General features: G+C 45.1%; 4 protein-coding genes across 4 annotated transcripts; 2 read left to right on the plus strand and 2 right to left on the minus strand.

The window, feature by feature from the left end:
* Positions 1-31,207: 31,207 nt before the first annotated feature.
* On the plus strand, positions 31,208-32,524 carry LOC128899478 (inositol 1,4,5-trisphosphate receptor-interacting protein-like 1). The gene has a single exon (XM_054178800.1). It carries the CDS (start codon positions 31,208-31,210, stop codon positions 32,522-32,524), a length of 1,317 nt encoding a protein of 438 aa, XP_054034775.1.
* A 15,847-nt stretch (positions 32,525-48,371) lies between these two features.
* On the minus strand, positions 48,372-49,955 carry LOC128899479 (inositol 1,4,5-trisphosphate receptor-interacting protein-like 1). Its single transcript, XM_054178804.1, has 2 exons — positions 49,783-49,955; positions 48,372-49,653 (listed from the first exon to the last, which is right to left on the minus strand). Exons 1-2 carry the CDS (start codon positions 49,953-49,955, stop codon positions 48,372-48,374), a joined length of 1,455 nt encoding a protein of 484 aa, XP_054034779.1.
* A 33,329-nt stretch (positions 49,956-83,284) lies between these two features.
* LOC128899481 (inositol 1,4,5-trisphosphate receptor-interacting protein-like 1) lies at positions 83,285-84,730 on the plus strand. The gene has a single exon (XM_054178813.1). The coding sequence runs from the start codon at positions 83,285-83,287 to the stop codon at positions 84,728-84,730; it is 1,446 nt and encodes a 481-aa protein (XP_054034788.1).
* A 15,101-nt stretch (positions 84,731-99,831) lies between these two features.
* Positions 99,832-100,318, minus strand: LOC128899482 (vesicular, overexpressed in cancer, prosurvival protein 1-like). Its single transcript, XM_054178818.1, is given in 2 exon segments — positions 99,832-100,105; positions 100,107-100,318. Coding segments are annotated over 2 exon segments (426 nt in total). The 5' UTR covers positions 100,259-100,318.
* Between the last annotated feature and the right edge of the window lie 8,414 nt (positions 100,319-108,732).

A 108,732-nucleotide genomic window follows, 5' to 3' on the forward strand; every position in this document is an offset into this window, starting at 1 on the left:
CTAGACCAGACTAGACTAGACTAGAATAGTCCAGGTTGGAAGAGACCTTCGAGATCATCGCATCCAACCCATTATCCAACACCACGTAATCAACTAAACCATGCGACCAAGCACCCTATCAAGTCTCCTCCTAAACACCTCCAGTGATGGTGATTCCACCACCTTCCCAGGCAGCCCATTCCAATGGGCAATCACTCTCTCTGTGTAGAATTTCTTCCTAACCTCCAGCCTCAACCTCCCCTGGTGCAGCCTGAGACTGTGTCCTCTTCTTCTGGTGCTGGTTGCCTGGGAGAAGAGACCAACCTCCACCTGTCCACAACCTCCCTTCAGGTAGTTGTAGAGAGCAAGAAGGTCTCCCCTGAGCCTCCTCTTCTCCATGGTAAGCAACCCCAGCTCCCTCAGCCTCTCCTCATAGGGTTTGCGTTCCAAGCCCCTCACCAACTTTGTTGCCCTTCTCTGGACACGTTCCAGCAAGTCAACATCCTTCCTAAACAGAGGGGCCCAGAACTGGACACAGGACTCAAGGTGGAGCCTAACCACTGCAGTGTACAGGGGCACAATGACCTCCCTGCTCCTGCTGGCCACACTGTTCCTGATCCTGGCCAGGATGCCGTTGGCCCTCTTGGCCACCTGGGCACACTGCAGGCTCGTGTTCAGCCTACCGTCGACCAGTACCCCCAGGTCCCTCTCTGCCTGGCCACTCTCCAGCCACTCCCACCCCAGCCTGTAGCACTGCATGGGGTGCTCTGTCTTAGCTCTACCACCAGTCGCAGCATGTAGCCCAAGTTCTCTCACCTCACACAGGCACTTCCTCAACTTCCATCTACTTCCAGCGAGAGGCTGTGAGACTCTCTGCAGCCAGACACCTGGATGGCTGCATGCTTTGGGGGAAGCTCCGGTGGAGGCAATGCAGCCCTTGGTGGCAAGCTCGGACAAAGTGTCCTTCTTGCAGGTAGGCACTAGGGCTAAAAGTCCTCGCAGCAGATGAGCTTACCAGCTTACATGTGGAGCTGGCAGAGAGGCTTCACCCTGTCTGTGCCAACATGAGTCCTACTTGCTCTGCTTTGAGGTTTAAAAAGTCTTTGGTGGGCACCGTTTTATTCAACAGTGCCCCAGAACCTCTTCATCTGCTTGTTTCAGCTTCTAGCAGCACTTAATAAGCACGTTTGATAAGCATTGCAGTAACGTGCCCTTTACATGAGTGCATGAAACCCCCATTTCAGACAGCATGCTTCAAGTTAGAATGGGACACTGGGGCTCTGGAAACTGAGGGCAAAGCACTTGGTAAGGTGGCAACCATTGGGAATGTGGGGCAGTTGAAAAAAAGAAACAGTATCAGGGATTAAACATGGTTCAGATAGTTACCCAGATAGCAAAAGCATGAGGTTTTGTGTTCCTACAGACCTCTTAGCATAGCAGAGAAGGAAGAAAACCTCACAATGTCTTACCTGTGGAGCAATCTTCCTGAACACTTGTGCCTGATGATTCTGCTTTCGCCCCTCTTGGACAGGATGCTAGATCTCTTCTAACTCTGTACTTGCCCTGCAAGACTTTGGCCAGAACAGTGCCTCTTGAAAACCTGGAGATGTATTTGATGGTTTGGAGACAATCCCGGTGTCCTGTCCTGGCAAAGGCTCTATCCCAGTTTGATTTGAATGGTCACACCCTCTTTGCCACTTTGCTCAATTTTTGGCTTAGCTGGAGTTTCTAACCAAAATGAGGATTATATGGCAAGGAAAGAATACTGTCATCTCAGAAACTCTCTCCGGTGAGGTTCTCAGAGTGCTCTTGCAGTCTCCAGAAATTTGTCGTGAATCTAATGTTTTACCATACCTCGTAGGAATAGCGAGAGCCACAGCACAAGAAGCAGCTCTAAAAGGTGCTCCCTACTGAGTCAAGGTTTAGTTTCTCCCTAGGGAGAGCATAAGGCTATAATAGGGCCTCTGACAGAAAGTGGGGAAGAGTCTCTTTCCTCGTAGGGCCAAATGCAGCCTTTGAACAGAGCTCTTCTAATTTCATCCAAACTGCAATTCTTATCATTCTCACATGTCAATCCTTAAAAGTGAACAAGATGTTAATTTTGGTACTGTAAGATTGACTCAGTTGCTGTTCCCAGCATGGGCAATGACTTAGATTGGAGTAGTGAAAACAAAGCAGCTCATTGTTCCCTGCAATGGGTCCTGCGAGTACTCTGAGGCGGGGGTCAGCAGAACTGCAACCCTGGACTTCCAGCAGGCAGACCTTGACATCTTTTGGAAACTGTTTGTCTGACAGAGTCCATTCCGAGGCGGTTTTGAAGGGACAGGGAGTCAAGGAAGGGTGGGCATTGTTCAAGGAGGAAATTCTGAAGGCACAGCAACAGGCTGCCCACGTGTGCCTGAAGCTGAGTCCCAAGGAAGAAGGCCAGCAGGGCTGAAGAGAGAGGGGTTTTTGCAAGTCAGAGAAACAAAGGAGTGGCTATGGCCGCTGGAAGAAGGGCCAGGCCACTCAGGAAGACTACAAGATTGTCATGGGGTTATGCATGGTGAAAATTAGAAGGACCAAAGAGCAGCTAGAAATCAACCTGCCTTCAGCTGTTGAAGACGAGAAACCAATGAAGGATGAAGGAGGATCTCCATCCTTGCTTGGATGCAGGGGGGAAGATAGTGCTAAAGGATGAGCCTTTGAGGTACTCAATGCCTTCTTTACTTCAGTCTTCAGTACTAAGAGCAGTAGTTTAGTGGCTAGCAGACCCATGAGCTGGAAGAGAGCGATGGGGAGCAGAATGAAAGCCCCCACAACCCAAGAGGAGATGGTTAGTGATCTGTTGCACCATTTAGACATACACAAGTCTATGGAGGTGGAAAGTGGAAAGGAGGCTTGGGGGAGATCTCATTGCTCTCCAAAACTAACTGAAATGAGGTTGCAGCAAGGTGGCCTTGTGTTGCAGCAGGGGAGGTTTAGACAGGATATTACAGGGAAGCTCCTAACTGAAAGAGATAGCAAGCACTGGAACAGCCTGCCCGAGGAAGCAATGGCTGAATCCCCAGCACTGCAGGTGTTTAAAAGGTGTGTAGATGCTGTGCTAAGGGACATGGTTTAGCATCAGACTTGCTAGTGTTAGCTTAGTGGTTGGAATCAAAGACCTCAAAGGTGTATTCCAAAGGCAACAACTTTATTTCTTCTGACACAGTAAGATAGCAAGGTGAATTTTTATGTGTGGCAAATGAAGAAGTAGAAAGCTGACAGTGAAGATTTTCTATCCTCCTTTGAAAGAGCAAAGCCTGTCTGTAGGTGCCGTCTAGTTTGTGTATGAATGTGCCTGTGAACATATCTGAAGCTTCTGGCCAGGCATGTTGTCCACAGGTTTGCATACATCTTTCCTTGAACATGGTTATTGCACAAATAATCTGTGTTCCACACAGGGAGTGGACAGGGGGCTCCATCCTTGTCCACCTTGTCTCCTGAGACTATACCTGAGAAAGGGATACGGGGCACCTTCCACCATTAGCACAAAACTGAGAAGCAAGGGAAAACCAACAATATCTCTTATTATCCCAGTCATTTCAGCCCTTTGATTTTCAGTGCTCATGATGATGATGAATGTTTTACTTTTCTGGTACAGGGCATAAGAAGCCATGGAAATTCAGCAGGCAGAGAGAACCTTTAGAATAACATAGCTATCACCCAGCCTTTGAATGCTGATTTCCTGCACCCTTTTGGCTTTTCTTTTTCCTCTCTAATTGTGTCTCTTAGTACTGCTGAGAGATATGGATTCATGCTGCTGTTTCATTGATTCTTTGATGGCAAATGGAATGCTGCCATGATAGCTTTTATTCCTGTCCGGTTACTTCATTACCTGACTGAGACGCCAACAGACACCAAGCTGGTTTTGTTTGCGGTCTCCATGTCTTGCGCCCAAAAAGCTTGGTTTGTCTCTTCCCATAGGTTTTGGTGTGGACTATAATTCAGCATAGTTCCATGAACATTTCTGAGATGGACTTGTTGTATTTGAACAACAAGCTCTGGTCCCAAACCAAGCGATCCTTCCATTTCTGAGTGCTTAGTTCGCTCATCCCATCGCAAGCCTTCATCTCTGTTTGTGCCTTTCATCTGCACTGACCTTCATTCATTTAAAAAGATTGCTTCCTTATGAATCTGATTTATCAGAACTTAAAGATTTGCCCAGTCACTTTTGATAACAGAAAACTGTGAACGTCTTACAAGACAGACTGTAAAGCAGGGTGATGGAAAGATACTTTGCTGTCTCTTGCTGCCTTGTCAGCTTTCTACTGCTCAGCTACAAAACTGGAGCAAGGACACATCAGTCTTGTCCTGATGGCTGATGGAGTCAGATCATTTGGCTTTCATTTGCTTCCTTTGACGGAGGCACTGGACTTGAGCACTCTTTCTGGTCTACTGTGCTACAGCACTGAATCAACACTCCATGGTTTAAACACTAACCTGTCAAGGAAAAGGGTGTCAAATGCACATAAAAAGATAGGTAGGCAAACAAGAGATTGACTTGATTTTGTTCAAAATTAACTGTATCTGAACTGCTGTCATTGGAGGACACCTGATTTTGGTTTGGGGGCAGAGTCTTCAACTATTATAGACAGTATATTGTGAACAGCTGCTAAATTCCAGTAGCCCAAGTATCAATATGAAAATTACCTCAGTATGGAAAACAGACATTGCTTGGCTCTCCTCTATCATCTCTCTCTCTTTTTTCCCCCTGATATATTTAACTGTCATGTTCAGTTATGACCTATATACCAACCATCACTTGCTGAAGAGAAACTCTTACATGGGGAATGCTACCTGGGTATAGATAGGTTTCCTTCTGAGGGGAACTAATTTAAACACCTTAGCTCATCTCAGGAGGTTGGAGTTTGTTTCTGGTTTTATTTTCAGAATTTTTTCTAGTTTTCTCTTCTTCTTTTTATTTTTCCCTCTCCCAGAAGTCTTCTGCATTGTAACTCTTCCTCTCCTACTTGTTTTTAGTGCTAACTGAGCTTTACATCCTGACAATACAGGAGGATTACTCTAGTATAATGCATGCTGCAGCATGTTTACTTACATTGCTGCTTTGCTATAGGCTCCGATGGCATTGTCCAATTGCTTACTCAGCAGACTGTGGTAATGGCTTTCCTTCCCACCTATTTGTTACTCAATATGACAAAGTGCCTTAGAGATTCATCACTGGGTCTTTTAGTTTTCTTCCTTTTCCTAGAGATAAGCGATTCTGACCTAATAATTTCTACCTCTTCTGCTTGCTCACTGCCAAGCAAAGCTTTGGATCTGTTTGCACAAGTCCATCCTACAAAGCTCTAAAGCTCACTTTAATAAAAATAATAGCTAAGCTATTCAAATATTCACTACTGTCTATCATTAAAAGGACAACAGACTGGCCACTCTGCTGACTAGCTTTCTGGGTGTTTCAGGAGTCAGGGAGGACGTTTCTCAGTTTGCGAGAACTGAATTTATCTATGAGAAATGGACAGTGTCTTCCCTTTCAAAAGGTTCCTCATTTGCCATTTCACACCATAATGGAATGCTCTGTAAACTGCTTCTAAAGCAGCATTAATTAGACTCCAAAGGAATAGATGAAAATGCCAGATGTCAAAGTAAAAATATTAGCAAAGCTGTTTAATTGATGAATAGTGGTAGGAATAGCTTTTTAGCATAAAATATTGCGTGTTTAACTCACTGTCAGGAACTGCAGAAATGGTAGGTTTATTTTAGCTGAGAATCTGCCTTGGAGAACTGGCTGTGCTGTTGAAGCCTAGAAATCTTCCCATAAGTCCCAAGAGCAAGGAGCTGTTTAATTCTTGCTGAGTTTTTAGGTTATTTTTTCTGTATGTTTCTAAAAAATGCTGCTGCTGACAGGGAAATGAAATGAAAACACCTCCAGGTAACACAAAATCCAGGCAAAGTTAAACCCTAAGTTTATGTTAACATGCTCAGTTCCAAAGGAGCAATTGAAATTGTGCCTTTTTACACAAGATTCATTTCCTAAGCAAGTAGGACCTTAGTGTGTTTCATGCAGAACCTTAGTATGGCCTTGTCCCGTTTGCCTTTCTTCAGATTTGACCTGTCTTCATTTCTGAGGGATACAAACATAGTGCTGCTGCCATTGGCATAGACAATGTCCCAGTGAAGAAGGAGTAAAGTAGGAATGTGGCCCAGGCTTCTGTCTCCTACAAAAAAACTTTGCTGTCTCAACGGCTTGAGGGACACAGGGGATAAGTGGTGTCCATCAAGGGTCTGTACTGAGACAAGTGCTGTTCAATAGCATCATCAATGATCTAGAGAGTGGGATCAAGTGCACCCCCAGCAAGGTTACAAACGATACCAAGCTGAGTGGTGTGGTTGATGTGCTTAGGCAATGGGATGTCATCCAGAGGGACCCAGACAATCAGATGAATCTCATGAGGTTCAAAAAGGCCAAGTGCAAGGTCCTGCACCTGAGTCAGGACAATGTCCTCTTCCAGAAGCAGGGCGTGTGGGCAGGACACAAGGTGCTTCACTTTTACTGAAGGCATGATGGTGGCTACTTGCAGGAGGAAGACTGTGCTCTCTGCACCCACCAAAATGGATATTGGCATCCAGGCCATAGGTTGTGAGGAATGCCACAGCCTTTCACTGGCAACAGGGGGCAACACTGACTATGGGTGTGTGCAGTGTGAGCGGGTTTTTGACCTGCTTCGCTGGTTGGCACTGCTCCAGAATGATGTGATGGAGCTCAGGGAAGAGGTGAGTAGCTTAAGAAGCATTAGGGAGAGTGAGAAAGAAATCGATAACTTCCACAAACTGATCTTTACAAACACAGAACAGGAGCTGACAGTTGACAGTTGATGTTCAGTTTGGTAGAGGATTAAAATCTGATTGTGTCTCAGTTTGTCTGAAACAAATCCTAGATTTGTCAAGGCACTCCTTGACAGGATGAGCTGTTGAGCAGGGTAATTCAATCTGCAAAAAAAACCAAACCAACCCCAAACAGCCCCACACCATCTCACAGTAAGATAAATAACTACACAGTGGAAAACAGATATCATTACTGGTGTTCAGTCCTCATGCTTCACACCTTGTCTGCCTTGCCTAGGCCAAGCATAAAGCTAAATTTTACATCTATGGAAGGACATAAAAAAAGGAAGAGTAATTGGAAAACAGAGCAGTTGAACCTTTTGACAATCATTTTAAGCATTCTCTTTGAAGCAGATGGCCTGAGTCAAATACCTGTTTTGGCTAAAGCTTTACATACTCAATAGAAATAAAAAAACTGCACAAGGTTTAAACCTAAACCAAACCAACCAACCCACCAAATGTGAACAAAACAGAAAACAGTCCCCACAAACAAACAAACAAAAACCCCAGACCAAATCACCATGAAAAAAACCCAACACACAAACCCCCCCAAAACAAACAACAACAAAACACACAGACACACAAAACCTCCAAGAAACTAAGCAGAGCAATTTAGAATGAGAATATTAGAATAGAATAAACCAGCTTGGAAGAGACCTTCGAGATCATGGTGTCCAACCCATCATCCAACACCACCTAATCAACTAGACCATAGGTGGGTTTTTTGAGTCCATAGCATTAAACTCTTATTGAAAGTACATTATAGAATAAAAAGGTACAGCTTCTCTTGAGCATTTTGGTATTAACAAAAGTGGGTTTTCTCCAAACTAAGAATAAAATCCTAACCTGGCTTATTTATGCAACACCTTTTTTTTTCCCTTTTCTTTTTTTGATAGTTACAAGTAGGGTAGAGTGTATACATTTGTAGGCATAGACTCACAGAATCATAGAGTCAATAAGGTTGGAAAAGACCTCAATGATCATCAAGTCCAACCTGTCACCCAAGATCTCATGACTACTAAACCATGGCACCGAGTGCCACGTCCAATCTCCTCTTGAAGACCTCCAGGGACGGTGACTCCACCACCTCCCTGGGCAGCACATCCCAATGGCTAACGACTCTCTCTGGGAAGAACTTTCTCCTCACCTTGAGTCTAAACATCCCCTGGCACAGCTTGAGACTGTGTCCCCTTGTTCTGGTGCTGGTTGCTCGGGAGAAGAGACCAACCCCCACCTGCCTACAACCTCCCTTCAGGTAGATGTAGAGAGCAAGAAGCTCTCCCCCCAGCCTCCTCTTCTCCAGGCTAAAGAATCCCAGCTCCCTCAGCCTCTCCTCACAGGGCTGTGCTCGAGGCCTTTCCCCAGCCTCGCTGCCCTTCTCTGGACACATTCAAGTGTCTCAACGTCCTTCTTAAACTGAGGGGCCCAGAACTGGACACAGGACTCAAGGTGGGGCCTAACCAGTGCAGAGTACAGGGGCACAATGACTTCCCTGCTCCTGCTGGCCACACTATTTCTGATAGAGGCCAGGATGCCATTGGCCTTCTTGGCCACCTGGGCACACTACTGGCTCCTGTTCAGCCAGCTGTCAATCAGTACCCCCAGGTCCCTTTCTGCCTGGCTGCTTTCTGACCCCAGCCTGTAGCACTGCATGGGGTTGTGGCCAAAGTGCAGCACCCGCCACTTGGACTTACTGAATGTCACCCTGTTGAATTCTGCCCATCTGTCCAGCCTGCCAAGGTCCCACTGCAGAGCTCTCCCACCCTCTAACAGATCAGCTCCTGCCCCCAGCTTGGTGTCATCTGCAAATTTACTGATGATGCACTCAATCCCCTCATCCAGATCATCAATAAAGATATTGAACAGGACGGGGCCCAGCACTGGTCCCTGGGGGACACCACTAGTGACTGGCCTCCAGCTGGATCTGGCACCATTCACCACTACTCTCTGGGCTGAACCCTCCAGCCAGTACTATACACAGTTCTGAAATCTAGGAAAATTCATCTGAACAGGGTTTATATTTGTTTAGACTCCTTGGGACTGCATTCAACACTTTTCTGGCAAGCAATCTCCCGAACTCCTATGCTATTCATTAGAAAGACGAGAAGCCTGAGAGTATTCCAAATCATCACCAGGGTTACTACAAAAAATGACTGAAAGTTCAATATACCCTGCCTGTAGTTCCAATGTCAGGCATCCATCCCAACGTGCTACAGGCAGATAAGTAGTAACAATTCCATGTGGGGGAGGGGCAAGGTTGGGGGGTGGTGGTCTCCTGATGCAGAGTCCGTTGGGTGATCAATGAAGGCATGAACCCCGTTGCAGCAGTGTTCCAGAAAAGCAGAGAGCAGAGAACCTGAGAAGTCCTCCCAGAAGACCTTTATTGCTGTGTTGTAGAATCCCTTGCATTACATATTCTTAGAGTCCCACTTACAGAAGTCCCAGAAGCCCTTAACAGATGAAGCAGCTAACAGAAGTCCTGAGTATACGCTTAGCAGCATCCTTACACCAAAGTCCTAGGCAGAAGAATTAGCTAACAGAAACAGAAGCCCCCAGCAGCCCTACCCCCACCCCCTTGTATCTCAGAGTGGCTGTTTTTATAGTCTTTGCTATCAACCAAGCAGTAAAATCCAACCAGATATAGAAGCTAAAATCTTTTCCCAGTAAGAGGTGTCAGCACGTCAAGGAGGTGGCTTCTGCAGCTTGTTCCAATGCAGGGGTGACAACGTGAGGATGCTGTTCTTGGCACACATGGGTGTTCTTGTTCTGCTCTAGGCAGCGTGCAATTGGTCAGCTAAGAACTCCTGCACTCTGCACATACCCAGCAGCTGCCCTCAGAACAGTGGCTTCAACAGGGTGGAAGGAACTCACAGCACCTTATAAATCATATGGCTTGAAAATGCAGAAACCCCATTTTTTCCCAGAACTGTGAACTCTGTTTATGGATCCCTGATAGTTTCTATTTAAATTTCTGCAGACTTCTCCACCTTTCTCATGCATTCTAAACCAGATGACAATTCTTTCTTGTTCTATTCAACCCTTTTTTCTGGATGTGTGGTAGTTTCAGGCTATATCTTTACAATTTTGTTACAGATTTTGATCAGAAAAGTAGGAAAATGTCAATAAATTGACAATTGAAAAGGGAAATAAAGATAATTCTAAATTTAAGAAGGACATTGAGACTCTTGAACGTGTCCAGAGAAGGGCAATGAGGCTGGGGAGAGGCCTCGAGCACAAGACCTACGAGGAGAGGCTGAGGGCGCTGGGATGGTTTAGCCTGGAGAAGAGAAGGCTCAGGAGAGACCTTATTGCTCTCTACAACTACCTGAAGGGAGGTTGTAGCCCGGAGGGGGTGGGAGGGGCAGAGAGACAGCTTCCCTGGTCTCTTGACCACAGGCTTCTCGTGTTGTTTGTTAATTGTAAATATCTGTAAAATATTGTAAATATTGTATATTTGTATATATTAATTGCATTCCGTGGGAGATTGTAGGTTGGCCTGGAAATACAGCTTTCATTTGCTTCCAGCTGAGCTGGTCTGGCAAAGTGAATGTTTGGGGCATTAATTTCAACCCACCACAAAATGAAGGGCGCCTAAAGAGGCTTTGAACTTCAGGTGAAGTCTCAATTCTGGGTCGTATGTGCTACACATGTCACAGCCCTAACTCGTTTGCTGAAGTTTTCTGCTTCATTTTGCAAGCTTGATGGAGAAAGTAATTTCTGCTCCTAAGGTTCCTATTTCACTGTTATCATTACAACAAGTATTAGAATTGGATTAGCATAAAATGGAGATTCAGAAATTTTGAGAACAATTGAAATAATAATCACTTTATAAAGGCTTAATAAAGCTTTATAGCACAGAAATAAAGGGGAAGATTCCAGCTGAAAGTACCTGAAAATTGCAAGAACGGCCAAGATTCTATTTAAATGAGAGCTCTTCTACTCTTCTCCCCTACACTGCAAGAAATTCAGCAACCGCTGTCTGAGGTATTTCCATATTCTTCTTCATAATAGCCGAGTAAGGCTTCTGGGGTTTAATAGCAAAATACCCAAGGAGATGACAGAACAGAATAGTTCAGTTGTTCTTTCATTCTGCTTTCTGGCAACACAGAGTCTCATTCACATCATTTATTTGAAAAGTCCTGGAGTGTGCTCATTTCCCTTGGTAAGCAGAACGGCTCTGTTTACTTCCATCAGTGCACCAAAGCGGAGTAAAAATTATCATTCTCCCACATGTGCTTTACATCACAGTGACCTCTTAGCAGTAGAGTTGAATGGGCCCAGGCTATGCTATTTCCTGCTTTTCTAGCCAGCATTTACAGTTCCACATATCACAAACCCATGCATCATGACTACAGTTGGTTGGCATCCATGAGGAAGAAACAACCAACAAACAAATATGCTTGGTTAACACCCCTAAGAAATAAATAAATAGAATCTCATAAAAAAGAATTCAGGTGTTGAACATGTGGAATAGTGACTGCTTGCTGGTGGAGAAGGAGGAATGCTTACTGATGGTTGTGCAAGTTTGTGTCTTCAAAGACATAAAGGCGGGGAGAACTTGATACTTTCCCACTCTCTTAGTGAGGGCAAGTCAAACAATTTGATTCTCACACATCCCAGAGACATATTCAATGAGTCGAGACACCTGGGAAGCCCCCAACCATACCTATAGATGCTGAATACTTTGGAAAGGTGCCAACAAAGGAAGATAGCACCCCAAACAAGAATCATGTCTGAGGAGACTAAAGGTCACTGTGAAAAGCACCAGCTCTAGAACTGACCAACGTCTGAACTGACCGAAGTCTGAACCTCCTAAGAAACAGAAGGATTTACTTTGAATTTTATATTCCAAATTCTCCTGATACTCTTAGTCATAAACAGCTGGTATGGTCTGAGAGTGATCTAGCCACCCTGAGGGTCCCCTTTAAGAAGAATTTTAGAGAGCAAGGGAGTCAATTCTGAAAACCTGCTAACTCAATGTGAGGGCCACTCTTACCCCCTTCTACTCCCAAGCTCCATGAAAATCACTCAATTTTAAATCACTTCCACTCTGTATAAACATACAGACATGGAAAGACATGGATTGATAGGCAGAATACTCTGTGGACAAGGAACTGGCTAGATAATCATACTCGAAGAGCGATGATGAATGGCTCAATAGCTAAGTGAAGACAAGGGATGAGCGGTGCTCCTCAGGGGTTGGCAGTGGGGACTGGTGCTGGTTAATGTCTTTGTTGAATGCAACTCTTAGCAAGTCTGCCAATGACACCAAGCTGTGTGGGCTGGTTATCAGAGGAAAAGATTCCCTACAGAAGGACCTTGACATTCTGGAGAGGTGGGCCAATGCCAAGTCCTGAAGTTCAACAAAGTCAAATGCAAGGTTTTTCACCTGGTTCACGATAATCCCAAGCAAAACTACAGGCAGAGTGGAGAATGGGTGGAGAATGGTCATCAGGAGAAGGATTTGGGAGTGCTGGTTAATGAGATGCTCAGCATGAGCCAGCAATGCGCACTTGCATCCTGGAAAGCAAACTGCATCCTCTACTGCATCAAAAGAAACATGGCCAGCATGATTCAGAGAGGTGATTCTGCCCCTCTACTCCATTCTTATGACACTCCACCTGGACTACTGTTTGCCCTTCTGCAGCCCCCAAAGAAAGAAGGAAATGGAACTGTTCGAGCGTGTCCAGAGGAGGGACACAAAAATGGTCAGAGGGCTGGTGCACCTCTCCTCTCAAGTCTGGTAGAGTTAAGTCTGTTCAGCCATGAGAAGAGAAGGCTCTGGCAACAGCTCATAGCAGTCTGCCAGTGTTTGAAGGGGGCTACAGGACAGCTGATGAGGGAATTTTTGAAAGGGTATGTACTGACAGGACAAGGGGGAATGGCTTCAAACTGGAAAAAGCTTAATTCAGATTAGAAGTTAATAAGAAATACTTTCCCACAAGGGTGGTAAGACACTGGAAAGTGTTGCCTAAAGTTGTGGAGGTTCCGACCCTGGAAGTTCAAAGCCTTAAGAAATCTGGTCCAGAAGGAGTTGTCCTTGCAAATGGCAGGAGAATTGGAATTAGATGATCATTAAGGTCCCTTTTAACCCAAACTAGTCTATGATTCTATGGTGCTGTGATTCTATACTCACACAAATATTTTAATCCAATCACGTTAATCACTTGCATTACAGTAAGTAATGCAGTGACCTTGTATCAAACTGAACCTCAATTAACCTTTGTTAATTTCTGCTAAATGCTACGAATTTCATTCAGAATTTGTCAAATTATTAATCTGCCTCAATAAACCACATTGCTGCCTTTTTATCTGGATGAGGTGACATGCACTCGCTCCACAGTGAGCAGGGTCTTAGAATTCCACAAGCGGTGATTTAAAGGAGAACGATCCTGTTGCCACCACAATATGCTCAACAGAACAGTAGGCAGACTAAGAATGAAATGGAAATTCACATTGTAATTGTGAATTTTTTACCATAAACTCAGGAATCATCTGAAAGCAAGCTTGTACTCCCTATGTACATTGTACTCAATACGGACATCAATTACTGACTGACAAAACTGCTAATAATCTAACTAGGAGAAGGCTGTATGATTCCTCATCGCTGTAGACAAGCAGCCTGAGCGACCATGAGTGAGGTTTCAGTGATTTCAGGTTGACTCAGTTCTGTAGGCACAAAACTACCTGGAGGGACAGGTAAACTGCAACAAAGGGTAAAATTACAGTTCCACTTCAACCATATACTGGAATGAATGACTGGGAAGTAGTTGGAGAAGTTAGCAACACAGCTTTAAACGCACCTCAGGTGGAGTACGAATCTCCTTTTTCCTTTGCTTACACATCACTTCCTTACAATCTAGTAGGTAAGGAGCCTTCCTATCTGTCAGTCTCTCCTGCACAAGCCCTTAAAACTGGGAATGGAAATGCTGTTTAATATCCAGAGTGGCAGATCTATGCATAGAATATGCCCAAACATCTATAATTTAAAGAGTCAGGAGTTAAAACTAGCATAAAACATAGCACCAAAATAGCTTGCCAAGTGTTGCACAAAGACCAGCAACGTAACTGATACTGACATCTAGGATCTGACATACTCAGCATGTGGGCAAGCACTCTGCACAACTTCTCCTTCTGAATCCTTCAGCTGTCAAGAGATGTCAGTGTCCTTGAACTGTCCCCAGTGTGACCAACTGCAGTTGATTTATTTCAGCCTAACTATAAAAAATAACTACAAATGAAGCAGGGCGGGGAGGGGAATGGTCTTTATGTTAAACAAATACATAGGATAGTGATAGGATGAGAGGGAATGGCTTGAAGCTTGAGAAGGGTTGATTTAGATTAGATATCAGGAAGAAAGTCTTTACAGTGAGAACTGAGATGCTGGAACAAGTTGCCCAGGGAGGCTGTGGATGCCCCATCCCGGGGGAGTGTTCCAGGCCTGGTTGGATGAGGCCTTGAGCAACCTGATCTAGTGGCTGTCAGCCAAGGTAAACCCACTACAGCTGGGATATAAGTAGGGCAATGCAGGAACATCTTCCTAAGGAGAAAGGGGAAGGTAGTTTTCTGGAAAAGGTGTTCTGCTGTTCTTACACAAGTGTTTGTTTTCTCCTAGTAGATGTAACAAATGGAAGATTGAATGTTATGTCTGGTAACCCAAGCAACTGATTCATTTTGATGACCCACACCCACTTCAGATTTGTGCAATTTTACTGTTGCATTATCAACTAAATAAGAATGTTTATTCTTCTTTAATGTGGTCGGTAAATAGTTTTCTGGATCATCAAGCTTTGATTTCAGTAATTATCTCGGGGTTTTTTTCATAGTGTTTGTTGGTTGTTAAGCCAGCCCTCTCAAGGTTTCAAAATTCTCAGCATGCCTGATTGTTTTGACTGCCTGTCTACAAATTTTCATTCTCAATTATACATGCTGGAAACTATTAATGATTTGTTTTAAACCCCAAGAAAGCAGACAGAGCGACATGTGGTGAGAGCTTTCATTCTGTCAGTACTGATACACTAAATCATGATCACTTTAGAAATGAAACAATACCTGAGAATTCCTATGGTTTTAAAAATGTGCTTTTTCCAAAACATTTTTTTTCCCACAGAAACAATTGAAACCAGCAGGTGGTTAGTACCTCTGAAAAGTTCCTAAGAATTAACATACCAGTTCAATGAAAACAATTTCAGCTGTAGCCCATCCCTACTGGTAGCAGTTAGTGAATGAGAAGGGAAATAGGTCACGCTTTTCCCAGCAACAGTGAGTTTTGGGTCTTCTTGGCTGCACTGGGCTGTTATTTATGATAGCATTCAGGAGATCTATTCTCCATGATTTTGTATAATGACTTTCTGAACTTGTTTCTATTTCTTGACCCTGCAGCTCCTGGAGCAGAGTCTTCCATTGCATCTGTAGATGATAGGGCTGGAAGGAGAAGAAAATTCCCGTGGATTTGTTCAGTGTTAGCTGTCTTGTAATAGTTTGTGGTTCATCCTTCTTCCATTGGGTGAAGTAATGAATAAACCTACCTTGCTTGTCTTTTCCCCACTGTTAGAATCTTTGTGGGTCTTCATCTGTTAACTGACTTTATAAGCTCAAGAATTAGTTCTTTGAGATTACGGACTGCAGAAGAAAATTTCCAAGTTTCTTCTGAGAGCTGTTTATGAAAAAAAGAAGTGAGCAAGCAGCAGGGAAAGAAAGGAGAGCGAGACAATGCGCTGGGCCGCGGAGACTTCCCCCCACAGATACCTCCAGTCTCTGCCAAAAAGCAACTTACACATCCTAACTTTTCTTTCTATTGGTCTGGACGTGGAAAGCCATCGCCATGGGATTCCTCACAGGGCCCCCTGGATCTGTGTAATACGGCACTCCAGGCTGTTGTGACCCTGATGCAGCGTTGACTCGTTGTCTGGTGTAAGACACGTTAAAAGTAGGTTCTTCTACTAGTGGAGGAGGGTACATCCGCCGTCGGATGAAGAAACCGGCTCCGCAGCAGAACAGAACTCCCATCATCAAAAGGAACCAGAAATACCAGAGCCGCTGGATAGAGAGAGCTTACACAGCATCTTGAGCCACAGCAATCCTCACAGGAGCGACATATATAACATGTAGGATGGAATCCTTCAAAGTACCAGCAATGCTTTTTGGCCTCCGTGCACTCCCACAGCAGCGACAGCAGCAGCGCGATCCCGGGCTGGGAACGGTTCCTCTCTCCTCCTCCTCCTCCTCCTCCTCCTCTTCCCGCGGCGGCGGGGGGCTGGCCCCTGCCAGCTCAGGCTGTCACCGGCGCCATCCCCGCCGGTAGCGAGAGGGGACACGGCCACAGGCGCGGAGGGGCAGCGAGCAGGGCGAGCTGAACAGGCAGCCCAGAGGCAGGGGCGGCGAAAAACCAGCTCCAGGGGCAAAGGGGCGAGGCGGAGTAAATAAAGGGAACAGAGGCGGGGACGCGCAGGAGCGGGGCGAGGGCGGGCTGAGCCGCCGAGCCCCTCCGATCCCCTCAGCAACGGCCGGAGCCGGCCGGGCAGCGCCGCGGCGAGGCGAGGCGAGGCGAGGCACAGGGGAGCGCGGGGCTCGGGCGGGGTAATCAAGAAGTTAACATTTTTGAACCCACAGGAAACATCGTCCAAAAAACCTATTTACATAACTACAATAGCTTACATTTATGGCCACACACACTCCCAGCACGTAAGAAATTTAAAGCTAACCCGTTTCGAGTGAATAGTTGTTCAGCTTTTCTCACACCTATGCTTACTTTCATTATAATCTAGCAAAAATACATAGCAGAAAATCATAGTGCAGCAGAAAAAAATTACCATCGCTTTTCTAAGTTTTAGTAGGCCTAATTACTAATTCAACCCATTTACCATTACTAGTGTTGGAGAAGAATTTATCCACACCTGGGGACATGGTCTTAGATTTTGATTGGACTCCTTATACAAAACTAGGGTTAGGATCAAGATTAGGCTCCACCGGTATATGTTAACTTTGCCTCCTCAGCCTACCGGGTTGCAACCAGCAGCCGGGTATGGTATCTTCTTGGCAGCAGTTACATTCTCCAGGAAGCCTACAGATCCCTTTAAGACTTCAGATTTCAGTTGGAGTCTCTTCCCAGCACTCAGGGTAAAATACTCCTCGATTATAACAAAGACCATTTCTTACAACATTTCTTACAACAATCTAACAATCTAAAACATTTACAAGGTACCCATCCCCAGTGACATCAAGTCCCAGGATGTTTCGTACACGGAACGAAACGGGGGCTTTCCTTGATGGTTTCTTGCAGTGCAGATTCGATGTCACACAATATCAGATATTTCAAAAGGTGGCTTGGTCTGGTGAGCTCCAGAGCCTTCAGACTGAGCTGTTACATTTATTTGAGTACCTGTCTGATCTGTCAGCACTAACTGCAGGCTCGGAGGTCCTTCAGACCATCTGCGTAAGTAATGTGGAATTCACGCTGAAGCAGGTTTTGCTTTTTCTGTGCAGTCAGTCAGGTTCAGAGGCCCATTTCCTTCTACTCACGAAATATGTGTCCCCCCTTTTTCTGCAGTACGGAGAGCTGTACCTGTTGTTAACAAAACCAAGAAAAGATCCTTCCCAGAGGGAAATTAGCGACTCTCCTTTCCCAGTTTTTATTAACACTTTACCCCCAGCTTGAATTTCATGGATGGGGAATCCCGAAGGTGGGATCTGGGACAAGAACAAAAAGAAAACGTTACTTTCTGGGCCTCCTCTACTAATAAGGCCGCTGCCACTAAAGCTTAGAAACAAATTGGCCCTCACCTACTTACAGCATCTAATCACTTGGAACAATGCCCAACAGGATTTTCACTTCCAGCCCAGTCCTGGGTAAACACCCCATATGCTGTTTGGTTAGATGTACTTACAAAAAGGTCAAATGGTTTGTCCATGTCAGACAAATTTAAAACAGGGCATCAACCAACATTCTTTTTAGTTAATCCAATCACTCATCATCTTCTGGACACCATTTAATGTTGTTATTATTGAGGGCTAATTTCTCAGATAGGAATTTTACCTTCTCTAACCTCTCTATCCATGATCGACAGTACCCCAGAAATCCGAGCAGCTGCCTGATTTCTGACTTTCCCTGACAGCAGTTACCAACATTCCAGCTTTTGCCTTCTGTTGCTCTTCATCCCTCCTTACAAACCCCTTCTGAGCGTCACGTAGTCATTCCTCCAAACCTCTGTCTTGCCAATTCTCTATCTTTTCCAACTTCTTTCTAATATCTTCCCATGGTTTTGCCACAAACTGTGTCCTGAGAATTATCACTCCAGCTGCAGAATGGGGATCTATTCCAGAATACATCTGCAAGCTGCTCTTTAATCTTACCCTCCACTCTGTAGGAGGCTTCCTCTGATGCTCACTAGAGGCTTTATCAAAATTTCTGGGCACAGCTTCTTTAATTCCTTGTATTATTATAGTTCTCAGGTCTCCCATATTCTGTCTCCCTCGGGGCTGCTGATGGTGCCACTGAGGATCTTGATTCTGGTCTCCTGGTGGCCCCCCTTGATTCTGCCTCTCCCATATTCTCATGCCAGCCTGTCTGATCATGTTTCTTTCCTCTGCAGTGAATAGGATCCTCAAAATAGACTGCATCTCTTTCCAGGTATATATATTGGGATCAAAAAATTGGTCCAGCCTCCCAGCTACACCTAGGGGATCATCTAAGAGGGTGCCCGTCTCTTTCTTGAAACTCTGGACATCTGATGTATTCAGAGGGAGAGTGACAAATCCTATTCCTCCCCGATGCCCCCCCATAGGCACTTCCCTAAGTGGATGCAAACCTATATTACCTTCTTCTTGTTCATTCCTAACCCTGCTTCTTTGAGGTGGTGAATGAGCAGGAAGGGGGGCTGTTGGTTGCAGGGGACCCCTGTTCAGGTTCTGGGAAGGTGGTGGTGAGTTCTCCAAAGATTCACACTTCTCCCTTTCCTTGTCTTTGTCCTTATCCTTCTCCTTCTCCTCAGTTGTTAATGTAAATATGGGAACAGGGGTAGAGCATGAAGCCCTCATCCAAACAGCAACATATTCAGCTTCTTCCCTACTAAAACACTTCTTAGAATTCACATGATGCTTCAGAGCTCGGCAAATCCAATCATCAAAAGATCCAAGTATGGGCCAAAACACGTAAGGTCTTAATGGGTTTTTTGGCCATACTTGCACACAGTACTAAACCATTTTTTCCTTTGGTTTTCCTTTTCTCAGCTCCTCATCATCGCAATACTGTGCCATCATCCCTAAGGCGCTCGGGGCGGGGGGAATGGGAGGGAGTTCCGATGACTTGCTTTTCTTTTGTCCCATTCTCCTGATCACTAATCACTGCCCGGGGATCAAAACCGAGCCGCGGCAGTGAAGCGCTGGCTCCGAGCCGCGGCAGGTGGAAACGCCGGCTCCCAGCCACTAGACGCTAAAGCACCAGGATCTCCCGGTTACCACAAGACAAATGCTACGTCCTTTCGCAGCGCCGGACCCGCTGCCGGAACACCGGAACCCGGGACACCAAACCCACGAACGCCACCGTGATGCGGGCCTCCACGGCCCAGGCCCCTCTAGAAACCGGAGTAAAAAAAAGAAAAAAAGGAAAAGGAAAAGGGAATGAAGAAGAGGAAGAAGAAGAAGATGAAGAAAGAAAAAGAAGAAAAAGAAAGAAAATAGGAAGAAGAAGGAAAAGAGAAAGAAGAAGGAAAAAAATAAAAAGAAAATGAAAGGAAAAAAGAAATAGAAGGAAAAAAAATGAAAAAGAAGAAAATACAAAGAATAATTAAAATGAAATGAAATAGAAAGTTTTAAACATTTCAAAGCTCAGTTATCTCTAGACCTGTTTCAGAAAAAAATTGGTGCTGTGTGTGTAGCTATGTTTTGCATGGCCTCCAAAGATGAGCTCTAGATGATTTCTATTTCAAAGCTTCTCTGCTGGACATTTTGTATCTGGGTGGTTGAAGATGTGTTTATTCTCTGAGGTCTCCTCAACAGCTCATCTGATTGGAAGCAAAGGACTTTCTAACCTTGCCATAATCAAGAGACATAATGAGGTAAGACACAGTTAAACAGCATCCCCGGAGCAGAGGCTCTCACAGCCGCTGGCAAAGTCCCACAACACAGAAGTGTCTCCTTCCAGTAGCCTAGGCCCTCTCTCAACCTACCACATCCTCCTTGGGAGAACGTAATTTTACAGCTCAGATAGGAAGGTATTGAGAAAACCATTTTCAACAAAGATAATTTGACTGAAGTGAAGAATAGCTTATAAAGTGTTGGAGTTGATAACATGATGCCACTGAGATAAGCAGCATGGAATGATGAGAATATTGTTTAGCAATCATTTTTAGGAATCAGATGGGAAAACTGGAAGCTCAAGGAGTAAATTCAGACTTCTGGTAAAGAGTAGTAGGAGTGATGACTAAACAGACAATGATAATTTAATGCTGAAAGGATCTGACTTTGAGTTTTCAGGCTAGGAAATGATATAAATTCTTCATCTTTTCATATATTTTCTTTATTTAGTAGTCCTCTAAGGGAGGCCCTTTTATAACTGCCTGATTTTCTAGGTGTCTTTATAGATGAGGACAGAAGTGAGCTGCCAAAGACAGTCTCACTATAGTGTACAGGGCATGCTGTGTGTTAGGGGCAAGAGAAATTGAATTTGTTATGGACCAACAAAGTCCTGGTAATACAAACCGTTAGACTGGTCTCAGTCTAACAGACATAGGATGAAAAAGGCATTGTAAATGAAAACCCACTACAGTCAAGGCCTCCAAGTTGCCCCTAATAAGATCCTCACAATCTTTTCTTCACCGCTGACAGATCCAGACTGCCCAGACAGGACTTCACAATAACTTGCCCAACCATGAATGTGAATTATTGATAGCAGAGAAGCACAGATGTCATCCTGGCTGAGTGCTCTCACCTCAGTGCTTGCTCCCTTTCCCCGACCCTCAGGGCAGACAAAGAGAGTTCTAGAATATCTCAGGTTGAAAGAGACCTATAAGGAGGATCACTGAGTCCAACTCCCCTCTCACTGCAGAGCTAACTAAATTTAAGCCATATCACTGACAGCAATGTCCAGACACTTCTTGAACTCGGACAGGCTTGGTGCCATGACCACTTCTGCAACGCACCTCTTCCACCTGTTACAGCAACTGACCACCCTCTCACACCCTCTCAGTGAAGAACCTTTTCCTAAGGGCCACTCAGATCTTCCCCTGAATTTCATTTTCTCATGTCCTGTCACTGCTCACCAGAGAGTGGCGATCAACACCTCTGCCTCTACGCCCTCTTGGAGGGCCATCAACTCAAGCCCCCAGACCTTGACTTCAGCAAGGCTTTTGATACTGTTTGCCATAACATCCTCATAGAAAAGCTCGGGAAATGCGACACAGACAGCTGGTCCATGAGGTGGATTGCAAACTGGCTCCACAACAGAGTTCAGAGGGTTGCCATCAGTGGCACAGAGTCATCTTGGAGGCTTGTGGCCAGTGGTGTTCCCCAGGGATCAGTACTGATTGCAGTTTGGCTCAATGCCTTTATCAATGTCCTGGATGAAGAGATTGAGAGTACCCTCAGCAAGTTCACTGGTGACACAAAACTGGGGGTTGGCTGACACCCCTCAGGCTGTGCAGCCATCCAGTGAGATCTGGATCAGGCTGAGAGCTGGGTGAACGTGAACTTCATGAAGTTCAATAAGGACAAGTACAGGGTCCTGCATCTGGGAGGAAAAACAGGCATCAATACAGGTTAGGGGCTGCCCTACTGGAAAGCAGCTCGATGGAGAAAGACCGTGCAGTGCTGGTGGCACAGAAAGTTCTGCATGGGTCAGCAAGGTGCCCTTACGGCCAGGAGATCCAATGGCATCCTGGGATGCATCAAGGAAAGTGTGTCTGGCAGGTCTAGGGTGGTTCCTCTCCCCCTCTACTATGCCTTGTTGAGACCACACCTGGAGTATTGTGTCCAGTTTTGGGCTCCCCAATTCAAGAGAGAGAACTGCTGGAAAGAATCCAGTGGAGAGGTACAAGGATTGTTAGGGGACTTGAGCATCTGCCCTGTGAAGAGAGACTGAGAGCCTTGGGGCTGTTTAGTCTTGAGAAGACTGAGAGGGGTTCTGATCAATGTCTATCAATAGCTGAAGGGTGGGTGTCAAGTGGAGGGGGCCAAGCTCTCTTCGGTGGTGTGCAGTAATAAGACAAGGAACAACAGGTTCAAGCTTGAAGATAGAGGACTTCACCTCGACACGAGGGGAAACTTCTTTACAGTGAGGGTGACAGAGCCCTGGAGCAGGCTGCCCAGAGAGGTTGTGGAGTCTCCTTTTATGGAGATTTTCCAAACCCACCTGGATGCATTCCTGTGCGGACTACCCTGGGTGGTCCTGCTTTGGCAGGGGGGTTGGACTCAGTGATCTCTTGAGGTCCCTTCCAACCTCTCATGTACTGTGATACTGTGATCTCTTTCCATGTGGCTGCTTTCTAGCCCCTCATCCCCCAGCTGGTATGTACAATCAGGATTACCCTGTGCCAGGTAGAGAAAATGGCACTCATTAAATTTCATGTCGTTGGTGACTGACCAGCTCTCCAGTCTGAGTGGATGTCTCTGTAAGGCCTCTGTACCCTGAGGAGAGTCCAAAGCTCCTTCTTGGTTAGTATCATCACCCAAGGGTTTCTGGACTTGTCTATCTGTGTGTTGGCTATTTTGTCCAGAAGGGCATTTCAAGAGACACTGCAAAAGATTTTGCTAAAATCTGAAAACCCCACATCTACTGGCTTGTCTTGGTGAAACAGAGGGGTGACTTTGTCATAAAAGGCAATTGGTTTGGATGAAAAGGAGTTTCCCCTCCTGAACCCATGCTTAGTATGACCAGTAACTTCATTGCCTCTCAAGTGTTCTTCAGTAACTCCCAGAGTAACCTTCTCCATAATTGTATCAGGCTCTGAAGTGAGATTGACAGGCCTGTAATTACCTTACCCTTCCTGAAAACTAGGAAAGTATTTGCCAACTTGCAGTCCACTGTGACCTCTGCAGGCTCTCGACCATTTTTCCTCATAATAAGAAACATTTGTCAGTGATTTGACAGTCTTTGCCTTTTATTGTCCTGCTTTCTTTCTTTTCTCTTATTTCCCCCCCTCCTCCTAGAGGACTTGCTTGATCACAAACTCCTAGAAACGTTGGTGTATGTTCACTGTTCCACTGCTGGTGAAGCCAGTGAACCTCTGCACTCACACAGCCAAGGGCTCACACAGAGAATGCACTTTTTCCCATTTTGAGCCTCTTTTTGCCTTACAGCAGACAGTGACTTGCTGCCTTTTGCCAATGCTTTTTTGATCTCTCTGAGGCTTTCTGCCTCTTCTGTGTCTGTTTATGTTCCTTGTCATTCTTATTCTGTCAGTGTTTGTTCAAATTGTTCCCCTGCAGGACCTGTCATCTCTTCTGCAGAGGATGTGCACTCTTCCCTTAAGTGGCAAGTTAATTTGTTGTAAAAAAAAAAAGAGTGTTTCTATATGGACAATTATAGCAGAAATGGAAATGGACTACTCTTTGTGTTTTAAAGAGAGATGAATGGATTAAGAATGAATCCCTTGCTATTTTCCATAGAGACCTGGTAACAGCCTTCCAGTACCTGAAGGTCAGTGCTTTTAGGTACCTTTTCCCACTCTGCAGGGAGATAAAACATAAGGATTTGTTTTCACACAGAGAAATACAGATGTCTGAAATCTAAATAACATATGAGTTGCATGTGGCAGCACAATATATAGTGTGAAATTGTGAGTAATTTTCATTCTACTTTTGTTTGTTGTTTGGTTTTTTGGTTTTTTAATGGAGAAGAGGAGGAGAAGTGGAGGAGAGAGAGGTCCTGAAACACTGTGGAGCAAAGGGACGAATATCTGACTTCCTTCAAGAGATACTGACATGGAGTGCTCAGCCATTATCATTTTAGGAACAGGGCTGTTGCTAAGCAGCATTTCACATAATCTTGCTCAGCTTTTGTGTCTGAAGAAAATTGAGGCAAGGAGAAGTTTGGAAAGCTACTGAGGAAAAAATAGCTTCAGTGCAGAGCAATCAATGGCGCACCTGACCAGAAAATAAACTATCAATGGGGACAGAGATACCAAAGGTACTTATAGATACTTAAAAGCAAATTTATTATTGCCAGGTATGTTTAATTGGTTTCACACTGGTTTCCCTATATCTCTGTGTGTTTTAAGGAAGGCAGCACTGCCTCCTTGGCTCTGATTGCTATCACAGTATCACAGTATAACTAAGGTTGGAAGAGACCCCAAGGATCATCAAGTCCAACCTGTCCCAACAGATCTCACAACTATAATATGCACAATCCTCCCTGCTCAGTAAGTTTTAACAGTAAATAAAAGTATTTCCTTTCCTTTATATGATTTAAGTAATCAATAAACTCCACACAGCCTGCAGAAGCACTGAGAAAATGAGTGCTATCACTTTGCAATTTTGCACGGGTGCCTACAATAAAAGCTTAAAGCAGGGAATAATTCCCAGATACCTTTTAAAGTCAATAACCATGTATTGACTTAAATACATACTGCTGTGTCTGGTGTACTATGTACACTGTGTCTGCCAAAGTACATGCAGTCACCATATTATTTTCATCTTCTTCTCTAATTCAGTGATAACAGTATCGAGCCTGATACTCTATCATCATATTACTCTTACTCAGGTGTAATAATCTAAAGAATCCAGCCTGGCACAGTACAAAAGCAGGAAACGTGTTTTTGTGTTGTGAAAAATCACAGGTCAGATGAGTGACTGCAGTTATTGGCGCTATCAATCGTAACTGTAATGTCAGCTCCTGGTGTTTTTTATTGATCTTACAGTGAGAGTAGTGTTTTAGATGCTACTCAGATGGCTATATTCTTTCTGCTGACTTACATCAACTGGACTTCAGCAAGGCCTTTGACACCGTCCGCCACGGCAAACCTCTGGCTAAGCTGTCAGCTCGTGGCTTGGACAGCAACACTCTGTGCTGGGTTAGGAACTGGCTGGAGGGCCGAGCCCAGAGAGTGGTGGTGAATGGTGCCACATCCAGCTGGCGGCCAGTCACCAGTGGCATCCCCCAGGGATCGGTGCTGGGCCCCATCCTCTTTAACATCTTCACTGATAATCAGGATGAGGGGATTGAGTCAGTCATCAGCAAATTTGCCGATGACACCCAGGTGGGAGCACATGTTGATCTGTTAGAAGGCAGAAGGGCTCTGCAGAGGGACCTCAACCGACTGGACAGATGGGCAGAGTCCAACGGGATGGCATTCAACAAATCCAAGTGCCAGGTGCTGCACCTTGGCCACAACAACCCCATGCAGAGCTACAGGCTGGGGTGGGAGCGGCTGGAGAGCTGCCAAACAGAGAGGGACCTGGGGGTGCTGACTGACAGCCGCCTAAACATGAGCCAGCAGCGTGCCCAGGTGGCCAAGAAGGCCAATGGCATCCTGGCCTGCATGAAGAATAGTGTGGCCAGCAGGAGCAGGGTAGTCATTGTGCCTCTGTACTCTGCACTGGTTAGGCCACACACCGAGTACTGTGTCCAGCTCTGGGCTCCTCAGTTTAAGAAGGACATCGAGGCACTTGAACGTGTCCAGAGAAGGGCAATGAGGCTGGGGAGAGGCCTTGAGCACAAGCCCTGTGAGGAGAGGCTGAGGGAGCTGGGGTTGTTTAGCCTGGAGGAGGCTCAGGGGAGACCTCATTGCTCTCTACAACTACCTGAAAGATGGTTGTAGCCAGGAAGGGGTCGGTCTCTTCCCTCTAGCAACCAGCACCAGAACAAGAGGACACAGTCTCAAGCTGCACTAGGGGAAGTTTAGGCTCCAGGTGAGGAGAAAGTTCTTCACTGAGAGAGTCGTTCGCTATTGGAATGGGCTGTCCTGGGAGGTGGTGGAGTCGCCGTCCCTGGAGGTGTTCAAGAGGGGACTGGACGTGGCCCGTGGTGCCATGGTCTAGTCATGAGGTCTGTGGTGACGGGTTGGACTCGGTGATCTTTGAGGTCTCTTCCAACCTTGGTGATACTGTGATAAAGTAGCTTTCAATAAAGGAAAATTAAAAAGCCCTTGGCCACAGGAGAACTTTGTAATGGATCTAACATTATGTAGAAGATTTACACATCTTTGACCAAGTCAAGTGAAAACTTTTCTCAACTTTCAATTTTGTGATGGTAACAACACCTTAGAAATAGCCTATTGCCATCACAATGTCATTTGCTTGAGCAGGCATATGGAGGGAAATAGACCTGTAATTGTTTTTCCTCCTCAGAATTGTAGACTACATGTTACTCTTCTTTATACTAACATATTGAGGAAAGGTGACTTCAGCTTCCAGGTTACCTTCCTTCTTTTCAAACACTGCTCAGCATAAGAGAAAGAGAAACAGTTCTCTGCTCACTCAAATGCTGCTCCATCACTCCTCTGTGACAAGCCACGTAGATGCCTTCTCCTTGCAGATACATCCAAAAGGCTGACTAGTACCAGTTCCTTGCATGCCAGCTGTATCTAGAACAAAAAAACCCCCAAACCCAACCAAACAAGAACATCACACAGAATACCCCAAACAAACAAAACAAAGTGTTGGCTGTCTGTACATTTAAACCAATCTGTTTGCCGTTATAAGACCTTCACCTTCAGGAACAGTAGATTAGTGAAACACTTTCAGACAGTTTTCACAAGCTATTTCAGGAAAGAAGTCAAAATGTCCTGATGAATCTGAGCTTCTTTCTCTCAAAGTATTGGGCTCATTGCCACGTGCAGCAGTCGTGGCTGCAGACTTGATTTCCAGCTGCCACTGTGACTATTGTCTACATACATAAGAGATGAGATGTAATGCAGTATATACAGCGGGCTCCCTGAGTAAAGACTCGGCACCAAGATGTGAGTGTCTGCCCTTTACATGGAGACTGAAAGCTTCAAAGCTCACTGCTACAGGGAAGGGCCCAAAGCATTGTAACCCACAGCCTCTCCTGAGGCTACACCAGACTCCAGCAACGGGACCACACTTCAAACAAACAAATGAAGAATTAGTGAGTTTTCTTGAAGTGGTGCTAAACCCCACCTGCAACAGCAATGTGGAGAGCAACCCTAAAACTCATGCTTCACAATTGTTAAAAGATCCTATAATAGGGTGCTCTACTCCATACTATATAAAAGCAATCTCAGCTCCTTTTAACAGATTTCTTCCTTGCTCCACATACCTCTGGCCCACATTTCTTTTCACACAGAATCATGGAATCAACCAGGTTGGAAAGGACCTCAGAGATGAGCAAGTCCAACCTATTACCCAACACCAGCTGGCAACTAAACCATGGCTCCAAGTGCCACCTCCAATCTTTCTTTGGACACCTCCTGATAGGAGCATTATCTTGTGGTTTTCATGGCATTTTTCTCGGTCAAAGGGCTACTCTCGTTACAGCAATTCTCTTGTAAACACCTTGCAGGCAGGCAGATATTTTTCCACTCAGGATTTAAAGGGGAAAAATAATAATATTAGGCAAATAAGTGAAAAGTGGCCACAAAGAGGGTTTTGTTTCCCTTCTCTTAGTCAAAAGGGATTAAATTTGGAAACGATGGCATTTTGACAAGGCATTAGCCACTAAAGACTGAAAAATGAGACAGGGATTGCACCTAATGTATTGAAGTGATGGAAGAGCATATTCCACATACACAGGAGACCTCTTATGGGTCCGTGTCTTGCACCTCTCAGGACGTTAAGGTTAAAGAAAGTCAGTCCCTGGTCCAACTCTAGACAAAGACGTTTTTCTTAAAACTATTTCTTGAAGAACTGAAAACATTATTCAGGCATGGATTAAATGAAGCACATAAAAGGAGAACACCTGTAGTAAAAACAGGAAACATTGAAAACATACTAAAAAATGAAAGTTGTAACTTTTACTGCTGAGAGAAGAGGAATTGGCAGGTAGGATAATTCTGATCTCATGAATAGCGCTCATTAAGAAAACAGACTGTAGTATGTGCACAATACATGCATAAGGAACCCGAAATGCTAACAACGAAGATCCAAACTCCAGTCAGCCAGCTTGCGGACACGTTACAATCTCTACCACAATCAGGTGTCATGTCTGCACCAGGAATAGCATCATTACCACCCTCTCATCAGGCTTGTGAAGGCACGAAGGGTACAACCACGGCATCAAGTACAGAGCCCGTTCCCTCTGGGACGGTATCCTGTGCTAAACTGCCCCTAAATGCCATGCTGGAGGAAATGCTGAATCTCTCTCTGTGCGTCGAGGAACGGCTGTTGCACAGGGGCCGTGTCCGGAGGCTGTGCACAAGTCCAGATAGACGCTGGCTGTCTCCAATCAGCTCCCTGTGCTCAGGAAGCTTGATCAGAGCTTCTGGGAGGATCTCTTCCATGTTCTGCGTGGGCACAGAGTCGGGGCTGACTGGTTGGAAATTCCCAGGGTCCTCTTTTCTACTCTTGTTAACAACGGGCACAACATTTCCATTCCCTTTGAGCCTGGGCTCTTTCTAGAGGCTGTCCCTTCTCCTGTCTCGGAGAGCTCAGAGCGTGGATGCACCACAGAGGATCTGGCCTCTCTTCCGCCGGTTGAGCACTAGGGCAGAGCCCCCTAGCCCCAGCTGAGCTTAGCGGCTCACACCTGGAGCTGGCAGAGAGGCTTCGCCCTGCCCGTGCCAGCTGCCGCGCCGCCGCCCCTTGACCCGCCCCGCTGCCGGGGCTCGGTGCCGCCGGCGCTCTCTGCGCCGTTTCGAAGCGGGCGGCTGCTGCCGGCTTGGCCAGCTGCGTGTCGCCTCAGCTCCGGCCAGCAGCGAGCTCGGACTCCGGCTGCCGGTAACGGACGCCTCCCTCCGCCGCGCGGCACCTCTGGCACTGCCGTGGAGGCCGCGCCGACAGCGTTCGGCTACTGGCTCAGCTGACTGAGGCACTTCAGGAGCACCCCCACAGGATGCATCCCAGCCCCTAAAGAAAATCAGCTCATTATCCACTGACAGAATTCTGCACTTATGCAGCAGGAGAGGCTTTTGCAAGCAGGCTTGCGTGAGAGACTCCAGTCATCACCTGGACACTGACCGCCCTTGCCTCTTCCAAGGGTTCCATTCCTTCCTCCATGCAAAGCTGTAAATAAATGTTGTGTTTGAGCAAATGCTGCTTCTGTTTCTGGGCTTCGTTTGGTTGGGAAACTTGGGAATGGGGTGGCATTGCCTGAGGCATGGCAGCACAAAATGAAGGTGCTGCCCCTCTGCCAGGGCTCCTGCCAGCTGCAGCTGACAAGGGACTCCAGGAGAACTTTCTATCCTGGCATGTTCTTTGGGGTGCAGCAAGGTGATACAGACAGTTTCCCTAAGCAGCCAGACTGTAGAAGACACCTGTACCCCACCCCCCCACAGTGTGCACTAAGAGCTGCGCTGAGGCAGAGGGCAAGTTCTTCAGCCATATGGCCAGACAGGTCCCATGTGCACCTCAGCCACGAATGCTCACCTAAAGGCACGTGCCCACTGTAACAGTTGAAGAAACAGAAACAGGTTAAGAAAAAAGCAAAGTATTGTTTCCATAATATGTTAAACAAACTGGACTTCAGCAAGGCCTTTGACACCGTCCCCCACGGCAAACTTCTGGCTATGCTGTCAGCTTGGGGCTTGGACAGCAACACTCTGTGCTGGGTTAGGAACTGGCTGGAGGGCGGAGCTCTCAAGGAGCACCAACCAGTCCAAGGATCACGTCACCTGTGATGATTTTTCACAAGACTCTATGGGGGCTTCAGTCTGCCTGGCAAAGTAAATCACGGGGAACTCTGTTCTCTAAGCTGTGTTTCCACAGTGTAGGGGTCAGGGCTTTGGCTGTCTTGGGTGTCTGTGAGTCACTGAACTGAGCCAGTGGTCGTGGCATCACCACCTTGCATGGTTTGTGACATCACAATGGGTGAGCAGCTCTAACTGCGGCACTGGGCAGCAGTGCCTCAGTAGAGCTTCGGCTAACGGTAAGTGTGGGTGTAGGGAGGTGTCTCGGTGCGGAGAGGGAAAGAGACTCAGTTCTTTTGACCATTCCTGTGTTGTGAAACGAGAGGCACAAAGGAGGCCAAACTATCAACAGCTAGACTATTTATTACACAACTAAAGGGGATGGATCAGAAACAGAGAGAGAGAATATAGAGAGGGAGAGAAAGAATGGATATAGGGAGAAGAAGGAGAAAGTAGGAAAGGAATTATATTAGCAGCGGTCTGAGGGGCAGAGAGGGTTTTCGGAGTCCAAGATCTGTTGTGTTGCCCCGTGATGTTTCCAGCGTGTGGTGCCGTCTCCGTGCTTCTGTCTTGCCAGTATTACTCAAGTCTTTTTATACAGCTTTTAGTCCTTAGGTAAGTGCCCAGGTGTTGTTCCCCAGGAAATCGTCCCAGCAAATCATCCTTAGGTAAGTAGCCAGCTATGGTTCCCCAGGAAATCGTCCCAGCAAATCATCCTTAGGTAAGTAGCCAGCTATGGTTCCCCAGGAAATCGTCCCAGCAAATCATCCTTAGGTAAGTAGCCAGCTATGGTTCCCCAGGAAATCTTTCTGTGTATTCCTTTGTGTTTGGGGAGGGGTCTGGATGGATGGGGGTGTGTGTGTGTGTGTGTGTGTGTGTGTGTGTCCGCCTCCTCATTCTCCATTTACCTGCCCACAGACTCATCAGGAAACAGGTGGTGAGTCCATTGTATCACCATCCTCCCTTCCTGGGGTGTCTGATGGCTGGAAATGATCTTGTCCTGAAGGTGTCCATGCTGGGCCCTTGGGTCATGGTTGTAGGCCAGCTGCAGTCCAGTTACCCTTTGTTGGGCCATATCTCAATTCACAATGCAATCACAAGGTGATTTGCATGCAGGATTGGTAGACAGGATTCCTACAGGAGGGGAGGGTGGATGAGAGGTAGCTCCCTGGGGGGTAGGAGGCGTCACCCTGCACTGACACAGCAGGTGCTCACAGGAGCACCCTGAGCTGGGTGCTGCTGATGCTGGGCTGGATGTAGACCCTTGCAGCATGCCAGATGCCTGCAGCCCTTGAGGCCCTACCTGTACCCATACTTTGCTGCTCCTGTGCTTGGTCTCCACCACTAATTCCCTCCTTCCCAGCCCCACTGAATCCCTTCTCTCCCTTCTCCTGCAGGCCATGGCTGCTCCAAAGTTCCTCACTTTGCTTCTGCAAGGCCTCCTCCTGTACTCAGGGAAGGTTCTTGAGAAGCTGGATGAGGCTGCTTGGAAGCGCATGGAGGAGCAGGAGCAGGAGATGAACGAGGAGATGACTCGCCTGATGGAGGAGATGGAGAGGAGAAGCCAGCTGCGCAGGAACCTGGTGCCCATGATCATGCAGCAGAGCCCTGAGGAGCAGAGCATCATGACCTGGGGAGCTGTGCTCTTTGCTGCCATTGCTGGAGTCCTTATCCTCCTGTTTTGGCTCTGGCGGTGGCTCAGGAAAACAAGGCCTGAAGCAGACTCTGGTGGCAGCGAGAAGGAGATCTTGGACAACAACACAGACAAGAAGGACAAGGAAGAAGAGGAAGGCAGTGATAGAGAAGGTGTGGAAAATAAGCAGCAAGGAAACAGGATTACTTCGGGGTGCATTGAGTGGCCTGGGCAGATAATGATGTCCAGGAGCAGGGTAGTGAAGGAGCTGGTGGATGACCTCCTGCGATTCCTGCGAACGCGCCTCTCAAATAGTTTCGTGCCAGTGCTGCAGCCTGCCATAGGTGTGGGCAGCGCCTTCGAAGGCTGGAGTCCCTGTGAGGCAGACGACGCTGTCTACCAACTGCTTGTGCCCCTGGAGCCCCCTGCTGGGCACAGCTTCCACCGGGAGCTTGCCACGTTGGGGCAGATTCCAGCCAGGGACTACCGCATCCGTGTGGTGCTGGAATGTGCCTGCAGGGTCCGGAACATGCTGTGCTTCATCCACAGCCCCAAGCATCACGTGCGCATGAAAAATCGGCCACCATATATGCTGGACTTCCTCTGCACCGAGTTGTACCTAGATGTGGAGAAACTTGCCCTCTGGTTCCGGAGGTTGGTGAAGCAAGCCTGGGTGGCATTGCCTCGGGCTCGTCACTACAAGATGGAGGTGCTGCCATACAGCCAACGCACCTGCCAGCTGAGGCTGACAAGCGGCTCTGGAAGTCGCCTCTGCATTGAGGTGCTCTTTGGGGTGCAGCTGGGATGTACAGACATCTTCCTCACCAGCCACAGTGCAAATGACACCTACATCCGCAGCACAATATGGCAACAGAGCTGCGCCGTGGCAGAGAGCAAGTTCTTCAGCCATATGACCAGCCAGGTGCCACAGGGCAGTTTCCATCTCAGATGCCTGCATCTCTGCACCCGCATGCTGAAGGGCATGGAATTCTCTCCCTACACCTTGAAGACAATTGTCATGCACTTCCTGAACACCAGACCTTTGCCCAGCTGGTGCAGAAGGGGCTGCTTCTGGCAGGTGGTGGATATTCTAAACTTCCTGCACCACTGTCTGGAACAGAAACAGCTCAACCATTTCTTCTTTGGCAATAAAAACATGCCTGAGGAGATCATCTTGCCCGAACACTTCCAACAGTCTGAGCCATTTAACATACTGCAGCATGTGTTGAAGAATCCATATGTCCATCCCAGGGCATTGAGACTGTGTGAGCAGCTTCAGAAGGACCTCATGAAAAGGCTCCCAGACTGATGTCATGGACACCACAGCTCTGTGTCACCATCTGGACAGTGAATGTCAGCTCTTCTATGGTGTCCATGCCTTCCAGCATCTCTCCTCTGTCCACAGTTGGAAATAATTGTTGCCTTTGAGATAAATAATCAGAGTGTTTGAGCAACTGCTCCATCTGTGCCTGTGCTTCATTTTGTTGGGAAATGTGGGCATAGGTTGCTGACTGCTCAGTTCCCACAGAGCTGGGCTGAGCACGTTGGCAGAAGAGCTGATGTGGAGGGCTGTGTTTTCAGTGATTCTGTAACTAAGGCTCCCTAACAGGTCTCCATGGCTGTACCATGGAATAATTGCAAGAAATTCTATCCCTCTGCAGCTTTGCAATCTGCAGCTGTGCAGGCAGGAAGTGTGAAGTGTGTCTCCTTGGCCATTCCTGGGGAGTCATAAGCAAAGCAAGGCCTTGGAACCCCTATGGCATTTCCCTTGGGCAATGCCAGTGAGCTGCAAGATCTTTGATCTGAACTTCAAGGTCCATAATACTTTGCCCCAGCCAGTACATTATGTATGCACTGGTTAGGATATGTGAAGTCACTCTTTTCTGGTAGTCCTGACTCCTCTGGTGTGTATCAATTGACACCCACACTGCCCACTGCCTGCTCCTCACCTCCAGAGCCCCACACCTATTGTGTACTTGCACCTAGGAAGGCATGGTGGGCAGGGAGAGGGTTCACTTGCCTCCACTACTGGGACAGGTGGCCACTGATTGCTTACCACTGGAGCCCTGTGAACATCCTGATGGGGGAGGGATGCAGAATCCCTTTGATCCTGGGCTTTTCCTATTGGCTGTGCATGCTCCTGCCTTGGAAAATTCAAAGCATGCATCCAGCAGTCTGTCTCTTGCTCCCACTCTATTGTGTCCCTCAGCCTATTTACAGAATAGACTAGACTAGAATAGTCCAGGTTGGAAGAGACCTTCGAGATCATCGCGTCCAACCCATTATCCAACACCACGTAATCAACTAAACCATGCGACCAAGCACCCTATCAAGTCTCCTCCTAAACACCTCCAGTGATGGTGATTCCACCACCTTCCCAGGCAGCCCATTCCAATGGGCAATCACTCTCTCTGTGTAGAATTTCTTCCTAACCTCCAGCCTCAACCTCCCCTGGTGCAGCCTGAGACTGTGTCCTCTTCTTCTGGTGCTGGTTGCCTGGGAGAAGAGACCAACCTCCACCTGTCCACAACCTCCCTTCAGGTAGTTGTAGAGAGCAAGAAGGTCTCCCCTGAGCCTCCTCTTCTCCATGGTAAGCAACCCCAGCTCCCTCAGCCTCTCCTCATAGGGTTTGCGTTCCAAGCCCCTCACCAACTTTGTTGCCCTTCTCTGGACACGTTCCAGCAAGTCAACATCCTTCCTAAACAGAGGGGCCCAGAACTGGACACAGGACTCAAGGTGGAGCCTAACCACTGCAGTGTACAGGGGCACAATGACCTCCCTGCTCCTGCTGGCCACACTGTTCCTGATCCTGGCCAGGATGCCATTGGCCCTCTTGGCCACCTGGGCACACTGCAGGCTCGTGTTCAGCCTACCGTCGACCAGTACCCCCAGGTCCCTCTCTGCCTGGCCACTCTCCAGCCACTCCCACCCCAGCCTGTAGCACTGCATGGGGTGCTCTGTCTTAGCTCTACCACCAGTCGCAGCATGTAGCCCAAGTTCTCTCACCTCACACAGGCACTTCCTCAACTTCCATCTACTTCCAGCGAGAGGCTGTGAGACTCTCTGCAGCCAGACACCTGGATGGCTGCATGCTTTGGGGGAAGCTCCGTTGGAGGCAATGCAGCCCTTGGTGGCAAGCTCGGACAAAGTGTCCTTCTTGCAGGTAGACACTAGGGCTAAAAGTCCTCGCAGCAGATGAGCTTACCAGCTTACATGTGGAGCTGGCAGAGAGGCTTCACCCTGTCTGTGCCAACATGAGTCCTACTTGCTCTGCTTTGAGGTTTAAAAAGTCTTTGGTGGGCACCGTTTTATTCCACAGTGCCCCAGAACCTCTTCATCTGCTTGTTTCAGCTTCTAGCAGCACTTAATAAGCACGTTTGATAAGCATTGCAGTAACGTGCCCTTTACATGAGTGCATGAAACCCCCATTTCAGACAGCATGCTTCAAGTTAGAATGGGACACTGGGGCTCTGGAAACTGAGGGCAAAGCACTTGGTAAGGTAGCAACCATTGGGAATGTGGGGCAGTTGAAAAAAAGAAACAGTATCAGGGATTAAACATGGTTCAGATAGTTACCCAGATAGCAAAAGCATGAGGTTTTGTGCTCCTACAGACCTCTTAGCATAGCAGAGAAGGAAGAAAACCTCACAATGTCTTACCTGTGGAGCAATCTTCCTGAACACTTGTGCCTGATGATTCTGCTTTCGCCCCTCTTGGACAGGATGCTAGATCTCTTCTAACTCTGTACTTGCCCTGCAAGACTTTGGCCAGAACAGTGCCTCTTGAAAACCTGGAGATGTATTTGATGGTTTGGAGACAATCCAGGTGTCCTGTCCTGGCAAAGGCTCTATCCCAGTTTGATTTGAATGGTCACACCCTCTTTGCCACTTTGCTCAATTTTTGGCTTAGCTGGAGTTTCTAACCAAAATGAGGATTATATGGCAAGGAAAGAATACTGTCATCTCAGAAACTCTCTCCGGTGAGGTTCTCAGAGTGCTCTTGCAGTCTCCAGAAATTTGTCGTGAATCTAATGTTTTACCATACCTCGTAGGAATAGCGAGAGCCACAGCACAAGAAGCAGCTCTAAAAGGTGCTCCCTACTGAGTCAAGGTTTAGTTTCTCCCTAGGGAGAGCATAAGGCTATAATAGGGCCTCTGACAGAAAGTGGGGAAGAGTCTCTTTCCTCGTAGGGCCAAATGCAGCCTTTGAACAGAGCTCTTCTAATTTCATCCAAACTGCAATTCTTATCATTCTCACATGTCAATCCTTAAAAGTGAACAAGATGTTAATTTTGGTACTGTAAGATTGACTCAGTTGCTGTTCCCAGCATGGGCAATGACTTAGATTGGAGTAGTGAAAACAAAGCAGCTCATTGTTCCCTGCAATGGGTCCTGCGAGTACTCTGAGGCGGGGGTCAGCAGAACTGCAACCCTGGACTTCCAGCAGGCAGACCTTGACATCTTTTGGAAACTGTTTGTCTGACAGAGTCCATTCCGAGGCGGTTTTGAAGGGACAGGGAGTCAAGGAAGGGTGGGCATTGTTCAAGGAGGAAATTCTGAAGGCACAGCAACAGGCTGCCCACGTGTGCCTGAAGCTGAGTCCCAAGGAAGAAGGCCAGCAGGGCTGAAGAGAGAGGGGTTTTTGCAAGTCAGAGAAACAAAGGAGTGGCTATGGCCGCTGGAAGAAGGGCCAGGCCACTCAGGAAGACTACAAGATTGTCATGGGGTTATGCATGGTGAAAATTAGAAGGACCAAAGAGCAGCTAGAAATCAACCTGCCTTCAGCTGTTGAAGACGAGAAACCAATGAAGGATGAAGGAGGATCTCCATCCTTGCTTGGATGCAGGGGGGAACATAGTGCTAAAGGATGAGCCTTTGAGGTACTCAATGCCTTCTTTACTTCAGTCTTCAGTACTAAGAGCAGTAGTTTAGTGGCTAGCAGACCCATGAGCTGGAAGAGAGCGATGGGGAGCAGAATGAAAGCCCCCACAACCCAAGAGGAGATGGTTAGTGATCTGTTGCACCATTTAGACATACACAAGTCTATGGAGGTGGAAAGTGGAAAGGAGGCTTGGGGGAGATCTCATTGCTCTCCAAAACTAACTGAAATGAGGTTGCAGCAAGGTGGCCTTGTGTTGCAGCAGGGGAGGTTTAGACAGGATATTACAGGGAAGCTCTTAACTGAAAGAGATAGCAAGCACTGGAACAGCCTGCCCGAGGAAGCAATGGCTGAATCCCCAGCACTGCAGGTGTTTAAAAGGTGTGTAGATGCTGTGCTAAGGGACGTGGGTTAGCATCAGACTCACGAGTGTTAGCTTAGTGGTTGGAATCAAAGACCTCAAAGGTGTTTTCTAAAGGCAACAACAACTTCATTTCTTCTGACACAGTAAGATAGCAAGGTGAATTTTTATGTGTGGCAAATGAAGAAGTAGAAAGCTGACAGTGAAGATTTTCTATCCTTCTTTGAAAGAGCAAAGCCTGTCTGTAGGTGCCGTCTAGTTTGTGTATGAATGTGCCTGTGAACATATCTGAAGCTTCTGGCCAGGCATGTTGTCCACAGGTTTGCATACATCTTTCCTTGAACATGGTTATTGCACAAATAATCTGTGTTCCACACAGGGAGTGGACAGGGGGCTCCATCCTTGTCCACCTTGTCTCCTGAGACTATACCTGAGAAAGGGATACGGGGCACCTTCCACCATTAGCACAAAACTGAGAAGCAAGGGAAAACCAACAATATCTCTTATTATCCCAGTCATTTCAACCCTTTGATTTTCAGTGCTCATGATGATGATGAATGTTTTACTTTTCTGGTACAGGGCATAAGAAGCCATGGAAATTCAGCAGGCAGAGAGAACCTTTAGAATAACATAGCTATCACCCAGCCTTTGAATGCTGATTTCCTGCACCCTTTTGGCTTTTCTTTTTCCTCTCTAATTGTGTCTCTTAGTACTGCTGAGAGATATGGATTCATGCTGCTGTTTCATTGATTCTTTGATGGCAAATGGAATGCTGCCATGATAGCTTTTATTCCTGTCCGGTTACTTCATTACCTGACTGAGACGCCAACAGACACCAAGCTGGTTTTGTTTGCGGTCTCCATGTCTTGCCCCCAAAAAGCTTGGTTTGTCTCTTTCCATAGGTTTTGGTGTGGACTATAATTCAGCATAGTTCCATGAACATTTCTGAGATGGACTTGTTGTATTTGAACAACAAGCTCTGGTCCCAAACCAAGCGATCCTTCCATTTCTGAGTGCTTAGTTCGCTCATCCCATCGCAAGCCTTCATCTCTGTTTGTGCCTTTCATCTGCACTGACCTTCATTCATTTAAAAAGATTGCTTCCTTATGAATCTGATTTATCAGAACTTAAAGATTTGCCCAGTCACTTTTGATAACAGAAAACTGTGAACGTCTTACAAGACAGACTGTAAAGCAGGGTGATAGAAAGATACTTTGCTGTCTCTTGCTGCCTTGTCAGCTTTCTACTGCTCAGCTACAAAACTGGAGCAAGGACACATCAGTCTTGTCCTGATGGCTGATGGAGTCAGATCATTTGGCTTTCATTTGCTTCCTTTGACGGAGGCACTGGACTTGAGCACTCTTTCTGGTCTACTGTGCTACAGCACTGAATCAGCACTCCATGGTTTAAACACTAACCTGTCAAGGAAAAGGGTGTCAAATGCACATAAAAAGATAGGTAGGCAAACAAGAGATTGACTTGATTTTGTTCAAAATTAACTGTATCTGAACTGCTGTCATTGGAGGACACCTGATTTTGGTTTGGGGGCAGAGTCTTCAACTATTATAGACAGTATATTGTAAACAGCTGCTAAATTCCAGTAGCCCAAGTATCAATATGAAAATTACCTCAGTATGGAAAACAGACATTGCTTGGCTCTCCTCTATCATCTCTCTCTCTTTTTTCCCCCTGATATATTTAACTGTCATGTTCAGTTATGACCTATATACCAACCATCACTTGCTGAAGAGAAACTCTTACATGGGGAATGCTACCTGGGTATAGATAGGTTTCCTTCTGAGGGGAACTAATTTAAACACCTTAGCTAATCTCAGGAGGTTGGAGTTTGTTTCTGGTTTTATTTTCAGAATTTTTTCTAGTTTTCTCTTCTTCTTTTTATTTTTCCCTCTCCCAGAAGTCTTCTGCATTGTAACTCTTCCTCTCCTACTTGTTTTTAGTGCTAACTGAGCTTTACATCCTGACCATACAGGAGGATTACTCTAGTATAATGCATGCTGCAGCATGTTTACTTACATTGCTGCTTTGCTATAGGCTCCGATGGCATTGTCCAATTGCTTACTCAGCAGACTGTGGTAATGGCTTTCCTTCCCACCTATTTGTTACTCAATATGACAAAGTGCCTTAGAGATTCATCACTGGGTCTTTTAGTTTTCTTCCTTTTCCTAGAGATAAGCGATTCTGACCTAATAATTTCTACCTCTTCTGCTTGCTCACTGCCAAGCAAAGCTTTGGATCTGTTTGCACAAGTCCATCCTACAAAGCTCTAAAGCTCACTTTAATAAAAATAACAGCTAAGCTATTCAAATATTCACTACTGTCTATCATTAAAAGGACAACAGAGTGGCCACTCTGCTGACTAGCTTTCTGGGTGTTTCAGGAGTCAGGGAGGACGTTTCTCAGTTTGCGAGAACTGAATTTATCTAGGAGAAATGGACAGTGTCTTCCCTTTCAAAAGGTTCCTCATTTGCCATTTCACACCATAATGGAATGCTCTGTAAACTGCTTCTAAAGCAGCATTAATTAGACTCCAAAGGAATAGATGAAAATGCCAGATGTCAAAGTAAAAATATTAGCAAAGCTATTTAATTGATGAATAGAGGTAGGAATAGCTTTTTAGCATAAAATATTGCGTGTTTAACTCACTGTCAGGAACTGCAGAAATGGTAGGTTTATTTTAGCTGAGAATCTGCCTTGGAGAACTGGCTGTGCTGTTGAAGCCTAGAAATCTTCCCATAAGTCCCAAGAGCAAGGAGCTGTTTAATTCTTGCTGAGTTTTTAGGTTATTTTTTCTGTATGTTTCTAAAAAATGCTGCTGCTGACAGGGAAATGAAATGAAAACACCTCCAGGTAACACAAAATCCAGGCAAAGTTAAACCCTAAGTTTATGTTAACATGCTCAGTTCCAAAGGAGCAATTGAAATTGTGCCTTTTTACACAAGATTCATTTCCTAAGCAAGTAGGACCTTAGTGTGTTTCATGCAGAACCTTAGTATGGCCTTGTCCCGTTTGCCTTTCTTCAGATTTGACCTGTCTTCATTTCTGAGGGATACAAACATAGTGCTGCTGCCATTGGCATAGACAATGTCCCAGTGAAGAAGGAGAAAAGTAGGAATGTGGCCCAGGCTTCTGTCTCCTTCAAAAAAACTTTGCTGTCTCAACGGCTTGAGGGACACAGGGGATAAGTGGTGTCCATCAAGGGTCTGTACTGAGACAAGTGCTGTTCAATAGCATCATCAATGATCTAGAGAGTGGGATCAAGTGCACCCCCAGCAAGGTTACAAACGATACCAAGCTGAGTGGTGTGGTTGATGTGCTTAGGCAATGGGATGTCATCCAGAGGGACCCAGACAATCAGATGAATCTCATGAGGTTCAAAAAGGCCAAGTGCAAGGTCCTGCACCTGAGTCAGGACAATGTCCTCTTCCAGAAGCAGGGCGTGTGGGCAGGACACAAGGTGCTTCACTTTTACTGAAGGCATGATGGTGGCTACTTGCAGGAGGAAGACTGTGCTCTCTGCACCCACCAAAATGGATATTGGCATCCAGGCCATAGGTTGTGAGGAATGCCACAGCCTTTCACTGGCAACAGGGGGCAACACTGACTATGGGTGTGTGCAGTGTGAGCGGGTTTTTGACCTGCTTCGCTGGTTGGCACTGCTCCAGAATGATGTGATGGAGCTCAGGGAAGAGGTGAGTAGCTTAAGAAGCATTAGGGAGAGTGAGAAAGAAATCGATAACTTCCACAAACTGATCTTTACAAACACAGAACAGGAGCTGACAGTTGACAGTTGATGTTCAGTTTGGTAGAGGATTAAAATCTGATTGTGTCTCAGTTTGTCTGAAACAAATCCTAGATTTGTCAAGGCACTCCTTGACAGGATGAGCTGTTGAGCAGGGTAATTCAATCTGCAAAAAAACCAAACCAACCCCAAACAGCCCCACACCATCTCACAGTAAGATAAATAACTACACAGTGGAAAACAGATATCATTACTGGTGTTCAGTCCTCATGCTTCACACCTTGTCTGCCTTGCCTAGGCCAAGCATAAAGCTAAATTTTACATCTATGGAAGGACATAAAAAAAGGAAGAGTAATTGGAAAACAGAGCAGTTGAACCTTTTGACAATCATTTTAAGCATTCTCTTTGAAGCAGATGGCCTGAGTCAAATACCTGTTTTGGCTAAAGCTTTACATACTCAATAGAAATAAAAAAACTGCACAAGGTTTAAACCTAAACCAAACCAACCAACCCACCAAATGTGAACAAAACAGAAAACAGTCCCCACAAACAAACAAACAAAAACCCCAGACCAAATCACAATGAAAAAAACCCAACACACAAACCCCCCCAAAACAAACAACAACAAAACACACAGACACACAAAACCTCCAAGAAACTAAGCAGAGCAATTTAGAATGAGAATATTAGAATAGAATAAACCAGCTTGGAAGAGACCTTCGAGATCATGGTGTCCAACCCATCATCCAACACCACCTAATCAACTAGACCATAGGTGGGTTTTTTGAGTCCATAGCATTAAACTCTTATTGAAAGTACATTATAGAATAAAAAGGTACAGCTTCTCTTGAGCATTTTGGTATTAACAAAAGTGGGTTTTCTCCAAACTAAGAATAAAATCCTAACCTGGCTTATTTATGCAACACCTTTTTTTTATCCCTTTTCTTTTTTTGATAGTTACACGTAGGGTAGAGTGTATACATTTGTAGGCATAGAATCACAGAATCATAGAGTCAATAAGGTTGGAAAAGACCTCAATGATCATCAAGTCCAACCTGTCACCCAAGATCTCATGACTACTAAACCATGGCACCGAGTGCCACGTCCAATCTCCTCTTGAAGACCTCCAGGGACGGTGACTCCACCACCTCCCTGGGCAGCACATCCCAATGGCTAACGACTTTCTCTGGGAAGAACTTTCTCCTCACCTTGAGTCTAAACATCCCCTGGCACAGCTTGAGACTGTGTCCCCTTGTTCTGGTGCTGGTTGCTCGGGAGAAGAGACCAACCCCCACCTGCCTACAACCTCCCTTCAGGTAGATGTAGAGAGCAAGAAGGTCTCCCCCGAGCCTCCTCTTCTCCAGGCTAAACAATCCCAGCTCCCTCAGCCTCTCCTCACAGGGCTGTGCTCGAGGCCTTTCCCCAGCCTCGCTGCCCTTCTCTGGACACATTCAAGTGTCTCAACGTCCTTCTTAAACTGAGGGGCCCAGAACTGGACACAGGACTCAAGGTGGGGCCTAACCAGTGCAGAGTACAGGGGCACAATGACTTCCCTGCTCCTCCTGGCCACACTATTTCTGATAGAGGCCAGGATGCCATTGGCCTTCTTGGCCACCTGGGCACACTACTGGCTCCTGTTCAGCCAGCTGTCAATCAGTACCCCCAGGTCCCTTTCTGCCTGGCTGCTTTCTGACCCCAGCCTGTAGCACTGCATGGGGTTGTGGCCAAAGTGCAGCACCCGCCACTTGGACTTACTGAATGTCATCCTGTTGAATTCTGCCCATCTGTCCAGCCTGCCAAGGTCCCTCTGCAGAGCTCTCCCACCCTCTAACAGATCAGCTCCTGCCCCCAGCTTGGTGTCATCTGCAAATTTACTGATGATGCACTCAATCCCCTCATCCAGATCATCAATAAAGATATTGAACAGGACGGGGCCCAGCACTGGTCCCCGGGGGACACCACTAGTGACTGGCCTCCAGCTGGATGTGGCACCATTCACCACTACTCTCTGGGCTCAGCCCTCCAGCCAGTACTATACACAGTTCTGAAATCTAGGAAAATTCATCTGAACAGGGTTTATATTTGTTTAGACTCCTTGGGACTGCATTCAACACTTTTCTGGCAAGCAATCTCCCGAACTCCTATGCTATTCATTAGAAAGACGAGAAGCCTGAGAGTATTCCAAATCATCACCAGGGTTACTACAAAAAATGACTGAAAGTTCAATATACCCTGCCTGTAGTTCCAATGTCAGGCATCCATCCCAACGTGCTACAGGCAGATAAGTAGTAACAATTCCATGTGGGGGAGGGGCAAGCTTGGGGGGTGGTGGTCTCCTGATGCAGAGTCCGTTGGGTGATCAATGAAGGCATGAACCCCGTTGCAGCAGTGTTCCAGAAAAGCAGAGAGCAGAGAACCTGAGAAGTCCTCCCAGAAATCCTTTATTGCTGTGTTGTAGAATCCCTTGCATTACATATTCTTAGAGTCCCACTTACAGAAGTCCCAGAAGCCCTTAACAGATGAAGCAGCTAACAGAAGTCCTGAGTATACGCTTAGCAGCATCCTTACACCAAAGTCCTAGGCAGAAGAAGTAGCTAACAGAAACAGAAGCCCCCAGCAGCCCTACCCAACCCCCCCCAGCCCCCTTATATCTAAGAGTGGCTGTTTTTATAGTCTTTGCTATCAACCAAGCAGTAAAATCCAACCAGATATAGAAGCTAAAATCTTTTCCCAGTAAGAGGTGTCAGCACATCAAGGAGGTGGCTTCTGCAGCATGTTCCAATGCAGGGGTGACAACGTGAGGATGCTGTTCTTGGCACACATGGGTGTTCTTGTTCTGCTCTAGGCAGCGTGCAATTGGTCAGCTAAGAACTCCTGCACTCTGCACATACCCAGCAGCTGCCCTCAGAACAGTGGCTTCAACAGGGTGGAAGGAACTCACAGCACCTTATAAATCATATGGCTTGAAAATGCAGAAACCCCATTTTTTCCCAGAACTGTGAACTCTGTTTATGGATCCCTGATAGTTTCTATTTAAATTTCTGCAGACTTCTCCACCTGTCTCATGCATTCTAAACCAGATTACAATTCTTTCTTGTTCTATTCAACCCTTTTTTCTGGATGTGTGGTAGTTTCAGGCTATATCTTTACAATTTTGTTACAGATTTTGATCAGAAAAGTAGGAAAATGTCAATAAATTGACAATTGAAAAGGGAAATAAAGATAATTCTAAATTTAAGAAGGACATTGAGACTCTTGAACGTGTCCAGAGAAGGGCAATGAGGCTGGGGAGAGGCCTCGAGCACAAGCCCTACGAGGAGAGGCTGAGGGAGCTGGGATGGTTTAGCCTGGAGAAGAGAAGGCTCAGGAGAGACCTTATTGCTCTCTACAACTACCTGAAGGGAGGTTGTAGCCCGGAGGGGGTGGGAGGGGCAGAGAGACAGCTTCCCTGGTCTCTTGACCACAGGCTTCTCGTGTTGTTTGTTAATTGTAAATATCTGTAAAATATTGTAAATATTGTATATTTGTATATATTAATTGCATTCCGTGGGAGATTGTAGGTTGGCCTGGAAATACAGCTTTCATTTGCTTCCAGCTGAGCTGGTCTGGCAAAGTGAATGTTTGGGGCGTTAATTTCAACCCACCACAAAATGAAGGGCGCCTAAAGAGGCTTTGAACTTCAGGTGAAGTCTCACTTCTGGCACGTATGTGCTACACATGTCACAGCCCTAACTCGTTTGCTGAAGTTTTCTGCTTCAGTTTGCAAGCTTGATGGAGAAAGTAATTTCTGCTCCTAAGGTTCCTATTTCACTGTTATCATTACAACAAGTATTAGAATTGGATTAGCATAAAATGGAGATTCAGAAATTCTGAGAACAATTGAAATAATAATCGCTTTATAAAGGCTTAATAAAGCTTTATAGCACAGAAATAAAGGGGAAGATTCCAGCTGAAAGTACCTGAAAATTGCAAGAACGGCCAAGATTCTATTTAAATGAGAGCTCTTCTACTCTTCTCCCCTACACAGCAAGAAATTCAGCATGATTCAGAGAGGTGATTCTGCCCCTCTACTCCATTCTTATGACACTCCACCTGGACTACTGTTTGCCCTTCTGCAGCCCCCAAAGAAAGAAGGAAATGGAACTGTTCGAGCGTGTCCAGAGGAGGGACACAAAAATGGTCAGAGGGCTGGTGCACCTCTCCTCTCAAGTCTGGTAAAGTCTGTTCAGCCATGAGAAGAGAAGGCTCTGGCAACAGCTCATAGCAGTCTGCCAGTGTTTGAAGGGGGCTACAGGACAGCTGATGAGGGAATTTTTGAAAGGGTATGTACTGACAGGACAAGGGGGAATGGCTTCAAACTGGAAAAAGCTTAATTCAGATTAGAAGTTAATAAGAAATACTTTCCCACAAGGGTGGTAAGACACTGGAAAGTGTTGCCTAAAGTTGTGGAGGTTCCGACCCTGGAAGTTCAAAGCCTTAAGAAATCTGGTCCAGAAGGAGTTGTCCTTGCAAATGGCAGGAGAATTGGAATTAGATGATCATTAAGGTCCCTTTTAACCCAAACTAGTCTATGATTCTATGGTGCTGTGATTCTATACTCACACAAATATTTTAATCCAATCACGTTAATCACTTGCATTACAGTAAGTAATGCAGTGACCTTGTATCAAACTGAACCTCAATTAACCTTTGTTAATTTCTGCTAAATGCTATGAATTTCATTCAGAATTTGTCAAATTATTAATCTGCCTCAATAAACCACATTGCTGCCTTTTTATCTGGATGAGGTGACATGCACTCGCTCCACAGTGAGCAGGGTCTTAGAATTCCACAAGCGGTGATTTAAAGGAGAACGATCCTGTTGCCACCACAATATGCTCAACAGAACAGTAGGGAGACTAAGAATGACATGGAAATTCACATTGTAATTGTGAATTTTTTACCATAAACTCAGGAATCATCTGAAAGCAAGCTTGTACTCCCTATGTACATTGTACTCAATACGGACATCAATTACTGACTGACAAAACTGCTAATAATCTAACTAGGAGAAGGCTGTATGATTCCTCATCGCTGTAGACAAGCAGCCTGAGCGACCATGAGTGAGGTTTCAGTGATTTCAGGTTGACTCAGTTCTGTAGGCACAAAACTACCTGGAGGGACAGGTAAACTGCAACAAAGGGTAAAATTACAGTTCCACTTCAACCATATACTGGAATGAATGACTGGGAAGTAGTTGCAGAAGTTAGCAACACAGCTTTAAACGCACCTCAGGTGGAGTACGAATCTCCTTTTTCCTTTGCTTACACATCACTTCCTTACAATCTAGTAGGTAAGGAGCCTTCCTATCTGTCAGTCTCTCCTGCACAAGCCCTTAAAACTGGGAATGGAAATGCTGTGCTTCCTTCATGACTAATTACCTGACATTATATGTAATCCAAACTTTAACAGTCATGTTTTGTTGTTTTTATCCTTAAAACTGGGAATGGAAATGTGTTTAATATCCAGAGTGGCAGATCTATGCATAGAATATGCCCAAACATCTACAATTTAAAGAGTCAGGAGTTAAAACTAGCATAAAACATAGCACCAAAATAGCTTGCCAAGTGTTGCACAAAGAGCAGCAACATAACTGATACTGACATCTAGGATCTGACATACTCAGCATGTGGGCAAGCACTCTGCACAACTTCTCCTTCTGAATCCTTCAGCTGTCAAGAGATGTCAGTGTCCTTGAACTGTCCCCAGTGTGACCAACTGCAGTTGATTTATTTCAGCCTAACTATAAAAAATAACTACAAATGAAGCAGGGCGGGGAGGGGAATGGTCTTTATGTTAAACAAATACATAGGATAGTGATAGGATGAGAGGGAATGGCTTGAAGCTTGAGAAGGGTTGATTTAGATTAGATATCAGGAAGAAAGTCTTTACAGTGAGAACTGTGAGATGCTGGAACAAGTTGCCCAGGGAGGCTGTGGATGCCCCCTCCCGGGGGAGTGTTCCAGGCCAGGTTGGATGAGGCCTTGAGCAACCTGATCTAGTGGCTGTCAGCCAAGGTAAACCCACTACAGCTGGGATATAAGTAGGGCAATGCAGGAACATCTTCCTAAGGAGAAAGGGGAAGGTAGTTTTCTGGAAAAGGTGTTCTGCTGTTCTTACACAAGTGTTTGTTTTCTCCTAGTAGATGTAACAAATGGAAGATTGAATGTTATGTCTGGTAACCCAAGCAACTGATTCATTTTGATGACCCACACCCACTTCAGATTTGTGCAATTTTACTGTTGCATTATCAACTAAATAAGAATGTTTATTCTTCTTTAATGTGGTCGGTAAATAGTTTTCTGGATCATCAAGCTTTGATTTCAGTAATTATCTCGGGGTTTTTTTCATAGTGTTTGTTGGTTGTTAAGCCAGCCCTCTCAAGGTTTCAAAATTCTCAGCATGCCTGATTGTTTTGACTGCCTGTCTACAAATTTTCATTCTCAATTATACATGCTGGAAACTATTAATGATTTGTTTTAAACCCCAAGAAAGCAGACAGAGCAACATGTGGTGAGAGCTTTCATTCTGTCAGTACTGATACACTAAATCATGATCACTTTAGAAATGAAACAATACCTGAGAATTCCTATGGTTTTAAAAATGTGCTTTTTCCAAAACATTTTTTTCCCCACAGAAACAATTGAAACCAGCAGGTGGTTAGTACCTCTGAAAAGTTCCTAAGAATTAACATACCAGTTCAATGAAAACAATTTCAGCTGTAGCCCATCCCTACTGGTAGCAGTTAGTGAATGAGAAGGGAAATAGGTCACGCTTTTCCCAGCAACAGTGAGTTTTGGGTCTTCTTGGCTGCACTGGGCTGTTATTTATGATAGCATTCAGGAGATCTATTCTCCATGATTTTGTATAATGACTTTCTGAACTTGTTTCTATTTCTTGACCCTGCAGCTCCTGGAGCAGAGTCTTCCATTGCATCTGTAGATGATAGGGCTGGAAGGAGAAGAAAATTCCCGTGGATTTGTTCAGTGTTAGCTGTCTTGTAATAGTTTGTGGTTCATCCTTCTTCCATTGGGTGAAGTAATGAATAAACCTACCTTGCTTGTCTTTTCCCCACTGTTAGAATTTTTGTGGGCCTTTACCTGTTAACTGACTTTATAAGCCCAAGAATCACAGTTCTTTGAGGTTACAGACATAGAGGATATAGAGAGATAGAGATAGATAGAGATGCTGTTCCCACTTTCTGATCAACCCTTCTTCTCATAACATGAATAGCATGAACATACATTGGGATGTTAGGAACCCAGATGCCAGAAACCATGAAAGTATTTAACCAAATAGTCTACTTGTGTACAGGAACATAACTTCTTCATTATTTTAACAGCAAATTAAGAGAGAGTTAAGATCTGTGTTTTGTGGGTTTTATTCTGGGTTTTTATATTACTTCCTTCAGGGAAATACAATCTTGACTAATGTTTGAATACCACACTCATCCTCCTTCTGGAGCACTGCTGTGGGTCTGACCATGATGCCTCTAATGTTGCCTAAAAAAAATGACAAACAGGAGAAGAATCTGTAAGTACTCCCTGCGGTGCAGTCTTTTCAACAAACTGAGATTAACAATAAAATCCACCCATGGAACCACAAATTTATTTAATACTGCATACACCTCTATATTTATGGCAAGAGGAGGGGCAAGGATAACCTCCACTCCTTAGTGGACATGGTGGGGAATATTGTAATTAAAGATGAGGAAAAGGCAGAGGTATTTAACACCTTCTTTGCCTCCATTTTTAATAGCAGGGCAGGTTGTGTTCCAGACAACTGGCCTCCTGAGCTGGCAGATTGAATCAGGGAGCAGTATAGTTCCCCTGTGATCCAGGAGGAAGTAGTTAGGGGTAGAATTTCTTGTGATTGCCCCATGGCAGAAGCCTTAGTACAAGAATCAGAGAAACCAAAGCCTACCACATCAGCTCTTCTGCCAAGGTGCTCATCCTGACTCTGGGGGAGGAGAGCAGTCAGCAAAACTATGGCCACGTTTCCCAACAAAGCAAAACACAGACACAGCTGAAGCACTTGCTCAAATAACAAGGACTTACCACTATGTACAGAGGGGAAAGTTCCCAGAAGACACTGAGGGCACGGAGGAGGAAAGGCTGCTCAGTCTCCAGGTGCTGACATACACCTCCTGAGGCACAGCTCCATGCACGCCTCTTCCTTTAGGATCCCTGGGATCACTCTCTCCAAAAGCTCCTCCTCAATCTCCTCAAACTGTCTCAATGCCTCTGTGTAGGCAGCCTGATCTTGCACCAGATGCGCAAAGAGGTTGGGTGGCTTAGATCTTCTGAAGTCTGGAGGCAAGATGATCTCCTTGGGCACCTTTGCATTGCCAAAGAAGAAGCTGTCGAGCTGCTTCTCTTCCAGAGCGTAGTGCAGGTACCTCATGACATCTGCCATGCGCATGAGGCAGTCCTCTCTGCTCCAGCCTGACACGGGGGTGGTGTTGAGGACGTGCATGAAAACTGTCTTGATCATATCAGGGGTAAAGACTGTGCCCTTCATTATGGTGGTGCAGAGGTGTAGGCACTTGAGGTGGTAGCTGCCATATGGAACCTCTTCGGCTATTTGGATGAAGAACTTCCTCTCTGCCACAAGGTAGCTCTCTGCCCAAATTGTGCTTGGGGTGTTGCTGTCTGCTCTAGGGGGGCTGCTGAAGAAGATATCTGAGGCACCTTGCTGTACCCCAAACAAGATGTCAAGCATGAAGGTGTCTCCGGAGTGACTTTTCAGCTGCATCAGGCAGGAGGTCTGGCTGTCGGGCAGCACCTTCATCTTGTAGCGACGTGACTCAGGCAATGCCACCCAGGCTTTCTTCACCAAACCCTTGAACCAGCGGGCGAGTTTAGCCACATCAAGGTATGAGTTGGTGCAGAGGATGTCCAGGACCTTAGGCATCTGGTTCTCAGGACGGTGGAGGAAGCACAGCGCCTTCTGTCCCCCACAGGTGCATTCCAGCTCCACACGGATGGGGCAGTCCCTGCCTGGAATCTGCTGCCTGCTCCCTAGTGGCTCCAGGTGGAACCTGTGTCCAGTGGGTGGCTTCAGGGGCAGAAGTAGGTGGTAGATAACACGATCAGCTTCATCGGGACTCCATCCCTCAAAGCCACTGCCCACACCAATGGCATTCTGCAGCTCTGGCCAGAAACTATTTGACAGGCGCATTCGCAAGTTGTGCAGCAGCTTATCCACCAGCCCCTTCACCACCAGTCTCCTGGAGATGATTTTCTGCACAGGCCACTTGATGGACCTGTCAAAAATCATGTCTGATAACTTCTCCTCTTCCAGACCTTCTAGAGCTCTTCTTTCCTCATTTTCTTCATCCATGCTGATGGCCAAGATATCCTTCTTGGTTTGGGCTGAGTCTGCCTCATGGCATCTTTTCCTGAGCCACCAGGAGAGCCAAAACAGGAGGACTAGCACTCCAGCAATGGCAGCAAAGAGCACAGCTCCCCAGCTTGTGATGCTCTGCTCCTGAGGCCTCTGCTGCTGGATCATGGGCACCAGGCTCCACTGAGGTCGGCTTCTCCTCTCCATCTCCTCCATCAGAGGAGTCATCTCCTGCTTCATCTCCTTCTCCCGCTCCTCCATGCGCTTCCATGCGGCCTCATCCGGCTTCTCATGAACCTTCACTGAGAACAGGATTAGGCCTTGCAGAAGCAAAGCTAGGAGCTTTGTAGCAGCCATGGCCTGCAGGAGAAAGGAGAGAAGGGATTCAGTGGGGCTGGAATAATGGAATTAGTGGTGGAGACCAAGCACGGAAATAGCAGATAATTAGGGTCAGGTAAGACCTCAAGGGAGGCAGGCAGCTGGGATGCTGCAAGGGTCTGCATCCAGCCCCAGCTTCAGGGTGCTACTCTGAGCACCTGGTGCCTTAGTGTTGAGGAATGGCTTGAATCTCAGGGACATGGTTCTACAGAACAAGTGTTTGAACAAAGTGTGTAGGCCGTTCTCCATCTTGTTGTTTACTGCTCACAGTTGGATGATGTGCTGATGCAGCAAGGTCACCATAGCTTTGTGGATGTGCTTGCAGCTGTGCACAAGATAACAGCATGTGAAACAAAGTGTATGTGAAACAAAGAACTAGTTAGAGAGGAGGTTGTGAAATTGCACGTAGACCTAACCGCAAGGAGGCTGGATATTATATTGTAACCCTGAACCAATAGCCAATGGAATAATGACATCTGTGCATATTTAGCTGAGATGCTCTGTAAGGTGTGCATTTGAACAATAAAGTTGGAGCTTGCTTATCAATCATATTGATTGCCACTTGTCTTCCCTTGCCATCGTCCCGACACCTTAGTGCAGGGTGAGGCCTCCTATGCCCCAGGGAGCTACCCCTCTGCCTTGGCTCTCATCCACCCTCCCCTCCCTACACCCACACTTACCGTTAGCCGAAGCTCTACTGAGGCACTGCTGCCCAGTGCCGCAGTTATAGCTGCTCACCCATTGTGATGTCACAAACCACACAGGATGGAGTTGCCAGGACCACTGGCCACATGCACTGGCCCAGTCCAGTGACTCACAGCCATCCAAGGCAGCCACGCCCACTGGCCACGCCCACTGGCTCTGTTCAGTGACTCACAGCCACCCAAGGCAGCCAAAGCCCTGACCCCTACAAAGTGCAAAGCCAACATGGAGGTTGTGGTGCCCAGGGTCTCCTCTTCCCAGGCAGAGAGACCTCAAAGAGCCTTACAGAAAGTCAGATCAGATGACATGATCCTGGGACCTGCTGTTGCTCCTTCAGATGCCATCCACAGAGCTGGAATCATCTCCCTTGGTGCTGGCCTCTCTCATGTGGTTGTGGCTGTGCTCTTGGTGCCTTCATAACACAAATGGTGGCATGCTGGTGGTGTGGCATGGGATGGCAGGATGGGGCCTGGCAGCAGGAGGCAGCATGATCAAAGACCTTGGCAGTCTTTGGCCTTACATTCTCATTGGATTTCCCCTTCAGGTGTCCCAAAATGCAGCTATGAGAGCACCTCTTCCACTGCACAACTGCTGTTAGTGCCCTGCTTCTCCAAAGCATGGCAGAGACAGAGTGAGTGTGCGCCTTGAATTGCAACCACACTCATGGAAGATCTTGCCACCTCACTGGCCTTGCCCAAGGGTCAGGCTGTAGGGCTCCAAGGCCTTGCTTTGCCTATGACTCCCCACCTCGGAACCCACTTCACACTTTCTGCCTGCACAGGCAATGGTGGTAAAGCTGTGGAAGGACAGAAGTTCTTGGGATTGCCCCATGGCAGATGCATAGGCCGGGCAGGGAACCTTACATGTCTCAGAACTGGTGAAGCATGAGCCCACCACCTCAGCTCTTCTGCAGCGTGCTCAGCCTGCCTCTGTGGCAGCTGAGCAGTCAGCAACCTATGCCCATGTTTCCCACTAAAACAAAGCACAAGCACAACGTTAACTTACAGCTGTGCACAGAGGAAGGAGTGGAAGGCCTGGAAGAGGCTGGGGTGGTCAGTGTCCAGGTGATGACTGGAGTCTCTCTCACAAGCCTCCTAACAATGGCCTCTTCCGCAGCATCAGTCCAGAATTCTGTCAGTACTAGCCCTGGATAATCAGCTGATTTTCTTGAGGGTTCAGATGGCTCCTTTAGTGGTGTCCCTGAAGATGCTTCTGTCACTTCAGAAGAGATGCAAGTTAAACCACAGACCCCCATGGAAAAGAGCATTTTTTTCCTGACCCCTGCTACTCTTAAGCCACTTGTGGAGATTCTTGCCACAAAAAGGGCCATAGTGAGACAAGAGAAAGGAAACATTCCAGGCTTGATTGGAGAGCTTGTGTGGACTGACTAACAGTTTATATCAGGCTAGAAGCAGTAAGAAAAAAAATAGGTATGAGTGAGCAGTCAGCAACCTGTGGCAGTTTCAGGCTACACATTTAAAATTTAGCTGCAGATTTCCAGCAGAAAAGTAGAAAAACATAAATAATTCATTATTGGGTGTGAAATGGAAAACAAAAGATTATTCTAAACAAATTCACTGGACAGATTGTCTGGATTAGAAGCACTTGTTCCATAATATCTTTCACATTTCGCTTCCATGCCCATTCCTTTTCAGAATCACAGAATCACCAAGATTGGAAGAGACCTCAAAGATCATCAAATCCAACCTGTCACCCAAGACCTCATGACTAGACCATGGCACCAAGCGTCACGTCCAATCCCATCAGGTAGTTGTAGACAGCAGAAAGGTCTCCCCTGAGCCTCCTCTTCTCCAGGCTAAACAATCCCAGCTCCCTTAGCCTCTCCTCATAGGGCTTGTGCTCGAGACCTCTCCCCAGCCTCGTTGCCCTTCTCTGGACACATTCAAGTGTCTCAATGTCCTTCTTAAAATGAGGGGCCCAGAACTGGGCACAGTGCTCAAGGTGTGGGCTAACCAGTGCAGTGTACAGGGGCACAATGACTTCCCTGCTCTTGCTGGCCACACTGTTCCTGATACAGGCCAGGATGCCATTGGCCTTTTTGGCCGCCTGGGCACACTGCTGGCTCATCTTCAGTCAGCTGTCAACCAGTACCCCCAGGTCCCTTTCTGCCTGGCTGCTCTCCAACCACTTTAACCCTAGCCTGTTGCACTGCATGGGCTTGTTATGACCAAACAGACTCTCCACAACTACCTGAAGGAAGGTTCTAGACAGGTGGAGGTTGGTCTCTTCTCCCAGGCAACCAGCACCAGAACAAGAGGACACAGTCTCAAGCTGCACCAGGGCAGGTGTAGGTTGGAGGTTAGGAAGAACTTCTACACAGAGAGAGTGATTGCCCATTGGAATGGGCTGCCCATGGAGGTGGTGGAGACACCATCATTGGAGGTGTTTAGGAGGAGACTTGATAGGATGCTTGGTTGCATGGTTTAGTTGATTGGGTGGTGTTGGATAATAGGTTGGATACGATAATCTCAAAGGTCTCTTCCAACCTGGTCTATTCTATTCTATTCTATTCTATTCTATTCTATTCTATTCTATTCTATTCTATTCTATTCTATTCTAAACAGATGGGTAAACCAAGGCAAATTCTCTCACATATTAGTTGTTGTTCTTTAGCCTTGAAACTTCCTGTAATAAACAGCATTTTGCAATTATCACTGTTGAGTTACTGAATTCTGGTCACTATATGCCTCTATCTAAAGGCTAATACAGTTAAAAAGTTGTATTTCTCCTCTTTGCTTCTACTTTTGCTGATGGTTGTGCTTCAGCTTACACTGATGACTTACTTAAGCTTCTACTTCTCTGATGTCTCTCTTGACTGCCAAGAGTTTCTATTTTATGAAGGGCAGAAATGTAGACATTTTAAATTAGATGTTAGGAACACCCTAAAATTTGCATTGCAGCTGAGAGGAAAACAAAACTAAACAAAGCAATGCACAAGCCTGCAAACCAACAGGCGCATCAGATTCAATGTTTTCCTGGTTTTGTAGTCTTCTATATTCAATAGCATTCAGGACTCTATAGTAACTGGAGTAGAGGCTTAAAAATTGGGTGATAAATCTGTGATGTGCACATGGAGATGAGGAGGGAGAAGCACTGAATTATGTTGGTGCACTGAATAGGAACAGAAGTATTAATGAGTTTTAGCCTGAGCATTTCTGATTTAAAACTATTGTAATGCATCAAGTCTGGCTACTGTCCTGCACATTGGTGTCTCTTATGTCAATTCACACAAACAGTGTAGAACAAAGTGATTAATGTGATGAACACAAAATAAGGTGTAACTTCATTTCATTCTTCTCATTTTTATATTTGGCTTATACTAAGTTAAATCCAGGATAAGGTCAAAGTTTTGAAAATATATTTGTGCTGGAAGGTTCTTAAAATTGTCCTTGTTGAAGTTTCTGAAAGTTGAACCTTGCTCCGGAAAGCAGCTGTCTGTGTTGACTGAACAGATATCAGGGGCAACTACATCTAGACAACTCGTGATGAAGTGAGGTGAACTCAACACATTGTATTTCTTCCTCTCCATCTAAGCTGGTAAAGTTGATCCTATTGACCCAGTGAAACAAAATGTGACAGATGTCTCCCAGCTGAGACCCTACAACATAAACAAAAATTAGGAACCCTCACAGGAAAGGGAGACCTTCAGACTTTACTGCCAAGTTAATTTTAGTTACACTGGAGAGTGAGTCAAATAGCTTTGCTGTAGTAAAATCCCCATCCAAGATGAAACCAAGTAACCTCTCTGCTGAGAGGAAGATAAATAGTGTTTCTTTGTTCCAATATTAGACCATTTTTGTTGTCTCTACTAATGCAGGCATGTGCCTTTTGTGTTTTGAGTTCTTTTGATTCCTTAGACCACTACTGAAAGAAAAAGAATCAAATAAAAGAAAACTAATTTTAAGTAGCATTAATTATATATTGCAAAGTTTTATAGCTGCTTTAGGAATCCATGTGAGGGAAATTGTTCTGGCAGGAATGTTTTATAACTGTTATCAGAGAAAATAAAGCACACACACGTGAGCAATCCTGCTACTAAAAGTGTCACACACTTTTAGCGGTGAAAGGATGCCACTGGCTTCCCAGAACTTCAGTTATCAGTTTTCGATGTACAACTCATATTCCACCCACTGTCCATCCACAAATGGCCTACAGATCCCAAATGGGTTCTCTTGACTCCATGGCATCAGAGTCCCAGCAATCTTTAGCCGGGCTTGTATGGTCACACGAGGTCACAAAACAGTCGCTTCTCACCTCGTATTGCAGTGGATAGTCCAGAAAAGAAGCTCCTCAGAATAACTTTCCCTCTACCTCAAATAGATAGAAAACTTTCAGTCAGTCAGTACATCCTCAGGCAGACTACCACTAATGGCTGTGCTACAATTCAGCACGACCTGGAGAAGGGGGCAGGGAGAAACCTAAGGGCAAGCATAATGGCCCGCACCTGGGCAAGAACCCCATCCACTAGTACTGGCTGGGGGCTGCTCTGCTGGAGAGCAGCTCTGGAGAGAAAGACTTGGCACTGTTACTACCCGGTTATCCTGTACCAACTCTGGCCAGCAAGGCGGCTCGTGCTAGGTCAAAGAATCCCCCTCGGAGTAAATAAAGGCCAAGCGACGCCAAATGGCTGATGAACTGCGTTTATTAGATGGGTCCGGAGGAGAGTGAGAACGGGAAAACAAAGGAGAGGGAACAGTAGAAACGGGCAGTGAGAAAACGAATCAAGGAGCGAAGGAAGAGATCTCATCATTTCCCTAGATTCAGATGGTAGGATTAGCACAGGAACAGTCCCAAATTCTTTGTGGCAGGCGGACACGGCTGCATCAACGAAAACGGAGCAGTGCGAGCAGTCCAAACCCGAGCAAGTAGAGCAGCACGGGCAAGAGGGCAGTCCGGGCCGTGTGGGCAGGGCGCAGCGGGACAGGAGCAGAGGGGAGGAGGGGTGGGTGGGGGGCAGAGAGTGCGGAGCTGGTGGGCGGTGCCGAGCGGTGCGCAGCAGAGGGAACAGCGCGATGGGGCCCGCTCTGCCGGCCTTGCCGAGCCGAGCCGCCCCGCGCCTCGCTCACACGTGGCCGCCCGCAAGTTGCCGCTCCCCCATCAGCCCTTGCGGCGCGGGGACTGAGCTGCCGGAGCTGTGCGGCGGCAGCGTGCGCGTGGGCGTTTCGGTGGCGCTGTTGCGGTGGGTCTGAGCCACGCCGCCGGCCGCGGGTCACCTACAGCGGATCGCCTACAGTAAACCACACAGCAGCACATCCGGGTAGGTTTTGAATGCCTCCAGAGGCAGAGACTCCACACCACCCAGTCTTACCCTTTCCTCAGTAGAGAGAGACTCCATCTTCCTCGTCATCTCTGTGTCCCTGTGCTGGGATCTCTCGAGTAGCTCCTTGTCCTTGAACTGGGAACTGGATGCAGTATATCAGATGAGGCCTTGCCAGGGCAGACTAGCAGGGGAAGAGGCTCTCCCTAGACTGGCTGGTCACACTAATGAATGTAGCCCAGAATGCCCCTGGCCGTATTAGTTGCGAGGACATGTTGCTGGCTCTCGGGCAGCCGGTCGTACACCACGAGTCCCTGTGAGATCCCGGTCGCTTTGTTGTCTCAAGCTTAACCTATGATATCATGGAACTTTTTTTTCTTTTACCGAGTTCTCAGTTACTTGGATTTCTAAATAACGTGGAAAGTTACCCAAAGCTATTCTGAACCTCAGAAGGTGCCTGTGGTTGATTGATTTGACCTTGCTTTAATTGCGAATAAAATCACACCAGCAAAGTAGTTTCTTTATACTTTGGATGTCTGGAAACACTGCCACGTGCACACTCAAAAAGCATACACTACTGTGTTCTTTCAGACCCCTGCCTAAAATGGCCATGTGTCAGACTTGATGAGGGGCTGAGCAACCTGATCTAATTGGGGATGGCCCTGCTTACTGCAGCGGGGGTTGGACTAGATGACCTCAAAAGGTCCCTTCCAACCCAAGGCATTCCATGATTCTTTCCTATATTCCATCGTTCTGGATCTCATCAAATTGAGATCAGTGCAAAGTCTACAGGGCTTATCTTTAGTATGTGAGTCATGATATGGATCAATCACAGGGCAGTGACTGTTAGTGATCCCTTAGGTTTGTCTGCCACCTATACTGTGGCACATTTCATACAACAAGGTATTTCATGATGATTGCATAATTCTGTGTTCAATGGCCATTTCCTTGCTTTGAAAATAGGTTGCACTAAACTTGTTTTTTCTATATTTGATACTGTCACAAACATTTTATTTTAGATTAGTTTGCTCCTACAGTCACTCAGATTCTCACTTTGCATAATTTGGAAGTAGTTTTTTAGTTGTTAGATTGAACTTAGGTCACTAGCACTTTTCCTTTTTGTTCCATTTGCTCCAGCTGGTTAACATCAACAGTCAAATAACAATATAGATAACTAGGTAGACAGATAGATGTGCTGGTAATTTGTTACAGACTTTATGTTCAGTTCTGAAAGAGTAAAAGGCACCTTGGAGAACAGAACAAAACCCATTTTTTAAGCAAGTTCAGATGACATAACTATATTATATATATATGACCTTATTACTCTCTACAACTACCTGAAGGGAGGTTGTAGACAGACGGATGTTGGTCTCTTCTCCCAGGCAAGCAGTACCAGAACAAGAGGACACAGTCTCAGGCTGCGCCAGGGGAGATTCAGGCTGGATGTTAGAAAAAAGTTCTATACAGAAAGAGTGATTGCACATCGGAATGGGCTGCCTGGGGAGGTGGTGGAGTCGCCATCACTGGAGGTTTTTAGGAGAAGACTTGACGGGGTACTTGGTGCTGTGGGTTAGTTGCTTGGGCGGTGTTGGATTGGTTGATGGGTTGGACGTGATGATCTTGAAGGTCTCTTCCAACCTGGTTTATTCTATGTATTCTATGTATTCTATGTATATGGATGTGTTTATGTGTATGTATCTGTCTATAGCTTTATTTTGAGTTTAAAATATGTTTCTGGCTATAAATTAAGTCTTTTCCATTCACATCACTTCCGTACTTCCCCCAAATATTTTTGTCGCAGTAGTCTTTCAAATAATGCCTCAAAATTTTTGTAATTAAAAACAAGTTTACACATTATATACACAAAATTTAACAAAAATGCTTTAATAATAGGAGCATAGAATCAATCATGTTGGAAAAGACCTTCAAGATTATCAATTCCAACCTATCACCCAACACCATCTAATCAACTAAACCATGGCATCAAGTGCCTCATCCAGTCTCCTCTTAAACACCTCCAGTGATGGTGACTCCACCACCTCCCTGGGCAGCACATTCTAATGGCCAACAACTCTTTCTGTGATGAAATTTCTCCTTACCTCAAGCCTAAACTTCCCCTGGTACAGCTAGAGACTGTGTCCTCTTGTTCTGTTGGTGGTTGCCTGGGAGAAGAGACCAACCCCCCCCGGCTACAGCCTCCCTTCAGGTAGTTGTAGAGAGCAATAATTAATAATAATAAACTAATGATTTTTCCTATGCAAGGAAAAGTGATTCCCATTTCTTCATTTATGTTGGCCAGTAAAGTTGAAAGTCATTTTGGCTTTCTGTTGGGCTCTTTCCTAATTATTTTATTACAGTTGCTAAAATAATGGAATGGTTAACTGAAAACAGACAGGATAGAAGAAGGAAATTAATCTGTCTCATTAACTTTCGAGCAAATCTTGTAAAATATAACAGAGAGAATGCTGACCATACCCATAGAAAAACATATTGCCAAAGGTTAAATACAGATCCAAGGAATTAAATGTCTGGTTTACGTTGTGCTTCTTTTGGAGGAAGTTAATTTTACGAAGAATACTTTATTCCCAAAAGAAATAGTGGTCCAAATCTTAACTTCTGAATGCAGATTTTCACATGTAAATTCAGAACCTCCTCACTTATTCAGGGCTATTATGCAGATTGACATTTCCTTTCATTTAACTTGTTCTAATTTCTCTCATAGCAAGAAAGCATTTCCCCCATCTTTCAGTTCCAACAGCTTTAGCACAATCTCAATTCATGTGATGTGTTCAGCAGTCAAGAGGATTCTAATTCTCCATTCATGGAGACATAGTTCCAGTCTTGGAACTGTAGTATGTTTAACTTACAATTGACTTAAACCTTTGACTTGTTTATAAAAGGAATATGAAATAATATAAATATGAATGTAGAGAAAATAATATTGTTAACTTACATTCCATTAAAAAGTGCTTTATGTTTTTCCTTGCAAAGCTGAGCCCTTAGGAAGCTTTTTCAAGCCCTCTGAAATTTATTTGCTGACTCATCTCTGACATGTTAGCTGTGTAACCACTGAAACTTTGACTTCCTTCTGTAAGGTTTTCTGAAATTGCACCCAAAAATTGGAGCAGGACACACTGATCTCTGCTAGCCAGCTGGCAACAGAATATTCCTGAAAGTCAACTTTTTTCCCCTCTTGCAAGCCTGAGAGGTGCTCTTCACCCAGTCAAATAGATCCTTTGCAAATCTGTGTTTACCAGCTGGATGTGCACAGACACATCTGAACTGAAAAGTTAGAAGATTTGTTGTATACATATATTATTCTTATTATATCTCTTCTCCCAGGCAACTAGTACCAGAACAAGAGGACACAGTCTCAGGCTGTGCCAGGGGAGGTTTAGGCTGGAGGTTAGGAGGAAGTTTTACACAGAGAGAGTGATTGCCCATTGGAATGGGCTGCCTGGGGAGCTGGTGGAGTCACCATCACTGGAGGTGTTCAGGAGGAGACTTGACAGGGTGCTTGGTTTCATGGTTTAGTTGGTTGGGTGGTGTTGGATGATAGGTTGGACACAATGATCTTGAAGGTCTCTTCCAACCTGTTCTGTTCTATTCTATTCTATTCTATTCTATTCTGTTCTGTTCTGTTCTGTTCTATTTAAAATTTATAGGCACAGCACTAGAGATTACGTCATGGAAGAGTTTAAAATGTGCAGGATTTCTCTCACATTTCACGTGACTGACTTCAGAATTCATACAACAGCTGAAGCTACTAGAAAATAATTTATTCATGACTTAGTTGTAGCTCACCAATATCCAATTCCTTTTCAATACTCACACTCTACCATTTGAAAACAAGTAGAACACATTGGTACATGTTCAACAGATGTCTATGTCATCCAAACTTTGTAGTTCCTCCCTCTTCATATGCTGAGTATAGCTATCATAGTCTCTTCTGTCTGATGTTTGGCCAGAAACATTATATGTCAGTCCAGTGTCTGCTCCATACTCGTCCGTATGAGTGAGTTTAAATAGCTCCAGGGATGCTGAAACTTTCAGAGAAAGCTCTCCTCAGTCTTGTGTGACGATGAGCAAATCCCAGACGTTTGCAATGAAATTTCTTGGGGCAATGATAAACTTACAGGTCAATATTACTCAAAACATCTACAGATCAACAATAGGAAAAACTTGCTGAAATGCAATTTATTCCAAAGTATTCCAGGTTGTAAGATCTTTTCATAGGAAGCACAAAGCCAGTCTTCATAGAAAAAACTCCAAGCAGAGAAAGAAGAGGGAAGTTAAGGAACCATTGTTTTGTTGTCCTAAAAAGAGTTATGTATGAAGAGTTACACCGTATTTATTTATGCCTTTGAAAGATTTTCCTTGTGAAATGACAACGGAAAATGGGCAGGGCATTAAAAAATAGCTGCATCACATCTAAGAAACAACTACTGTTGCCAGCAGGTCACGGACAGCAGGGCTGAAAGGGGGCATCAAAGAGTAGAACAGAGAGAGGCCTGAGGTGCAAGTGCTTTATAGAAAGAAGACATGACATGCTGTGTCATGAGTTGGATTAGGCCAAGCACGTGTGCTTTGGAATAGGTTGCCCATGGAGGCAGTGGGATCACCATCCCTAGAGGTTCAAGAAGTGTATGGACATGGCACTTCAGGACAAGGTTTAATCATAGAATCACAGGATGGCTTAGGTTGGAAGGGAATTTAGAGATCATCTGCTCCAGCCTCCTTGCCATGGGCAGGAATGCCTCTCAACCTGGTGTTGAACATTAGTAGCTAAGGTGGTGTTGTATTGACAGTTGGACTTGATGATCTTGGAGATCTTTTCCAGCTGAAACAATTCTGTGATTCTATGATTCTGTAAAATGGTAAATACTTAGGACCTTATGCTATCTGAACACAGACTTTACTTTCAAGCCCTTGCTTTGCCTATAAACATCTAATTTTCTGTATGTGAGAGTGCTTATGTGTAACTGTATATCTATATCTTTATCTCTCTCTCTCTCTATACACATAAACATCCAATCCATGATTTATGGCATAATCATCTGGTTAGTCAAAATAGTTATGGACTTGGTGTTTTTGCCCACTTACTAGGATTTTGTCTAGCTGCAACCCAGAAGCTTAGCCGCTCACCAAAGCAGTCATACCAAATTAATAGCTGGAGACTTAGATCACAGTCAAAATCTGTGCAGGCAAGCAGAAGTCCTGGCTGTCTATTGGATGAGTTTGGTTTTTATGACAAGAAAACTTGAAAACTGCAGGGGAAAAAAACAGACACAAAAAAAAGCTCTACAGCAAACAAACCCAACCAACCAAAAACCACAAGGAAAAAAAACCCAAACAACCCAAGAACAACAACAAAAACTACGCAAAATGAAAGCCCCCCCCAACCAAATAAACAACCACAACAAATTAAAACCCAAACCAAACCACTAAAGTCCAAGCCATCCAACCACAAAAAATAACCAAAATACCAAGCCACAACCAAAACACCCAAACCAAACAAAAACCAAGCAAGAGAAGACAACTTGCTTGTAACCATGGGTGTTCACATAGCTTACTTTCCAAGTTCCACTTTAAATCATTTAGGAAATAGAATACGAATATAGAATTCTTTTGTGTTTTTGCAGAGTTCTAAGGAGTGCACACATCTCAAACTCCCAAGATCGTACTCTAGAATTATACCCATTTCAGGCTTAATAAAGTACACAGCCTGGAAGCTCTTTTAGAAGGGAAACATTTGGAGCAGTCTCAGATGACACCTCCAGTTTGAAAGTCACTTGGTTAGTCGTGATTAGGCTGTAGAGTACTTAGATTTTTCATTTCATACAATGTAACGGTATCTCAAGAAGCCACCATTTAACAGAATTAAACATTGTGATTTATGGACTATATTAAGCATATAAATACAGCAATTCTGCCATAGTGACCTGCTGAGAAAAGTACTCCAGCACAATAAATCTGCAGCAGTGGGGGATGAAAGTCCAATGGTTTCAGGTGCTTTTGAAATTTGGGTTGTGAACTGTATCACAGTGTGCTTGGAGAAACATTTTCTCTTTATAGAAACAAATTATTTCTGCCAGTCCAAGAAAATTTGATTTTAACAGTGACTTCGTGTTGTCTGTTGAAGGAGTAATCAGAAGTATTGTTCGAGGAGAAGACCTTAGGAAGTGTGGGATCTTAACTTTGAGGGCAAATAAGGAAATCTCAGTGGACTTATGGTATTTCATGTGACCATAGAGCAGGATGGAACCAGCGTACTGTAGCAGGTCAGTTATCATTTTGTTTGATTTCCTTTTCATTCTCTCATACATAGGAAGCCTACAACCAGCCATCAAATCATAATTACAGCCTGTATCAGAATTTCTAAGTAACTGGGTATCTTCTCTGATCACTCACTATTAGTTTCACTTACAGCATGCCATATTTTCATGACACTTGGCATGGCCACAGTTCACCTTTCAAAAGAGAATCTATTTTACCTCCACTTAACTCTGCATCATGGTTTATGTTTTTGTTCAGAGGTGTGCAAACCGTCTGTGCCTGTAATATGTTACTCTTAAACAGTCCCTTAGCAAATTGTGTGATTTCTGCGCATTTCTGCTTTAACCTTCACCCTTCCAGTAGATTTTTTAGATTGTTTATCTCAAAACACAGGTGTTTGGATTTCACAATCTAATCAGCAAGAATCAAATGCAAACTGTATCCCTAAAGAAATTTCCACTAGTTGTTACATGAAACTTTGAGCATCCCACAGATCTTCCTGAGCACAATACCTTGTTGATTTCAACAGTAACCTCCTTGAAATAGTCCTTAGTTCTCTTCACTCTCTGTACAAGGCTTGTCAGCCATTTCTGATCACGTCATCTTCATAGTTGTTTCAATGCTGCATTCAGTGTTTCAGAGATTGAAATACATGGACCAATAAAGATGCAAAACAAAGTAAAGGACCTGTTGGCTTACCTAATACAGTTTTGTGTATCCAAGCAAGGTGACTTCTGCCTAGCTAACTATAGGCATCATAAGAGAACAAACATGCCACAGAAGAAAAGGCCAGAAATGAAAGTGATTAGACATGGTAACATGTAATAGTTTAATATGAATAACTATAACAGTATTTATATGTTATTCTCTACTACAGCTTTCATAGTGCATGCTTGCTGCTTCTGCATTTTTTTCACTACAGCTCCTGCTATATCCACAGGAGAAGTTTTGTCCACTCTCAAACTGCCTCAAACCACTTGTACTAGAGTTCAAAAGCTTTCTGAATATTTGGTCTGAAATTTGGGTTTGGCTTTTCAGAAACACTGGACCAGTACTCGAACCCAAAAATCTGGAATAGTGATGGAGTACCTCAACCAACAGGTGACTCATACTTGAGAAACATGAACAGGAAAGACAGTAAATAATAGCTGTAGCTGCTCACAGGCAGTAAACAAAAGCATGTACAATTAGCAGCTTTCCTACTTAATCCATATTTTGCATATATTAAATTTTTGTAATCTAAGCATTTCTGGGTTTTGGGTTTGGGGTATTTTTTAATTAACTCCTGGAAGAGTGAATCTGATTCTTTTCTGCTTTTTGAAAGTATTCATGAGGATAATCAGCCTAGATAAATGGGAAACTGAATCATTAACATTAGACTATAGCCTGACGTTTGTATGGGTTTAGTGTGTGAAAAGATATAGGTAAGATTAGAATGACACTTTTTTGGTTGTTTTGTTTTGTTTGAAGTTTCTTTGAATTTCACTATACAATGTGTGAGAAAAGCTAAGAAGGTATTCACTCCAACAAAGTGCTATAACTATGTGCAAAAACATCAACATGCAAAGGAGTAAAATTAAAATTTTAGTGGAAAATACAGTGTAGTACCAGAAAGATGTATTAAAGGAAGATGTCTTTCTCCAATTTTAGGTTACAAAATAGTAAAACAGAATGAGAATGTCTCCTTTTAGACAGAATTAGAGAATGGGTTGAGTTGGAAGGGACCTTCAAAGATCGCCTAATCCAAACCCCCTTCAGTGGGCCAGGGCATCTTTCACTAGGTCAGGTTACTCAGAGCCATATCCAGCTTGCCTTTGAACACCACCAATGATACACAACCTGTTCTAGGGTAATACAACCATCATTGTAAAAATATTTATTTCCTATGTCCAATCCAAATCTACATATCTGAAACTGTTGCCTCCTGCCCTGTCTCTACAGGCCTTGGTAAAGTGTATCTACCTTTTTGTTACATCACAGTATCACAGTGTAACTAAGGTTGGAAGAGACCTGGAGGATCATGGAGTCCAACCTGGCCCCACAGACCTCATGACTAGACCATGGCACCAAGTGCCACGTCCAGTCTCCTCTTGAACACCTCCATGGACGGTGACTCCACCACCTCCCTGGGCAGCCCATTCCAATGATGACCAACTCGCTCGGTGAAGAACTTTCTCCTCACCTCGAGTCTAAACCTCCCCTGGCACAGCTTGAGACTGTGTCCCTTTGTTCTGGTGCTGGTTGCCTGGGAGAAGAGACCAACCCCCTCCTGTCTACAACCACCTTTCAGGTAGTTGTAGAGGGCAATGAGGTCACCCCTGAGCCTCCTCTTCTCCAGGCTAAACAATCCCAGCTCCCTTAGCCTCTCCTCACAGGGCTGTGCCCAAGGCCTCTCCCCAGCCTTGTTGCCCTTCTCTGGACACGTTCAAGTGTCTCAATGTGCTTCTTAAACGGAGTGGCCCAGAACTAGACACAGTACTCAGCGTGTGGCCTAACCAGTGCAGAGTACAGGGGCACAATGACTTCCCTGCTCCTGCTGGCCACATTATTCCTAATGCAGGCCAGGATGTCATTGGCCTTCTTGGCCACCTGGGCACACTGTTGGCTCATGTTTAGGCGGCTGTCAATCAGCACCCCCAGGTCCCTCTCTGTTTGGCAGCTCTCCAGCCACTCTGACCCCAGCCTGTAGCTCTGCATGGGGTTGCCGTGGCCAAAGTGCAGCACCTGGCACTTGGACTTGTTAAATGCCATCCCGTTGGGCTCTGCCCATCTGTACAGCCCTCTGCAGAGGCTTTCTACCGTCTAACTGACCAACATCTTCTCCCAGCTTGGTGTCATCTGCAAATTTGCTGATGACTGACTCAATCCCCTCATCCAGATAATCAGTGAAGATGTTAAAGAGGATGGGGCCCAGCACCGATCCCTGGGGGACGCCACTGGTGACTGGCCGCCAGCTGGATGTGGCACCATTCACCACCACTCTCTGGGCTCGGCCCTCCAGCCAATTCTTAACCCAGCACAGAGTGTTGCTGTCCAAGCCACGAGCTGACAGCTTAGCCAGCAGTTTGCTGTGGGGGATGGTGTCAAAGGCCTTGCAAAGTCTGGGTAGACCACATCCACAGGCCTCCCCACGTCCACCAGACGGGGCACCTGATCATAGGAGATCGGGTTGGAGAGGCAGTACCGCGATTGAGAGATGGAGACGAAGCTTGATGCAAGCAAAGTGTCTACTTTATTGTACAAAGTCTTTTCTTTATATAGGCTAACATGTTCAGAAGGCTACTTGTGATTGGTAATTAGATGTGTCCGTGGGACAGTTGCAGAATCGTGGTTGGCTGCCGAGGAAATGCCAGGGAACACACATTCCTGAGCAAGGCTCAGACAGGTGTTAGACCAAAGGCAAACTATCAGCGTCTCTTGTCTAAGGCCAGAGAAAGAACAAAAGACTTTCTTGCCATGTTTACCCGCGCTCATTAACAGGTAGTTGTGTGCTTTCCTGAGTCACAATGGCCGTTGGTAATGAGCTAAATGTTTTTTTCTCTTCTACATAATTGCGGTTTGCTCACAGGGTTTGTGGCCTGCAAGAGTAAAAACTTTTCCTTCTATCAGCTGACCATTGCTTGAGATTATTCCCTAAATTCAGTGCATCAAGGCAGGACCTGCCCTTCCTAAATCCATGTTGGCTGGACCTGAGCCCTTGGCCATCCTTCAGGTGCGCAGTTATCACCGCCAGGATAATCTGTTCCATCATTTTCCCTGGCACTGAGGTCAGGCTGACTGGCCTGGAGTTTCCAGGTTCCTCCATCCTCCTATATCACTTGAAGAACTAAAAAGCCTTCAATAAAGTCTTCAGGAGCCATCACCAGGCTTCATGATGCTGGCTTTCCCAGACTTTCTTCATAAGAGATGTGATCTAGACCTCTGATCAATAATTTCTTGACCCTCCTCTGGACCTACTTGAAACGAGCCACATCTTTCTTGTGCGGGGAACCACACAGCTGGACACAGTACTTCAAGTGGAGTTCTATGAGAGTACACAAGACAGGAGACTGACCTCCCTCAACATTCTGTTCACTCTTATGCAGCCAAGGATACATTTGGCCTCCTGGGCTGCAAGCCCAGGTTGCCAGCTTATTCCCAGTTTTTAACCAACCAATATTCCTAAGTCCTCCTGCACAGGGCCACTCTCAATCCCTGCATCTCCCATTCTGTATTGATATTGGGCTTTGACCCAAACCAGGTGTAGATCCTTGCACTTGGCCTTATTCAACTTCATAAGCTTTACAGAGGCCCCTTCCTTATAAATGAGTAAAATCTTGCCTCCAGCTTTCTAATGAAATGGCCAGAGAGAGTGTTGTGATGCCAAACTGAAATCTGAGGAACAATTCCTGTCTCCACTTCCTTGTCCAGAAATGAAATCGCAACTGAAGCCTTTCAAATTTCTGCCCTAGGGAAATGCAACATTTTTTTCCTGAGTGATGGTTTCTTTTACTGCTTTTAACAATACCGGTGTCCTAGCTAGACAAGTAACTCAATCAAGTTGTTTTTATGTTTCCTGTGAGCAACAAGGCTAAAAGAGTCATGGTGACCAAATGGCAGCTCTATTGTCAGTCCCAGGAAAGGCAGGTACAGCAAATAGAAAGGAAAGGTTGTAAACTGAGTCACAGAAACAAGAAGCAGGATCCACCTCTCCTAAAATAAGACTATGAAAGAAATAATACCTAAACCAAGGTATTAGTGCAACCAAGTAAAGCTGAATCAGATTACACACAAGCAGGGCAATCCATCTGCAAACGCAGATCACGATCTTCACATTCAAATGAAGAGAGGAAATCATTACGATGTAATCAATTTTCTTAATCTAAAGTCATTGATAAGTATTTATCATTTAATGCTGTATCTTACACTAGGAATGCAAGGTTAGTGGTACTTGGCCCACTATGCTACTTTATCACCATAGTCCCATTCATTTTTCGTCCATTTCTCACTTAATGAACTTTGTTGTTCAGGTCTGACTTTTCTACTTTGGCTGCTGCTTTTCCCTTGCCTGTAATGCAGTCAGAAAATGCTCCAACGTTCACATGAGTCTTTCTACTCTGAAAACAGACCGGTCATCTCAAAGTCACAAGGAGAGACACTGTCAGAATTATGGCCTTTGTTTATGTTACAAGAAATCTCTGTTCTGTGACTAATTCCTTTTTCAGGAATGGATCTGACAGCATGTTTTCTGTATGAGAAGTTCTTAAGGGCTGTCAGCATTGTGCTTCAGTTAGGAAGGTTTTCCTTTCTCCTTGTCCTGGATCATTCCACTGTCTCCTTTCTTTATTCCCAGGTTTCTTCTAGCATTTTCATATTGAACTCTTCAGAACACCTGTTCAGTGAAAGCAGCTCCACGTCAGAGCTGGTTGATGTCAGACTGATTTGATGTTCCCCACTCTCACAGCAGAGCGATGGCTTTCATGGAATCACAGAATGGCAGGGGCTGGAAGGCACCTTGAGAGATCATCCAGTCCAACTCCCCTGCCAGAGCAGGATGACCTGTACCACATCACACAGGAATACATCCAGGTGGGTCTTAAATATCTCCAGAGAAGGAGGCTCCATGAGGTGGTGTCTACTCTGTTCTCTGGCCTTGGTCTTGAATGCCCTGTCTCTGTGCCCTGGGCTAATGCATGCTGAGACACGTAACCATCCTGCCAACTCTTACAAGTCCCCCAAGACCTCACATTTCTCTCTTCAGTTTTGCTCCAGATTTTTGTCTCTGTCCCTAATCACAAATATGACATCAAATAGAATATATGTTCAATGCAGCTGAGCTGTTAAAAAACTCACTCCTTATGCCATCATTCATTGGATACTCACAAGTCCATGGGACCGGATGGGATCCATCCTGGGGTGCTGAGAGAGCTGGCAGACGAGCTGGCCAAGCCAGCCTCCATCATTTATCGAAAGTCCTGGCTCACTGGAGAGGTCCCAGATGTCTGGAAACTGGCCAACATCATGCCCATCCACAAGAAGGGCCAGATGGAGGAACCTGGCAACTCCAGGCCTGTCAGCCTGAGCTCAGTGCCAGGCAAGATGATGGAGCAAATCATCTTGGCGGCAATCACAGCACACCTGAAAGATGGCCAAGGGATCAGGCCCAGCCAGCATGGATTTAGGAAGGGCAGGTCCTGCCTGACCAACCTGATCTCCTTCTATGATCAGGTGACCCGCCTGGTGGATGTGGGGAGGCTGTGGATGTAGTCTACCTGGACCTCAGCAAGGCCTTTGACACCGTCCCCCACAGCACACTGCTGGCTGAGCTGTCAGCTCGTGGCTTGGACAGCAGCACTGTGCTGGGTTAGGAACTGGCTGGAGGGCCGAGCCCAGAGCGTGGTGGTGAATGGTGCCACATCCAGCTGAGACCAGTCACTAGTGGTGTCCCCCAGGGATCCATGCTGGGCCCCATCCTCTTAAACATCTTCACTGATGATCTGGATGAGGGCATTGAGTCCATCATCAGTAAATTTGCAGAAAACAGCAAGGTGGGGACAGGTGTTGATCTGTAGAAGGGCTCTGCAGAGGGACCTTGACAGGCTGGACAGATGGGCAGGGTCCAACAGGATGGCATTCAAACATGCCCAAGTGCTGGTGCTGCACTTTGGCCACAACAACCCCACGCAGTGCTACAGGAGCAGCCTGGAGCAGCCAGGCAGAGAGGGACCTGGGGGTACTGGTTGACAGCTGGCTGAACATGAGCCAGCAGTGTGCCCAGGTGGCCAAGAAGGCCAATGGCATCCTGGCCTGCATCAAGGATAGTGTGGCCAGCAGGAGCAGGGAAGTCATTGTGCCCCTGTACACTGCAGTGGTTAGGCCACCCCTTGAGTCCTGTGTCCAGTTCTGGGCTCCTCACTTCAGGAAAGATGTTGACTTGCTGGAAGGTGTCCAGAGAAGGGCAACAAAGCTGGGGAGGGGTCTGGAGCACAGCCCTGTGAGGAGAGGCTGAGGGAGCTGGGGTTGTTTAGCCTGGAGAAGAGAAGGCTCAGGGGAGACCTTCTTGCTGTCTACAACTACCTGAAGGAAGGTTGTAGCCAGGTGGGGGTTGGTCTCTTCTCCCAGGCAAGCAGCAGCAGAACAAGAGGACACAGTCTTGAGCTGTGCCAGGGGAAGTTTAGGCTCGAGGTGAGGAGAAAGTTCTTCACAGAGGGAGTTGCTGGCCATTGGAATGTGCTGCCCAGGGAGGTGGTGGAGTCACCATCCCTGGAGGTATTCAGAAAGGGATTGGATGTGGCACTTGAAGCCATGATTTAGTTAGTCATGAGATGTTGGGTGACAGGTTGGACTTGATGATCTCTGAGATCTTTTCCATGCATGTAACATGTACCATGAAGGAGAGAGGTGGACCTCAATCATCCTCTGATTTGCAGGTGCTGAGTTGGACTAATAAGTCTCAACTCTTTGTCTAACCTTTTCATTCCCAGTCAGTAGTGCACTGAACAAATACATTACCCAATGACCATAACAATCTCTTTTGATTTCCTTAGCTGGCTTCTGTTCCACTCCCTTAAAATGTATGCATAAAAAAGAAGGATGTAACCTCCATGCCTTGCCTAGTGAAAATAACTTCCCCAGGGAATAAAGCCTACACAGGTGGTCCTTCAGTGATCTTGAACTTCAGCTGGTTGTGAAGTCTCATTCACTTGCTGCATCTGCCTTCTAACTTGATGAAATGCCAAACCTAGTAAGGGAAAAGTCCAGAGCTTCATCCTTCTGCTAAAGTCTCTTTCCAGCTACATTCTTAACCTTTCCCAGCTTATGTCTTTCCACTCAGAAGCTTTCAGGGCTTTTTTAGTAGATCCTAATGTCACTTTTGAGTTTAACATTCTTTTAAGGGTTTCTTGATTTTTGTCCGCTGAATTCTCAGCACAATGCCTATTCTTTCAAACACTTTTCTTTCTACAAACCAAGGCAGTGAATAAATCATGGCTTTACCTAGAATATTAAAACTGTGTTCTAAATTTTGGAGTTGAATTAATTCCAATGTGTATGTCTGGACTAAATACACTTCTCTCCTTACAGAGCTACAATGCTAACAACCCAGTGATTTCAGATGGCGTTCTGGAAGACATAGAGTCACCGAATTGTAAAACCATGGAAGTGTTAGGGTTGGAAGGGACCTCAAGGATCATCTAGTTCCAAAACCCCTGCTATGAACAGGGACACCTCATACTAGGTCATGTTGCTCACAGCCACATCCAGCCTGGCCTTAAAAACCTCCAGGGTTGAGGCCTCCACCATCTTCCTGGGCAACCTGTTCCAGCATCTCCCCACCCTCATGCTGAAGAACTTCTTCCCAACATCCAATCTGAATCTACCCATTTCTAGTTTTGTTCCATCCCCCCTAGTCCTATCACTGCCTGACACCCTAAAAAGTCCCTCCCCAGCTCTCTTGTAGCCCCCTTCAGATACTGGAAGGCCACAATTAGGTCTCCTCGGAGGCTTCTCTTCATACTTCCTTAACAGACAGCAGAAAGTGCCCTTTATCTTTAAAAAGTTTCAGGATTTATTTATTTTTATAACATTGTCTCTCTTGCCAGAGAATCCCAGTTGCCTTTCCTTCACCTTTCTCTGTAAAAAGTTTCAAAATAACCGGGTTTATTTTTATACTCTTCTCTCTCATGCTAGAGTAGTCCAGCTGCCTTCCCTCCCCCACCACCCCATTTATAGCTAAGCTTCCCCACCTCCTATGCCAAAGCAATCTTCTTGAGACTCGGCCATCACATACTGCAATTTCCTCTGAACAGGCCCAAACTTTCCATAGAAACTAGAGTATAACACCTAGCAAAGAGTAAATTGCTGACACACCGCAGACAACAAATAGCTCTGGGAATACATAAAGAGCGTATTGGAGGCACAGTACAAAGTGTTTTCACGAAATGGAAAGTCTACCCATAATGCTAAGATGTTATACCCAAGTCTCTTCTTTTAAAGCTTACATTTTAGTAGCACTTTCCCCACCCCTCTGTGTTTTTATACTCAAATTCAAATGCATGTGATACACAATGGAAAAAACCCCACACACATACAAAACCATTACAGGGGAAGAGGAACAGTCTGAAGACTAGTTCTTAAGCATTGCTTTCTCTCTGCAGATTAGCTTTGTGCTGAAGCTGACAGTTCCAGTGAAAGAAGTCTCTAATATGCTTCTGCTCCCAGCAGGCTTCTGAAGTTAACTGAAAAGGAATTTCGATAACTGTAAAACTAAAGAAGAAAATTAAAATAGAACCTCTGGTTTAGTTTTGCATTATTCCAGGTGGACGTCAGTTTAATTCTATTAATGTCAGTAGAGCTAGAAATGGAAAAAATTGGACTAATGAAGTGTTGAATCAGGTCTCTCAAAATATATTACGTAAGAATTATACTGCAACAACAGCAACATATTTTGTCTTCTAAAATAATGACTTGCATGGACGTTTCGTTACATGTTCATGGGTGTTGTGCATTGAAGTTGTTACCAGAAATTTCACTGTAAAATATATTTGACCTTCAGTGGTGTACAGAGGTAGAGGTACTGAGCTGTCTTACATTTTGGTACCAAAAATCAGTTTTGCATAGTTCCTAGTTTTCACTGAGATTAGAATATATCTATGTAAAATAGAATATACTTCATATGTGAGTACTTGGCATTGCAGAATTAGTTACTTTCATGAACACTTACACAAGTAACAATAATTCCAAACAAACTTTTAACATTTATTTTAAGACAGGTTTCCAGGAAACAGTCTGATATGCTAGGAAGTAGAACATTATTATTTTAAAAGGAAGAGGTTCTTCAAACAGGCTAAGATCCAAGAAATACGATTCCGATGACCAGTAGCTGCAGTAGTCTGCATCAAAATGAAGAGCTGCAGCAATATAAATTCTGATTTTTAAACGTGGTAACTATTGTCCTACCCTTTGGAAAACTGGAATGTACCTTCTTTTATCACAGAACCACAGAATGATAGGGATTGGAAGGGACCTCTGGACATCATCTAGTCCAACTCCCCTGCCAGAGCAGGTTCATTTAGAGCAGGTTGCGCAGGACAGTGTCCAGGTGGGTTCTGGATGACTCCAGAGATGAAGATTCAGTGACCTCTCTGCACAGCCTGTTCCAGTGCTCTTCACCCTCAAAGAAAGAAGCTTCTCCTCATGTTTAGATGGAACTCACTATGTTTAAAGTTGTGCCTGGCACCTCTTGTCCTGTCACTGGGCAACACTGAAACCAGACTGTCCTCATCCTTCTGACACCCACCCTTTAAGTATTTAGAAGCATCTGATAAGATCACCCCTTGATCTTTTCTACTCCAGGCTAAAAAGCTCCAGGTCTCTCATCCTTTCTTCACAAAAGAGATGTTCTAATGCCCTGATCATCTCTGTAGTCTTTTGCTTTACCCACTCAAGCAATTCCCTGTCCTTCTTGAACTGAGAAGCCCAGAACTGGACATGGTACTCCAGATGAGGCCTTAATCAGGGTGGAGTAGAAGAAAAAGAGCACTTCCTTGACTTGCTTCCTGGTGCATCCCAAGATGTCTTCCTGGCCATAAGGGCGTCTTGCTGTCTCATAGTCATCCTGTTGTCCAGGATGCCCTAGGACTCCCAGGTCTTTTTATCTGCATCCAGCTGTAGTGTGAGTTTTCACTTGCTGTCGACAAACAAACCAATCCTATCTTCAGCCTGGACTGTCAAAATCATCAAGTAGTCAATATTATCTTTCATCTCTTACCCTCACTCAGCTCTTGTAAATGCTGTCTTGAAAACATAACATGGATTTCAGCTTTCTGCCCATAGTGTATAACAGAAATTGTCTTTAAAGACCTCATGTTCTTCTCCACAGATTATTTCTGCTATGCTAAACATTTGCCCAACTCTCTATGAAAAAAAAAATAAGGCAAGCTTATTTTCCCTCCCACAAATCCTGTAAGATTTGCAATACAGCTTCACAACACAGAACTGAGGAGGTTTCCAGGTTAAGAAGCCTTGGATCATGCTGTTTGTTAACCTCTGTGTTGTGAAACGCTGTTAAACACCACTAGCACAGGCTGCTAAGCCCAGGGTCTAGAGCTCTGTTCAGATACTGATTACGTGGTTGTTAAAAGGCAAAGCTGTCATTTCATCCAGTAATGGAGTAAAATATTTTTGTGCTATCAACAAGAACCTATCAGTGCTTAAACCAGATCACATATGACATTATATTCCCTAAACCTATTGAATTCTTTAAGCAAAGCTCTATGAATCTATCAACCAAGTGACTTGCTAAGCAAAAACGTAACAATGATTCAGACTTTAAAAAGAAGTAGCTTTGATAGCTACTGCTTCTTTTTGATGTTGCTTTAATAACATTCCTCTAACTCTCTGGGGGATGCCTGTAAACAGCAGTAGCACCTTAAGCTGTAATTATCAGACAGATGCACACTTACTTAAGAGACATGACATCTTGCAGCTTGAATGTTAGAAATATGTATAATGCTTCACATTAATGTCCTTATTCCTTACTGTCGTGGTTTAGGCTCAGCCAGCAACTAAGGACCACCCAGCCACTCACTCCCTCCTCCCTGCTTCCCCCATGGGATGGGGAGGAGACTAGGGAGAAAAAAGTAAAACCCCATGGGTTGGGATAAGGAGAGTTTAATAGGATGACACGAGCTTGGGAGAGGTGGGGCTGTTCAACCGGGAGAAGAGAAGACTCTGGGCAGACCTTAGAGCAGCCTTCCAGTACCTGAAGGTTTACAAGCAAGCCAGGAAGGTACTGTTTAAAAGGCCTTGTAGTGATAGGACAAGAGGAAATGGATTGAAGCTTGAGGAAGGGAGTTTGAGAATGGATACTGGCAAGAAATTCTTTACCGGGAGGGTGGTGAGACACTGGAACAAGTTGCCCAGGGAGGTTGTGGAAGCCCCCTCCCCAGAGGTGTTGAAGGTCAGGTTGGATGAGGCATTGAGCCTCCTTGTTTAGTGGGAGGTGTCCTGTCCCTGCCCATGGAAGAAGTTAGGAACTAGGTAATCTTCAAGGCCCCTTCCAACCTGAAGCATTCTATGAATCTATGAATTTTAGCAAACGGAAACAAATTCTTACTCACCTACAGCAACTACCCAACCCTGTTAGTCATTTGACTTCTGAATTCTAAGAAATATAAATTACCCTTTACTCTCATTCTTTCAGCAAAAGCTTGCTTCTGGACCAGATTTTCAACACAGGTGTTTAGGAATGATGGAGTAAACAGAGCTACCTTTTCTATGCTGCTTGGTATTTGACACCTACACTCCTGGCATTTCCCCCAGGTTCCTCACTTCTCTCTCACAGAATCATGGAACTGGTTAAAAAACAAACAAACAAACAAACAAACAAACAAACAAACCAACCCCCAAAACACCACAAGAACAAAAAACACCTTTCAGCTCATCAAGCCCTGCCACTTTGCTTTCCAGACTTCTCTCCCACCAAAATACTTAGCAGGCTCTAGCCAGTCTTTATCCAACTCAGAATGGAATTTGCATTCAGACATTCCTTTGTTTTCCTATTTGAAACACTGTCTGTGGCAGGATGATGGAAATACAAGAGCTGGCTGATGTATTTATGTGGATGTGCACAAGGTAAGTCTGAGGTGCACAATACTTGCCCTTTCCAGAAGTTTCTCTTCTTTTAATGCAGTTGCTGTAGTTCACTGCAGCACAGTTATCTGCAAGAAATCTTCTAGCAAAACCAAGCCATGTACTCTGAAGTATGAGTAACTCCAATAAGATTTAAATAAATGTGAGCATCTTCAGGTCATTTCAATTGTAGTTGTGCCACCTTATCCCATCCCACACACCTGCCGCCAAAATATGGGCCCGACCTTCTTGTGGCAGCTCAGAATCTGTAGCCCACAGGTATCTTCCTTCTTTTACTAATGTATTAGACTGGGAAATCAAATTCATTTTTTGGTATGGAAAGCCTTTACAATAGATGACATTCTACAAAGGTCCTTGTGTTCATCAGTCAGAGGCTTAGTCATGCCAAACATAAGCTTTCTTCAGATCAAACTATGTGGATTTAAAACTAGTCATACAAACCCACTTTTCTTACCCTATCCAAATTACCCAAACTTTCTTGGAAGGTGTTTCCTAGAAATAAACCCCACTTCAACACCAGATAACTCTAAATTCTCCAGATTTTTCTGTTAGACACAAAGATGTAGAAATCAGTATCACTGTGAGAAGCCAAACAGACGTTGATGATGCTATTTCACACCTAACTGTTTTCTGTAACTATTCTGGTTTGGGCAGCTTTCTTTTAATTTTGCACCTTCCCTCAACAGCTTAATGATTTTAAAAATACCATAAGCTTAATTTTCAAAGTCAAATTTTCATATTCTTCTTCAACTTTTCCCCACCAAGAGAAGTTCTCAGAACATCAGTGGAGAGCTGATGGTGACAGGACTAAGCATCTGAAAAGGAAATACATTCATTTTAGTGACAATGCTAAATCATATTTCGTTCCTTCATATTCAAAGCACATTACAAGTACTAATTAGGCTTACCATCCCTCCTGGGATGTTCTTATAATGCTTTTCCACAGGAAAAAAACAGACAATTAATTAACCCAAAATCATATACAACTGAATGCTGGAGTCAGCATTGCAATACTGAGCAGTCTCACTGCTTACCCTCTGCTCTTCCATGATTGCCTCTATTAAAAAAATTACTGTGTAATTGGAGAGGTGCTATATTTCCAGTCTTTTGAATTGAGGTCATAAAGAATTTTGTCTTTAGACCTCAAATTTACAGGTTGGTGTGTTGGTTTTTTTCCCTCCATGAATACATCAAGTTTCTAAATTCCCTGGAGTTCCCAGCAATATTCCTAAAGGAGGAAGTGACAGAGAAAATTGCAGCTGTCAGGCAATGAATTAAGCACCAAAAAATTATCATCCTTTTAATTCTATTCCCTTAAATCTGGCTGACCTCTATCTCCACCTATACCCATCAGCACTTAAAGGAAAGGCCTACATGATACTAATCAGAATATTGCCTACAGGTGGGCAGAGTTTAGGCATAAAATATACAAAAAAGAAGAATATCACCATGGTTCAGTAACTGACCTTAAAGTCAGCTGAATTAATAAAAATACATGGTAAAAAAGAAAAAGAAGTTCAACCCAGGGGAACTAGCACTGCAGTGAAAGACAGTGGGATCTACTGCAGTAGACTTTACAGACCGCAGGAGAAGAATCAGATTCAGCAGCTTGAAGTCACATGTCTAGAGACAGCAAGTAATGCTAATTAGCAGTCTAGTCACTAGGAACTATTTGTGAGAGCAATGCTAATAGGCTGAGAATTTTTACTTTTTAGCATAGCATCAATTCTAATGGCATAGTTTGTTTCCATATCAAGTTTGCACCCTCAATATGCTTAAAAACCTCTCCCAAACAATGTACATTGGCTAGTAAAACTTGAAAACAGTGATACTCAAAGCCAGTTCCATTTTTTGCTATGTCTTCTTCTTAATGAGCAAAGAAATGCGTAACATCTCCCATGTGAAATGAAATCAGATTCCCCTACTGTCCTCCAAAATCTCTATTTTCTAAGGAGTTGTGAAGATTGACAAGTTCTTGACATTTCTGGGTCAACTTCACTCCACCCGGTCCTGACTTTTGTCTCTTGCTGTCTTTAATGGGATTCTCCTTGTCTTTCTGCATGCTTTACTGTAATAGTTATGTCAGCTTGAATTTTGCCCCTCCCTTGCCATAGAACTTGTCACACAGGAGCCTGATAAGCAGCCCTGTGCTGCCTTGACCTCCTAAGACTGCCTAGTGCTACACCAGTGCCTCTATGGTGGGTGTCTGGTGGGGGAATAGCTCCGAAGTCCTGGTTTTGCCCCATCGTGGATACATTGGCTTCTGCTGACAGGCAGAACCGTAATGTACATGATCAGATTTGTTGTTAACTTCCAGATATGGCATATTATTTCCCACGTGCAACTTAAAGCTTGACATTCCTTTGTAATGTCTACAGTGTGGCTATCTCTCATAAGCATGGCCTGGACGAGGCATTAATAAGACGGTGAAATCTGTTTTGAGCCACTGCCCCTTTGTCCTCCCTCTGTGCTGGAAGAGCCTAAGAGGCAGGCGACTTTAAGGCTGCCTGGAGGGGAGGGGAAGCTGAACCCGGTCCCCAAGCCTCACGTTTCGGAGAGGCGACCGCACGTGTCAGAAGGCAGGAGAGGAGGCGTGTGCAGCTTGCTCGCCACATAAACATTTTTAATTGATTGGCGGGATTTGAATGGCTGATGTGCCATTGGGCCATTCAGGTTTGAAAAGGGAGTTACTAGGGGGTAGCTCGCTCGGGCACTCGTTGCTCGTCTAGCTTGCGTGCTTGTCACTCTCTCACCTCTCTCCGCCGTTCGTTAGAGGACTTCGAGGCGGCGGTAAGCACCCTACTTACTCTTACCTCCAGAGCAATTAGCTCCCTTTGTGAGTAAATTACGCTGTTTTACCTGGTTATTTCTGCGGTTTATAGCTTATTACCTCTTAGTCAGCTCCGGTGTGACCTGGTCTATACCACCCGAGGCAGCAGTGCTGTGTAGCTTCGTGTGTACTAGGGACATTCTAGTTTGTTCCTCTGTATTCCGAGTTCTGCTTGCTCTAGACTGTTAATCTACTGTTTATATTAGCCTTCTGCCGTGTGTAATTAACCTGTTATCGACCGGGCAAACGAACCTGCGTACATTGGCACGGGAAAATAATTTTTGGTGTTTAATAAATAATATTCCTATTGAATCCTCTTTCCGGTCAATACATTCATAAACTACAACAAACCATTACTTAGGTATGATAAGATCCTCCAATAACACCTGCAAAAGGCAACTTCCTCTCCAACAGCGTTTCGGGTTTATTTTCCTCTATTTTTACTTCTGTTTCAATGCAAGGTTGCTTTCCTTGGCTGAAGTTTATAGAGCATCTTAAACCAGGCAGTTTTCCAGTATATATTCCTTATCTTAATTTATATCTATCTATCTATCTATCTGTGTGTGTGTGTGTATTTATATGTATTCCATGAACATTTTCAGAATGCTTTCTACAGTATTTCCTATGTGTAGCTTACTCAGGAAGGAAGAATTTATGGCTGCATAGTTGAAGTATCCTTAATGAAAGTAAAACATTTAATTGCTCTGCAGTTATCAATAGCAATGGCAACTTTTATAGAGAGTGCTTCAAAAAGGTAAAGAATTTCCTCTGAAAAACATTTTAAAATATTGTTGTTCAATTTTCATTGCTATATTTTTGTCAGCAATAGAGGAAAAAATATGCTTTCAGGTTGCATTGCTATTTGCTGCCTTCCCTTCCCTTGCCTCCCCTTCTTCCCTCCCCTTCTTCCCCAGGAGCACAGAAAAAGGAAAGGAAAACCTTTTTTCATGTTAGTTTTGTGCTCAAGAGCTGTTTGCATAGAATTTTGGATTAAAATTTCCCAACAGCTTTTGAACATTTCAAATTGAAAATTCTCTCTCTTCTTTTTCTGACCAAAATGCTGAGATTTTATGAGCATTCCCATCATTTAGTTGCTGTCTGTTTAGAAGCAACACTCTGGTATGTGTTTGGTCCCCACTATAGGAAGAAAAAGAAATCTTGACTGCTTTTTAAAGCTATGTTTTGCACTTTGGAGGTCTTTTTGAACCTGCCTCAGCACTTTCAGATAACCACCTTGATGTGCAGCATCATAGTGCACCTGACCAGAAAATAAACTATTAATGGGGACAGAGATACCAAAGCTACTTACAGATACTTAAAAACAAATTTATTATTACCAGGTATGTTTAATTGGTTTCACACTGGTTTCCCTATTTCTCTGTGTGTTTTAAGGAAGGCAGCACTGCCTCCTTGGCTCTGATTGCTATAACATGCACAAACCTCCCTGCTCAGTAAGTGTTCACAGTAGAGTAAATAAAAGTATTTCCTTTCACAGTGCTAACCCACTTGAACTTCAACGGAGCATTAGCCACACAAACTTGCTTGCTACAGTGCCAAAGAGCATCTCTCTAGTGCTCCTGCCTGATCTATTGGCGAGTTGGATCTAGCTGTTCATCAGTGGCATGTTGGCTCTCCCATCACAGGGCAGATGAGACAACAAGAATTACTTCAACATTTGTATTCAGCAGATGTCTCTTTGGAAAACAAAGTGCTTGTTACATCTGGACCACTGCTTAAAGGCAGTTTTCCCTCATAAGAAACATTTGTCAGTGGTTTGACAGTCTTTGCCTTTTATTTTCCTGCTCTCTTTCTTTTCTTTTATTCCCCCCCCTCCTCCTAGAGGACTTGCTTGATCACAAACTCCTAGAAATGTTGGGGTATGTTCACTGTTCCACTGCTGGTGAAGCCAGTGAACCTCTGCACTCACACAGCCAAGGGCTCACACAGAGAATGCACTTTTTCCCATTTTGAGCCTCTTTTTGCCTTACAGCAGACAGTGACTTGCTGCCTTTTGCCAGTGCTTTTTTGATCTCTCTGAGGCTTTCTGCCTCTTCTGTGTCTGTTTATGTTCCTTGTCATTCTTATTCTGTCAGTGTTTGTTCAAATTGTTCCCCTGCAGGACCTGTCATCTCTTCTGCAGAGGATGTGCACTCTTCCCTTAAGTGGCAAGTTAATTTGTTGTAAAAAAAAAAAAGAGTGTTTCTATATGGACAATTATAGCAGAAATGGAAATGGACTACTCTTTGTGTTTTAAAGAGAGATGAATGGATTAAGAATGAATCCCTTGCTATTTTCCATAGAGACCTGGTAACAGCCTTCCAGTACCTGAAGGAGGCTTACAAGAAGGCTGCCAAGGGACTGTTTACAAAGGCCTGCAGCGATAGGATGAGGGACAATGGTTTGAAACTAGAGAATAGATTGGATGGTAGAACACGCTCTTTACCATGAGGCTGATGGAACACTGGAACAAGTTGCCCAGGGAGGTAGTTAAGGCCCCATCCCTGGAGATGTTCAAGATCAGACTTAACAAGGCTCTGAGCGGCCTGATGTAGTAGATGATGTCCCAGCTTAATATGGAGGAGTTGGACTAGATGACCTTTGGAGATCCCTTCCGGTCCAAACTATCCCATGATTCTATAACTTAAAATAAAATAAAAATAATTTTAAAATAATTTTTAAAAATAATAATAAAAATAAATTAAAAAAAAAAAAGAACAACCAACAAACCACAAACCCCACCACAAACACAGTGTTAACAGTTCTCAAATAGAAAAGGCATCTTTCTTTGGCCTCTGCACTTTTTAACTCTGTAGGAATCAGGGTGCCTGACATTTGTTTTCCTTAAAAGTGCCAGAAGATTCCTTTTTAAGGGCAAGAATATTTCTGAGAGCAATAAAGGATGGAATTTGTTCTCCCCTAAAACTTTGCCCTTCTCTCCTCCCTTCTCCCAATCCGCCTTTCGTTTTGCTGACAGTCAGTGCTTTTAGGTACATTTTCCCACTCTGCAGGGAGATAAAACATAAGGATTTGTTTTCACGCAGAGAAAGCACACATTGACACAAAATCTCTACCAAGCTTTAGCAGACAAATTGATTAAAAAACCCACAGGAAAATAAACATTAGTGGTCATTAATCATTATTCTAAGTTTATTAAAGAAGAAATAAAGAAAAAAATGAGGCCGGACACAGGCACACAGTAATTCCATTAGCTATGAACATTCTTAGGTCTTCCTGTGTAGAAGATTTCAGCAGAGCTTAAACTTTTTCTTTCATAGAGACTTGCTTTGGGGGGAAAAAACATAACCAAGAATCTTACTCCCCAACCCAAGAGATGTTCCCACTTCACAGTACAGGTTTTAAGTCTTTAAGGTTGATGGACATGTTCTACCCTACTTTCTCAGAAGAAATAATTGATGGAAGAGTCTTGGGATAGAAGTGATCATTGAGACTGCTGACTTGCAATCAATCTGATTTCTCAGATTTGTCATGAGCCTCCCTGTCTGTGCAACCAAGTCCAAGACATCTTACTAAATGGATAAGCCATCAGTATACTATAAACAATTCGGTATCAGATTAAAGTGATGATAACAAAAACAGTAGTCTCATTTGCTATCAGCTGCATGGCAAAATCCATCACTCTGTGGCACAGAAGGGTGCTTTTTCTTGCTGTTCTCTCTTAATCTTTGTTCAGTCTGATTGCCGTTGTTAGTGGCTTGCTGGCAGGGATGGACAGAATGAGAAAGACTTGTGTTGTAAAGTTGAGTGATGGGATCCCATCAAAATGTTCATTGCTGAACATTTTACATTCCTTTTTTCTGGAAAGTGGAAAGCATGTTTTCATCACGGCTTTCCAAATGTAAAACATCTGTGGCTGTCATCCTTTTCTTTTCTCAGCACCTTCATGAGATTGCTTGGCTAGTTTTGACTCATGAAAACGTGCTCTGCTTCTCTGCATACCAGCATATGATTTTCCTCCTTTTTATCTTTTTGTTCTTACTTTGTATGTGAAGCTATTCTGACACCATAGCTTCTTTGTGGTACAATCCTTAAATAGGACCTTCAGCCTTCGTTATAGAAGGCATCATCTCTTCTTAATTGCTTTTGTAGAGGAGTTTATTATCTCGTTTTGATAGAAGAATTGTTAAACCACTGCTAGATTACTAATTTTTGCCTTATTTAATTTCTACACTTTATGATGAAACTGGTTACTTAAAGAAGAAGTTGTTTAATTCACTCTGATACATTTGCGTAGCTCATAGCTACTAAAGAAAAAAAAAGAATAGCTGCTCATGGGAATCACATGTTATTTTATCAGGGAGCTTCTTTATGGTAGGTTGACCCTTGCTGTACAACTCAGCCTGCACAATGTAAGTTGCATTTTCTCAGCCAGTATCACAATCTGACCAGCTGTGCAAGAAAATACTCTGTCAGAGTAAGAAAACAGGATTGAAACTCATCCTTATGCTGAACTACTTACTCTGAAATGCAAACGAACTGCAGCCATTATCAGTGTTTATACCTAAGGGACAGGTCTCAAAACATGTGATTTTGGGGAACAGAAGGGTTGGTAGCAGACATGCACCACTGGCAATAAGCCTCATTTTACCTCAGAAACCAAAGAATATTAGTGTTCAGTAGAGTAACACAGGCCTCACAAGGCATAGGGGCAGTTAGTAAGTGCTCAATTTTTGTTAGCAAGACTTCACAGTATCTCACCAGGCCTGGTCAAATAAAAGCTATGTTGGTTGTTTCTCCTGTCTTATTCAGGTGTCCCTCTTGGTTTAATGATAGATTTAAATAGTAAGCAAATATAGTTGCTCATATTAGAGAAATGAGCATCAAAACTATTCCTGTTTTGCCTTTTCTTTAACTAACTTAGCATGATTGTTAGGACAGTGTATTCTAATATTTCCTGTAGAATTGTTTACAAATGCCTAGTTGAAAGATTACTTTTTTCTGCCTTTTTTACAGCTTGCTGCAAAATTGCAGTTATTGGATAGTGCTAGATGGAAGTTAGTTTTTTCTGTATTTCTGAGGTGAGGCAATTAAGAGCCTTTAGAGTCTGATTTTTCTGGGCCTCTCAATTTAAGAAAGACATTGAGACTCTTGAGCATGTCCAGAGAAGGGCAGAGAGGCAGGTGAGAGGCCTTGAGTACAGCCCTGTGAGGAGAGGCTGAGGGAGCTGCAGCTGCTTAGCCTGGAGAAGAGGAGGCTCAGGGGAGACCTTATTGCTCTCTACAGCTACCTGAAGGGAGGTTGTAGCCAGGAGGGGGTTGGTCTCTTCTCCCAGGCAACCAGCACCAGAACAAGAGGACACGGTCTCAAATTGTGGCGGGGGAAATGTAGGCTCGAGCTGAGGAGAAAGTTCTTCACAGAGAGAATTGTTACCTGTTGGCATGGGCTGCCCAGGGAGGTGGTGGAGTCACCATCCTTGGAGGTGTTCAAGAGGGGACTGGACATGGCACCTGGTGCCGTGGTTTAGTAGTCATGGGGTGTTGGGTGACAGGTTGGACTTGATGATCTTTGAGGTCTTTTCCAACCTTACTGATTGTATGATTCTATGATTTTTCCAACCAGGCTGCTTGGCAGCGTATGGAGGATCACGAGAAGGAGATGAACGAGGAGGTGACTCGTCTGATGGAGGAGATGGAGAGGAGAAGCCAACTGCGCAGGAACCTGGTGCCCATGATCGTGCAGCAGAGGCCTGAGGAGCAGAGCATCACGACCTGGGGAGCTGTGCTCTTTGCTGCCATTGCTGGAGGCCTTATCCTCCTGTTTTGGCTCTGGCGGTGGCTCAGGAAAACAAGGCCTGAACCAGACTCTGGTGGCAGCGAGAAGGAGATCTTGGACAACAACACAGACAAGAAGGACAAGGAAGAAGAGGAAGGCAGTGATAGAGAAGGTGTGGAAAATAAGCAGGCAGGAAACAGGATTACTTCGGGGTGCATTGAGTGGCCTGGGCAGATAATGATGTCCAGGAGCAGGGTAGTGAAGGAGCTGGTGGATGACCTCCTGCGATTCCTGCGAACGCGCCTCTCAAATAGTTTCGTGCCAGTGCTGCAGCCTGCCATAGGTGTGGGCAGCGCCTTCGAAGGCTGGAGTCCCTGTGAGGCAGACGACGCTGTCTACCAACTGCTTGTGCCCCTGGAGCCCCCTGCTGGGCACAGCTTCCACCGGGAGCTTGCCACGTTGGGGCGGATTCCAGCCAGGGACTACCGCATCCGTGTGGTGCTGGAATGTGCCTGCAGGGTCCGGAACATGCTGTGCTTCATCCACAGCCCCAAGCATCACGTGCGCATGAAAAATCGGCCACCATATATGCTGGACTTCCTCTGCACCCACTCATACCTAGATGTGGAGAAACTTGCCCTCTGGTTCCGGAGGTTGGTGAAACAAGCCTGGGTGGCATTGCCTTGGGCACGTCACTACAAGATGGAGGTGCTGCCATACAGCCAACGCACCTGCTACCTCATGCTTACAAGTGGCTCAGGAAGACCCCTCTATGTTGAAGTGCTTCTTGGGGTGCAGGTAGGATGTACAGACATCTTCCTCACCAGCCACAGTGCAAATGACACCTACATCCGCAGCACAATATGGCAACAGAGCTGCGCCGTGGCAGAGAGCAAGTTCTTCAGCCATATGACCAGCCAGGTGCCACAGGGCAGTTTCCATCTCAGATGCCTGCATCTCTGCACCCGCATGCTGAAGGACACAGAATTCTCTCCCTACACCTTGAAGACAATTGTCATGCACTTCCTGAACACCAGACCTTTGTCCAGCTGGTGCAGAAGGGGCTGCTTCCGGCAGGTGGTGGATATTCTAAACTTCCTGCACCAGTCTGTGGAACAGAAACAGCTCAACCACTTCTTCTTTAGCAATAGTACCATGCCCGAGGAGATCATCTTGCCCAAATGCTTTGAAGAGTGTGAGCCATACAACATACTGCAGCATCTGGTACAGAATCCGGATGCCCATGCCAGGGCATTGAGACAGTGTGAGCAGCTTCAGGAGGAGCTCCTGGAAGGGCTCCTAGACTGATGTCATGGACACCACAGCCTTGTCACCATCTGGACAGTGAATGTCAGCTCTTCTATGGTGTCCATGCCTTCCAGCATCTCTCCTCTGTACATAGTTGGAAACAATTGTTGTCTTTGAGATAAATAATCAGAGTGTTTGAGCAACTGCTCCATCTGTGCCTGTGCTTCATTTTGTTGGGAAATGTGGGCATAGGTCGCTGACTGCTCAGTTCCCACAGAGCTGGGCTGAGCACGTTGGCAGAAGAGCTGATGTGGAGGGCTGTGTTTTCAGTGATTCTGTAACTAAGGCTCCCTAACAGGTCTCCATGGCTGTACCATGGAATAATTGCAAGAAATTCTATCCCTCTGCAGCTTTGCAATCTGCAGCTGTGCAGGCAGGAAGTGTGAAGTGTGTCTCCTTGGCCATTCCTGGGGAGTCATAAGAAAATGCAAGGCCTTGGAGCCCCTATGGCATTTCCCTTGGGCAATCCCAATGAGCTGGCAAGATCTTTGATCAGTGTGGTTCCAACTCAAGGCACACACTCATTCTGTCCATGCTGCATTTCAGAGAGCCTCTCATGTTACAATCTGAACTTCAAGGCCCATAATACTTTGCCCCAGCCAGTACATTATGTATGCACTGGTTAGGATATGTGAAGTCATTCTTTTCTGGTAGTCCTGACTCCTCTGGTATGGATCAGTTGACACCCACATTGCCCACTGCCTGCTCCTCACCTCCAGAGCCCCACACCTATTGTGTACTTGCACCTAGGAAGGCCTGGTGGGCAGGGAGAGGGTTCACTTGCTTCCACTACTGGGACAGGTGGCCACTGATTGCTTACCACTGGAGCCCTGTGAACCTCCTGATGGGGGAAGGATGCAGAATCCCTTTGATCCTGGGCTTTTCCTATTGGCTGTGCATGCTCCTGCCCTGGAAAATTCAAAGCATGCATCCAGCAGTCTGTCTCTTGCTCCCACTCTATTGTGTCCCTCAGCCTATTTACAGAATAGACTAGAATAGAATAAACCAGGTTGGAAGAGACCTTCGAGATCATCGCGTCCAACCCATTATCCAACACCACGTAATCAACTAAACCATGCGACCAAGCACCCTATCAAGTCTCCTCCTAAACACCTCCAGTGATGGTGATTCCACCACCTTCCCAGGCAGCCCATTCCAATGGGCAATCACTCTCTCTGTGTAGAATTTCTTCCTAACCTCCAGCCTCAACCTCCCCTGGTGCAGCCTGAGACTGTGTCCTCCTCTTCTGGTGCTGGTTGCCTGGGAGAAGAGACCAACCTCCACCTGTCCACAACCTCCCTTCAGGTAGTTGTAGAGAGCAAGAAGGTCTCCCCTGAGCCTCCTCTTCTCCATGGTAAGCAACCCCAGCTCCCTCAGCCTCTCCTCATAGGGTTTGCGTTCCAAGCCCCTCACCAACTTTGTTGCCCTTCTCTGGACACGTTCCAGCAAGTCAACATCCTTCCTAAACAGAGGGGCCCAGAACTGGACACAGGACTCAAGGTGGAGCCTAACCACTGCAGTGTACAGGGGCACAATGACCTCCCTGCTCCTGCTGGCCACTCTGTTCCTGATCCTGGCCAGGATGCCATTGGCCCTCTTGGCCACCTGGGCACACTGCAGGCTCGTGTTCAGCCTACCGTCGACCAGTACCCCCAGGTCCCTCTCTGCCTGGCCACTCTCCAGCCACTCCCACCCCAGCCTGTAGCACTGCATGGGGTGCTCTGTCTTAGCTCTACCACCAGTCGCAGCATGTAGCCCAAGTTCTCTCACCTCACACAGGCACTTCCTCAACTTCCATCTACTTCCAGCGAGAGGCTGTGAGACTCTCTGCAGCCAGACACCTGGATGGCTGCATGCTTTGGGGGAAGCTCAGGTGGAGGCAATGCAGCCCTTGGTGGCAAGCTCGGACAAAGTGTCCTTCTTGCAGGTAGGCACTAGGGCTAAAAGTCCTCGCAGCAGATGAGCTTACCAGCTTACATGTGGAGCTGGCAGAGAGGCTTCACCCTGTCTGTGCCAACATGAGTCCTACTTGCTCTGCACTGAGGTTTAAAAAGTCTTTGGTGGGCACCGTTTTATTCCACAGTGCCCCAGAACCTCTTCATCTGCTTGTTTCAGCTTCTAGCAGCACTTAATAAGCACGTTTGATAAGCATTGCAGTAACGTGCCCTTTACATGAGTGCATGAAACCCCCATTTCAGACAGCATGCTTCAAGTTAGAATGGGACACTGGGGCTCTGGAAACTGAGGGCAAAGCACTTGGTAAGGTGGCAACCAGTGGGAATGTGGGGCAGTTGAAAAAAAGAAACAGTATCAGGGATTAAACATGGTTCAGATAGTTACCCAGATAGCAAAAGCATGAGGTTTTGTGTTCCTACAGACCTCTTAGCATAGCAGAGAAGGAAGAAAACCTCACAATGTCTTACCTGTGGAGCAATCTTCCTGAACACTTGTGCCTGATGATTCTGCTTTCGCCCCTCTTGGACAGGATGCTAGATCTCTTCTAACTCTGTACTTGCCCTGCAAGACTTTGGCCAGAACAGTGCCTCTTGAAAACCTGGAGATGTATTTGCTGGTTTGGAGACAATCCCGGTGTCCTGTCCTGGCAAAGGCTCTATCCCAGTTTGATTTGAATGGTCACACCCTCTTTGCCACTTTGCTCAATTTTTGGCTTAGCTGGAGTTTCTAACCAAAATGAGGATTATATGGCAAGGAAAGAATACTGTCATCTCAGAAACTCTCTCCGGTGAGGTTCTCAGAGTGCTCTTGCAGTCTCCAGAAATTTGTCGTGAATCTAATGTTTTACCATACCTCGTAGGAATAGCGAGAGCCACAGCACAAGAAGCAGCTCTAAAAGGTGCTCCCTACTGAGTCAAGGTTTAGTTTCTCCCTAGGGAGAGCATAAGGCTATAATAGGGCCTCTGACAGAAAGTGGGGAAGAGTCTCTTTCCTCGTAGGGCCAAATGCAGCCTTTGAACAGAGCTCTTCTAATTTCATCCAAACTGCAATTCTTATCATTCTCACATGTCAATCCTTAAAAGTGAACAAGATGTTAATTTTGGTACTGTAAGATTGACTCAGTTGCTGTTCCCAGCATGGGCAATGACTTAGATTGGAGTAGTGAAAACAAAGCAGCTCATTGTTCCCTGCAATGGGTCCTGCGAGTACTCTGAGGCGGGGGTCAGCAGAACTGCAACCCTGGACTTCCAGCAGGCAGACCTTGACATCTTTTGGAAACTGTTTGTCTGACAGAGTCCATTCCGAGGCGGTTTTGAAGGGACAGGGAGTCAAGGAAGGGTGGGCATTGTTCAAGGAGGAAATTCTGAAGGCACAGCAACAGGCTGCCCACGTGTGCCTGAAGCTGAGTCCCAAGGAAGAAGGCCAGCAGGGCTGAAGAGAGAGGGGTTTTTGCAAGTCAGAGAAACAAAGGAGTGGCTATGGCCGCTGGAAGAAGGGCCAGGCCACTCAGGAAGACTACAAGATTGTCATGGGGTTATGCATGGTGAAAATTAGAAGGACCAAAGAGCAGCTAGAAATCAACCTGCCTTCAGCTGTTGAAGACGAGAAACCAATGAAGGATGAAGGAGGATCTCCATCCTTGCTTGGATGCAGGGGGGAAGATAGTGCTAAAGGATGAGCCTTTGAGGTACTCAATGCCTTCTTTACTTCAGTCTTCAGTACTAAGAGCAGTAGTTTAGTGGCTAGCAGACCCATGAGCTGGAAGAGAGCGATGGGGAGCAGAATGAAAGCCCCCACAACCCAAGAGGAGATGGTTAGTGATCTCTTGCACCATTTAGACATACACAAGTCTATGGAGGTGGAAAGTGGAAAGGAGGCTTGGGGGAGATCTCATTGCTCTCCAAAACTAACTGAAATGAGGTTGCAGCAAGGTGGCCTTGTGTTGCAGCAGGGGAGGTTTAGACAGGATATTACAGGGAAGCTCTTAACTGAAAGAGATAGCAAGCACTGGAACAGCCTGCCCGAGGAAGCAATGGCTGAATCCCCAGCACTGCAGGTGTTTAAAAGGTGTGTAGATGCTGTGCTAAGGGACATGGTTTAGCATCAGACTTGCTAGTGTTAGCTTAGTGGTTGGAATCAAAGACCTCAAAGGTGTTTTCTAAAGGCAACAACAACTTCATTTCTTCTGACACAGTAAGATAGCAAGGTGAATTTTTATGTGTGGCAAATGAAGAAGTAGAAAGCTGACAGTGAAGATTTTCTATCCTTCTTTGAAAGAGCAAAGCCTGTCTGTAGGTGCCGTCTAGTTTGTGTATGAATGTGCCTGTGAACATATCTGAAGCTTCTGGCCAGGCATGTTGTCCACAGGTTTGCATACATCTTTCCTTGAACATGGTTATTGCACAAATAATCTGTGTTCCACACAGGGAGTGGACAGGGGGCTCCATCCTTGTCCACCTTGTCTCCTGAGACTATACCTGAGAAAGGGATACGGGGCACCTTCCACCATTAGCACAAAACTGAGAAGCAAGGGAAAACCAACAATATCTCTTATTATCCCAGTCATTTCAACCCTTTGATTTTCAGTGCTCATGATGATGATGAATGTTTTACTTTTCTGGTACAGGGCATAAGAAGCCATGGAAATTCAGCAGGCAGAGAGAACCTTTAGAATAACATAGCTATCACCCAGCCTTTGAATGCTGATTTCCTGCACCCTTTTGGCTTTTCTTTTTCCTCTCTAATTGTGTCTCTTAGTACTGCTGAGAGATATGGATTCATGCTGCTGTTTCATTGATTCTTTGATGGCAAATGGAATGCTGCCATGATAGCTTTTATCCCTGTCCGGTTACTTCATTACCTGACTGAGACGCCAACAGACACCAAGCTGGTTTTGTTTGCGGTCTCCATGTCTTGCCCCCAAAAAGCTTGGTTTGTCTCTTTCCATAGGTTTTGGTGTGGACTATAATTCAGCATAGTTCCATGAACATTTCTGAGATGGACTTGTTGTATTTGAACAACAAGCTCTGGTCCCAAACCAAGCGATCCTTCCATTTCTGAGTGCTTAGTTCGCTCATCCCATCGCAAGCCTTCATCTCTGTTTGTGCCTTTCATCTGCACTGACCTTCATTCATTTAAAAAGATTGCTTCCTTATGAATCTGATTTATCAGAACTTAAAGATTTGCCCAGTCACTTTTGATAACAGAAAACTGTGAACGTCTTACAAGACAGACTGTAAAGCAGGGTGATAGAAAGATACTTTGCTGTCTCTTGCTGCCTTGTCAGCTTTCTACTGCTCAGCTACAAAACTGGAGCAAGGACACATCAGTCGTGTCCTGATGGCTGATGGAGTCAGATCATTTGGCTTTCATTTGCTTCCTTTGACGGAGGCACTGGACTTGAGCACTCTTTCTGGTCTACTGTGCTACAGCACTGAATCAGCACTCCATGGTTTAAACACTAACCTGTCAAGGAAAAGGGTGTCAAATGCACATAAAAAGATAGGTAGGCAAACAAGAGATTGACTTGATTTTGTTCAAAATTAACTGTATCTGAACTGCTGTCATTGGAGGACACCTGATTTTGGTTTGGGGGCAGAGTCTTCAACTATTATAGACAGTCTATTGTGAACACCTGCTAAATTCCAGTAGCCCAAGTATCAATATGAAAATTACCTCAGTATGGAAAACAGACATTGCTTGGCTCTCCTCTATCATCTCTCTCTCTTTTTTCCCACTGATATATTTAACTGTCATGTTCAGTTATGACCTATATACCAACCATCACTTGCTGAAGAGAAACTCTTACATGGGGAATGCTACCTGGGTATAGATAGGTTTCCTTCTGAGGGGAACTAATTTAAACACCTTAGCTAATCTCAGGAGGTTGGAGTTTGTTTCTGGTTTTATTTTCAGAATTTTTTCTAGTTTTCTCTTCTTCTTGTTATTTTTCCCTCTCCCAGAAGTCTTCTGCATTGTAACTCTTCCTCTCCTACTTGTTTTTAGTGCTAACTGAGCTTTACATCCTGACAATACAGGAGGATTACTCTAGTATAATGCATGCTGCAGCATGTTTACTTACATTGCTGCTTTGCTATAGGCTCTGATGGCATTGTCCAATTGCTTACTCAGCAGACTGTGGTAATGGCTTTCCTTCCCACCTATTTGTTACTCAATATGACAAAGTGCCTTAGAGATTCATCACTGGGTCTTTTAGTTTTCTTCCTTTTCCTAGAGATAAGCGATTCTGACCTAATAATTTCTACCTCTTCTGCTTGCTCACTGCCAAGCAAAGCTTTGGATCTGTTTGCACAAGTCCATCCTACAAAGCTCTAAAGCTCACTTTAATAAAAATAACAGCTAAGCTATTCAAATATTCACTACTGTTTATCATTAAAAGGACAACAGACTGGCCACTCTGCTGACTAGCTTTCTGGGTGTTTCAGGAGTCAGGGAGGACGTTTCTCAGTTTGCGAGAACTGAATTTATCTAGGAGAAATGGACAGTGTCTTCCCTTTCAAAAGGTTCCTCATTTGCCATTTCACACCATAATGGAATGCTCTGTAAACTGCTTCTAAAGCAGCATTAATTAGACTCCAAAGGAATAGATGAAAATGCCAGATGTCAAAGTAAAAATATTAGCAAAGCTATTTAATTGATGAATAGAGGTAGGAATAGCTTTTTAGCATAAAATATTGCGTGTTTAACTCACTGTCAGGAACTGCAGAAATGGTAGGTTTATTTTAGCTGAGAATCTGCCTTGGAGAACTGGCTGTGCTGTTGAAGGCTAGAAATCTTCCCATAAGTCCCAAGAGCAAGGAGCTGTTTAATTCTAGCTGAGTTTTTAGGTTATTTTTTCTGTATGTTTCTAAAAAATGCTGCTGCTGACAGGGAAATGAAATGAAAACACCTCCAGGTAACACAAAATCCAGGCAAAGTTAAACCCTAAGTTTATGTTAACATGCTCAGTTCCAAAGGAGCAATTGAAATTGTGCCTTTTTACACAAGATTCATTTCCTAAGCAAGTAGGACCTTAGTGTGTTTCATGCAGAACCTTAGTATGGCCTTGTCCCGTTTGCCTTTCTTCAGATTTGACCTGTCTTCATTTCTGAGGGATACAAACATAGTGCTGCTGCCATTGGCATAGACAATGTCCCAGTGAAGAAGGAGAAAAGTAGGAATGTGGCCCAGGCTTCTGTCTCCTTCAAAAAAACTTTGCTGTCTCAACGGCTTGAGGGACACAGGGGATAAGTGGTGTCCATCAAGGGTCTGTACTGAGACAAGTGCTGTTCAATAGCATCATCAATGATCTAGAGAGTGGGATCAAGTGCACCCCCAGCAAGGTTACAAACGATACCAAGCTGAGCGGTGTGGTTGATGTGCTTAGGCAATGGGATGTCATCCAGAGGGACCCAGACAATCAGATGAATCTCATGAGGTTCAAAAAGGCCAAGTGCAAGGTCCTGCACCTGAGTCAGGACAATGTCCTCTTCCAGAAGCAGGGCGTGTGGGCAGGACACAAGGTGCTTCACTTTTACTGAAGGCATGATGGTGGCTACTTGCAGGAGGAAGACTGTGCTCTCTGCACCCACCAAAATGGATATTGGCATCCAGGCCATAGGTTGTGAGGAATGCCACAGCCTTTCACTGGCAACAGGGGGCAACACTGACTATGGGTGTGTGCAGTGTGAGCGGGTTTTTGACCTGCTTCGCTGGTTGGCACTGCTCCAGAATGATGTGATGGAGCTCAGGGAAGAGGTGAGTAGCTTAAGAAGCATTAGGGAGAGTGAGAAAGAAATCGATAACTTCCACAAACTGATCTTTACAAACACAGAACAGGAGCTGACAGTTGACAGTTGATGTTCAGTTTGGTAGAGGATTAAAATCTGATTGTGTCTCAGTTTGTCTGAAACAAATCCTAGATTTGTCAAGGCACTCCTTGACAGGATGAGCTGTTGAGCAGGGTAATTCAATCTGCAAAAAAACCAAACCAACCCCAAACAGCCCCACACCATCTCACAGTAAGATAAATAACTACACAGTGGAAAACAGATATCATTACTGGTGTTCAGTCCTCATGCTTCACACCTTGTCTGCCTTGCCTAGGCCAAGCATAAAGCTAAATTTTACATCTATGGAAGGACATAAAAAAAGGAAGAGTAATTGGAAAACAGAGCAGCTGAACCTTTTGACAATCATTTTAAGCATTCTCTTTGAAGCAGATGGCCTGAGTCAAATACCTGTTTTGGCTAAAGCTTTACATACTCAATAGAAATAAAAAAACTGCACAAGGTTTAAACCTAAACCAAACCAACCAACCCACCAAATGTGAACAAAACAGAAAACAGTCCCCACAAACAAACAAACAAAAAACCCAGACCAAATCACCATGAAAAAAACCCAACACACAAACCCCCCCAAAACAAACAACAACAAAACACACAGACACACAAAACCTCCAAGAAACTAAGCAGAGCAATTTAGAATGAGAATATTAGAATAGAATAAACCAGCTTGGAAGAGACCTTCGAGATCATGGTGTCCAACCCATCATCCAACACCACCTAATCAACTAGACCATAGGTGGGTTTTTTGAGTCCATAGCATTAAACTCTTATTGAAAGTACATTATAGAATAAAAAGGTACAGCTTCTCTTGAGCATTTTGGTATTAACAAAAGTGGGTTTTCTCCAAACTAAGAATAAAATCCTAACCTGGCTTATTTATGCAACACCTTTTTTTTTCCCTTTTCTTTTTTTGATAGTTACACGTAGGGTAGAGTGTATACATTTGTAGGCATAGAATCACAGAATCATAGAGTCAATAAGGTTGGAAAAGACCTCAATGATCATCAAGTCCAACCTGTCACCCAAGATCTCATGACTACTAAACCATGGCACCGAGTGCCACGTCCAATCTCCTCTTGAAGACCTCCAGGGACGGTGACTCCACCACCTCCCTGGGCAGCACATCCCAATGGCTATTGACTCTCTCTGGGAAGAACTTTCTCCTCACCTTGAGTCTAAACATCCCCTGGCACAGCTTGAGACTGTGTCCCCTTGTTCTGGTGCTGGTTGCTCGGGAGAAGAGACCAACCCCCACCTGCCTACAACCTCCCTTCAGGTAGATGTAGAGAGCAAGAAGCTCTCCCCCCAGCCTCCTCTTCTCCAGGCTAAAGAATCCCAGCTCCCTCAGCCTCTCCTCACAGGGCTGTGCTCGAGGCCTTTCCCCAGCCTCGCTGCCCTTCTCTGGACACATTCAAGTGTCTCAACGTCCTTCTTAAACTGAGGGGCCCAGAACTGGACACAGGACTCAAGGTGGGGCCTAACCAGTGCAGAGTACAGGGGCACAATGACTTCCCTGCTCCTGCTGGCCACACTATTTCTGATAGAGGCCAGGATGCCATTGGCCTTCTTGGCCACCTGGGCACACTACTGGCTCCTGTTCAGCCAGCTGTCAATCAGTACCCCCAGGTCCCTTTCTGCCTGGCTGCTTTCTGACCCCAGCCTGTAGCACTGCATGGGGTTGTGGCCAAAGTGCAGCACCCGCCACTTGGACTTACTGAATGTCATCCTGTTGAATTCTGCCCATCTGTCCAGCCTGCCAAGGTCCCTCTGCAGAGCTCTCCCACCCTCTAACAGATCAGCTCCTGCCCCCAGCTTGGTGTCATCTGCAAATTTACTGATGATGCACTCAATCCCCTCATCCAGATCATCAATAAAGATATTGAACAGGACGGGGCCCAGCACTGGTCCCTGGGGGACACCACTAGTGACTGGCCTCCAGCTGGATGTGGCACCATTCACCACTACTCTCTGGGCTCAGCCCTCCAGCCAGTACTATACACAGTTCTGAAATCTAGGAAAATTCATCTGAACAGGGTTTATATTTGTTTAGACTCCTTGGGACTGCATTCAACACTTTTCTGGCAAGCAATCTCCCGAACTCCTATGCTATTCATTAGAAAGACGAGAAGCCTGAGAGTATTCCAAATCATCACCAGGGTTACTACAAAAAATGACTGAAAGTTCAATATACCCTGCCTGTAGTTCCAATGTCAGGCATCCATCCCAACGTGCTACAGGCAGATAAGTAGTAACAATTCCATGTGGGGGAGGGGCAAGGTTGGGGGGTGGTGGTCTCCTGATTCAGAGTCCGTTGGGTGATCAATGAAGGCATGAACCCCGTTGCAGCAGTGTTCCAGAAAAGCAGAGAGCAGAGAACCTGAGAAGTCCTCCCAGAAGTCCTTTATTGCTGTGTTGTAGAATCCCTTGCATTACATATTCTTAGAGTCCCACTTACAGAAGTCCCAGAAGCCCTTAACAGATGAAGCAGCTAACAGAAGTCCTGAGTATACGCTTAGCAGCATCCTTACACCAAAGTCCTAGGCAGAAGAAGTAGCTAACAGAAACAGAAGCCCCCAGCAGCCCTACCCCCTCCCCCCCCAGCCCCCTTCTATCTCAGAGTGGCTGTTTTTATAGTCTTTGCTATCAACCAAGCAGTAAAATCCAACCAGATATAGAAGCTAAAATCTTTTCCCAGTAAGAGGTGTCAGCACGTCAAGGAGGTGGCTTCTGCAGCATGTTCCAATGCAGGGGTGACAACGTGAGGATGCTGTTCTTGGCACACATGGGTGTTCTTGTTCTGCTCTAGGCAGCGTGCAATTGGTCAGCTAAGAACTCCTGCACTCTGCACATACCCAGCAGCTGCCCTCAGAACAGTGGCTTCAACAGGGTGGAAGGAACTCACAGCACCTTATAAATCATATGGCTTGAAAATGCAGAAACCCCATTTTTTCCCAGAACTGTGAACTCTGTTTATGGATCCCTGATAGTTTCTATTTAAATTTCTGCAGACTTCTCCACCTTTCTCATGCATTCTAAACCAGATTACAATTCTTTCTTGTTCTATTCAACCCTTTTTTCTGGATGTGTGGTAGTTTCAGGCTATATCTTTACAATTTTGTTACAGATTTTGATCAGAAAAGTAGGAAAATGTCAATAAATTGACAATTGAAAAGGGAAATAAAGATAATTCTAAATTTAAGAAGGACATTGAGACTCTTGAACGTGTCCAGAGAAGGGCAATGAGGCTGGGGAGAGGCCTCGAGCACAAGCCCTACGAGGAGAGGCTGAGGGAGCTGGGATGGTTTAGCCTGGAGAAGAGAAGGCTCAGGAGAGACCTTATTGCTCTCTACAACTACCTGAAGGGAGGTTGTAGCCCAGAGGGGGTGGGAGGGGCAGAGAGACAGCTTCCCTGGTCTCTTGACCACAGGCTTCTCGTGTTGTTTGTTAATTGTAAATATCTGTAAAATATTGTAAATATTGTATATTTGTATATATTAATTGCATTCCGTGGGAGATTGTAGGTTGGCCTGGAAATACAGCTTTCATTTGCTTCCAGCTGAGCTGGTCTGGCAAAGTGAATGTTTGGGGCGTTAATTTCAACCCACCACAAAATGAAGGGCGCCTAAAGAGGCTTTGAACTTCAGGTGAAGTCTCACTTCTGGCACGTATGTGCTACACATGTCACAGCCCTAACTCGTTTGCTGAAGTTTTCTGCTTCATTTTGCAAGCTTGATGGAGAAAGTAATTTCTGCTCCTAAGGTTCCTATTTCACTGTTATCATTACAACAAGTATTAGAATTGGATTAGCATAAAATGGAGATTCAGAAATTTTGAGAACAATTGAAATAATAATCGCTTTATAAAGGCTTAATAAAGCTTTATAGCACAGAAATAAAGGGGAAGATTCCAGCTGAAAGTACCTGAAAATTGCAAGAACGGCCAAGATTCTATTTAAATGAGAGCTCTTCTACTCTTCTCCCCTACACAGCAAGAAATTCAGCATGATTCAGAGAGGTGATTCTGCCCCTCTACTCCATTCTTATGACACTCCACCTGGACTACTGTTTGCCCTTCTGCAGCCCCCAAAGAAAGAAGGAAATGGAACTGTTCGAGCGTGTCCAGAGGAGGGACACAAAAATGGTCAGAGGGCTGGTGCACCTCTCCTCTCAAGTCTGGTAAAGTCTGTTCAGCCATGAGAAGAGAAGGCTCTGGCAACAGCTCATAGCAGTCTGCCAGTGTTTGAAGGGGGCTACAGGACAGCTGATGAGGGAATTTTTGAAAGGGTATGTACTGACAGGACAAGGGGGAAGGCTTCAAACTGGAAAAAGCTTAATTCAGATTAGAAGTTAATAAGAAATACTTTCCCACAAGGGTGGTAAGACACTGGAAAGTGTTGCCTAAAGTTGTGGACGACCCTGGAAGTTCAAAGCCTTAAGAAATCTGGTCCAGAAGGAGTTGTCCTTGCAAATGGCAGGAGAATTGGAATTAGATGATCATTAAGGTCCCTTTTAACCCAAACTAGTCTATGATTCTATGGTGCTGTGATTCTATACTCACACAAATATTTTAATCCAATCACGTTAATCACTTGCATTACAGTAAGTAATGCAGTGACCTTGTATCAAACTGAACCTCAATTAACCTTTGTTAATTTCTGCTAAATGCTATGAATTTCATTCAGAATTTGTCAAATTATTAATCTGCCTCAATAAACCACATTGCTGCCTTTTTATCTGGATGAGGTGACATGCACTCGCTCCACAGTGAGCAGGGTCTTAGAATTCCACAAGCGGTGATTTAAAGGAGAACGATCCTGTTGCCACCACAATATGCTCAACAGAACAGTAGGGAGACTAAGAATGAAATGGAAATTCACATTATAATTGTGAATTTTTTACCATAAACTCAGGAATCATCTGAAAGCAAGCTTGTACTCCCTATGTACATTGTACTCAATACGGACATCAATTACTGACTGACAAAACTGCTAATAATCTAACTAGGAGAAGGCTGTATGATTCCTCATCGCTGTAGACAAGCAGCCTGAGCGACCATGAGTGAGGTTTCAGTGATTTCAGGTTGACTCAGTTCTGTAGGCACAAAACTACCTGGAGGGACAGGTAAACTGCAACAAAGGGTAAAATTACAGCTCCACTTCAACCATATACTGGAATGAATGACTGGGAAGTAGTTGCAGAAGTTAGCAACACAGCTTTAAATGCACCTCAGGTGGAGTACGAATCTCCTTTTTCCTTTGCTTACACATCACTTCCTTACAATCTAGTAGGTAAGGAGCCTTCCTATCTGTCAGTCTCTCCTGCACAAGCCCTTAAAACTGGGAATGGAAATGCTGTGCTTCCTTCATGACTAATTACCTGACATTATATGTAATCCAAACTTTAACAGTCATGTTTTGTTGTTTTTATCCTTAAAACTGGGAATGGAAATGTGTTTAATATCCAGAGTGGCAGATCTATGCATAGAATATGCCCAAACATCTACAATTTAAAGAGTCAGGAGTTAAAACTAGCATAAAACATAGCACCAAAATAGCTTGCCAAGTGTTGCACAAAGACCAGCAACATAACTGATACTGACATCTAGGATCTGACATACTCAGCATGTGGGCAAGCACTCTGCACAACTTCTCCTTCTGAATCCTTCAGCTGTCAAGAGATGTCAGTGTCCTTGAACTGTCCCCAGTGTGACCAACTGCAGTTGATTTATTTCAGCCTAACTATAAAAAATAACTACAAATGAAGCAGGGCGGGGAGGGGAATGGTCTTTATGTTAAACAAATACATAGGATAGTGATAGGATGAGAGGGAATGGCTTGAAGCTTGAGAAGGGTTGATTTAGATTAGATATCAGGAAGAAAGTCTTTACAGTGAGAACTGAGATGCTGGAACAAGTTGCCCAGGGAGGCTGTGGATGCCCCCTCCCGGGGGAGTGTTCCAGGCCAGGTTGGATGAGGCCTTGAGCAACCTGATCTAGTGGCTGTCAGCCAAGGTAAACCCACTACAGCTGGGATATAAGTAGGGCAATGCAGGAACATCTTCCTAAGGAGAAAGGGGAAGGTAGTTTTCTGGAAAAGGTGTTCTGCTGTTCTTACACAAGTGTTTGTTTTCTCCTAGTAGATGTAACAAATGGAAGATTGAATGTTATGTCTGGTAACCCAAGCAACTGATTCATTTTGATGACCCACACCCACTTCAGATTTGTGCAATTTTACTGTTGCATTATCAACTAAATAAGAATGTTTATTCTTCTTTAATGTGGTCGGTAAATAGTTTTCTGGATCATCAAGCTTTGATTTCAGTAATTATCTCGGGGTTTTTTTCATAGTGTTTGTTGGTTGTTAAGCCAGCCCTCTCAAGGTTTCAAAATTCTCAGCATGCCTGATTGTTTTGACTGCCTGTCTACAAATTTTCATTCTCAATTATTCATGCTGGAAACTATTAATGATTTGTTTTAAACCCCAAGAAAGCAGACAGAGCGACATGTGGTGAGAGCTTTCATTCTGTCAGTACTGATACACTAAATCATGATCACTTTAGAAATGAAACAATACCTGAGAATTCCTATGGTTTTAAAAATGTGCTTTTTCCAAAACATTTTTTTCCCACAGAAACAATTGAAACCAGCAGGTGGTTAGTACCTCTGAAAAGTTCCTAAGAATTAACATACCAGTTCAATGAAAACAATTTCAGCTGTAGCCCATCCCTACTGGTAGCAGTTAGTGAATGAGAAGGGAAATAGATCACGCTTTTCCCAGCAACAGTGAGTTTTGGGTCTTCTTGGCTGCACTGGGCTGTTATTTATGATAGCATTCAGGAGATCTATTCTCCATGATTTTGTATAATGACTTTCTGAACTTGTTTCTATTTCTTGACCCTGCAGCTCCTGGAGCAGAGTCTTCCATTGCATCTGTAGATGATAGGGCTGGAAGGAGAAGAAAATTCCCGTGGATTTGTTCAGTGTTAGCTGTCTTGTAATAGTTTGTGGTTCATCCTTCTTCCATTGAGTGAAGTAATGAATAAACCTACCTTGCTTGTCTTTTCCCCACTGTTAGAATCTTTGTGGGTCTTCATCTGTTAACTGACTTTATAAGCTCAAGAATTAGTTCTTTGAGATTACGGACTGCAGAAGAAAATTTCCAAGTTTCTTCTGAGAGCTGTTTATGAAAAAAAGAAGTGAGCAAGCAGCAGGGAAAGAAAGGAGAGCGAGACAATGCGCTGGGCCGCGGAGACTTCCCCCCACAGATACCTCCAGTCTCTGCCAAAAAGCAACTTACACATCCTAACTTTTCTTTCTATTGGTCTGGACGTGGAAAGCCATCGCCATGGGATTCCTCACAGGGCCCCCTGGATCTGTGTAATACGGCACTCCAGGCTGTTGTGACCCTGACGCAGTGTTGACTCGTTGTCTGGTGTAAGACACGTTAAAAGTAGGTTCTTCTACTAGTGGAGGAGGGTACATCCGCCGTCGGATGAAGAAACCGGCTCCGCAGCAGAACAGAACTCCCATCATCAAAAGGAACCAGAAATACCAGAGCCGCTGGATAGAGAGAGCTTACACAGCATCTTGAGCCACAGCAATCCTCACAGGAGCGACATATATAACATGTAGGATGGAATCCTTCAAAGTACCAGCAATGCTTTTTGGCCTCCGTGCACTCCCACAGCAGCGACAGCAGCAGCGCGATCCCGGGCTGGGAACGGTTCATCTCTCCTCCTCCTCCTCCTCCTCCTCTTCCCGCGGCGGCGGGGGGCTGGCCCCTGCCAGCTCAGGCTGTCACCGGCGCCATCCCCGCCGGTAGCGAGAGGGGACACGGCCACAGGCGCGGAGGGGCAGCGAGCAGGGCGAGCTGAACAGGCAGCCCAGAGGCAGGGGCGGCGAAAAACCAGCTCCAGGGGCAAAGGGGCGAGGCGGAGTAAATAAAGGGAACAGAGGCGGGGACGCGCAGGAGCGGGGCGAGGGCGGGCTGAGCCGCCGAGCCCCTCCGATCCCCTCAGCAACGGCCGGAGCCGGCCGGGCAGCGCCGCGGCGAGGCGAGGCGAGGCGAGGCACAGGGGAGCGCGGGGCTCGGGCGGGGTAATCAAGAAGTTAACATTTTTGAACCCACAGGAAACATCGTCCAAAAAACCTATTTACATAACTACAATAGCTTACATTTATGGCCACACACACTCCCAGCACGTAAGAAATTTAAAGCTAACCCGTTTCGAGTGAATAGTTGTTCAGCTTTTCTCACACCTATGCTTACTTTCATTATAATCTAGCAAAAATACATAGCAGAAAATCATAGTGCAGCAGAAAAAAATTACCATCGCTTTTCTAAGTTTTAGTAGGCCTAATTACTAATTCAACCCATTTACCATTACTAGTGTTGGAGAAGAATTTATCCACACCTGGGGACATGGTCTTAGATTTTGATTGGACTCCTTATACAAAACTAGGGTTAGGATCAAGATTAGGCTCCACCGGTATATGTTAACTTTGCCTCCTCAGCCTACCGGGTTGCAACCAGCAGCCGGGTATGGTATCTTCTTGGCAGCAGTTACATTCTCCAGGAAGCCTACAGATCCCTTTAAGACTTCAGATTTCAGTTGGAGTCTCTTCCCAGCACTCAGGGTAAAATACTCCTCGATTATAACAAAGACCATTTCTTACAACATTTCTTACAACAATCTAACAATCTAAAACATTTACAAGGTACCCATCCCCAGTGACATCAAGTCCCAGGATGTTTCGTACACGGAACGAAACGGGGGCTTTCCTTGATGGTTTCTTGCAGTGCAGATTCGATGTCACACAATATCAGATATTTCAAAAGGTGGCTTGGTCTGGTGAGCTCCAGAGCCTTCAGACTGAGCTGTTACATTTATTTGAGTACCTGTCTGATCTGTCAGCACTAACTGCAGGCTCGGAGGTCCTTCAGACCATCTGCGTAAGTAGTGTGGAATTCACGCTGAAGCAGGTTTTGCTCTTTCTGTGCAGTCAGTCAGGTTCAGAGGCCCATTTCCTTCTACTCACGAAATATGTGTCCCCCCTTTTTCTGCAGTACGGAGAGCTGTACCTGTTGTTAACAAAACCAAGAAAAGATCCTTCCCAGAGGGAAATTAGCGACTCTCCTTTCCCAGTTTTTATTAACACTTTACCCCCAGCTTGAATTTCATGGATGGGGAATCCCGAAGGTGGGATCTGGGACAAGAACAAAAAGAAAACGTTACTTTCTGGGCCTCCTCTACTAATAAGGCCGCTGCCACTAAAGCTTAGAAACAAATTGGCCCTCACCTACTTACAGCATCTAATCACTTGGAACAATGCCCAACAGGATTTTCACTTCCAGCCCAGTCCTGGGTAAACACCCCATATGCTGTTTGGTTAGATGTACTTACAAAAAGGTCAAATGGTTTGTCCATGTCAGACAAATTTAAAACAGGGCATCAACCAACATTCTTTTTAGTTAATCCAATCACTCATCATCTTCTGGACACCATTTAATGTTGTTATTATTGAGGGCTAATTTCTCAGATAGGAATTTTACCTTCTCTAACCTCTCTATCCATGATCGACAGTACCCCAGAAATCCGAGCAGCTGCCTGATTTCTGACTTTCCCTGACAGCAGTTACCAACATTCCAGCTTTTGCCTTCTGTTGCTCTTCATCCCTCCTTACAAACCCCTTCTGAGCGTCACGTAGTCATTCCTCCAAACCTCTGTCTTGCCAATTCTCTATCTTTTCCAACTTCTTTCTAATATCTTCCCATGGTTTTGCCACAAACTGTGTCCTGAGAATTATCACTCCAGCTGCAGAATGGGGATCTATTCCAGAATACATCTGCAAGCTGCTCTTTAATCTTACCCTCCACTCTGTAGGAGGCTTCCTCTGATGCTCACTAGAGGCTTTATCAAAATTCCTGGGCACAGCTTCTTTAATTCCTTGTATTATTATAGTTCTCAGGTCTCCCATATTCTGTCTCCCTCAGGGCTGCTGATGGTGCCACTGAGGATCTTGATTCTGGTCTCCTGGTGGCCCCCCTTGATTCTGCCTCTCCCATATTCTCATGCCAGCCTGTCTGATCATGTTTCTTTCCTCTGCAGTGAATAGGATCCTCAAAATAGACTGCATCTCTCTCCAGGTATATATATTGGGATCAAAAAATTGGTCCAGCCTCCCAGCTACACCTAGGGGATCATCTAAGAGGGTGCCCGTCTCTTTCTTGAAACTCTGGACATCTGATGTATTCACAGGGAGAGTGACAAATCCTATTCCTCCCCGATGCCCCCCCATAGGCACTTCCCTAAGTGGATGCAAACCTATATTACCTTCTTCTTGTTCATTCCTAACCCTGCTTCTTTGAGGTGGTGAATGAGCAGGAAGGGGGGCTGTTGGTTGCAGGGGACCCCTGTTCAGGTTCTGGGAAGGTGGTGGTGAGTTCTCCAAAGATTCACACTTCTCCCTTTCCTTGTCTTTGTCCTTCTCCTTCTCCTTCTCCTCAGTTGTTAATGTAAATATGGGAACAGGGGTAGGGCATGAAGCCCTAATCCAAACAGCAACATAGTCAGCTTCTTCCCTACTAAAACACTTCTTAGAATTCACATGATGCTTCAGAGCTCGGCAAATCCAATCATCAAAAGATCCAAGTATGGGCCAAAACACGTAAGGTCTTAATGGGTTTTTTGGCCATACTTGCACACAGTACTAAACCATTTTTTCCTTTGGTTTTCCTTTTCTCAGCTCCTCATCATCGCAATACTGTGCCATCATCCCTAAGGCGCTCGGGGCGGGGGCAATGGGAGGGAGTTCCGATGACTTGCTTTTCTTTTGTCCCATTCTCCTGATCACTAATCACTGCCCGGGGATCAAAACCGAGCCGCGGCAGTGAAGCGCTGGCTCCGAGCCGCGGCAGGTGGAAACGCCGGCTCCCAGCCACTAGACGCTAAAGCACCAGGATCTCCCGGTTACCACAAGACAAATGCTACGTCCTTTCGCAGCGCCGGACCCGCTGCCGGAACACCGGAACCCGGGACACCAAACCCACGAACGCCACCGTGATGCGGGCCTCCACGGCCCAGGCCCCTCTAGAAACCGGAGGAAAAAAAGGAAAAAAGGAAAAGGAAAAGGGAATGAAGAAGAGGAAGAAGAAGAAGATGAAGAAAGAAAAAGAAGAAAAAGAAAGAAAATAGGAAGAAGAAGGAAAAGAGAAAGAAGAAGGAAAAAAATAAAAAGAAAATGAAAGGAAAAAAGAAATAGAAGGAAAAAAAATGAAAAAGAAGAAAATACAAAGAATAATTAAAATGAAATGAAATAGAAAGTTTTAAACATTTCAAAGCTCAGTTATCTCTAGACCTGTTTCAGAAAAAAATTGGTGCTGTGTGTGTAGCTATGTTTTGCATGGCCTCCAAAGATGAGCTCTAGATGATTTCTGTTTCAAAGCTTCTCTGCTGGACATTTTGTATCTGGGTGGTTGAAGATGTGTTTATTCTCTGAGGTCTCCTCAACAGCTCATCTGATTGGAAGCAAAGGACTTTCTAACCTTGCCATAATCAAGAGACATAATGAGGTAAGACACAGTTAAACAGCATCCCCGGAGCAGAGGCTCTCACAGCCGCTGGCAAAGTCCCACAACACAGAAGTGTCTCCTTCCAGTAGCCTAGGCCCTCTCTCAACCTACCACATCCTCCTTGGGAGAACGTAATTTTACAGCTCAGATAGGAAGGTATTGAGAAAACCATTTTCAACAAAGATAGTTTGACTGAAGTGAAGAATAGCTTATAAAGTTTTGGAGTTGATAACATGATGCCACTGAGATAAGCAGCATGGAATGATGAGAATATTGTTTAGCAATCATTTTTAGGAATCAGATGGGAAAACTGGAAGCTCAAGGAGTAAATTCAGACTTCTGGTAAAGAGTAGTAGGAGTGATGACTAAACAGACAATGATAATTTAATGCTGAAAGGATCTGACTTTGAGTTTTCAGGCTAGGAAATGATATAAATTCTTCATCTTTTCATATATTTTCTTTATTTAGTAGTCCTCTAAGGGAGGCCCTTTTATAACTGCCTGATTTTCTAGGTGTCTTTATAGATGAGGACAGAAGTGAGCTGCCAAAGACAGTCTCACTATAGTGTACAGGGCATGCTGTGTGTTAGGGGCAAGAGAAATTGAATTTCTTATGGACCAACAAAGTCCTGGTAATACAAACCGTTAGACTGGTCTCAGTCTAACAGACATAGGATGAAAAAGGCATTGTAAATGAAAACCCACTACAGTCAAGGCCTCCAAGTTGCCCCTAATAAGATCCTCACAATCTTTTCTTCACCGCTGACAGATCCAGACTGCCCAGACAGGACTTCACAATAACTTGCCCAACCATGAATGTGAATTACTGATAGCAGAGAAGCACAGATGTCATCCTGGCTGAGTGCTCTCACCTCAGTGCTTGCTCCCTTTCCCCGACCCTCAGGGCAGACAAAGAGAGTTCTAGAATATCTCAGGTTGAAAGAGACCTATAAGGAGGATCACTGAGTCCAACTCCCCTCTCACTGCAGAGCTAACTAAATTTAAGCCATATCACTGACAGCAATGTCCAGACACTTCTTGAACTCGGACAGGCTTGGTGCCATGACCACTTCTGCAACGCACCTCTTCCACCTGTTACAGCAACTGACCACCCTCTCACACCCTCTCAGTGAAGAACCTTTTCCTAAGGGCCACTCAGATCTTCCCCTGAATTTCATTTTCTCATGTCCTGTCACTGCTCACCAGAGAGTGGCGATCAACACCTCTGCCTCTACGCCCTCTTGGAGGGCCATCAACTCAAGCCCCCAGACCTTGACTTCAGCAAGGCTTTTGATACTGTTTGCCATAACATCCTCATAGAAAAGCTCGGGAAATGCGACACAGACAGCTGGTCCATGAGGTGGATTGCAAACTGGCTCCACAACAGAGTTCAGAGGGTTGCCATCAGTGGCACAGAGTCATCTTGGAGGCTTGTGGCCAGTGGTGTTCCCCAGGGATCAGTACTGATTGCAGTTTTGCTCAATGCCTTTATCAATGTCCTGGATGAAGAGATTGAGAGTACCCTCAGCAAGTTCACTGGTGACACAAAACTGGGGGTTGGCTGACACCCCTCAGGCTGTGCAGCCATCCAGTGAGATCTGGACAGGCTGAGAGCTGGGTGAACGTGAACTTCATGAAGTTCAATAAGGACAAGTACAGGGTCCTGCATCTGGGAGGAAAAACAGGCATCAATACAGGTTAGGGGCTGCCCTACTGGAAAGCAGCTCGATGGAGAAAGACCGTGCAGTGCTGGTGGCACAGAAAGTTCTGCATGGGTCAGCAAGGTGCCCTTACGGCCAGGAGATCCAATGGCATCCTGGGATGCATCAAGGAAAGTGTGTCTGGCAGGTCTAGGGTGGTTCCTCTCCCCCTCTACTATGCCTTGTTGAGACCACACCTGGAGTATTGTGTCCAGTTTTGGGCTCCCCAATTCAAGAGAGAGAACTGCTGGAAAGAATCCAGTGGAGAGGTACAAGGATTGTTAGGGGACTTGAGCATCTGCCCTGTGAAGAGAGACTGAGAGCCTTGGGGCTGTTTAGTCTTGAGAAGACTGAGAGGGGTTCTGATCAATGTCTATCAATAGCTGAAGGGTGGGTGTCAAGTGGAGGGGGCCAAGCTCTCTTCGGTGGTGTGCAGTAATAAGACAAGGAACAACAGGTTCAAGCTTGAAGATAGAGGACTTCACCTCGACACGAGGAGAAACTTCTTTACAGTGAGGGTGACAGAGCCCTGGAGCAGGCTGCCCAGAGAGGTTGTGGAGTCTCCTTTTATGGAGATTTTCCAAACCCACCTGGATGCATTCCTGTGCGGACTACCCTGGGTGGTCCTGCTTTGGCAGGGGGGTTGGACTCCGTGATCTCTTGAGGTCCCTTCCAACCTCTCATGTACTGTGATACTGTGATCTCTTTCCATGTGGCTGCTTTCTAGCCCCTCATCCCCCAGCTGGTATGTACAATCAGGATTACCCTGTGCCAGGTAGAGAAAATGGCACTCATTAAATTTCATGTCGTTGGTGACTGACCAGCTCTCCAGTCTGAGTGGATGTCTCTGTAAGGCCTCTGTACCCTGAGGAGAGTCCAAAGCTCCTTCTTGGTTAGTATCATCACCCAAGGGTTTCTGGACTTGTCTATCTGTGTGTTGGCTATTTTGTCCAGAAGGGCATTTCAAGAGACACTGCAAAAGATTTTGCTAAAATCTGAAAACCCCACATCTACTGGCTTGTCTTGGAGAAACAGAGGGGTGACTTTGTCATAAAAGGCAATTGGTTTGGATGAAAAGGAGTTTCCCCTCCTGAACCCATGCTTAGTATGACCAGTAACTTCATTGCCTCTCAAGTGTTCTTCAGTAACTCCCAGAGTAACCTTCTCCATAATTGTATCAGGCTCTGAAGTGAGATCGACAGGCCTGTAATTACCTTACCCTTCCTGAAAACTAGGAAAGTATTTGCCAACTTCCAGTCCACTGTGACCTCTGCAGGCTCTCGACCATTTTTCCTTATAATAAGAAACATTTGTCAGTGATTTGACAGTCTTTGCCTTTTATTGTCCTGCTTTCTTTCTTTTCTCTTATTTCCCCCCCTCCTCCTAGAGGACTTGCTTGATCACAAACTCCTAGAAACGTTGGTGTATGTTCACTGTTCCACTGCTGGTGAAGCCAGTGAACCTCTGCACTCACACAGCCAAGGGCTCACACAGAGAATGCACTTTTTCCCATTTTGAGCCTCTTTTTGCCTTACAGCAGACAGTGACTTGCTGCCTTTTGCCAATGCTTTTTTGATCTCTCTGAGGCTTTCTGCCTCTTCTGTGTCTGTTTATGTTCCTTGTCATTCATATTCTGTCAGTGTTTGTTCAAATTGTTCCCCTGCAGGACCTGTCATCTCTTCTGCAGAGGATGTGCACTCTTCCCTTAAGTGGCAAGTTAATTTGTTGTAAAAAAAAAAAGAGTGTTTCTATATGGACAATTATAGCAGAAATGGAAATGGACTACTCTTTGTGTTTTAAAGAGAGATGAATGGATTAAGAATGAATCCCTTGCTATTTTCCTTAGAGACCTGGTAACAGCCTTCCAGTACCTGAAGGTCAGTGCTTTTAGGTACCTTTTCCCACTCTGCAGGGAGATAAAACATAAGGATTTGTTTTCACACAGAGAAATACAGATGTCTGAAATCTAAATAACATATGAGTTGCATGTGGCAGCACAATATATAGTGTGAAATTGTGAGTAATTTTCATTCTACTTTTGTTTTTGTTTGGTTTTTTGGTTTTTTAATGGAGAAGAGGAGGAGAAGTGGAGGAGAGAGAGGTCCTGAAACACTGTGGAGCAAAGGGACGAATATCTGACTTCCTTCAAGAGATACTGACATGGAGTGCTCAGCCATTATCATTTTAGGAACAGGGCTGTTGCTAAGCAGCATTTCACATAATCTTGCTCAGCTTTTGTGTCTGAAGAAAATTGAGGCAAGGAGAAGTTTGGAAAGCTACTGAGGAAAAAAATAGCTTCAGTGCAGAACAATCAATGGCGCACCTGACCAGAAAATAAACTATCAATGGGGACAGAGATACCAAAGGTACTTAGAGATACTTAAAAGCAAATTTATTATTACCAGGTATGTTTAATTGGTTTCACACTGGTTTCCCTATATCTCTGTGTGTTTTAAGGAAGGCAGTACTGCCTCCTTGGCTGTGATTGCTATAACATGCACAAACCTCCCTGCTCAGTAATTGTTAACAGTACAGTAAATGAAAGTATTTCTTTTCCTTTATATGATTTAAGTAATCAATAAACTCCACACAGCCTGCAGAAGCACTGAGAAAATGAGTGCTATCACTTTGCAATTTTGCACGGGTGCCTACAATAAAAGCTTAAAGCAGGGAATAATTCCCAGATACCTTTTAAAGTCAATAACCATGTATTGACTTAAATACATACTGCTGTGTCTGGTGTACTATGTACACTGTGTCTGCCAAAGTACATGCAGTCACCATATTATTTTCCTCTTCTTCTCTAATTCAGTGATAACAGTATCGAGCCTGATACTCTATCATCATATTACTCTTACTCAGGTGTAATAATCTAAAGAATCCAGCCTGGCATAGTACAAAAGCAGGAAACGTGTTTTTGTGTTGTGAAAA

This window comes from Dryobates pubescens, chromosome Z (assembly GCF_014839835.1).
Source record: "Dryobates pubescens isolate bDryPub1 chromosome Z, bDryPub1.pri, whole genome shotgun sequence".
NCBI classification, from domain to species: Eukaryota; Metazoa; Chordata; class Aves; order Piciformes; family Picidae; genus Dryobates; species Dryobates pubescens.

Coding starts and splice junctions, on each gene's coding strand:
- LOC128899479 (XM_054178804.1), bottom strand. CDS start 49,955: ATGGCTGCTACAAAGCTCCTAGCTTTGCTTCTGCAAGGCCTAATCCTG. Junction 49,654..49,782: donor GAGAGGAGAAGCCGACCTCA/GTGGAGCCTGGT, acceptor CTGGTGGCTCAG/GAAAAGATGCCATGAGGCAG.
- LOC128899481 (XM_054178813.1), top strand. CDS start 83,285: ATGGAGGATCACGAGAAGGAGATGAACGAGGAGGTGACTCGTCTGATG.
- LOC128899478 (XM_054178800.1), top strand. CDS start 31,208: ATGACCTGGGGAGCTGTGCTCTTTGCTGCCATTGCTGGAGTCCTTATC.